This window comes from Camelus dromedarius, chromosome 16 (assembly GCF_036321535.1).
Source record: "Camelus dromedarius isolate mCamDro1 chromosome 16, mCamDro1.pat, whole genome shotgun sequence".
Lineage (NCBI taxonomy): Eukaryota > Metazoa > Chordata > Mammalia > Artiodactyla > Camelidae > Camelus > Camelus dromedarius.
In genome coordinates this window covers 39,359,902-39,466,515 of record NC_087451.1, presented here as the reverse complement: position 1 = coordinate 39,466,515, position 106,614 = coordinate 39,359,902, and the positions used below count along the sequence as shown (strand labels likewise).

General features: G+C 35.5%; 1 protein-coding gene across 1 annotated transcript; it reads right to left on the bottom strand.

Annotated features, from left to right (window-relative positions):
• Positions 1-7,887: 7,887 nt before the first annotated feature.
• On the bottom strand, positions 7,888-105,669 carry SMURF2 (SMAD specific E3 ubiquitin protein ligase 2). Its single transcript, XM_064495657.1, has 19 exons — positions 105,588-105,669; positions 55,275-55,313; positions 50,154-50,262; positions 43,803-43,936; positions 41,290-41,355; positions 38,337-38,421; positions 35,576-35,659; positions 33,316-33,518; positions 30,507-30,591; positions 26,637-26,795; positions 21,577-21,772; positions 20,420-20,523; positions 17,956-18,070; positions 16,213-16,391; positions 15,290-15,427; positions 12,342-12,462; positions 10,135-10,336; positions 8,791-8,866; positions 7,888-8,464 (listed from the first exon to the last, which is right to left on the bottom strand). Exons 1-19 carry the CDS (start codon positions 105,637-105,639, stop codon positions 8,365-8,367), a joined length of 2,247 nt encoding a protein of 748 aa, XP_064351727.1. The 5' UTR covers positions 105,640-105,669; the 3' UTR covers positions 7,888-8,364.
• Between the last annotated feature and the right edge of the window lie 945 nt (positions 105,670-106,614).

Here is a 106,614-nt window from a genome sequence, read left to right as displayed (position 1 = left end):
GGAACTTTACTGATCAAAGCCAGAGAACGGCAGAAGGCACCAGGAAAGGTTTGGAAGTGTAGTGCTCTACACTAGGGCATGTACAGAGCGGCATGTATGAACAATGACAGAGGTCAGGAGGCATGATGGGGTGGGATCTGATTATCCTGGAGAAAAGAGCAGGCAACTGAGTGGTCCAGTGCTGTGGTCCCAACTGCTGCCCTCTTGGAATGGCAGGTGACAGTGTAGGGCCTCTGGGCACACAGGGGCTTCCCTGGGTTAAAGACTTGGTGGATCAGTGAAATTCAGAGAATCATGAGGAGAGACACACGGACAGCTGCAATACATACATATGCAGAGAGAGTGAGTGTGTGTGTGTGTGTGTGTACAACTCAATGGAAAGGACAGGAAAAATGCACAAGATGAGGCTAGATATGCATGAGCTAGAACATAAGTTCTAAAATGTTACAAAAATGATAACATCTATATAGAAAGATACACACAATATATCCTTGAGTTAAACTAGCAAGTCTTATCTGTACAGTGTGATGCTATTTTATTTTAAAAGCTGTGGTATGACTGGGTATCATATATAATGCAACATAATCAATACAATATAGAAAAGGTCTTGAAAAAGTCCCCCAATTAATAGCAGGTGTGACTCTGAGTGGTAAATTACATAAACATTCACTCTGCTTAATATACTCCACTATTTGAATTTGTTATAAAGGCATCATTATGCTTATTTAATTTCTTAAAAATGTTTTAAAAGGACTCTGAAGTTGCTAATTCTGCCAGCTCTTTACCAAACTAAGTAACTAGGAATAACCAAAAAGAATGGGTGAAGGAATTTACTAGGAAAGGGATGGGATTGCTAAGCAGAGATCAAAGAATAGGAGAGGAGACAAAAATAAAAGATGCAGCATATTTTCAGAAAATAGAAAGCAAATGAAGTGGTAACTCAGCAAATGGGGGATGTTGTGACAACTGCCTGTAGAGAGGGAATCATATGTGAAGCCAGTCTGCCCAGAAGAACACAGGAAAAACTCATCATAATCACACATTTGAAAAGTTCAGAACTATAACTGTATCGGGGGCTGGGGTGGAAGGGTGACAGAATAAGGTGGTTGGTGTGAGCTCAATTTTTAAATAGTCTTTTCTGGGGAGGTTGGGGGGCTATGTCCAGAATTCCTGTAGAGCGCTGTCACTATATAATTTAGAAATGTGGGAATAAATATTAGAAGCGCTGACGGAAGATTTGGGAGTAGTGGCCTCTGGAAAGCAAGACCTAGGGATGAGAAAAAGGTTATGAACAGCCAACCCCCCCCCCAGTTTTAATGAGATATAACCAATGACATGCACCTTAAACTTACACAATTTTATATATCAGTGACTTGATAAATGCATATATTGCAAAATGATTACCATAAGTTTAGTTAACATCCATTACCTTACAGTCAGATTTTTTTCCTTGTAATGAGAACTTTTAAGATACTAAAGTTTGGGGTTTTTTAAAGCCTCTAAGTGATTTTTTTTTAACTATTATGTTTAGCTGTGTATATGCATTACTGTAACATATACTGTATATGTATATATTACCTATATTAATGTATGCATTACATGGAGCACTGGAGAATTAGCTGCTGCTTCTGCAACACACAGGAAGGAAAAGGAAGAACCAGGGTTGAGGTAATGCAGGAAAATAGAGCCTTCAGTGAAGGAACAAAGGATGTAGGGGAAATTTATTTGCAATGGAAAGAGGTATCGCATTGAAAAATAGCTAAGGGCAGAGGAGAAAGAGAAGGCAGGGCAGAGATGGTATCATTAAGAGAAATGGTATAAACAAAAGAAGGAATCCAAAATTGGGGCTTAAGCTGCAGCTTATAGAGGGATCTGTTAGATCCCAAATCTAGACATGCTGAAAACATGTTTTATCTGGCATTTCAAGTTATTTGAACCATTACCCAGAGAATTTGATAGATGTGACCAGTTTCTTCTTGTCTTAAAAACCATTAAACTTGAACTGCCTTTAAAACTTTGCCCCTGAAGAACAAAGCTGGAGGCATGAGGCTCCTTGGTTTCAAACTATATTACAAAGCTCTGTAGTATGGTCTTGGCATAAAGACGCACAGATCAATGGAACAGAACAGAGAGCCCAAAATAAACCCATGATGTGTGATCAATTAACTTACAAGTGAGCCAAGAATATACAATAGGGAAAGGACAGTCTCTTCAATAAGTAATTTTGGGAAAATTGAACAGTCACAGGTAGAAGAATGATGCTGGACCACTGTCTTACACCGTACACAAATAACTCAGAATGGATTTAAGACTTGAAGACCTGGAACCATAAAACTAGAAGAAAAACAAAAGTAGTTAAGCTCAGTGACATCAGTCTTGGTGATGATTTTTCTGGGGGGATCTGATATCAAAGCAAAAATCTGTAAGTAGTACTACATCAAACCAAAAGGTTTATGTACAGCAAAGGAAACATCAACAAAATGAAAAGGCAGCCACTCAATGGGAGAAAATATTTATGAAACAGTTGATAAGAGGTTAATATCCAAAATACATAAAGCACTCCTACAACTCAATAACAAACAATCCAATTATAAAATGGGCAGAGGAACTGAAGAGACTTTTTTCCCAGATACACGAAATGTCAACAGGTACGTGAAAAGGTGCTCAACATCAGTAATCAGGGAAATGCAAATCAGAACCATGAGATACCATCTCGTAACTGTTTGACTGGCTGTTACCAAAGAGACAAGAAATGAGCATTGACGAATATGCGGAGAAAAGGGAACTCTGTGCACTGGTGATGGGAATATAAATTGGTACAGCCACTATGGAGGCTCCTCAAAAATTTAAAAATAGAACTACCATATGACTCAGCAGTTTCACTTCTTGGTGTTTATCTGAAGAAAATGAAAACACTAACTGGAAAAGGCACCTGCACCCCATGTTCACTGAAGCATTACTTACAACAGCCAAGATACAAAAACCACCTGTGTCCATGGATGGATGGATGGAAGAAAATGTGATGTATATATACACAAAGGAATATTATTCAGCTATTTAAAAAAAAAAAAGGGAAATCTTGTCATTTGCAACAACATACATGATGGAACTTGAGGGCATTATGCTAAACAAAATGTGTCAGAGAAAGATAAATACCATATGGTCTCATATATGTACAATGTAAAGAAAAAACCCCCACAATACTGAGCTCGTAGATACAGAGAACAGACTGGTGGTTTTGCAAGAGGTGGAGAGTGGGCAAAATGGGTGAAGGGGGGCCAAAAGGTACAAAGGTTTAGTTATAAAATAGTTAATAATGTATTGCATATTTGAAAGTTGCTAAAAGGGATCTTAAAAGCCACAAGGAAAAATTTTTTAATTGTGTATGGTGATGGATGTTAACTAGACTAACTGGGCTGATCATTTTACAGTATATACAAATACCCAGTCATTATGTGGTACACCTAAGACTGATACAATGTGGTATGTTGGTTTTACCTTAATTAAAAAAAAACTGTCCTTCTGGTCTCAATGGTTCTCCACGTTCTTGCCAGGCCAGCATCATCTTTGGAGAAGTGAGTGGTCTCAAAGGTTGAGTTTGATGTGCTCTCCATCTTTACTCCCAATTCCTGGGCTGAAAAACAGAAGACTTCATGAACACTTAAGTCACAGGAGAAATATCTTGGAAGGGTCCGTTGCTCACCCCATGGGCTGCTACAGCTGCTTCTCCACTTCCTTTCCTTATAAAACACTGTAAGGGAGACAGCAGTGAAGTTTACAGCTCTGTTTTGATAACCTAGATAAATCCCAGCCTAAATATCCACAGAAGATTATGCTAGGATCTGAGGTGTCATGGGGATAGGGGAATGGGGGAACAAAGCCACCTGTTCTAAAGACCAAGTCTGGAATTTGAAGCCTTGCTGAGGCGAGGTATTTAATCCTGTGCTCTTGTCATGACTGACCTCCTTGGTGTACACAGACTGAGTTTTGAGTACCTAAGTTTGAACTTCAGCTTCTACCGAGACATACACTAGAAGCAGTAATTTGGAAGTTTCAGTTTTTTAACAACCATCCAAAGCAACAGCTCTAGCAGCTGGTACAGACCCTGACACACAGCAGGAGCACAGCAGACATCTGCTGAATGAACAAAGAGCGAGTCACATTTAGGGCAAATCCCTTTTAATAAGATGTAACTTTAAATCTGATTTGTCTTGTTTGCTAAGAATATTAACAGGGATTTAACCCTCTTTCTGTATAATTACCTCTGCCCTATTACTAGGCTCTTGTTCTGTTGTGTATATCCTGCTGTAAGCACTTGGGATATAAAGTGCAAACAAATGCAGGTGGGTGCTGAGGTTAACCTTCATTATAATGATAGCACAAACCTCTCAGGTCACCAGAGAGCAGAGAAGCATCACGTATTAGTCAAATCAAACTTATCGGTAAATTACAGATTATAATACTGAGATCCTTAATGTACTAAAATTAATAAATGTTAGATAACTACCAATAAACTGGCAATATGAGACAAGGAAAAAAATACATTTCAAAAGGATATAAAAATGGACACCACTCTGAGCTTTCATACACCACCACGTCCAGTGCATTTCCCAGAGATTCCTTTCAGTATAGCCTGTGCTGCGGAGAGACTGACACAGACTCTCCTGGCTGAAAACATAATCATATCCATTCCTTTTTCCACTCATGTATTTAGCTGGACTTTAATCCACTACACTTACAAAGTTGTGAATCACGACCCTTAAAGTCATGGCTTCCTGGAAGAATGCAATTGATTTCTGCTTTTCATTTTGAGGGTTTTACTGCTCAACACCAACGTAGCAAATGAGGCCCCTGCCATAGCTCTGCCCTCCTGCGCCTGGACGGACAACTGTTACAGGCCACACTCCCAGCCTACCGATGTACCACTGCTGCAGGCAACAAGCACCTTCCCGGCTCCACCTGGAGACAGAAAGGGTCCTGAGCTCTCAGGCTCTGCGATGTGGCAAAGGCATCAGCTAAGGAAGGCCTGTGAATCTTAAACTTCTCATTTTTTGGCTCATATGCTGTCACTCTTCACAGAGCCAATCAAATATATTCAAAACAAATCATTATAAACTCAATATTCTTTAAAAACTTTGATGCTGTGACAGTGCAAACAGCATTCATTTTATTGCTCAACTTCGGCATGGGCACATACATAGTTAATTTTTAAAAACCATTTATACAGATGTTATTGATAAAGCTCATGTAACAACTGAGTGAAAATACAAAGAATATCAAAGCTAAAACACTCTGTAATAAATACAAATACAATGAAAATGATAAAACTTTGTTTTAAAGTCAGTTTGAGAGAAGGAAGAATATTACATTACGTGAACTAATTACATCTAGAAACAACAACTCAGCACTTGGTACAACCATCATCCTAAACGTAAGTACATTAAATACCACAAATGGCACCACTGACTGCGCTGCAGCTGAAAACAGAAGCAGAAGGAGCTGCATAAAGATGTCTGGAACATTCTAACTCCCATCAATGCACTTAGCTCAATGCACCAGAAGTGCAAGCGGACTTAGTGTTGTAAAATAAAGCAAGTTACACTGCATTTAAAAGAAAGGAAACTTGTGCTCTGGACTGTAAATACAAGGAAGAAAATAAAAGACTTGGTAAAAATAAAACCCATTCAGGGCAACAAACTATGTGCAAAACAAAATGTACACTATACACAGCACTATTTAAAAACTCTACACCAAGAAATAAGACCCTCTGAAACAAGGCCCTCACCTCTGTACTGCATATGAGCTCTACAAAGTAACCCCTGTTCGTAATTAAGCATTCATGATGGAAAGGCAATGGATGGAAATGTGACATCACATACCTGAAATAACACAACTAGAGGAAGGATTAGAAAAAACCCAGCTAAGAGGGACATGTGGAAATAAATATTCACATTAAACATGAGGTGCAAGTCCAAAGTTCAATGACACATTGGGGGGGGGTTTGTTTGCTTAGCACCTATTTGGAAGTAATCAGGTAACATAATTTCAAAAATGAAATCTAAATCAATCATCATGTTTTTATAAATTATATTGGTGATATCATACACTGTAAGGGAGGGTAATTTCTTTCTTTTAAAGCTCTATTAAGTTATTACTATAAAGTTAAAAAGGCACTCAAAAAGCGATGGTATTTGCCTGCTTTATATTGTACATTATGATGAGAGTAGCATTTCATTATTACTGCATCACTCAGTTATGATTGCTGTAAAGTGTTCATCATGTACTTTTTACTGAATGATTATAAGAACAGGCACAATTACACTGAGCTAGTGCTTTAATACAAAAGAGACAGACCTGCAACCAATAAGTTATTGTGAAACATGAAAACCACTCTTAAACAGTAGAGAAACCTTTTCTGTATATTTCAAGATGTTCTTCGGTACTCCTGCGAATGCAGTAGGAAACCCAAGTGGGAAGGAAAGATCAGCATGAGCACATCAGCACTACAGTTATGACCATAACCAGCTTGCATGTATTGGTCAAATTTGGCTGAATGAAGTAAATTTAAACATGTAGAAACTACACAAGTAGTTCTCAACTTCTTTTTAAGCGGCGAAATTCCCATCTCTTTTATTCCACCCCTCCCCCCCCCATGAAATTACATGGACTTCCAATATATATAAAAGAGAAAAACTGGAGCTGCTCTGGGTAAAGGGGGGGAGGCTCAAATACCAACGAGGCCTTTCCTCTCCCTCTCTGTCCCTCCTCTCAACCATTACTTCTGAGGCACCTCTGAGGAACCCCTTGGCTCCAAGAACAGACTGAAAACCAGTCCATCAAATGAGAGAACACAAAGGGCTTATTCACTAGATAATTAAGCTGCAAAATTTAAACAAAGCTATCTCATCAAAATTCGCTATTCTTGATTTCCCATTAATGTTAAAAAGAAAAAAGAATAGTGCAGATTTCTGATGGTCGAATTTAAAAATGCACCCACGATTTCAGATTTTTCCAGTCTCTCACTCCAGAATTTTGGTTGCCTTCTGGATCATGCAACATGCCGCACACCCTGAAAACTAAATCTGGATATTTCAAAATCAAATGCTGATCTTCAACACCAAGGGAACTGAAATTCCCTTACCTCCAAAATTATTCAGGCTTAAAATAATGTATACGATAGAGTTATTAGACTCACTGGTTTTTTTAGTAATCACATCCCCTGCCACCACCCCCACTTCATTTTGTTAGGTAAAGCAGGGTTTTCTAAGCTTGCTAAATAATCTTTAGAGCAAAATTTTTCCTTTTTCATAATTTTAGCTGATTAAATATGAACAGCTAAACAGAGATTCAGGATGGTTTACTTGATAGAAACTTACACCATAATTAAAATGTAATATAAATTAGGTGCACTTGTCATAGAAGACTTTGGTTTACAGAAATAGTATATATATTAAAGATAAGCTGACCTAGCAAAAGAATGAAAAGCCCATCCCATATCCACATGATCTGAGTAGCTATAAAAATGCAGTATTTCCATTCAAGATGAAAAGTAAATCCAAAATACCTGATCATATTAAGTCAAGATAAAAAATTAAGATCTTTTTTTAAGTCTCTTAAAAACAGGGAGCCCCTGAATGCATCTTATTGTAGCAAATAAGCTACTAAGTTTAGACTTGCAGCATTAGGAATTTGACAACCAAAATTATATAGCTGTATTCCAGGGAATTCATGCTTGAAAAATATAAAAAAGACTCACTTAGGCTAGGTTGAAACATACAATGCTTTTAAAATATAATGCTTTGCTCTAGAAAAAATGTAAGTAAACCTGTAAGTGGCTTAATTTTTTAAAGATAATGATTCTTTTACAGCCAATTGTTTACAAAGGTAGAATAATTCAAAATAATTTTATTTAATTTATTTTACAAAGAGCAAGTACAGGAGCTGTTCAAAATCATGTATTCAATTAAAATGAAATGTGACTTGTACCGACTGCTGAAGTTGTCTTGATGTTTGATAGACTTGAAATCTGTGAAGCGATCTGATAGATTACCTTTTATAAAAATAGTAGTAGTCTTTAAGTGTAGAATACTGCCTAACTCTGGAAATGTAGGAAAAGTCAGCATTCTTTAGGTTCAAGATATTAATTTTAAATAGCAGCTGAATGTGGCCTCATGGCAAAGCATAAAGACCTCTTTTTTTCCTTGAAAAGGAATTTCAAAATTGTCCTTTCCCCTCACAGTGTCCTAAAATTTTTTTTAAAGGGGGAGGGAGCATTTTCCTGTATTTCAGCATTCCTTGAAACTCTGCTGAAAGAGGCTGTCGGTCAGGGGTATAAATAAAGTCCTGGGTAAATCCTTGAAGTTGTCATTCCACAGCAAATCCACACGTTTCTTCGATGGCTGTTAGCAGCTTTTCATATAACTTTTCATAGCTTTCATAGGGCGGAATGTCTATTCGATTGAAGCTGTAAATAAGCAAATCAGATTTTACACAGTTCATTCAAAACTGGTACACAGGCCTAGCTAATCAGTTTACACTAATACAGCCACACTACTCTGTTTCACACAGAAAAATAAAAGAAAAAGATTATATTTCTCTAAAGTAGAGATCACTACTTTTGGGTTTTCCTATCAATTTCTGGATAATAATAATAATTCACTCAAAAGAGCTGCTTATCATTCCTTTTAAGGGTCCATTTAGTAATAAGAACAATAAACAAAATGTCAAGTCTATTTGAAACTAACACCTACATACATGGAATGACGGGAAAAAGCTACAGAAACAGCTTACCAGGTGTGGGCTTTTGGCAGGTTATTAGTGCAGGCATCAATCTGGTGTATGGTGAAGAGTCGTGGGCCTGCAGCACCTGCAGAGGAAGTAAATCTGTGGGTCAGATCGGTGCAGGTGCGTGTATTAGTCTCCGAAGTCTCAGAATAAAACTGGTACATAAACCACAGGGTCTAGGGACAGGGGAGTACTGGTGACTCCACAAAAGCCACCAAAGGGCAGCAGGAAGAGTCCGGGTTTTGAAAGATGTAACTGACCTTCACTAAAGCTGGATTCGTTAACCTGCTAGCATTTCAATTTGAGAAAAAGCTCAGGGCTGGAATCCTTTGCGCCAACTTCTCTTACAGGAAATCAGTGTCCCAAAAGTAAGCAAAGAGAAGTAAAGGGGCAAATTGAAGATTAAGTACATATATGCACAAAAAGATGACAACCTAGTGCAAATTTAGGTTTCACAACTCAGATTTTGTTGAGAGCAAAAGATTAACAGGCTACTGAATAAATTTCAATTAACATATGACACCCCATACAAATATATGTAGAAACACAGCTTCACTTTATGCTTCTGGGCAGTCCAATGTTGATGCGTTCTCCCAAGAGGGAAAGCAAGCACAACTCAAAGTCCATATGCTTTCTCCATGGACTTTCAACATATGTACTGTGGGCAACACTGTCGAATTATGTACCAGTCTTGCTTTGTATACCTTCAGTCATTACCAGCAGCAGCAGCTTTGAAAATGAAGAGCTTCAAAGGTAAAGGAAGCAACTGCCACCCAGTGAAGAACCACAATCACTAGCAGTATCACCAACTCATCCCAAAATTAAAGAGCTAGTCCATGGAAGACAATTCTTAAAAATGGAATATGGCTGTAAAATGGTCTGATGTCATGCATTAATTACAGTGCTCTGACCAAGACAGATGGCTTCCACAACTCATGCGGCCTCTTTATATTAAAAGAATAAAAAAGTATAGGGGAGAGGCATCCCAAGTGGGTAAAAGTTTGCCAGGTTGAGACGTGAACACTGAAGCAGACAGAATTCCCCTATAGGAATGGGCAACAGAATTTAAAAGCAAGGTGACCAGAAAAAACGCAGAGCATCACCACGTACGGTCTCTGACATGCAGCACTCACTACCATCACAGAGAACCCAGCAGAAAAGGCTCTTGGGAGGGGAACAAAGGAAAGGAAGGAGAAGAAGGTATCAAGACATGAGAGAGATAAGAAATAGAGCGAAAAGAGAATCTGTTTATAAGCACATATCTGTAAACCATCTATATAAACCCAACATTGAGCCCCTACCCCCAATTATCTGATGATGTCTCGTCAGCTGTCCCTCTGGCTTCCCTACCTTGTAAAGCTTTGAAGCCCTGCAGAGGCACTCGGGATGAGCCTGTCACGAACTGAAGGAGCCGTGCTCGGCGTTCCTCGTCAAAAAACTCCACAGCTTTCCAGAACCACTTGACAACATTGCTGTCTGGTGTACAGTGTTTTAACCGGGTGTTTACCTTCCAGTCATTAACATCTATCTTTCCAAGTCCACAAATAATGAGCTGTTAAAATATTGCACAAATAATAAGCCAATGGAAACCCAAGTTAGGCCAAAAATCCCTCGAAATAGAACTTTAGGTTTCTTTGTAGTGTTGGCTTTCATAGGGTGTTCTTAATCGAGGGTACACATCAGAATCATCTGGAAAGTTTTTCAAAATATATACTTGAGGTCCAGTGCTCAGAGATTTTAATTCTGTGAATCTGGGTGTACTTTTTAAAGCTCCGTGAGTACCTACTCACTGCAGGTCCCCTACCCAGGATCTGATGAAAAGTTCCATAATTTCATAATAGAATTCTAAAAAAAAAAAATGTAATGGACAGAAGCTAGACTCAAAGAGTAAAAACAGTTTATATGTGTCTTTCTTAAGATCTGCATCTTTTATTCTGGTTTTAACACTTACTAGCTTTGGGATTCTGGGCAATTCAGTTCACCTCCCTTGGCCAGCAGTTTCCTCTGCTGTAATATGACAGTAATATGTGTTTCATTACATCCTGTGACAGCAACCAACAGTGCACAGGAACTCAGGAAACTGTGTTGAGTAAGTGATACAATCTGCTTAAAGTTGTATCAAAGTACGAAATCCATGAATGCACTGACATAGAGCTCTGCTTGGTATCCTGATGCAGGGTCAGTCAGTATAGATGAAAATCACTTTGATACTATTAATACAGCGCCTTGGGTCCAAGACTGACTCTTCTTACTAACCAGTGAATTATGATAGTGTGTAGCATTAACAAAGTAACTTGCAAATCTTGTATCTTATAATTATGTTAACTTAGTATAACACTAAAATAAATCATATACATATATTTTAATAAAAAGTTTAATTTCATTAGCAATAGAAACCATATATTAAACCCTAACCCTATTGAATAAAATCTCCAATGAAGCTTCTAAAGGGTTCTGAAAAAAATTACTGAATCACAGCCACACTAACAGGTGTGTGGTTATCCAAGTAGGATTACAGAAGTACTTATAACACACAAAAATACCTCCTAAATTCTTTTCTTTAGAGGACTGGGTAATTTTAAGGCCAAATTCCTTATTCATTGTATGAACAGATGAAAATGCATCATATTTCAATACTACCGCCATTCCTGCTATGTGTTCCTCCTCCTCCTGACTACCTCCTTCTGGCCATTTCACCACTGAATAGTTCAGTCACAAAAGGAATGGCGGTGGTACTGAGGCAAACCAATCTTTTTAGATTTGTTGGCTAACAAGACTGTTAACAGATTTAGTTAGAAAGGACACTGAAGTTAATGAATAAAATCATGTTTCAAATTCTTTGTTAAGAGTTCAAATATTTATGCTATCCCTAGCCACTAATTAAATCTGGGACCCCAGGTGGAATAAAACCTCACTGTTTTCTCAAAACAGTTCAGTAGAAATTCAGATCTATTTGTTAAAGGTCTTAATTATAAAACCAGACCTAACGTGCTTTAAGGATGAGATTTAAAACAAAAAACAGGTAACTCTTTATTACAGCTGTTATTAGTTAATGAATGTTTCCAAGGAGACATGGATAGAGTTTATCCTAAGTGTTTTAATTATTTTCCTCTATATTTTTGTCTACCAAATGCTTTCTTGCAAAGCTTAACGTAATCCAACTGAGCCTAGGCTTTTATTCCAAATAAATAATATGCTGGAAACCAATTAATGAAGTTTTATTTAACTAAATCAGTAACTACTTAATTAGGGAATAGACAACACTAGAAGAATATACACATAACACATGAAATCTGTTGAACACAGGGAAGGATAATTTGGAAAAATAAATTAAGAATATTCACAATATAAGAGAGAATGCTTACTTGTGGACATGCCAAAGCATGAAAGGCTTTTCCAAAGCACGAAAGACTTTTCCTGTGAATAAGAATTCTCACAGCACGCACCATAAAACTTAAAAAGCACTAGAAATACAACTCGCCTCTAAAACTAAGTAACAGAAAATGCCCAATCCTTCTTTGTTACACTAGATGACGTCATGACATTAATACACTGACCTCTAACTCCTTCTCATCAAATGTCTTCAGCAGATGCTGTGGAATTACTTCATTAAATCCTTTCTGCAGAGCCAGGAACTGTGCCTCAATGCCTCGTAAAAATCTCCAGTTCACATAGAGCCTGCAAACATTAGGCAGGGGGTTCACAGGATTGAATATATTCAGATTTGGTAATTATTATGAATCCTAGCACTTGAGCAACACTGCACTTTACAAGCATCTAGTATTAAGAATTTAGTCTCAAATCTCAGATTACTGAGGGTAGATGAATCCTGAGCTGTGAGGCAGTTCACTGTAAATTAAAAAGTGGTATAACCTTCTACTAACACAAGCAGGATCAATACAGGAACTCTTCACGTCAGGAAAGCTCCTAGTAAATTGGAAGTCAGCTAGAGTGTAGGTGAGTCTGAAGTTAAAATCTGAACGAAACTTCTTTCTCAACTTCTAGCACACATGGCAATAACCAGAAAAAAGAGCCCATTCAGCCACATGGCTGTTTTTCTGAACTTGAAAATATAATCTGAATGTGTTGGGTGTTTTCTTTATTTTTGTGGGTGGTATATGGGGAAAGAGGAGGCAAAGAGAATTCTCCTATCCAAAATGAGAAGAAAGAGTGAAAGCCAACAGCAAGCACTTTTTGATTAAATATTCATTTTCCCCTTAAGGCTTATTTTAATAAGAAGTACACTAAACCGTATCTCATGTGTAGTTCTAATTATGCTTTTGATTTGGACTTCTAATTTATAAGAGAATTGCTTTTTTAAAAAATCTATCTTCCCAGGAAAACCTCTCCATCTCACAAATCTCAGTTATTCATATTACCAATCTGTCAGCATTTCCTTTTCCAAACTTGGAAAAACAGTTCTCTACTTTAAGAAATAAGTTATTTAATATTATATCCTTTGGGGGACCTCCTTTTGATTTGTTTAAGGGGATAGCAAAACTGCTTATCTGTAAAAAGGTTTTCTTTGTAATTTTTCAAATTTCAAAACTGTATCTGGTAAGGGCTGATTGCTGTGTGCTTATACACGTGACTGACTCCTGGAAAGTGAGCTCTAAGAACTGAGCAATCTACACTCGATCTGGGAGGTGGCACACTCCCGAAATTCAGGAAGTTTCCCATTTATTCATTTTTTTTTAAATTAGAAATGTAATGCATATTACTGGAGAAAAATATATGAGGAAAAATCAAATATTAAATGTGGAGACAGAGTAAAACCTGAAAATCCATTCTTTTATCCTCTTCTCCCTTTCTACTTCCAGGCCCACCACCTCTGCTCCCTCTCCTAGGCAAACACTTTGGTATGCAGCCTTCCTGAACATTTTCTGTGTAATTATAAAACAACACAGACTTTGTTCCTTTTATGACTTGCTTTTTAAATGACAGCTTATGCAGAGTCTTTCTTTTATTTTTTTAATTAAAAAAAAATTTTTTATTGAAGCACAGTTGATTTACAATGTAGTGTTAGCTTCCAGTATACAGCACAGTGATTCAATTATGCATATATACATACATATTCTTTTTCATATTTAACTATCCACACAGTATTCTGCTTAATGCATGCCATTCTCCTCTAAAAAACATTTTAGCAGTTTTTAATTTTTTTACAAGTAATATTTAATTGAAAATCCTTACTCATGTTTCTTTAACAACATATGTGTTTCCATAGAATAGATTCCTAAAACTGGAGCTGCTAGTTAAAAAGCATATGCGTTTTCATTTTGGTAGCTGTTACCAAATTGCTTTCCAAAAAAGTTATACCAATGTTCACTCCCAACAACGGTTTAAGACTGACAGGCCTCATCTGTGAACTTGAAAATTTTAGCCAGTACAACTTGGGGACATTAATACACAAAAAAGTATAGCATGCATGTTTCTGTGAATATACTGTGAAGTTCGAACTCCTGCATTTGATTACCATAGTTTATTATTCAGAACTTTAGATGCCATGAGCCAAATCATCTAACCCACTACTTCTGAATTCCTCAATCAACAGATGATTTTATAAAACTTAAAGGGCATTTTCTTAACTTTATAAGATATGTATGAAGTATCTTTCTTATACAAACTCACAATGTGCTTATTTATAAATAGGATGAGTGCCAGTAATATAGTAAAAGAGCACAGAAGTGCTTCTGTACAGCCAGCTGCGGCTGCTGCGCCACCCGCCACCCCGCGCACCACGCCTCCTGTTGCCTGCGTCTTTGTACAGCCTCTGCTCCGCCCTGAACCTGGGCTGGCACGTGACTCGGTTTAACCAAAAGAATATACCAGAGGTGATGCTGGCCAGTTTCAGGCTTAGGCCTTAAAAAGATCCGACAGCTTCTGCTTGTGTGCCCTGGGAAAGCAGCCACCCCATAAAAAGTCTAGCTACCTTGCTAGGGGGAGAGGCCATGAGGAGAGTGAGAGGCCTCTGATACCACGTGGGGTAACCAAGGAATCCAGCCAACAGTGAGAACGAAGCCCCAGATGGTGACCCAGTGGCGTTCCACCTAGCTCCCAGCCGTTTGAGCTATCCTGGCTGAGGCATCAGAAATGTGACTTGAGGCCATTTTAACATTTCAGTCCCAGCTGACACCATGCAGAGGAGCGCGTGCTCTCCCTGTTGTCCTCCAGCCAAATTACTGACCCATGCATGGGACTGTGAGAACTAATAGAATGGTGGTTGCCTTTAACTCACTAAATTCTGCAGAAGCCTATTTTGTAGCGGTAAGTAACATAACCTAAATACATAAATGTTTTTTCACACTGCCATTCTAGAACAGTAAAACAATTTCCAGGCTTAAGAACAGAAGTGTTGGGGGAGGATACAGCTCAGCGGTAGAGTGCATGTGAGCCACATGAGGTCCTGGGTTCAATCCCCAGGACCTCCATTAAAAATAAATAAACCCAATTACCTCCTCCCTACCAAAAACAACAAACGAACAAAAAAAACAGAAGTGTTTACCTGACATACTCTTTTTTATTTTCTTCAGTAACAGGGATACTCTTGCCATTTGGCTTAAGTTCATGCTGAATAATTTCACCATATGCATTATGTTCAACACAGAAGGTATGGTCCAAAACACCTGTAATATCATTCTCACTAGAAAGCAAAGAAAGGGAAAGATACTTCACTGGAAATTTTAAAATACAGATCTTACAGATGTATTAATTGGTGAGACAAATAAAACTACGATAGTTTTATGACATGACAAATACAGGGTCAGATTCCTTTCACTAGCTGTTGTGCTACCGTACCTCCGAGTTCTTGGGCAGGAGAGGCAAAGAGCTTTAACCTTCATAAACACAGGAAACATTTTACTTCCTGAGTAATGAGAAAGCCCTGGAAAGCTGGGCTTTAAACAGAGAAGCCTCTGTTATGTTTGGCTTTCAGGTAAGAGGCCCTACTTGAATCTGCGTAACCCAAGTGACCAAATGCCTGAGTAGCCCGACTGAGAAAGCTGCTCGTGTACTTGGTAAACGTAAGCATAGCCAATGTATCTTCATAAGCAAATGAACTGAAAAACAGAACCGATTCTCACAAATAACCTTTTTAAAGTATGGTTTCAACAATCACCACTTCAGCAGGAATTTGTTACTCTAACACATGCAAGATGGGAAGACAATTTGCATCATGTTGAGGAAATCATTATATATGTATAGCAAGTGCTTAAGAGTATACTGGATTTTCCTTTTTAAAGTAGTAACACTTGCTAACTTTTAGGAATTTGGAATATGCACAAAAGCAGCAGAAAGGAGAAAAGTTTTATGTGGTCTGTGTATCATTTTTTAAATTTCAAAAAAAAAGTACATCCATTTTGAAACATGCATCTTTTTTAAAAGGTCAGATTCTAACTATAATGAACAAATACAAAACTCAATACATACAGTATCCACACTAAACTGTTATGAAGATCTGGATCAACTAACTCCATGTCATCCAAAGTAATGGACTTTCCAAGCAACTGTTTATAAAAAGGCAACGTGAAACCACCATCAATATAATGTCCATGAAACACAGCCATTCCCATTATTCGTCCAACAAAGTGGAAGTAAGATAAATGTTCCTGAAATTGAAAAGAGTTTATATAAATACTCGAGGTAGACATTCTCCAGGGAATTTTTAATAAAAATTAAATATTCAAGCAACAGTAGTTTTCCTTATAACAAGTATCAAACTTACAGTCTCATTTACAACCATTTAAATGTCGTAGGCTATCATCAAAGCTCATCAGGGACAGTTTCTTGAGAGTTTGACGTTCAAGAGACTATGCGTTGCTCTAAAATATTACACCAGAGTCGATCAAGTGCTTCTCTCAAAGGGCAGGGTCACTTTGTAAAGTTTATCTTTAGAAATTAAGTCCAAACTACACTCCCTCTGCAACTTCACTTAACACCAGCAGACCCTGCTCTCTTCCTCTCCTCACACCTCCCGCTGAGCCCTTGACAATCCTGGCTCTGTCATGGGAAAAAAGTTTTCAATCCTACCTCCCTCTTCCCTTGACCTAACCAGAACTGAACTTCAAAACATCTCTGTTATTTAAGAGCAGAGATTTCACATCTAACTTGGACTAGAGTCTTGATTCTGCCAGTTACTAGCTATGTATTCTAGTACAAACTACTCAATTCCTGTTGAGTATATCTGGAAAATGAGGGTAATAATAGTATCTAAAAAGGGTCTCTGTGGGGAGTAAACTGAGCTGAAGAAGCCGATGACACTGGATCTGGCGTATGGTAAATGCTCAGCAAACGTGAGCTATCATTATTACAGCAGCAGTGATGGGCTTCCCAAGCAGAACCTTCACCCCCAAATTTTTCCTTTATAAAGGATACCCTGCAATGAGTTTAATACGGGCTACCATGTTTGGATAGATTTGGTCTTTCATGGTATATTGTTTTATTAGCTGGATATTGCACTTTTAACTTCTTTTACTTCATTTAATAAGTAACCTTTAAGCTTCCCTTTTATCATTAAAAAATAGCTTTTCTTTCTTTTTAAGAAGAAAGAAAAAAAAAAACATAACCTAATATCCAGAGATAAACATCATCAGCATTATAAGGTAGAGCCTTTCAAAACACGTTTACCAAAATTTCATCATACTATCTTGTAACTTTCTTTTCACTTAATATATCACAAGTACCATCTTTACATGTCTGTTATTCCACAACATCATTTCAGTGGCTGTACAGTATGCCTTTGTAAGGAAAGGTAACAGAAATAATATAAAAATAACAAACTAATAACAGCTACTAACTTTTCTTAGGGCTTAATAATATGAATTAATAATATTAATAACTTCTTAATAAATTTTCAAACACTTAATAATACGATATGAACGAATGTCATTCTGCTTTGTGCCATAATTTCATCAACCCCCTCTTATGGGCAACAATGCTGTTTCCAGTTGGGGCTACTATAAACAATGATGTAGTAAACTTCCCTGTGCCCAAACTGTTGCACATATCCATAATCATTTACTTGAGAAAATTTTCTAAAAGGGGACTTGGCCAAGCCCAAGGATGTGACTTGGACAAGGGCAGTAATCCTATGTCATAAGCTACATTGACATTTAAAAATGAAAGCATTATAGGTCATAAATTAATTCATATCATTATAACCACTAATCATACCGGATTAACTGCAGAATCAGGATTGATCTGCAATGTATAGATATCATCTCTTGAATACTGGAAGAGGCCGTAATATGGATTCAACATTTCATGTGACAAGAGATATAACCACTCCCTAGAAAATAAGACATGATAAAATAATTAATGAATATATTTTTATTAAGGTATGTTATTAATCATGTTAGCAAATAATTTTTTTAATAAAAGAAAGCACTACTAGTTATATCAGATTACATTAGAAAAGTCTACCACACTCAAAAAGCAAATGAGAATTTTTTTTAAAGGGGGCGGGTATTTGGTTTATTTATTTTTGGAGGAGGTACTGGGGATTGAACCCAGGACTTCATGCAAGCTAAGCATGCACTCTACCACTTGAGCTATACCCTACCCACCAAAAACTCTTATTTTGTTATGGAAGTCACTTCTCACTCAATTTAGGGCAATTCTATGCTATTTTAACATCAGAGAGTATAAGGATATTATCCAGAAGTACCAACTACTCATTAGGTGCTGTTACTTTGAATTGCTAAATAAATTTGTAATCCATGATAAATACAAAATGAAGGGAAGAATATGGTTTTATTTCAAAATTTCCATGTGATCTATACCATCCTGGTCCACTCCTATCATGGCAGATTTATACTAATTTATACAGACATATAACATTAATTCTCACTTTTGGACAAAGGTGTATTTTACTGTTGGCATTGTTTTAGTAAGAAAATTTTGTTACCCATTTCCACTATCTTTTTTGTGTAAACCCTAAAATATACTGTGATAAAAACGTAAGCGGTCAGAAACAGCAAGGCATTTGACAGAGGGGAGCACAAGGGCAAGCCTGCACTTTCTGGGTACGTTCCACACCACTTCCTGGTTTCAAGAATACATCAGTGTTTTTAAATTAAACCTCACAGAAAATAGTACTATCACCTTGAACTTGTGAAATCATTTATATGTTTCAAAGTATGAAAGGCAACTTCTTATTCATCTTGGTGAAACTGAAATAAAACCACTAGTCTAGGACTTAAGGAGATACAGTTCTAGTCTCAATTCCTGTCATTCCTCAGGTAGGAAAGGGATTTATGTTTTGATATTATGGATTAAACAGGTGGAATAATGTATTTTTAGGAAATGCAGTGAAATACTCTTAACAAATAGTTAAAGGAAATCATTTCAAAGTTCTATCATTTGATGGAGTCTAAATCAAATCAGTACCATTTAATACTTGAAAACCCTAGAGACTAAAAATAAGTGAGGTCTCCACACGAGCAATCTTCCCAACACACATAACACCTGATGTGTCTTGTATGCTTATAATGCATATATGTGTTCTTTAAAAGAAAATCTGAATTTTTGTTTTATTTTACCAAGGGTTTAGAACATGCTGGAACTACTTTTGGGTTCTACTACTGGGTAAAGATCAGAATAAGCACTACCACATCCCATTTAGTGTGCCCAAACCCAAACCCTGAGAGCAGTGAGGTTAAAAAAACAAACAACAGAAACTAACTACTTATTTGGCCTATACATATAATTACAGCATTCAGAATCCACCAGCAGACAATTAACAAATTTTTCCAAGAAGCATTCAAAATCTAGTTACGAGTAAATCATAATAAGCATTCTATAGAAACTATCGAGGCTAAAGTATGATGTACAAGTGATTGATTCTAAAACTCCAAACTAAAGAAACTATCCATTTGCAGGTAAAAAGGTCACAGAATGAAGGTCAGTCTACAGGTAAAAGCAAGTAATGCTAAATAATAATATGGGTCTTGATGAAAACCAAATTTACTTTAGGCTAGATTTAGATTAGGGGAAGTAGAATTATCATGATGGTCTTTAGAATGTTTCGATACAGAAGCTATGATGTTTCTGCTACATTCACATAAAGTGAATAGGCATGCCTGGGGAATAAAATACTTGATTTATGAATGTAGCAGAAACATTAAAGCTTCCGAATCGAAATATTCTAAGGACTGTATGATACATACATATACACAATCATACTTACAGATATACACACACATTAATTCAGCAAGGTTAAAAGCATGGCAATGGAAGCAAAGGAAAACAGTATTCAGTTTAGAATACATGTCATTAAAATCTCAAGATTGTTCCTGACAGTGTAAAGCAAAGGGAATTAACATGTACTGAAGGAGAGAGATGGAGAAAATTTCGTGCCTGCAGGCCCTACCGACAGTCTGTGCTGGACTGCAGCCGGTATTCAGAGAAAGTCTCACTGGGCTGCGTGATCCGTGGGGGAGTTCTCAAATACTCTTCCAGCAGCAGTACTGTCCTAACCTCACTACGAATATATCTATTAGGATATCCTCTGTATTGCAAACGTTAGGGACTATTATGCTAGAAAAGAAGTATCAATGAGAAGGTTTCATCACAGGCAGCATCTTAAATTTGTAAATATAAGGATCCATATGTCATTTACTGGTGAGCGAGTCTTTACCTGGCAACCCCTCCATAGTCAAGGCCTTCTTCTCCACGAAATTTTATCATTAATCGCTTCCAGAGATCTTTTGGTCTCATTTTCATGACCTGCCGATATGATTCCTGAAAAACATGTTTAATATACTGTTATTCCTAGGTATTTTAAAACTCTCTCTCCCATTCCACCTATGAAACATACACTATTTAAATAAGGTGGAATTTGTTCAACAATCCAATCAATGGATAAACTCCGAGTGTTTGAAACCTCATGGAACTTCTAAAAACAAAATAGGTATAGTTTAATCCTACTGAAACCAATTCATTTGATAAACATTATATAAAAAGCCTACTAGGAGCAAACCTCCATATTTAAATCCTATGAACCACAGCAATGATTCTACTCACATTAAAAACAAAGTTTGATAGAAATATTAAATTTTTTTATAGTTAATTGACCTAATTCTAGGTCACAGACACCATCAGAAAGTAAGGGTAAGAAAAGGAGTTTCAAAGAACTTAAGTAATCATTAATGTGATTTTCACTAATGAAAACTTTGTATTATTTTAAAAATACAAATGACTGACTACAAACAAGGTCAGAAGTGTTCTGAGAGAAAAAAAGTTTATCCTTTGGGAGAAGGACTGCCAAGTCCCCAAGCATCTCTTGCCCAGGAACCCTCTAAAGAGTAGGAAACCCATGCCTTGGACCTGTGCCACTTATTATATAAGAACTTTAACGCTGATATTAGAGCTATAAAATCCAAAGATAGAAGGATATACTAGAAAGGAAGATTTTGAATTAAGAAAGTAGTTGAACAGTAATTTAAACAAAATAAAATTTTGATTTATGAGTCCTTTACTTTTTGGAAGAATTAGAAAATATGGGATGGATACTATTTGTGGTCTTTTAAAATTCCTTTACAAATAAGTATTTGCAATGCCGGGACCAAGCTGCACCAGATGGAACATCTCACACTTCAGCCCACTTAAATGTTTGTCTTATGTATGAAATCTCTCTAACGTTATATAGCCTTTATTCCCCACAATTAAAAAAGAAATTAATGAAAATTCTCCCATGCTAAAGAGATATGAGTCCCCCCAAAATATTATTGGAAAAGAAAGTAAATCACTGAAATTTAATTTTTCTCTATTTTAAAATAAGACTTGCAAGTTTACCTCAAAAATCTCTTCCCTAGAAACCTCAATGCGGCAATGACCAGCCTGAGGCTGTTGTTGGGAAAGTTCTTGCCGCAAAATCTTTAGTTTCTGAACCAGGTCTCGCTTGTACCGTGGGACTGTCAGACACTCCGTGTCATCAGGGCATAGCGATACCACCTGCTGCTGCTGCTGGTCTTTCAATTGGTTCTGCCGACTGAAAGTAAACAAGTATTATTAAAGTACTTTAAATCAAAGAGATTGCAATTACATACTTAAAATAGCATTATACTATAAATCAAGTCTAGCTATATCATTTCTAGGCCTTATTATATTCTTAGCTTGACATTTTTGACAATAAGCTAGCTCCTGAGTTTATTTCTCAGAATCTATACAAATTTATGGAACTGGATAATGGAGTTTTACTCATAAAGCTTTATACAGCTGCTGAGAATAAATTTCTCAAATACAGTTTCCATTTTCTGCATGGTTTACCATCACTCATTTTAAAATTCAGGCAGATGTCAAATCCTGTGTCTGTTATCTCGAGTCCGTCTCTCCAGAAGAGACAAAGCAGTTTGAACAGGCAGCTTGGCAGGGACCCCTTCTCCTATGCACACTACAGTCTAGACCACAGGAATGTGAGAGACCATGTGTCAGTTACTGGCACAGAGAAATGAGCACTTTACAAACAAGTCTAAATGCTTTATAAGTGACTACTTTTCTTTTTATTGTGACAAAGTACACGTAACATAAAATTTACCATTTTAACCATTTTAAAGTATTACAGTCAGTGGCATTAAGTACATTCAGTCTTTTGTGCTACAGTTGTGTCAGGCTTGTCAGGCTTGTCACAGGCTTCTAACTGCACGTACGTGTTTTACCTCAAAGACATGTAAATAATCTCCCAAGCATAGTAGAAAAATAATAATTTTAAAAAGCCACATTGCCTAGAGAGATTTTTATTCTCCTAGCAAAAATATTGTAGGCTGCATCTAAGAATTAAGAATCTTATGATATAATCAACTAGTTAATTCCAATAAACTGTCAAGGAATAAAAAGTCAGATAATCCACTGAGTGATTCAGCTGGAATTTAATTTTACACACAACAGACAAAAGAGTACAATCTCCTAACCTAAAGGTAAAGGGCAATGGTAGTTATCAGAAAATAAGCAAAAATAACTTTCAGTTCTCTAACAAATCACCAAAATCTATTTTACATAGAGTAAGTCTTATGTACCAGGCCAAATTTTATACCTAAAACATACAACTATCCAGAGAAAATGCAGCTTTGATGAAAATTACAAATCACCATTTACTACTCTTGCAGACATTATAATAAAGGTGTTTTTATACACACACACATATATAAATCAAAATAGAATATTGCATTAAAAGACACCCCTTAAACAACTGTATTAATCCTATAAAAAAAATTGTGTATACCTTACATCAGATAGAAAAATTTAACTCAAAATGGATCACAGATATCACTCTAAAACCTACAGCCATAAAACTTCTGAAACACAGTAGAAAATTTTTATGACTTGTGTTAGGCAAGGATTTCTCACATATGATCCCCTAAGCACAATCCATAAAAGAACAAATGGATAAAATGAACTTCATCAAAATTTCAAAGAAACCTTCTGCTCTTCAAAAGACACTTAAAAAAATGAAAAGACAAGTGAAGCTCTAGGAGAAAATCTTTCTAAAGTGTATATCTGATAAAGAATTCGTATTTCAAAGAATTCTCAAAATTAAACAATTTTTTTAAAACTCAATTTTTTTTTAAAAAGGCAAAAAAATTTCATCCAAGAAGATATACAGATGAAAATAAGCACATGAAAAGATGATAAATGTCATTAGTCATTAGAGAAACACAAATTACGACTATAATGAGATACCACTATACACCTATCAGAATGTCTAACATTACTAAGATTAACCATACCATGTGTCTGCAAGAATGTGGAGTAATTGCAACCTCATATACTGCTAGTGGGAATGTCAAACAGTACAATCTGGCAATTATTTTTTAAAGTTAAACATAAATACTCATAACAGTTTTGTCATAGCCAAAACTGAAACAATCCAAATGTGTATCAACAAGTAAACAGATAAATAAATTGAAGTATATCCATACAATAGAATACCACTCAGGAATGAAAAGAACTATATACGCGCAACAACAGGGGTGACTCTCAAATAATTATGCTGGGTAAAAGAAACCAAACAAACCAAAAAAAGTACATACTGTATGAATTCACTTATCTAAAATTCTAAAAATTACAGATGTTTACTGACAGAAAGCAGATCAGTGGTTGGCTGAAGATTCGGTGTGAACTAAACTGTTCAAAAAGATATGTTGAAGTCCTAACCCTTGGTTACCTGTGAATGTGATCTTATTTGGAAATATGGTCTTTGCAGATGTAATCAAGTTAAATGAGGTCAAACAATGTGGATTAAGGTGGCCCTAAAACAAATAAATTGGTATTCTTCTAAGAGGTAAATTTGGATCCAGACATACAGGAGAGAGGTGTAGCATATTAAGAAATATACTTAGGCCTTTGTCCCTGGTTTCTGACACAGAACCCCTAACATGCTTGACGTTTCCTGAGTGACAAGTGATAGTGTCTTCTGTTCTAATGTTTGCTGTTTGTCCCCAGTATAAGACACAGAGCTCCTAAATGCCTCAGAATTTCCTAGGTATAGAAGCACTTTTTGTTTAATGAGGTGACTTGCTGGGCCCCTATATAGTTTCAGGATGAGGACTGGTCACCAGGACCAAGGCTTGATTAGAAACCTAGAACTTTCAGCCCCATCCCCTCGACCTCTGGGGACTGGGGTGGGGGCGGTGGTTGTTGGAGACTGAGTTAATAATCTAATTGATCATGCCTATGTGATAACACCTCCCTAAAAACCCCTAAATGATGGTGTTCAGAAAGCCTCTGGGTTGGTGAACAAACACACTGAAGGACCTGGAGAGGGCATGGAAGCTCTGTGCATCACCCTCCCCCAGCCCCATACCTTGTCCTCTTCCATTTGGCTGTTTCTAAGTTGCATCTTTAATAATGAATTGGTAATAGTGAAGAAATAATCTCCCTGAGTTCTGTGAGCCATTGTAGCAAATTATTGAAACTGAGGAGGGAGTCATGAGAAATCTTCAGTTTATAGCCAGTTGGTAAGAAGTACAAGAAGCCTAGGACTTGGGATTGACATCAGAAGTGAGGACAGTCTTGTGAGACTGAGCCCTTAACCTGCAGGGTCTAATGCTAACTGCAGGTGGGGTCAGACTGAATTCAGTGCTAGTCCCCTAGTTGGTGTCTGCAGACTTGGAGAACTGGTATGTTTGAAGGAAAAAACCCACGAATTTGGTGTCAGAAGCTTTGTAGGTAAAAAAGATCACGGAAGGTCACGTGAAGACAAAAGCAAAGACTCAGATAATGTGTCCACAAGCCAAGGCATAGCAAGGCTTCTGGCAACCACCAGAAGCTAGGAGAGCGGCATGGACAGATTCCCCTTCAGAGCCTCCAGAAGGAACCAAGTCTGCTGACAACTTGAGTCTGAAGTTTAGCCTCCAGAACTGTAAGAGAATAGATTTCTATTGCTTTAAACCACCCAGAGTGTGGTCTAAGGTAGCCTTAGAAAACGAGAGAAGGGACAGGTGGAGGTGCTACCAAGAGGCTACATGGAGGCATGAGGAAACTCTGGGGGGTGTCAAACATGTTCCTCACTATCTCCACTGTGGTGACGGTTTCACAGGTATATGTCAAAATTTAAATTGTACACTTTATATATGTACAATTTGTGTGTCAATTACATTTCAATAAAGCTGATTAAAAAAAACCCAGGGTTCATCAAAAAGTCTACAAATAATAAATGCTAGAGAGTGTGTGGAGAAAAGGGAATCCTCCTACACCATTGGTGGGAATGTAAGGTGGTGCAGCCACAATGGAAAACAGTAGAGCGGTTCCCTAAAAATTAAAAACAGAGCTACCAAATGATCCAGCAATCCCACTCCTGGCCATACATCAGGAAAATAGAAAATTCTAGTTTGAAAAGATACATGCACTCCAATGTTCATAGCAGCACTATTTACAATAGTCAAGACATGGAAACAACCCAAGGGCCCATCAACAGATGATTGGTTTAAGAAGATGCAGTGCGCGCACACGCGGACACACACACAGAATGGAACATTACTCAGCCATAAAAAATAAAATATTCCCATTTGCAGCAACATGGATGCACCTAGAGAATATCATACTAAGTGCAATAAGTCAGACAGAGAAGGACAAATATATCATTTATATGCGGAATCTAAAAAATAATGCAAATGAATCTCTATACACAACAGAAACAGATTCAAGCATAGAAAACAGTTACCAAAGGAGAAGAGGGGGAGGGAAGAGATTAAGTTAGGAGTATGAAATTAACAGATACAAACTACTATACATAAAAGATAAACAACAAGGACCTACTGTATAACACAAGGAACTACATTCAATATCTTGTAATAACCTATAATGGAAAATAATCTGAAAAAAAATATATAACAATCACTTTGAAACTGACTTAATACTGTAAATCAACTATACTTCAATTAAAACAAACAAAACAAAATGCAGAGTACATCAAACCCATTCACAAAGGCATGTGAGAAAAACTAAGTCCTGCAAATGAGAAAGGTGGCTTAAAGCTGGAGGACAAAATTGGAGGACAAAACTGACACAGCGGAAAATCCCCTGGGATGGATACAGCTCTCTTGGAGCTATCTTTAATGCACTGAGGGGAAAAAAAATCCATCCACCCCACAGAACAGCCTGTCTCTACAGGTATGCTAGGGTGCACCTTTGATACATACCCTTTTCATAACATCTCAAGACAGGTTTCTACTTAAGCACAGTGGGATTAAAATACTCATATATCACAGTAAAACTTGTCCTACTCTTGTATAAAATAATGTTCAATAAAAGTAATTTATAATTGAAGAGAGCAGTCTATCACATATATTACAAAAAAAGCATCTATTCATCTTTTTCAGAGTTGCATTTTAACATGCACTGTTTCAAAAACTTACTTTAAAACTAAATGCAAGTTAGCAGAGAGCCGAGGATCTGTAAACTGTGTTGTTCTGTTGTTATGGTCAACGAAATAAACTCTGCCTGTTGCTGTATTCCGGATCTCCCATCCAGGAGGCAACGGACCAAGCTCTTCACAATTGATGTTGCTAAGATCCCTGCAAAAACAAATATAAAATAAAAAATACCTCACTGCTGGGCCTGGTGAGCCAAGCAACTGTAAATGACACAGAACAATTCCATGAAGTCTGAGAAAATGTATTGTTTCAGAAACTTGAGATGTTCAGCTGGAATCTTTAATTCCCAATGGTTTAACAAACTTGCATATTCAAAACCCAATTCATAAATGGCTCAGAAACTTATCACATAGCCTACATTTTTAGTAAGTTCATTCCTGGGCTTTAATGTAATTCAGGTTTTAAATTAATACAAAAGCAATCACAACATTTGCCAACATAAACTGTACTCTAATACTTGTCTGACAAAATACTGTTTTACAAATGTCAGTGATATAAAAAATTAAATGTTTTCTAAAATTTCCCTTCAATTATTTCTTTCTTTATTATACCATAAAATTTGGGTAAATGTTCACTCCGTGATTAACTTTAAACTCTTCACCAAAGCAAAACTGGAAATGTTATTTAAATTATGATCCTAAAATAACCACAGTTTATATTTCAAAGGATAACTAATCCATTTTGAATTTTGAAAGCTGTAAAGCTAGTGAATGAAGAACCTATTTAAGACACCTTAGGAAGAATGCTCTTAGGCTTGTTACTACAATGAAAAGAAGCAAAAAGACTTTTAATAGAGCAAAGACCATTGTTATTATATCACACACACACTCTTAAAATACTATCATATATGACAAAGATTTACAGGACCTTAAAGAATGAAATAAAAGCAGCAAGTCTAATGTAAATTTAAACTGTAACCAATAATTATAATGACAAATCTCATCAAAATCATGTTTCAGAAGTTAAACTAGAAAAAGATTTTTCCTGAAACAGCCTCTTCTTGGTCATAGTGAGAACACAACGATGGCACATGTAAGTACTCAGATTTGTTGAAACGATGATTTTTGACTTCTGCTCATAAATGTGCCAGAGACTCTTCTGCTACAGAACTAAGTTTGGAGAGAACACACCATTTGAGACATTGCTATTCTCAAAAGAGGGAAGGGGAAAAGTTTCAAGAATCCTCCTCAAAAAAAATTTTTAAGTGAATTGAGTTGGAGTTGGTACAGCAAAGTTGGAAAAGGAAATCTGGAACTTCCCCACTAAGCTTGAGAACTCAAAGGGAAGATGAAGTGATTCCAGGAAAACTGCCTAAATTTCCACTTTAGGTCCACAGAACTCCAACCAATTAAAATCAAACTCAAAATCAGAGGTCACCCAACACTTCAGAAAGGAAGTCACGATTACTGAGAGTCAGTAGAAACAATAACCACAGAATTAGATCTCCAAGTACTATCAGAGATCAAAAAGAACAGCTATGATATGCAACAATTTAAAAAATAATAAAAGGGAGCCATTACATAGTAACTACCAATGCAATATTATTAAGAGTGCACAGATGGATTTTTTAAATAGAACTTCTAGAAAAGCAATTATTATAATCAAAGAATGAATAATTCTTTTGATATAGTGAAGAATTTGATTTGATATCATTTTATTTAGAATTTTATAAATTTATAGTCATACATTGGAGGGCTCTAAAGAATCGATAAGAAGCAGAACACTGGAAAAAACACTCTATGTCAAATTGGGAAATGATTAAAAGAAAATGGAATGTTATACAGCCATAAAAAGTAATATAGGTCTATATTTCAAGACTACACAGTATGCAATATAATGAATAACAAGGCATTTATCATTATTTTAATGAGAAATGAAAAAACGTTCTGAAATGGAACGTCGCAGATAAATCTAAATTTACTGGATTCCTTGAAATAAAGTTAAAGTGTCTGAGTTATACTGTTTTATAAATGTCTTTGAATAGTGATATTTTAATAGAATCTAAATATTTAGAGCCTGCTTTGATAAAAAGATCCTTGACGTAAAAGATGTATTTACTAAAGGATCCTCTAAAACAAAAGATACATATTTTTAAGATAACACTTTGTGGGGCATAGAGATTAAAGAAAAATCTATAATACAGAGCATTAGTTCATAGTCATTATTCAATATTCAACGTGAAATATTCTTAAATCTTTACAGAAACCCTTATTCATTAACGAAAACCTGACATGTTTCCTTAGGAATAATTGGGCATATTGCCAAGAGTGGTGACAAAATCTCAATTTCAACTTCCAAAGCCAGTTTACATACTATTCTTTCAACAGGTAACTCAAGATCAACTTTCACACTATTGTAAAATCATTTAGTTTTTAAAAAATCATTTTTCTTCTATACACTTCCTTCTAATGATTTTAAATTATTTTATAGAAAAGTTTATTATTGACCTTCAATTTCATAAACAGTTTCCAAAACACTGCTTTTCATAATTTACATGATAAAACTCTTATTTCTTTTTTTCTGGGGGAGGGGGGGATAAATTAGGTTTATTTATTTTATTCTATTATAGAGGAGGCACTGGGGACTGAACCCAGGACCTTGTGCATGCTGAGCATGCACTCTACCACTTGAGCTATACTCTCCCCACAAAACTCTTGTTTTTAAAACTTAGACCCTTGGATTTTTTTTTTTTTAGTGTGTTTATTAATAAAACAAAGACTTTCTCCTCATTACTTTTTTTTTTAAAGTAACAGCTTATATCATCAAGACACAAAAATGGCAATTAATGATAACACATTTATTTCCTTGGCTGCCATCTTCAAAAGATTCTAATTAAGCTCTATCACAAAGTAAAACATTTTCACTAAAATAGCTTTATTTATAAACAGAGTATCAAAGTAATCCAAGATCAGCTAGTCACATCTGTTTTTCATTCAAACATATGATTCTTGACAAGCAGAGCTCTGAGTATAAGCTTTAGGCAGAAGATCTCTTGACCCTCCATGGAACATTTTTTTTGGGGGGAGAAGAATGTTGCACTTCAATATAAAATATCCTTATCTTACAAAGGCACATGTGCAGTTTACAAAGTTGATTTAGAATTTTACTTAGAAATTTGGGGGGGGGGGTAGCTTCAACTGGACTACTTGGACTCTCCATGTGTTCATTAGAAAATAACTCAAAATAGCTAAATAGTGGTTGAAAAACTTATTATTTGATACTAAAATATATCAGAAATTATGTTAAATTACTAAATTGATTTTGTGTCATTCCATCTTCTTGAAGGTAAAAGATAGCTGATATTCTCGTTAATAAATGCACTCAACAATGCCTGCAGTTCAAATATATAAATTTTGGACACAAATAGACGAAGAAATTTTATCTATTTTAATTAGGTTATTTCTTTTCTACATTAAAATGAAATTTTATTAAAGAGCACATAAAGAGACATTGAATATACTCAAATAAAGTTAAACAAAACTTAAAAAAAAAAGCCTAACCAGACATAAAAATATCAATTTACTACCCTTTAAAAAAAGATATGTATGTAAGGTTTGCTGTTTTTCTGAGGTTAATTTTCACTCCTAAAAGATTCATGTTTTTACCTCAAATTTTTTGAGGGTGAGAAGAGAGAGCAACTAGGGACTGGCTAGAGGGTACGGCACTGGGGTAGGATTGCAGAGAAGTAGGTTAGGACTGTCTGCTAAATGTCAAACTGAAAAAAATGATCAGAAAGAGCCAAACTTTTATATCAACTTTTTAAAAAAGAAGTTAAAGGTTAAATTATCAAATAAATGCTAGGTAAAATGGTTAATATTCAATGGTCTGAGGGTATTTGGAATATGTTCTTACCTGGGCACTCTTGGATCATGCCATGTGCTCACACCAGTCTGAGTATGTAAGAAGTACACCTGACCTTGTTGTGTTGTCCTCTGTTCTGTAAAATTAAGAAACACTCATAATAAAGCATATTCAGAATGTCCAAGTCAAAAACAGCTACAAACCCTAGGATATTATATTAATAGGTAAATTCTACACTGGAATTTGATACACTGTAAAATGACTATAACTCAATAAAAAAATGTTTAAAAAAATACATAAATTCGCCAAATTACCAACCTATTTTATTACCAAAAAAACCTGCTTTACAAATCATTTGTTCTAAACTCAGAATACATTTTCTCCTGGAAACAATCTTTAAATAGTGATGAGGGTCACAAGCCAGCTATCTAAAAGCCAACTACATTTATAATGTGGATCAAATATTAAACATGCTGCAATGGATAACAGAAAACAAGAATGTCTTAGTACCAATAATTAAACAAAACAAACATGAAGAAATTATCTTTTATTTGTCTTAAATGTGGAGCCTGAGGGGAACAAAAAGGCTCAGAGAAAGAGGCTAGCCAACTTTGGGGAGATTCTCCAGGGATTTGCAGAAACTTTCAAAGAGTTTGCAGGCTGGTAATGCTTTTTAAATTATGTCTAATTTTATATCAAAACTTAAGGGTTTTTTTTTCTTGAGAGAGGTATATTCTCAAGACTATACCCAGACTCAAACAGAGGCAAAAAAAAAAAAAAAAAAAGATGGAATACAGGACACACACTACAGTCAAAAATAGGCAAAGACGGAAAAATAACCAAGTTAGAAGGAGAGCAAATGTGTCTACTGGGAAGAAAAAAAGTCAAAGGTAAAATTAAGCCAAAGCCCTTGGATGAAAGTGAGGAAGCCCGGGCAAAGGGAAGGAATCTGTGAAAGGGCTTCTTCAATGGTGGTTTTTCATCTTTATTTATGTTTTCAAGCAACAGAACCACTTTTTTTTTTAACAAAATCTAACAAAAAATTCCAACATACGAAATGATAAAATTATTGCTAATATTTATTTACATAAATTTGTTTATAAAACTATAATAAAGTCAAGTCAATTTAAACTTTGAAATTATAAATATAAAAATGTTTAAAACTGATTCCAGATGACAGCTGCAATGATTTCAGCCTTGGTAACTAATCATTTTATTCTTATGCTTTGGTTGTACAAAAAACATTTTTTAATCCAAATCATACAAATACTGTAGAAGTGGAACCACCCCTACTCGAGACCACTTGCCTTATCATCTTAATTAAAAAGAAATGGCAGGAGATACTCTATTCTAAGGTCTAAACATTATTAATAACAGCTAAATTTTTACTAATTTTAGCTTCATAAGACATTTCAATCATTTCTTGCAACGAATCTACATGGCTGGTACTATTATTTTCCACATTTTTCAGAAGATAAAACTGAGGCTCAGAAAGGGTAAATAATGTGCCCCACCAGTGTCACACAGATAACATGTGCCAAAGCCAGAATATGAACCCAGGTCTCTCTGTCTCCCAAGCCCATGCTCTAATTACTGAGCTGTATGTTAACTTGTATAGCGTAGTACAATTAATGGAAAAACTAGGTTTTTTAAATTAAAAGGTTAAAATATTTAAAAAAAAAAATAAAGTCAGAATCAGGCATTTGTGGTACAGTTTAAAAAACCCTCTAGAGTAAAAATAAACTACAAGTTAGATCAGGCAATTCCCAACATTGGTCACTAGGTGTCATCATCAGCCCAGGATAGTTTATCTATAGGCTGGGAGAGGGTAAGGAAGTTAGTAACTTGGTTAAGCTTCCAGGAAAAAAGGAGAGAACACCTGAGTTTATCGTATCTACAAGAAGAGTTCACAAGATGTGATTAACTGAGAAAGTTCTGTATTCAACTATAAGAAGATTCATGTCATCTTGCACAAGAAATTCCATAATTTAGGAAATTATATAAGATCATAATAATTTCATACACAGAAATAACTAAATCATTTACAACTATTACAATTACTCAGATAACCCATAATTATAGACAATACAAATATATAAATACCATCAGAAATATGCTTTCAAAATCATCTCTAAATATGTATGCCTAGAAAATTACAGTAGAGGTCGGACTACAGATTGCCATTATCAAGAACAATACCATTTCACCTTTGTACAGTGCCTGTTTACAAAGTAGTCTCAAATTGTTTCCTATGCTCAATACCTTTGAGATAAGGAGAGGTATCATTCATCTCATTTCATTATAACTGAGCAAAAAAGGTTGAGGTTAAGCGACTAAGTCAAGGTCTATCTGTTGTTAGGTAGTCTTCTACCACTTCAAAGACTTCAAAATTGGGAGGTTTTACAGACTCACAGACATTTTAAACAATCTTATGGTTACTGGGGAGGAACTGAGGTGGGAAGGGATAAATTTAGGAGTTTGAGACTTGCAAATATTAACTACTATATATAAAAATGGATTAAAAAAACAAATTCTGTATAGCACAGGGAACTATATTCAGTATCCTGTAATAACCTTTAATGGAAAAGAATATGAAAACAAATGTATTTATGTGCATGTATGGCTGGGACATTATGCTATACACCAGAAACTGACACACTGTAACTGACTATATACTTCAATTAAAAAAATAAAAATTTAAATTAAAAAAACAAAGTTGGGGGGTTTTACATTTACTTTTATTTTCATGCTGAATCTCTAAACCCAGATTAATAACTTATTTAAAAGTTTATTTTCTGGCTTTCTTAGCAAGCTGAAACCCATAAACCACATTTTATTTTCCCTCTGCTAGTTGTCGTACCATAGCCTTCCGGTAGGTCTGGAGGAGTATGTAAATGTGTCCTGCTCATGTAATTCCTATGTCGTTGTGACCTGACTCTCCTCTCTGCCAGTCTGGGATCTGAAGACTGTCCACATGTTGCACCATTTGTTCCACTAATTGGAGTGTTCTCATCAACAAAGCAGCTAAGAGGTCTGCCAGGACTAGAATATTCAGATGCCGGTCTATTGAAAAGTAACAAGGAAGAAAGTTAACTCAGATATCAAAAGTAGAGTTCTCTAGACAATATATGTACTGCAATAATAATCACTTGTAAGAAAACGGAATGATTAATACAAATATAATGACTTCAAGAACTCTGAATAAAGGCAAGCCTAAAGCCTCGAAGCCCCAAAGAAACCCAGGTGATAAGCAGGTTGTCGATTATGTATTCAAATCATTTTGTATTGACTTTAATTATTTTATATGAAATCCACATATATTTGTAGATATGCATACTAGCTGACAAAGCCCCACCGGACTTAGCTACAGCCTACCTCAGACCTGTGTTCTCACCCTTCTCCCACTCTGCCTCTGTCACACCGACAATCTTCCTGCTCCTTGAGCTTTCCACAGGCACTCTACCTTTAGTGCTGGAGAGTAACTCTTCCTTCCACCTAGAATGATTTTTTCCCTCCTATTTTCCCTAGGCCAGACTTCTTGTTGTCATTCAAATCATAGTTTAAGCTTAAATGTCAACTCTAAGAGGTCCTTCCTGACCTTCAAATCTAAAGTAGTCACACAGGGATTTGATTGTACATCACATTACTTTCTCAGCATAGCAATTATTTCTGATGTTTTTCTTATTTGTACCTGTATTTTTGTCTATCTAGAATATCTGTTGAAAGAAGAGAATCTGCCTAGTTTATTCTCCACCATATATACCCCCTGCATCTAGACTACTGCTTGGCACATATTTAAGAGCAGTCAATAAATAATGTAGGAATAAAGAAGATAGTTTGTCTCTTCAAAGGGCTTCCAATCTCTTGTAGGTCATCCAAACTAAGAGGATAATCAAGAGTTAATTTTTAAATTAAGATTTACAACACAATCAACTTTACACATGTGGAAATTAAAGTCAATTTTATCAGTTAAATGAATTAGAAGGAAATGGACTTCACAAAATTAAACACTTACACAAGTATACATTTATTTATGCTCAGATATGCCAAAAATAGGTTCTTTGACTTCAATATAATCCTTGGCAGTTTAATTACAGAAATCGAATCTCAAACAAACACTCCTGAAAATGGCAACATAAGCTAAGCTTTTACCTGAGAATCAAAATATAACCAACTCTGTGATTCAATGAGTTAACCAATTAATCCCTAATAAATGAAAGTAGGTATAGCTAATGAGAAGCATTTGATGTTCTATGTCTAGTGCCGGTACTACTCAGGAAAAAAAGTGGAGGGAGCAAAACAAACACAGAGCAGAAGTCGCAAATAAACTTTTCTCACTAAAAAAGAAAAAAGAAAAAAAAAAAAGGAAATTCAGCCACTTATCCTATTCATTTTCAGTTACTTAAAAAGCACTTCAAGTTTCCAAAACTAATGTTGCATCCACATGTCTTTTACATTAAGTTCCAAAAAGGCCTTTCTGCCTTGTTCACTGTTATATATAGTCCAAATGCTGAGCACAGTGCCCAGCATATAACAATTTGGTGAACTGAATGACAGCCGTTATCACTACCCCGAACCCTTTCCATCACCTTCCCCTTACTTGGCTAAATCCTAACATTCTTCAGAGATTCCCCATCAGAGTTTTCCTTTGCAAGTTCATCCCTTAACCCAACTCTAAGTTAAATGTTGCTCCTTATGGTCTCAGTCACCTGGTTCTTCTCTTGGTCACAGACCTTACTGGACACAATATAATCATCCCTCTACATGACTAAGTGGATTCTATATACATATTTTGTTACAGCCATTCAAAAATGGACTCAAAAAAATTTTTGAGTCCCAGAAATAAGCTGACTTCTCAATTTATTCATTTAATTCATTTAATAAACATTTATTGAGTACCATTCACAGGCCCTGGAGCTACAATAACAGGACGACCTGCTAAACGATCTTTATTAAAAATCACTTCTTAAAAATAATAATGGCATTCGTTATAAGATCTACTGATCTAGAGCAGTATAAACCAAGAAAGGAAATCCAGTAAAGCTGACAGATAAACAGAAAGGGATGGCTTCAACAGGGTGAACAGCACAGACTATGGGAAGATACTTGTATGTTCTTACCGTGTTGGGCGTTCCCATTGTGTAGTTCTTGTTATATGGTTTAGGTACTGGATTCTTCCAGAGGCAGTTCGCCTTTCTTCCCAGCTTAAATAAAATATTGAGATATAAGGCAGTAATAAGAAGCTGGATATGGAATTTTTTTTTTACTGCAATAACCAAGCCAGAAGACATCTGCTGTTATGAATCAGGTCGGACAAATTGAAAAAGCAATACACAGAATATAGGAATTGTTTCAACTTATTTTAGAACTGTACAATACATCTTCTGGAATTCTGAAGTTTCTAAAATATTTACACTGAGGTGTGACTAATATTTTCCATCAGTCAAACTGAGAATTTTTCAATGATGTCAAAAATGCTCAAATTATACTAATTTCTCCAGAAATTAGTAGGGAGATAAAGGCCATACTAAAAATAAAAATCACATGTGATTTTTAGAAAAGTATATAAAGCTTCTGAAAACATTTATCATACCCACACTAATCTTTTAATCTTCATATTTTTATTTTCTCTTACATATTTTCTATAAAAAGTTATAGATTTTTTATTGAAGTATAGTTGACATACAATATTATATTAGTTTCAAGTATATAACATAGTGAATCAACATTTGTATACATTACAAAATGATCACAATGATAAGTCTAGTAACCATCTGTCGTCATACAAAGTTATTACAATACTGACTAAACTGCCTATGCTGTGCATTACATCCCCGTGACTTATTTATCTTAAGAATGAAAGTTCGCACCTCTTAATCTCCTTCACCTATTTCATCCATTTCCCAATCCCCGCTCCCTCTAGGAAACCAATAGAGTTTTTTATATCTATGAGTCTTTTTTGTTTGTTCATTTGCTTTGTTTTTTCACATGTAAGTGATATCATACAGTATTTGGCTTTCTCTGTCTGACTTACTTCACTTAGCAATAATGACCTCTATATCAATCCAAGCTGTTGCAAACGGCAAGATTTCATTCTTTTTTTATGGCTGATATACACATTACATCTTCTTTACCCATTCACATCTATCAGTGGACACTTAATGCTGCTTCCATATCTTATCTACTGTAATAATGCCACAATGAATACAGGGGTGCATTTATCTCTTTGAATTAGTGTTTTTGTTTTCTTAGGCTAGATATTCAGAAATGGAATAGCTGGACCATATTGTAGTTGTATTTTTAACTTTTTGACAAATCCATACCATTTTCCACAGTGGTTGTACCAACTTATATTCCTACATAGAGTGTACAAGGGTTCCTTTTTTCTCTACAACCTCGCCAATGTTATTTATCAAACTAATTTTTTAAAAAGCAAATATGCCATTTCTTCCTCAATATCTTATTAATTCATATAACCAAAAAAACAGGCAAATGACTATGGTAACGTTACTATTTCCACCAAATCAGTGGCAAAGGCTTGGAGGCCCGAAAAAAATAGAAAATAAAAAAGATGCTAAGAGGTTTTATTCCCATTGTGATCACAATTACAGTACAGTTATGCAGAGCAAATTTAGAATAGTAAGCTTTACACTGTTATAATCTCTCAATATTGATTATTTCATCCTAAACTTCCCCTTCAAAAGTAACTTGCATCCATAAAAATTAAGATATATACAGCTAAAGTGATCTATAAACAGACTTAACTTATAGCAATTTTCAACAGTTTACGCAAAATAAGCCAATAGCACAGACTGGATGTGAAATTTCATGTCAAAAATAATTTCAGTCAAAACTCAACTGACTATGCACTTTAAATGGATATAACTTATTGTATGCAAACTATACCTCACTGAAGTTAATTCTGAATACCTAGAAAGTTAAGAGTAAAATCAGTAAGGTTTCAGAACTAGTATCAAACGAAGACAGAGAGCAGTGATAAAAAGCATAAACTCTGGAATCAAGATCAAGGCTTAAATCTGCGTTTCAGCTTTGTCATTTCCATGTGATCTTTGGCAAAACACTTAACTTCTTTGAGTCTCCAGTTTTTTAAAATCTGTGAACTGCATTAGGGTAATAATAGTAGTAGCAGCAGTAGTAATAGTAGATAATTATTTATTAAGCACTTACTATATGCAAGACATTGTGCTATGTGCTTTACCTGAATGCTTTCATTTAATCCTCACAACTACTTGTGGTATACGTACTATTAGAATCATCCTTTTTTATAAATAAATATAAACCAAAGTTTACAGAAGTCAAATAAACTGACTAAATTCATAAAGCTAAGTAAGCAGAAGAGTAGGATCGGAACCAGATGGTCTAATTCCATAATCACATGTTATAAGAATTAAATGATATAATGTATATCATGTAATGATAAATGATATAAAGTGCTTAAAACACTGACACATGCATTACAATAAATGTTACTATGTTATAACTGCTATTACACAGATTCTCTATCCCATCCCTCTAAACAGAGCAGTATGTCAGATTCAGCACCTACAGACCCTGTTTTGAATAACTTAAACAAAAAAGTTTTTCTTTTAAATACGTAATATTTACAGGAGAGCTGTATTTGTCAAAAAATTTGATTTGTCTTAGTCAAAATTCTTAAAAAACAAATGTAACATATCTAATTCATGGCTTATTTAAAAATTTGTGGTGACAAAATCCCTCACTAATTTTCTAAGTACAAGGAAAATCTAGATTCTGGAACTGATCAGCAAATTTCTAAAGTTAAGTACACAGTAAACACCAACATATTTCTCATCATTTTAAGGATGTTATCTACATATTTCTCTAGTAATTTTGGCTTACCCATCTGGTAAATCATTATCAAACAAACGACTGCAGTCCACAACTTGTCCTCCTGTGCCTATTCGGTCTCTGGACTGAAGACTTACTATTAAACAACAAAAACATTACTAAGAGTCACAGAACTAGAAAGAATTACTGCAATTTAAAAATATTTACCTTTAAAAGACACCTGGCTTAGCTTATTTTAATACTCTACAATGAACTCTTTAGTTTCTACTAAATTCTGTAATTTCTTTTTCCATGAGATTTTTCCTATTTAGGTTTTCTACACTTTATCACATTCATGGAAGAGAGTCTAATTCCCTTTTCCCCATCGTAATGGGGCAACACAAGGCCACTACTGCACTTAAGAGGAGGTGTAACACATGAAAGGTATACTTGTATACAGAGGAATCTGAAAAGTTCACATTGATGTAGGTTTAATTTTTGACCCATTTTTTAAAAAAACCCACACACACTAGACTCTGGCAATAGGGCATTACTTGGATTCCATAAGTTAAAACACAGTACATCATTGTCCAGTACAGTATAAAACTATCACTATAAACTTGGAAGCAAGAGACAGGAACTCTAAACCAGGTTCTACCAACTAGTTTAGCACTGTGACCTTGAACAAAATACTAACATTCTTGAAGTTTATGTGACCCCAATCTGAATAATGAGAAAACTGTTATTAATCAGTTTTTGTATAGAAAACCAAAATACAATCACAGCAGAAACACTGTATTTTCTTACTAACTTAAAGGATTTCATGAGCTTTAATGTACATCTCCAGACTGCTACATCACAAAACACTTGAGCAATTTTCAGATGAGATTGTGTTTCTAAATGGCCTAATTCTAGCAATACATAAAATGAGCCAAAGAAACACTATGTTTATCAGAGCATTGTTCATAATATTAAAACATCAGAAATAACCTAAATATCCAACAATAAGGGAACAGTTAAAATAATTATTTGCCCACTGTGGACCAACAGTAAAAATGCTATAAAAATGTATCTATGGACAGGAAAAAAAAACGGTTAGGATTAGAACCTGTTATTTAAAAATCTGTATGGTATAATCTCACTTTAAAAACAGAGAAAAGGTATACATGAAGGTAATGACAATGACGGCATATTATGGGTGTTCCTTAAGTTTTCTGTCTATATTTTGATTTTATTTTATAGTAACAAAAAGCAAAAGAAAAACCTCAAAGGAGATGGAAAGAACTGAGTACCAACTTTAATTACAAAGGAAAAGATCTGCCACCTTTGAATCAATCATCTCAAATTGGGAGATTTTCCCTAAAGTAATCTAAAAAAGCTAGGTGTATAAACATGTTTTCAAGTCTCAATGCTATAACAGCAAAACATGACTTTAAGTCCAATGATTAAGTTATGATATACTGATATAATTCATCCTTTTAAAAATTAATTGTAAATATTAATAGTGGTTACAGTAAGTGAATAAAAGCAAAATTTAAAAATTTATGTTTACTGTAATTAAAAATCAGAAAAAATATATATGCATGTATACAAAATTAGAAGGGGATATATAAATTTTTAAAGTTAGTGTTCTAGTGTACTTTTCTCCACTTTCCAAAAAGATATTATATACATATATTTATAATTACTTGTAAAAGTATAATTCAGTAAGAGTGAGAATTTTGTTCTTAAATGACAGAACTGCAGGATCATAAAGCATAATGTCTGAGTCCAGCCTACCTTCATTATGAACACCAAATTCACACAAGAGCTTTAAATTTAAAAAAAATACAAATACACACACACATATTTTAAAGTAAAACAATTTTTTGATGTAGCCTACTCCAATAGGTATATTTCTAACCACTGACAAAGGAAAGTCTGCTATCTTTATAAGTGCAAATTCACACCTTAGTAAAACTATTTCGTTACTACCAGATGTTAGTTGGCAAACATTACATAACATACCAAATCAAATAAAGTAGGAACAATTACATTTAAAAGTTTTGTATACCAGGATTTGTTTTTGAGTTTTTAACCCCATTTCAATCTAAGAAAGATAGGAGTTATGAAGAATACTGCAGTGTAGACACACAGTGCAGATGCTTCCCTGTGATAACCACAATAAGGCTTTTGTTAAGATGCTACTCTGGCAATTCCCTAACTATGAACCCAATTCACTGCCTTGCAAAATTAAGTCGTTCAAGTACCTTCTGCAACTAAAACCTTTCTGACAGGCTGATAATGCAATCATCTGATTCTAAATTCTGTTCTGTAACGAAATGGTAAGATTCCAGTTGCATTTTTCTTCTTTAAGAAGTCTCAAAAGGAGCCACCCTCAGTGTCCTACCACACTACGTATTTTGATCAAATCTAAATCCATCGATTCTTAAGATAAGTCTCAGGAAATTTTATTTATAAAGACCTTCTTCTAGCTCAATTCAAAATAGCCCACTAGCCCACTAAGTGCCTTCTGAGTAAGGTAATAATTTTTCCTATTCTCTAATCAGTGCTGTACTACCATTCCTCATTCTATTTTTTTCAATTAAAAAGATTTTCTTAAAACTGTAAAGCATTAAACAAAGAGTTCAACATAATAGTTCCTTTTCTCTCAAAAACCAGTTTGAGAATTACTTTCAGAAAACTTTAATATCATATTTAAAGTTTGTCTCAGGGCTCTACTATATCTGTACACTTTAAAAGAATTCCCTCCTAAAGGATCAAGAGTTCTTAACATTAGGAGCCTCTATGTTTTACATTATTTACAGGTTTCTTGTTTTGTTTTGTTTTTGTTTTTTGCTTTCTTAAAAAATTAAGCTGGCCTGGATTCTGGACCCACTATTTGAATAATTTTACATGACTCATTTAATTCATGCCAATACAATGAAGCTACAATTATTGTACTTTGATTTGGAAGGTACTTAGAATTTAGGTTAGCTTAAATGAAGCCAAAATTCACACAACTTTCAATTAATTCCACACTTACCTACTATTTGTCCTCTAACTGTATCATTGTCATTTGGCCCAAGTTTGCATAGATCCAACCTCTGATCTATTTCAAATCAACAACAACAAAAAAAGGCAATTAAAAAATCAGCTGGTATAGATTCTAACATCTGTAGAGTGATAAATTTCTACAATCCATTGGAAATCAGACCAATCATTTAAAGAATTAACTGAGTTTTAAAGATGAAACAAATGTTTAAAATTCTCTAACTACATACATAATTAGTACAATTATCTCAACAAAAGTTTTGACAAATTCAAATTTCAAAAACCCCAAGACACTGGTGCAACATGCAGTTACTTTCTCTCCAAAGAATTCGAAACACTTCAGTTTAAGCCTTGGCTTGCCACTTAATAGATGTTGTTCTTAAGCAATTTATCCCCAAGTCTTGGTTTTCTCATGTATAATGATGGTACTTAACTTCATATTACAGGTTAAATCAGATAGTTACGTAAAACTATTCGCACAGTACGTGGCATGTAAGTGTTAGTTAGTAGCACATAAATGCTAGTTGTTATAGTTATTTTTAATCTAACCATTTCAAATGACCCACACACACAAAGTAAGTACTAGTAAGAAGCCAAGTATAAACTGTAACATAAGGGTTTGAATCAGTTTTGGTACTAACTCATTGAGAGGCAACTCATTTATTCTCTCATGCCTCATCTATAAAACAGATGTAACACTGGCCTGGCCAGTTAGTAAAGAACAATGTCACCCACTGCATGTTGGTTTTACTTTCATTACAGCACTTGTAACTGAATTCTTTTACAGCTGTATGCCATCTGTCTACTTAAACAAATTATGAATTGATAAAAGGAGGAGACCATGTCTTAGTCTCTATATTCTCTACTCCATCCTAGTAGAACATCAGATGCTTGATAAATTAAGTATTACTGGACATCAGAAAGGTCATATAAACCAATGCAATGAAACATTCACAAACAGCAGAAAGAAAAATCTGTGCCCCACCTGGCCACTCAGCCAGAAACAGACATTTTTACTTTTGCAAAATAAATGAACGCTACTAAGACAGCTATACAGTGGGCTTATGCAGAGCAATCCCTCTTCTGTTCAGTCCTTCTAATGTGTCCTGTCTTGTTCCCTTTGCCAGCAGGCCTTTGTCCTTGCTTCTCAGAGGACAGGATCTATGCCTTTTTCACCTTTATATCACCAAGGTTTTGAATGGTACCTGGCACTATAAAGGTTCAATAAATGTTAGCTAAACTGAACCAGAAATAAAGTCATACCTGTGACCTGTAAGTTTTCAGTCTGCCTGCTGTTTTGGGTAATAAAATGTTTAATTTTTATATTTAGACCTTTTCCAATCTCTTCTATCTCCTGTTGGTCACCCTGGCAATCCGGAAATAGAGGAACTTCTCAAAGCTCAATTTTTTCCTTTTTAATTTTTAACAGTAATATTTTCATAACTAGGCTGTGGTATCATAGTACATTAAAAGGGATCATCTCTTAATATACCTAACATTCCAAGCTAAATTTAATGTATTTTTATTTATTAATTTCCTTAGCAAGATTCTCTGTGAATTTGTGCTTAGAACAGGCATCTGGGCTAAAATCTCATGACAATGGCTATTTTTTATATTATGTAAAAAAGAATTCTGTAGAAACAGCAAAACAAAATCTCTGTTAAAAAAGATATTTCCATCTATGTCCTAGTGGAAATACCCCCAAAAAGATGCCTTGTCACCTGGTTACATGAATTACACGTATGTTAAGTCAACTTGTTAATCCAATATAGAAATCGCTTCTAATGTTTTGATCTTGGTATAATCTTCTAACTGCCCAGGTTGGTGAAAAACTAAGCTTACAGTTAAGTAGTTAATATAGCTGTCTTACACTCAAAATAATGCCTTACCTTTTTATAACTTTTAAATTTTGGGGGGTTTTTTTGGGGAGGTAATTAAGTTTTGTTTTGTTTTGTTTTGTTTTGTTTTAATTTTAACAGAGGTACTGGGGATTAAACCCAGGACCTTGTGCATACTAAGCACAAGTTCTACCAGAGTTACACTCTCCCCACATAACTTTCCATTTTTCACAGCAGTTTATATCATTCTTATTCATTAATAATTTCATCCCCCTTTAACTGCTACCTTAAACACTCCAATCACCTGAGTAAAACTCACTTTATTCCACAAATCCACCAAAATCAGACAAGAGTGCTAAGAAATAAAAAAGGCACTTGTATTTTGACACCTTCTTTTACTTTTCTAGTTATCAATCATTTCTCAGCAGGTATAAATTCACTGGAAACTAAATATCAGCTCTGATTCAGTTTTAGTTTCATGTATTTAAAATGTTTCCTTCTTTTTTAAAAGTCAACAAAACATAGTTAGACCAGGAATTTTTACCAATGTTTCAAACATACACAGGAAGTATGTTTTTGGTCCCTTGACTGCCCTACCAAAAAATACATATACATATATATTTAAATATGTATATTTAACATTTTTAAAGCACTAGTATCTACTCACAACCAGTGTCTTTGAGGCGGTTGATGGCATTGGAAAGAAGACGAACACAACCAAGAAATCCAGCACCTTGTTTTTTATGGATCTTCTTGTGATTCCATACACTGATTGTAACTGAATCAGACTTTCCAATATACCTAAAAACAACAACAACAACAAAATGAATGCATGAGTAACTTGACAATTACAGGTAGTTAATGTAAAATCTTTCCTTTGTTTTGTAGTCTAAAGTCACAAATATTTTAGAGTATGGCTAGACACAAAATATGTTTTGAGTTCAATCTATCCACAGGACTGAATTTATATTTGTAAAAATCTCAAAAGTAAAATCTAAAAAGAATTTTTAATATATTCTTTAGCATATCTGCCACTCTCAGACTAAGTAACAACTTTTGTTAGTAAAAAAAATCTACTTTAGTAGCTAATGTCAAATGACACTATAGAAGTGTATGATTATTTCTTTACCAAAACAAAAATCTTAAACTTTTATCATAGTCATATTTTAAATACATTCCAATGACATGACCTACTACCTCAGTAAATACTCAGTTCATTTTCAAGGGGCATTGTCAAGGCTGACAGACCAAAAATCTGACATACCTGTTATGTTTTAAAATGCTGTAGAACAAAAGCTGATTGTAACGCTTTTCCCCTGCTTCTTTCCTGTATGCAGGCCTTGAGCGAGCAGGATTCTTCCAGATTTCACTTCACTGCCTGCAGACAAGCAGAGCAGGGAAAAGCGTTACTATACTTGTCTGTGCATATACCTGCAAGTATGTAGAAGCTCTACCAGAGCCAATTGTTAACATGGTGTCATCCCATGTGAAAATGTAATAAAATAACATAATTATCATCAGCAGAATCCTAACTGTATTTCAGTCACTCTAAGAGATCAAATTTTTGGTCCAGCAACCTTGACCTTAAAGTGTCATTCATTAAAGCAGTAGTATCAGAAAAATTCACCTGGTATATAAAAAAGCCTAAACCACTTAAGTGAGGACTAAAACTCTTAAATAAGTAACATGGAACACACACTTGAGGCCCTGGACCCAGCTGTATTAAAGTTTGCCTACCCCCACCCCCAGACTTTTAGCTATGAGAGCTGATACTTTTTTTTAAGCAGGCCAACTTGCATTTCATTTTGTTGCTTACAAATGAAAAAAATCTGGACTAAAATATCATTTAGTATGCATGCATCAAATTTTCAAACAGGACTAAACAGATCTAATTTGGCAAGTATCTACTATATGATATGCCAAAAATTCTAGCATCAGAATCAAGTATAAAACAGCTAAATTACCCCAAACCAAACATTTTTAAAAATCACATAAACCAGTTTCCCAACTTGTAAGCCTGATATACAGGTATGCTAAAATATTGATTCCCTTGGGCCTTAGAGCAGCCCACCCACCACTGGCTTAAGCATCCTGCTGGGAGGCTCGAAAAGCCCAGAGAGACCTTGGGAACATACACTGAAAACAGGGGAGTTTCTATCAGCCTGTGTTCTTGAATGACTGTGTCACAATGTCTTGCCTCCCTCCCAAATGGACTTTATATACAAAATACACTTTTACTGCACTAAGCCACTAAAAAAGTATGGTTGTCTATTATACCAGTTAGCCTACCCTAATCAACCCAAGGGACAAATCATAAAGGGTCTTGTCAGTCATGGTATGAACTCTGGCTTTTACTCCAAGTAAGACAGGAAGCCAATGGGGGATGTGGAACAGAAGTGTAACAAGATTTGAAATACGTTTTAACAGGATCATTCTAGCTGCTGTGTCGAGAAAGACTGCAGCAGCAAGGCTAGAAAAGCAAGGATTCTTAAGGTGAGGGTCAGGAAAACCACAAATCCAGCAAAGCACAGGATACAGTATGAATTCATTTTTTTCAAGGATAAAAGATTTTTTCTTAAGTTTTAAGGCCGTATTAAAAATATTAGAATGTCTACATCTCTCCAATCACAATACTACTTTTCTAACATAAAGTCATCATTTTCTATTTGCTGGCTTCCTCCATAGTGTTGAGACTAGTTTCCTTGTCATTCCTGCCTCACTCTAAGCCATTCTTTACATTATAGAGAAAGTGTCCGTTCTTGAATATAAATCTGGTAACAGCATTTCCCCCACCTAAAACCCTTTCATTTTCATTGATTCCCATTGCTTTTAAGAGAGTAAGGACCTTCATGAGCTGGCTCCTGCTTGCCTCTAATTTGCGTGTCTTTTACCACAGTCCGTCCCCTTAACCTTACGTCAACTCACCAATGCTGCCTCTCTAAACTGTTTTCAGAATCATGTTCTCTTTCACCTCTGGGTCTTCACACAGGCTGCTTTTGCTTAGAGTCTTCCCACCCTTTCCTTTCTCAAGTTAACTCCTACTTAAGGTCTAAGCCTAAATGCCACTTTTTCTAGGAAGCTCTCTCCAACTCCTAAATTTATGTAAAGAAGTTCTATATATTTCCACAGCACCCTATACTTCCCCAATAGTCTTATTATGCTGTTTATAATTTCCTATTTACTTGTCTTTATACACCATGTGGTGTAAGCTTGGAGGACTATGTCTTGTTCACTATTGTAGTTGGGTCTCTGGCTGAATTTAGATCTGACTGAAGCTAAAAGAAATGGCTTAAAACAAGGTGATTAAGAACTCAACAGGTTAGTCAGCTACACAGATAACAGCTTACTGCAGCTGTGTTTTCAAAATCTCTAAAAGTCAAATCAAGTGTTATAATATTTGTGATCTAAAATAATGTATTTACTAAAAGCATCTAATATTTGAGAATTACATGCCAGGTACTAGTCTAAGCACTTTACATGTATTATCTCACTTAATCTTGATATCAGTCTTCTAAAGTAGGCATTATTACTGACGCTGTTATTAATGGAAACTGATGCACAAGGGGCTAGATAACAAGCTGATGATGGCACAGTAAGTGACAGAGGTGGGAAGCCATAAAGTCTCACTTCTCTCTACTGTCTGCTTTTTTAGTTTCTACTTATTTGCTTATTAGGTGAACTTGGAGCTACTGAGCCATAGCACTGAGAGGTATATACAACAGCATGATTCTTGGCTGTCTCCAGGTATCGTTATATTGCTGTAGAGACATAACATTTGTTTACATGTGGTTTGGAAGGTCAAATTCAAATAAACGACCAGAGATCAGGCTGAGCTGGGTCCCCCAGGGGTGTTTTAGAGCTAATAATGGTCTAGAAGTAGTGAGATGTCAGGCATGGAGATTTTGATGGGAAATCTAAGATGAGTTTTTATAGGTAAAGCCAAGTGGAACATTCAGAAGAAAAGCTGGGGTTGATGAAGAGTGAAGTAGAATGACTATGAAGCTTAAAAGGCTAAAAACGTGGAAAGTCAGGATATCAGGACAATCAACATGTTTATTTCACGACACATGTTGGCAAAATGGTAGAAGTTTAGAGAGTATGTGATAACTGAATTAGCAACCTGGAGAAAACTGAAACCTAAGTCTGTAAGGAGCAACAGACAAGGAACAAGACTACCACTGCCACCAAACCCCTGAAATATTCTCAAAGTGTAAGCCCAGTATTCTCTGATAGTGATGAGGAGGATGAAGCAGAAGGACTGGTGAAAGTGTTTAAAAGGAATGAAAAGTGTAACTCACTATGCTGCAATTTAAAAAATAAAATAAAAAGAATGGTAAGACTTGAATCCCATCCTCAACCCGGCTCATCCTCAACCCTGGCAGAAGACCACAGGTTTAGTCTCCAAAAAGTTCTCTACTCAGGGACACTAGGCACAGCTGAGTGAGGAGGTGAATTCCATAATAAAAATAGGATATTAAGAAGTTAATATAGTGAGTGGAGAGACATCCTACCACCCTTACATTGTTGAGATCCTAGAACTCTAGCATCCAAGAACATAACCCCAAGGAGAGAATTCTGTGCAATGAAAATGTCAGTTATTCCTGATTACCCTAGCAAGCTGACCAGCTCTACCTATGGGTATAGAGTTTCCAATCAACATTTAAGTGCCTCCCCTTAAATCAAAAAGACAGGAACCCAAACCAAACCAACAGGGAAAAAAGAAAAAAAGAAAAAAGGAAACTCAAGAAAAGAGAGGCAATACAATAGAAAAAATCTACAATTATAATACTCACTTCTCTCATCAAGGATGATATTGCATCCAAGAAATAAGAGGAAGTTATGAAAAAGGGGTAATCAGAAAGCAAAATGATATTAAAAAATAAAAATTTGAGAGCTGAAAGTACAATAAATAGGAGTGCTAGAAGATAAAGTTGAGGAAACAGCCCAAATATTTATTTCATCATAGTTTTAAAGTTTTTACTAAAATAAAAATTGCTTATTAAAACTTTTTTTAAAAAAAAAAAACTAAGATAAAATATGGTAGAAAAAAGATAGGACAACTAAATGATGATCAATTCAGGAGGGATAACACCCAAATAACAGGAGTTCCAGGAAAAGAAAAAGAAGAAATAAAATGGAGTGGAGCAAATCATCTACAAATGATTAGATAAACTCTTTAGTAATGGGAAACTTTTCTATTCAAGTATCCAGATTAAAAAGTCCCACTTAGTATCTAGCACTACATATCAGATATACTAAGTCCATGAGCAAAACATTTAACATCAGGCATCAAGAGAATACCCTGAAATCTTCCAGTAGAAAACAATAATCATGAAGGACCAAAATCAGGATGCCATGAGTAATACTCTAAACTTGCACTGTCCAAAGTGGTTGCCACCAGGCAAACAGGGCTACTGAGTACTTGAAATGTACCTAGTTCAAAATGAGGTGCCCTGTAAGTGCAAAACAAACCCCTGATTCCAAAGAATTAGTTTAAAGTAAACAAAAAAATAAATAACTTGATTATTTTATATTGATATCATGTTGAAATGAAAATATTTTAGATATACTGGATTAAACAAAATATATTATTAGGCAAATTTCATCTGTTTCTTTTTACTTTCTTTTTTTTTTAGTGTGGCTAATAGAAAATTTAAAATTACAGATGAGCTCCTCACTTGCAGCTCACATTGTATTCCTATTCAGCAGTGCTGATTTAGATCTAGAAACAGTGGAACAATGTATTTAAAATCTGAAGTTTCACCTAGAAGTCTATACTCAAATTATCAATCAAATTACAAGACAAACCCTATTTCCAGACAAGATCTAAGAAATTTTCCCCATCTTTGTACTCTTTCTCAAGATAACAGAAGACAGGCTTTACCAAAACAGGGAAGCAAACAAAAAAAAAGGAAGTCATTGGACCTAGAAGGAAGGAAATTCCCAACATAATGATAAAGGCAAGTTCCAGGACAACTGTGCAGGAGGTCAATCACCAGTCCAGATGGAGCAAAAGGACAGAGGCTCTAGGAGGAGTATCTCCAAGAAGAAAACAAAGCCAATAGAATATCTCATGTAGTGAACACATGCAGAGGAGATGTTCATCCTGTAGGAGAGTTTGTGAATTAATTAATGAAACAGATGGAAAACTAAACAAATGGCAAAGTAAGATAGTTAATAACTTCATAAAAACAAAAGTTATCAAGAAAGAAAGTGTAATCTCTGCACACCATGTGACTCAATTATGAATACTCTGTTGAGCATAATAACAAAGAACTATGAAATAACTATACAGAAGACCGGGAAAAGGGAAGGGCCACGTGGGTGTTATCGGAGTGGAATGAGAGATACATCAGTTGTAAAAGCTAAATCACCTTCTATGGTAAGAAACTTTAAAATAATACCTAAAACTAAATAATTACATATTTATATTAAGATGCTATAAAGTAAGTATGATATCTAGAAACAAGAAAATACTAGAACAAAGAACCAAAGTTACTGAAAGCAGTTACTGTGAAAATGGGAGTCAGGAATACGAATGGGACAGAGAACTGCATTTTCCCATTAAAAGCCTTACAGTAACATTTGCCTTTTCACAAAGTAAAAAGGTACATATATCACTATGATCAAAATAAATTTAGAAGAAACCATCCATATAAGAAGTAAAATGAATGCCTATAAGTGTACTCCAACTATGATTCCTGAATTTAACCTATTTAACCTACAACTGACCTAAAGTGAATTAATACCTGTATTTGACTAGAAAAAAGGTAGGGGGGAGCGAGATTGCTCTAAACTGTGTATATATTTTGTTCTTCATAGGATTATTAAGGAGACCTCATCTTCCAAAGCTAGCTATCAATAAGCCAAAGCACCTTCACACTAGATTTTGTATCCCTCTGTGAGGACCAAATTACACCACAGATCAAACTCAGATCATTTTCAGGGATTCTTTTCAAAGACTGTATCAAATAATATTGATTCTACGTTTCATTTCAAATTAACTTTTTAAACGTACAGGTCATAATGCTGATTCCACTTTGGATCAAGTGTATTCTTCACAGTATCTGTAGAATGGCATTGCCCAGATCCATCAACCACCACCTTAGCAAATGGATCAGGAAGTCCTGTGAAAAAAGAGGGAAGGTTTTTTTAAATTAAATTATATTTTGACATGGAAGATGGAAGATTAATTATATAAAGATTACTATTTGCTACAAAACAAAGGTTATTCCATTCTTTATAAAAAGCTTAACATTAAGCTATAAATCAAAAGTGGTCCATTTTAAAACTAAGATTAAAGTTAATTCTACATTAAATACCAAAAACTACATTTTCTCTTGCTCATGTCTCAATACATTCTCACCTTAAACTACCAAAGTCCAGAGGTTACCTCATAATGCAGACGTTTTCATAGATCTTTGCCAGCCCTTTGACCCCAGAAAGCTGAGTCCTTAAAACATTCCTGGCTCTCCTAGCGTTCTCCCAAGGTCTCCATTAGTAGCTCATTGAAAGAAAGAGCTTATTAAAGGTTTTCACACAGCAACACAGGCTACACAGAAATTAAATTAGCCAAAAAGTTTTACTGAATAACTACCATGAGTGACTAGAAATTGAAACAAAAAGATTTAATATCCTATCTTAAAAGGGCTTACTATCTAACTGGGGAAATTAAAATGCCATATATTAAAAATAAAATAAAACAAAACAAAAACCAAAAAAATCTGAGAATAAACAGGTTTTTCACTGTACTGATTATAAAGAAAACCCTTACAATACTGTGTCAGGCACTATTCTAAATGCTTTACATATATTAAATCTCTTAATCCTCACCATGGGGTAAATACTACTACTATCTCTGTTTTACTGATGAGGACAGTGAAGCACACAGTGGTTAATTAACTAGCCTGTGTCACAGGGTAGCAAGTGGGAGAGCCCGGGTCTAAAGTTTAGATTGTAAACACATGCACACAGATTCTGGTGCCTGATTTAATGCTCTTAACCACTACGCTGTGTGTTACACCTCTCATTTACTATGTGGTTCAACAGGGAGTACAAGAGCTCAGAAAAGCAGGAGAAAGGTTTGCGTTTGAACAGTAAAGAAAGGCTTTTTTTTTTTTTTTTTGAGGGGATGGGACTTACTTGGGCTTTAAAGGACAAATAGAGTGCCAAGGAGGATATGATAATATTTGAAGGGCTTTGAGGAGTCTAATAAAAGCGTTTGTACTAAAGTGTAAAAGTTCATACTACTGGAGAGGTAAGACTGATCTAAGAGAGGCTTAAAAGGCTTGGAATGACTGAGGTAGAGAACAGGGAGCCATTTTAGATTCTCAAGCGTGGCTGTAAATAAATACACTGTCATATTTTTCTATTAGTGGTATTCAGAGTAAACTGGAAGAAGGAAAGATTAAAGGCACAGAGAAGCTGTAGTTAAGTGTCATACAGTACGACGAAGAACAGGATGAGTAGAATTTTAAAAGTCAGGAGAAGGCAGAACTAAATAAAATGTTGAAGAGACCAAAATGACAATTTAGATGTTATACATACTGGGATAGTGCAGACTTCCTACGGACAGCTGAAAATACTAAAATGAAATATTGGTAAGTGTTGATAACTGGAGAAACTTTGCACCTTGATATCTATGCTAATTTTTTTAAAGTCAAGATACTAATTTGCCAGGACTCAAGGTCAGACAGAATTCATCTAGCTAGTTCCCCAACTCCATGAGTCTGAGATTTGTCAACTTCAAATGGATAAGAGAAGACCAATAGTTAAGTGTCAAGTGTTAAGAAGAAACTTGGTAAGTTAGGGTTAAGTGCTAAGAAAACACTTGGTAGGTTAAAGAGTATCACCCTATTTAATTACACTGTTCTTGAAGTTTAGTGTTATTCATATTACTATTTCAATAGTACCTAACCATCTATAAAAGTGTTTAATAGAAGAATATTTTTCCCCTCTACCTTCAATAAAATTAAGTATTTTTTCCTGGAATTCATTTTATTCTGTTCTTTTGATTCTACTATTTAAGCAAATAAATATAAATATATGCTTGTAACGCAAAAACAAACACATTTGTAATGCAAAAAGAAACACAAAAAAATCACATTTCTAACTTTCCTTTTAGATGTTATTTAACTAGTTAAAGAATTAGGACTAAGAAAAACAACTTTTTCCACACAAAAACACTAATAAGAGTAGCCTCCAGATCCCTTATTTAAGTATTAAAGTCTGAGTCCCACCCTCCCATGTTTCTTTTCTGTAAATAATACAAAACACAAGTCCTATACCCTAACAAAAAAATACCTAGGTTTCAACCTACCTGATCACAGTATCCTACAAGAATTTAACTTGAAAGCCAAGTTACTCTTGTGTTGTCAGAAGCTATCAAGTTTTCAGAAGTTAGTGAGACCTCTAGTGGTGAATATAAAGTGGCTGAAGTATTTTCTGTATTTTAAAAAATTTCTCAATTCTCCCCAACACTGCTGAGTCATAGAGAATAGCTAAAACTCAGGAACTTCCTCACTACACTAATGCACGTACTGAGCTGCAAATAGGAAAACAAAAATTTCAACTTAAAAGTGAATTACTTATTAGAGAAAATAAAGCTTTATTTTTATTAGGAGAAAATAACATTCAACCAACCATGTTGGATCTCAGAGACTTCAATTTGGTCCCCATACAACATCTCAACAAAGTATCTTACACACAAAGCTTTTATTTAAATGTTGCATAAAATATAGAAAAAATTTGATACTAATAAAAACATTATTTTAAAAACACAGGTAATGGATAGATATGTGATAAAGTTAACAGTAGAATCTAGATCATGGGTATTCACTATAAAATTTTTGTATGTTCCCATATGTTTGAAATTTTTCCTGCTAAAATTTCAGGGGAAGGAGGAGCTAATTTATTTTTAAAAGCCAGTAAGCTTAAAAATAGTTCCAAAAAATGAGTTAGTAAAACTTTTCTCAGCAAGGGTAGATACCCTGGAATAGACAGTATTATCTACAATTCTACACATTATTCTACAGAAGACAACTCATGGCAGGGCATTTTTTTCTTATAGCTAAATATACATATTATCAGCCTACAGTCGTGCTTCATATTAAAAATCTACTTTTCTCATTCAACACAACTTATATTGAATTACAAGCAAAAACAACTATATTTCAGTATTGATGATAATTGCATTCTGATCAATAAACACACTCTCAAATTTAATTAAGAGATTTAGGAACTATTATTTAACTCTTTCTCTAAAATTAATGTGGGCAACCCTCAACTTACAGATTTTTAAAAAGTGTAAATCTACCACAGCAAGGGGACCTTCACCAGTGTGACCTGGGAGATAATCATCCATCCCTGGCTCAGTCCCTTCGGAAGGCCTGAGGATTAGCTTTCCCGTTTTCCTTTCAGGGCCATCAAGTGTTTTTTCCATTCTGCGTTTTAAAGATAATCACATAGTTTCCTCTAGTTTTCTTATCCCTGAAGCAAGTTCACAGTTCAAGAATTTCAATCTATTTTTACTGCTTACATCAATAAAAATGGGGAAGGTTTCTTTGTTTCCTTCTTTTTTTTTTTTTTACATACAACTTAATGACAGATAAAGATAATATAATTGATAATAAATCAGCTCTCAGGGATTTACAAAGAATTAAAGTAAAGGAAGATTCCACCAGATTCCCTAGGAAAACAGACAAGGGTATCTGGATATTTTATTGGAGAAGCTGTGCCATGGGACTCTAGACGATGGGAAAGAATTTGGGAAGGAAGGCTAGGAGACAAAACTGAAGATTTTGTCTTTAAAACCAGAGCACACGTCTTGGGGGTATTCCTCACTTTTCTCCTTGTCACCTGCCCATCCAATCCTACTGGCCACTCTGCAGCCCCACTAGGATAAATCGTACCCCAAATTAACCTTAAGAAGGGTAAAAGGAATATACACTGGCTATTAGATTATTAGCAACAGGGATGAGAGGGGTAGTTCAGCAGCAGCCTGTGAAAATTGCATTAACTGGTGGTAGCAAGGAGAGATGTCACTGGCCTCTCCTACAGTGACATGCTGTGGGATGGAGGGCACATGGTACATAAACTGGAGACTGCTTTTAATGTCCTTCTTACTATGTCCCAAATTACTCTATTTAATTGCTTCCCCATATAAGCACAGATACTCATATTTTTTTAATTACATAGTTTATTATTTTATAAACTTTAATTTAGGTTCTACTCTAGAAAGACTGGAAGAAATAAAATTTCCAGTGGAATGAATTATGATTTTAAAACATCAAGAGCTTATAGCGTTTGATTAAATCCTTGAAAATTAACGTATGTCCTATTAAATTAGCACTGACAGCTAGTTTTTGTTGGCTGGTAGGACCTGAATTTGAAAATCTAATGGATTTTCTCTATTTCTAACTTCAAATATTTTCCATATCAAATTCTGTTGGCTTAGACTTTTTTACTAAAAAATATGTATCATTTTTACTCAATAATTTAAAGCTAATACAGAGTATAATATTATAGAGTAGAGATTTTAAACACACATGAAGGGTACTTCCCAATCCTCCCTCCCAAAACTTAAGCCTAAATAAAGTCACAAAAAATTTCACAACAAACTGGCAAAGAAACTGCAAATATGCAAACTAAATGTCTGTTTTGGAGTCTAAGACAAGAACTTCTACAATCAAATGTGGCAGAGATTTCTTTCCTACACTCTAGAAATTCCAAGCAGGCTGAACAACTTCTCTACCTTCCAATGAATCCTAAACACATGGGTAAAATTTCCTATAAAATGTTAAGGGAAAAGTGTTAACAATTAACTTCAAACCTTTTCTAGAAATCTAGTAATATGCACACCTTTGATATATATTACACACATCTGCATATACATAGTTGCACACATGCATTTCACACACAGATGTGGGAGGAAGGGATAAAGGGAAAGGGGTTAAGGCTAAAAGAGGACAAAATCCTCTTTTAAAAATGTGATGCCAAAAGACTTTGATCAAAGCATTCATAAAACAACACTGAGTATACTTCTGAGCAGAGAAATCCCTAAACCAGACAATTCTGAAAATGCCATCCAAAAATAAAAAATCTACACACAATATACAAGATTTAAAGTTCATTTACTTACGGAAAAAATCCTTTTTCACCAAGTTTTTTGCACAGAGTACTGTAAAGGAAACAAAAAATACATGGGAAGAATTAAAATAAAATGGTGAGACTGCACTGTCAAAGTTTCATTTTAAAACACTGAAAACACCAGTGAATAATAAATACTAACTACAGCAAGGCATGACATACGATCACAACTTTTGATTAAAGACTAGCAAAAGACAGCTGAACTAGTGGCTGCAACAATGATCACCAATAATAGCCAAGGATAAAAATGTTTATAAATCTAGTATTCTAACAAAGAACCAATTCCTATCTTTCATCAAGATCTATCTATTCTCAGGGTAGTTTGGAGGCAAGGAAAAATAGTTCTAAGGAGGAAATATGTAAATTGAGATTGATATATACTTTTTAAGGAGAAAATTCTATACAGAAGAGGATCATAAGTAAGACAAAGTTTTATTGATGACATTTTAATTTAGTTTTATTTTATATTTATTTTATAGATGACATTTTTAAAGAATAACCTTCTGTTAGTTACTATCCATCTAAACTCCACAGCAATTTTTACAGGAGAGATAAATAACCTCCTAAATCATCGGCTCAATGACAAGAGATATGCTATATCTTCCAAAAATTAAAAGTTAATATGTAGAGCAAGATATCCCAAATCCACATTCTCTGGGTTACTGTACATTAAATTATTACTACCTGGTGATGAATGCACAATCCTGTCAATATATTAAAACTACTGAATTGCACACTTTAGAGATGAATCTTATAGAATGTGAATTATATGTCAATTAACATTGCAATCCAATTCTTAAAATTACTGCTTATATAGAATCATAAACTTAACTTCTTTGATTCAACTTGTTACAAGTGAAGGGAAAATACCATTGCCATATATTTACACTTTAATTTATAAAATATCTATGAAAATAATGTTTCATTAATTTCTACCTACTTCTACTCACAGTTTAAATTAGTTACACTTATTGGAAGTTTAGTTTACAAAAATTAATTTACCATAACAAACCTTGGGAATAAGTCTGAATATAACTAATCACTTTAAAAGTTCAAATAAAAATCATTTTGAAGACAGATGCCATCGGTAAATGAATAAAATTATTAAGTAAGCACAAGATACTGATTTATTAGTCAGAGTCTCTCAAACCCTGTCTTAGTTAGAAACAGTTCTGTTCTGGAAAACATAAAAACTCAATCATTAAAACTAAGACCATAGCTAAGAGTAACAAATCACAAGCCTGATTTTGAAGAACTCCTCCCTAAACTTTTGTTATCATCATATAAACTGAATAGAATACTGAGGGTCAATATATATACAACATATACATAAATCCAAATTATAATCTCCAGTATTGTTGAAGTATTCATAATTTTAAACCACCATCCTATGATTCAAAAAGTGAAATAATTTCACATCTTACTTCAGAGAAACAGAAAATATGAGAAGTTCTCTAACTTCTTATCACTAAACCTACAAACATACTATTTTGATACTCATTTTTTCTTCCTTCCACTCACAATGTCCACTCTCCCTTCTAACACTATCCTTCTGCCCATGCTCTGAAATCTTATATCCAACCCACCACTTTCTCAGGAACTTCTCTCTTCATTTCCTCTACTAATGGCCTCATCAGTATTTACACACACTCAAGCCTTGCCTTAGCATCCCCAGTCCAGCCACCACCTTACCTCTTTTCCTTCTTAACAAAAATACTTTAAAATACTGTCTACAGTAATGCCTCAATCCACTGTAATTTGGTTTCCTCTCACCACTGCCCCTATATACTGCATCTCCAAAGCCCTGGGGGCCTAATTACTAAATCCATCCAATGGACACTTCTCATTCCTTATCCACTTGACCCCTGAGAGGCATTTGCCACTACTGACTACTACCTTTCCTGGAACTCCTCTTTTTAGGTTTCTATTTAACCTGATTTTACAACAGGCATAATAAGACTCATTCTAAATCTTCTTCTCCTATGCTCCAGCCATGAAAGCTCAGGTCCTTCAAGGTTTCGCCTTACGTCCTCTTGTTTTACTCTATAACCTGAGGGGCACAGATGCCAATCCTGTAAACCTTGGAATTAATATGTAAACTGTTAAACTGTATGTGTTTGTTTCCGGGGAGAGTTCACAGTTGAACAGATTGACAAAACTCCTCCCCTCTTGAAAAATAAATTTGAAGAGCCACTTTTCTATACATTTTCCCTGGTCTTTATCATTTTGATGACACCCAAACTTATAAACCCAACCCTCGCTCTCTCCTGAACTCCAGGTTCACACAAGCACACTAAATATGCCCTCAAATTAAAATCACCACCTCCCCCTCCCCCAAAACTGCTTCTCCAGTTTACTTTATTTCAATAAATATCCCTGCTTTCCACTACATTGCTCCAGTCAGAAACCTCCGTAGCAACTTTCACTATACCTCCCCCACCCCACTTCCTAGCAATTATCAATTCTAATCAACTCTGCCTCTGAAATATTCTTCATCTGTCCAATTCTATTACCAGTGTCACCACCCTAGTTCAAGCCACCATCAACTGCTATCTAGGTCATTACAACATTCTTGCAATCAGTCCTCTGTCTTAAGCCTCAACTTCCTCCAATCAGTTCTCCACACTGGATCTAAAGTGACCTTTCTAAAAATATGATGTAGGTCCTTCCATCCACTTCCTCTCCTAATAACATTACAAAACATCCTTAAAACATTCCTCAAAACTATCCTTCCAACTGTGCTCTGGATCACATACCTAACACCTAACACTTTCTATGGGACCCTGTCTCTCTTGTCTCCTCTGCTGATGTCTATCCTCGGAACACTGTCAAGGTCTTCAAGCCCAAAATCTATTTGGTTTATAAGCCCTTCAAGCCCTAGCTTCTGCTTACCTCTCTGACCTCATCTTCCAGCACCACTTCTTCCCCTCCAAGCATCCAAGTCCAAGATCCAGCCACAGGGAACCTTCACTTTCTCACATGTACTCCATCTCTCACCCACAGCCTTTAGGTGCCATTCCCTCTGCCTAAAACATTTCTCCCAGGCTTCTTCACCTACTCATCTTTTAGGTCTCAAACAAGAAGGAAACTTTTTAGAGCATGTTTCTCTCATCTTCTGCACACTAGTATTTTCACAGAAGCCCATACTTATCACAGGCAGCCAACACACTTTATTATAATTTCTTAGAATGGTGCTTATAACTGTGAAGGTCCTAAACGCCATCCAGCATAAATCATGTCTGTTTCATTTCTTTCTACCTCTAGCACTAAGCACACACTGTGCCACGCATTTGAAGGACACTCAGTAAATACCGGCTGAATTAATAAAATAAACTCCAAAATAATCTAAAATAATTTTATTGAAAGAGGGGCTTTTTATACTATGTGACAGATTACCAATTGACAAATAATCACAATTTTGACTTATAAAATCTTATTTTTATCACTTCCCTTTATTTAAAATATACTTATCAGGTCATGTTTGACAAATTTTCTTTTAAACACAAATGAGATGTTGCTAATATACAACTAAGTTTTAAAGGGCAATTGAAAAATCTAAATAACAAAGAACTTTAAAATCAGGTTCAAAGTTTATGAAGAGAAATTGAATTTCATTTTACTTGGGGGGGTGATTAGGTTTATTTATTTATTTTTTAATGGAGGAATTGGGGACTGAACCACTCTACCCACTGAGCTATACCCTCCCCCCACCCCTGAGAAATTGAATTTCGGTAACCCAGAGACTAGGGAAGGTAACACAGAAGAAACAAGATTAAGTTAAAACAAAGAAATATCAAAATTGGTCAGACTGCTAATCTTAACACTAGATCTCAATGACTCCAGTCTTTTAATAATTTTATACCCTAGAAGTAAAAACATAAATCTTCAAAGGAAACTGTCAAAATCATTTGAGATTTGGTAATCTATTTGCATAAATAAAATGTTAACCCCTGGAGCCTTTACTGTACTTTTTCTTGGGGATGCACTTGGGGTACTAGAGCCACAGTCCATTGATCTTTCTGTCCTCAGTACCAATAATACAGCTCAGTAAATGCTCAATGTATTAATTAATTTCACTAAGACAAACTCCTATTTGTCACTATGACAAGTTCTCAGCCAAGGAGGTATACATCAGAAGCTCCTGGGGGAGGGTATAGCTCAAGTGGTAGAGCACATGGTTAGCATGCATGAGGTCCTGGGTTCAATTCCCAGTACCTCCTCTAAGAATAAATAAATAAATAAATCTAATTACCTTCCCTCACTAAAAAAAAAAAAAAAAAAAAAAAAAAAGAAGCTCCTGAGGAATGTATGTGTAAAATGACAATGTAATTTTATATTTGTAATGTAATTTTACATTTACATTTGTAAATTATCATTTTTTGTAATAGAAAATAGAAAGTTGAGCCAAGATTGGGAATCATGGAGCTAGGGAAGGGTAGCAGTGTGGAAGAACCTCCATTTTTGTTTTGTAGGTGATTATTACAGGGAAGTGGTAAAAATAATGTTGAGAAACACTGGACTAAATTATAGGAAGGGACTGGCAGGAGAGAAACCTTGTAAGCTGTGTGGGGCCAAAGGCTAAGGAGTATAGACTTTCCCCTAGACAGCTATCAATACTTCAGTATCTTTAATGTTAGCAAGTTTTCTATTGAAATAATTTATACAGAAAGGTGCAGAAATCTTAAGACTATAATTAAATGAATTTTCACTCATTTTTTGTACTGTAACAAAATATTACACCGAACTGCAGATATTTAGCAGTCACATGCCAATTCTGAGTAATGCTAACTACAAATGTGGCATTACACCAGCACAACACCATTACTTCAGTATTCATACCATTAGGTGCCACTTGCAGCAACATGGATGGACCTAGAGATTGTTATTCTAAGTGAAGTAAGCCAGAATGAGAAAGAAAAATATCATATGATAGCACTCATATGTGGAATCTAAAAAAAAAAAAAGGAAACTATGAACTCATCTACAAAACAGAAACAGACTTGCAGACATAGTAAACAATCTTATGGTTACCGGGGAAAGGGGGTGGGAAGGGATAAGTTTGCCAGTTTGAGATTTACAAATGTTAGCTACTATATATAAAAATAGATTTTTAAAAAGTTTCTTCCAGTATAGCACAGGGAACTATATTCAATATCTGGTAATAACATTCAAAAAAAGAAGAATATGAAAATGAATACATGTATTCTAGTCTTTGTGACTTAAATTTAGGGGCATTAAAACATTCAGAACACTAACAGGCAAAAAGTAGAAAAAAAAAATGTCCCAGTATATGCATGACTGGAACACTGCACTGTACACCAGAAATTGAAAACACTGTAATCGACTGTACTTCAATTAAAAAAAAAAATCTGCAGATACTATTAGGGACCATGTTTCACACAGCCTGTAGCTCTGCACTAGATGAATTTTACTAGACTACTTTGATCATGTTACTACCCTTCTCAAATTCTTTCAAAGCATTTCTCATTCTTAAGTCTACACTCTCAAAACCTAGCCTGTTGTAGCTATTCTACTCTTCAGCAGATAGATGGGTTTGAAACAGCGGACACAAAATAAGCTAAGCTCAGCCTTGTTGGTATACTGGTTACTCCTCTCTATTTCACACACATGCAGATGTGACCATCCTGAGATGTTTAATGAGAAGGGACCAAATTCTACATTCACACTTTCATTTCCTTAACACTCTGTGCCAAGTGCAATGATAGATCTGCAGATACCAAGATAAATAAGACAGAGTCCTTTGACTTCAGAGTTTGCAGGTCAGGTATAATTCAAATATCACACCATAAATGTCCTTTTTTGTTGTTTCCTCAATAAATATTTTTAAATTTCACAAAAATCTCTAAGTATATTTTATTTGAGGCAGTGACTGGAAGAAACCATTTTTAGAAGTGCAGATGCAATAAATATTACCATTTTATTTAAATCAATAATATCTTTTTCCGGTTGGAAAGGAGTTATCTATATACAACATACCATGTAATATCAGAGTATAAATCCCAGCTACAGAAATATAATGCGACTGCTGTTCTTACTGAGTTGTACTCATAATGAATGGTTGCCTATGCTAAATCTGAATAAAACTCCCAACTGCTCAGTATCTTCTTGCCAAAAATTCCCCTTCCTCCTCCAGAGTGGAGTTGCATTCCAATTACACTGCTGATTGGAATGAGCCTGCATGAGAGGAAGAAAAAAAAAAAAAAAAAACACTCTGACATCCATCCCATCTTCCTTTGCCCCACAAAAACAGATTTTATAATATAGTACTATTCCTGCAACTTGTACAGACTATTTTTGAACAGAATAGATTTCTCAGGATTTTCTTTGAACTTATATTATTATTGTAAAATAAAACTTAAGTTCAGAATAGCATTTCTATACAAATTCCAACAACATGGCCTAGTGCTTTAAAAATGTCTACTAACATGCACCTTTCCTGATCGCTGGCACATAACAGCAATTTAGGTCCTTCTGCTCCAAGAAACAATTTCTACCTCAATTCTTAAACATGAAATTTAAATTCTAATGAAAATTTGTACACAATTTAATTTTCATATGTACGTGTTTTTGTTACTGTTGCTTGAAACTGGAGCATTACAAAAAGATTCATATACAAGAGCATTATTAACAAAAAAAGTTATTACAAAATGTTGTATTTAGCAGAAACATCAGATACAACCCTATCTGCATAATAATGAAACAGTTAAGGATGACAAACAGCATGCTGAAATATATATCCATTAAAATTATGTAAATATTTATTGACAAGAAAATATTTTCCTAATATGCTGTTAAAAGTAGAAGTCCATATATAAATTGTGCATTAAATAAAATATAATTTTATTAAGGAATATAAAAGGACTGGATAACATTTATTGAATATTTACTACGTGCAAGTGTATACCAACCACTGCGTGAAGTAAGTAGTAGTATTACCTACATTTTAGAGATGAAGAAATTGAGGTTTAGCCATGAAAGACTTGCCAAAGATTACACTGCAAGTGCTAGAGTAGAGATTCCAATTCAAATAGTCTAATCACAGAATCCAGACTCTTAACCATCATATATAGAATGAAACATAGTCTGTCAGGTTAGCTTCTCTTCTTTTATATTTTCTTTTTTAAAGGAACTTATTTAACACTGGCTAAAGTAATTACTGGCGATACAGGTTCACAAAAATGGTTAACAGAAACCTAGATTGCAGAAAGGCCTTCTCCAAAAGATCAGCAATCTTTCATTAAACTAAAGTTTACCTCTACAATCATATTAGACTGATCTTAACTAAGTATCTTGTTACAGTGCCATTTAATCAAGGAATCTTAGGCAATTCATTTCATGTAAGTTACAAAACAAACTGGGCCTCTAAGTATACCTTAATGTATTTAGTACCTGTCAGGTAGTTAATTTAATTAGCACAGTAGATGATGTATTAACAGATACAGGTTCTACCAAAATGAAGTAAATATTCTCACTAAAAAAACCAAGTAATATCAGCATTTAAACATTTCACCAAAGGCAAAATTGGTTCTCAATGAAAATGACCTTTCTAGTTCACTCATATCAAACAACTTTTAAGTAAATACTTTTTAAAAATTTTTTCAAACATATAATGATTTTGCTCAAAAAAATTTCCCAAAAAAGTGTATGTTTTAACTGAGTAAAACTGAAACAAGACTAGGGTGTACAAATAAGTTTTTTAAAAATTTAAGTGCAAGTTTTTTCAATACAAAACAACGATCTACTTTGACATAATAAATGCAGATATTATTTCTTCTAGCCACAATTGTAAATTTTTGTCTTACAGTGATCAGACATAATTTTAAAACAAACCTTCCCTTACAAACATAATAATCCAGTTCTGGTGTAAATTCACATGTTTAAAAAAAAAGGTTCTGCTAAAGCCAAGCAACACATTTAGGGTGAAATAAATAAAGCGTGTGATCTAGGGACCTGGCATGTAGCACTATAGAAACTGTTACTGTAATTAAAAAAAAAACTATTTGGAAAGCATTTCTGCTATCTTAAATCAACACTTCCTTGAATTCTTTTTTCCAATTTGGGGATGAAAATACATAAAAGTACTATCCTCCATTCATAAAGACAGTAAATTCACTATGACTTAAGGGCCTCTTATGCTGTCTGCTGAACTGAAAACTATCAGACTCGTGCCATTGGAGACAGCCACCACCTCGTCTCAACTGGACACCCTCATTCAAACAGACCCACTTCAGGATTGTTGGCTGCTCTAGAGATCGATTTAATATGTCAAACTTAGCCATACAATAATTTATTTTTTTCATCAAAACACCAAGAGAAGAAAACCTTATTATAAAATTCAACTATATAATTGTAATGAAGCCTGAATACTATTATAAATGTAAAGCTAAAATTGCATCACTTTCTGGCCATTCCTAAGTTTCTCTCCTTTACCTTTTTTTTTTTTAGAGAGACACTCATAGAGACAGCATAGTATAGTGTTAAGCTATATTGCATAGTATAGTGCTAAGCTGTAAGCACTACATGAAGTTAAACATTTATTCTTAAAAAAGTTAAACACTTAGAGTCAGAATGCCTGGGTTTGAACCTGGTGCTGCCACTTATTAATGTGTGACCCTAAACATGACTTAATGTCTCTTCACCTCAGATACCTCATCTGTAACAATGAGGATAACTAGAAGATGCCTCATAGCGTTGTTTTAAAGATTAAAGAAACACTTAAAACATCTGGAACAGTACCTGGTATACAGCAAGTGCTCAATACATATTAGCTATTATGCTTTCTACTCCAAAATTTCTAATAAAATTAATACATCAAGTTGTAAGCATCTTAAACAGCAAGAAAGGCATCTTCTCACAACCTGGTGAGAAGCCTGTCTTAGTTCAGGTTGCTCTAATCAATACCATAGACTGGGTGGCTTAAACATTTATTTCTCACAGTTCTGGAGGCTGGCAAGCCCAAGATCAAGGTGCCAACTGATTCAATGTCTGAAGAGGGCCCTCTTCCTATTTTACAGACAGCAACCTTCTTGCTGCATCCTCACAGGGCCAAAAGGAGTGTCATCTCTCTTGAAGGGCACCAATCCCAATCATGAGGGCTCCAACTTCATGACGTAATTACCTCCCAAAGGCTTCACCTTCATATACCATTACATTAGCTATTAGGGCTTCAGCTATGAAATTTGGGGGGACACACACACACAAACACTCAGTCAATAACAAAGTTTATGTACCCGGTAAGCTTAACAGTAAATATTAATGAGTCTCGATCTGTTTATGTCTAGCCTTACTCCTCTTCCAAATTCCAAGCCTACATTTCAATTGGTCTACCACACATACCCACTTGGATGCCTCACCAGCACTTCAAATTATACTTACTCAAAATTGAATGAATCAGCTTCCCTCCTGAACCAGCTCTTCTTCCTTTGGACCTCCCTAGTTTTGTGAACTGCACCACATGCTTCCAATCATTCAGAAAGCAAATGTTTTTCTTATCTCTCCCTCTCTCTGACCACCCCACATCTAAAGTAGTTGCCAGATTATATTAGGTATCACAACTCTCTGCCCATTTCCATTTCCAATATTCACATTTAAATAATACATAGAGTATTTTATAATGTGCCAAAAAAACAACTTGTTCAAAGAGTTTCTTGCTTGATCCTTACAAGGTTGGGAGTTATGCTCTAAAATCCACAGAAAGGGAAGCTACAACTCAAGAGTTGTGGCTTTCTGCAACCTGCCACCTAGCAAATGAGCTTAGGTATTTTCATCCAGGTTCCATCCTCTTTTTCTATGAAAACCTCACTCAGAGGCTGTCAATGACCCCTTCTTTCTCTCTCATTAACCCCTAGACTGAAAATATATTCTTCGTCCCAGGACTTTTTAAGTCCAGGACTTTTCTGCCTTTGCCTTTATTCAAAACATTTTTTGTATATCAAAATTGCCTTCAATCAAAATATTCTCCCCACTCCAAGTGCTATTATTCTAACCACTGACCCTCAAAATTATATCCATTCATCAAATTTCAACTCCATGTGAAAACTTTTCTGATTTCTACTTTCTCACAATTTGATTTTGATCTCTCCCTCTGGTGAACTTCGAACACTGACTCTACTTGTTTTGTATGTCCCTTTTTACTTTGCTTATATTAGTTATTCACATGCTGTCTTACCCTTCCCTTTATGTAAATTTCTTGAAGACAAAGTTGTGATTTATTTTTATCTCTCCTACAGTTTATTATATATTATATGTACTCAAATAATTCCTCCATCAATGAAAATCCTTGGAAAACCACTGATGAGTTATAAGGATGAGCAAACTAAAAGGTAAATAATAAAACAAAGCTCATTCCTTGCTTCTCTTAACCTAGTTTTTGTTTAAAAAATCTTTTTGCTCAAATCAGGGTGGCTTTCTCAACTATTTGTAAGCACTGTTTTATCAGAGGACCCAACTACCTCCTGGAGCCCTTGCTTAATAACAGATCTCATTGAGCTTTCTCCCTCATACACAATAAAAAGTATATTATCATATAATGTTCTCCAAATTTATTAACCCATTTCTACAACAGTGCAAACAAGGATAAGCTCCCAGGTATTCTACATTCTTCCAGGCTCTAAAAACTGTAGTCCCTCAAATATCTGATGATCACTTACTCTAATAAAACAAAGTGCCAAAGATATTTAGTTTCCCAAATAGACTCCATTTGTAAACACAGGCCACTAGCATAAACAGGAAAAAAGACTGCAACTACAAAAAGCACTGTAATTATATAAGAAAATACTTCTTCATTAACTTCATGTTTTTGAAATATTTCTAGGGTTGACTTAATAAACTTTTTATTTTAGGATAATTTTAGATTTACAAAAAATTTGTAAAGATAGACCAGTGTTTCCATACACCCCACACCCATTTATCCTATTATTAACGCTTTACATGAGTATATTTCTCACAATTTAATGAACCAGTATTGATACATTATTATTAACTAAAGTTCACATTTTATTCAGATGTCCTTAGTTTTCACATGTCTTTTATCTGTTCCAAGATCCTATTGAGGGTACCATATTTCATTTAGTCATGTCTCCTTAGGCTCCTCTTGGATGTGATAGTTTCTCAGACTTTGTTACTGTTATTCAAAACCTTGACGGTTTTGAGGAATACTGGTCAGGTATTTCTTTGTAGAATGCTCCTCAACTGAATTTGTCTGATTTCTCATGATTATTCTGGGTATGGGTTGTTGAGAGGAAGACCCCAAAGGTAAGGGTATCATTCTTATGACATCATATCAAAAGTATATATTATCAACATGACTTACCACTGTTGATATTAATCTTGATATGACTGAAGTAATGTTTGTAAGGTTTCTCCACTGTAAAGGTATTCTTTTAGCCTCTTTTCCATATCTTACTCTTTGGAAGGGAATCACTACATGCAGCCCATACTTAAGGACCACGGAATTATTCTCCCCCTCCTTAACGGTGGACTGTCTGCATAAATTATTTGGAATTCTGCATGGGAAATGTGTCTATCCTCCTCCATTTATTCGGTCAATTAATTACATCAGTATGGACTGGGTTATAATCCAATACTGCTTTATTTTCTTGTTCAAATTGTTCCAGCTTTGACCATTGAGAACTCTTTCGATTGGTTCCCATGATCCTTTGACATACCCACATCACTGAGATGAGAGGGGGGACACATCTATACTTTGACACTAGAAAATTTTGTATATAAGCAGCAACACAGACGCAACTGAGTTTAGTGATGTCATGTGGCATTTTATATTTACATATTTTTAATTCATTTTAATCTATTGCAATCCCCTTCATGATGCCTTTGAGAAAGGCCATTTATGTTTTTATCTTTCAACATGGCCCCAAATCCATGAATAAAACTTGACGTATCCCTGGTCCAGCCGCAGAATGTGTCATTTCTCCAAGGAACCCTGGGATTACCAAATTTAAACATCCATAAAGACCCACATTTTTCAAATATAAACAGTTAAGCCAATTAACCCTTCACTTTCTAAGGTTTTCCCCTGCTCTAACATTAAACTCACTGGAGTCAAGAACTTAATTTTGATCTCTATTGCATCCTCAGAGCCTAGACAACTGTGCAGAGAATACACATTCATTAACTACTATAAATATGAAGTCTTAGAAATTCTGAAGCTCCAAAAGTGAGTTCAGGATTCAGTCACAACATAACTTGCCATTCTAATGGAATCTGCCTAGATTTGTCATGTTTAGACTCCTGCTCTAACATCACTATGTTTAATTTGCTGCATTGTTTTACAGTAAGTAAAAGGCCTCGTTTTTCCACTGCTCCTCCCTCTTATTCCACTGCAGGCCAAAAGATTGTTGATTGTTAAGTATTCCCCAGTAAAATTTCCAATGTAAAAGACTAATGCATCACATTTCCTAGATTCTTTCTGTAATGGCATATTGCCATTTACATCATTCTGTACGAGTTCTATTCAAATGATCATTTTCCCTTGCTATGTAGAGTTTAAATGAACAGGCATAATGCCAAATCCTTATCAACATTGGCAGCAGAAGAAAAATTACTGACAATTAAAGTGCCAAAAATCTACTAACACCTGTTTACACAAAATGCCCCCCTCAACATCCTGTTAGTATGTATATAAAATAAAGCATCTGAAATGTACCAATGTATTTTTATAAATTTGTAATATGTAAAAAGGAAAAGGCATAAGCTAAATATATACTATCTTATGTGTATATGGTTTGATTATAATTTGAAGGCATGTTTCCACAGCCTATCCAAATGTGCAAAAATAAGCCAAGATTACAATGATAGTTCTACTAAACAACTTTATAATTACAATATTCACTAAATAATTTGTGGGGGCTTGTGTCTTAGAAAAAGTTGTAAAGAAAAAAACTACTCACTAAAATGCAAGTCAGGTAGCCCTAACTTTAACCATAACAGGATATCAAAATACTATCAACTATTTACCTCAATAAGATGTAATCTATAGCTACAGCATGAGCAACAGAAGCATCAGCAGCTGCATTTGTAACACATGATCTTAACCATAGCTGACTAGATGATGAGCAGCCAACAGACCCCCAGCAATCCAGTCAGATCCTCTCTCCTGGGAAACTAGCACAGAGAGTCAGGGCCACTACAAAGAAGGAAGCATAGCTCTTAGAAACAGGAGAGTTCTACATGGCCCTAGGGGGCCAAAAGGAATAGCTAAATTCCTGAAGCTTTCTGCTTCCTGGATCCTGTCTCACCTAAAGCCAGGTTGCACTTTCTCCTTGGACGTGAAAACTGTATTCTCCCAATAATGTCTCCTTTTGTTTAAGTTAGTCTGCATGGGTTGTTTTCCTACTACTTGCAACTGAAAATATCTTCATTAGAACACAAGTAATCCACAATGCTAACCAAAGCACCCTCAAATACCAGAAGGTGCTCAATCAAAAGTATAAATATGTTAAACCCAAAAGTCATTAACATTTTATAAATCAAAATGTTTTCAAATATTTGTTCAATTCTTAAATATCAACATAATATTTATGTTAAATAAAACTGCTATGCAGACAAGAATATATGAACATGATTAAAGAATTTTGTATTCAATAGCTACCTTCATTCTATAATCTTACCAGCAAATTAACATCAGTGTCGATCATGTAGATTAGCATAATAGCTCATGGGCCAACGTAGATGGAACTAGATTTGTTAGATTATATTTACTCTACCACCTTAAAATCATGGTTCTCAAATTTCAGTACGCATCACATCCCCTAGAATGCTAGTTAAAATACATGAGGGGAGTCAGAGGGACACCTTCAGAGTTTCTAATTCAGTAGGTCTGGAGTGGGGTCCCAGGACTAAGTTCCCAGGTGATACTGATGCTGCTGGTCTCTACACCATTCTGAGAACCACCGTAGTAGGGTAACATTCTTAACTTTCAGGGGGATGACATGGTGGTGGTAAAGGGACACTCTGAAAATCTGATGAAAACATGTACTTACACTTACACTTACACACACACACACACACACACACACACACACACACACACACGAGTTTATGGAAACTCAGACACTCATCCAGCACTCTCCTAAATGATTCTAGGTTGAGAACCTCATTAAAATAATAACCAAGGTTCCTTACATATCCATGTTTTTCAAGTATACCCTGGAACTTTTACCTAAGGTTTATTTCACACATTCATCTTGATTTTTTAAAGAGCACAGGCTTTTTCATGCAAGTTACTAATTAACATAAAGAAGAATCTGTTTTTAAAACTTTCTGAAAACAATTTCACCTTACAAAAAAAAGACAAAATCATAAATTTGTCTACAAAAAGACAAAATCTATATCTAGACCTAATTAAACAGAAAAGAAAAACACTTGGGAATAACTGAACTATCACATGAAAGATACACATGTATTCCCTGAAAAAAAAAATCCTCTGGATTAGACCTAATGTATAAATTCTTTTCTGTGAAGAGTCATTCCAAAAGGCAATTTCTCCACTGAAACTTACACATACAACCCACCACATCTGAACAAAGCTTAAGAAACTAATTCACTGAAAGCTCTCTAGGCCCTGGAAAAATCCATATGCATAGTAAGCACTTTTACATAAGGTGTAGTATTCAGATCACTTCCCCTGCAAGAGTAGAATATTTAGGATTTTTGTTTCAAAAGATTATTAGGTCTTTGTATCCTCAAGAGCATCTATTACAGTGACTAAAATGTGACAGGCACTGTAATAAAATCTATAAAAAAAACGAAAAACCATACTGTCTCATTACTTAGAGTTCATAAACCTTTATTTCCACATTTGGAAAATCCTAAATAATGTTTTATTTTTAGTAAGGTATGTCTTTTATGGAAATTAAGACATTATTTTAGGTATGTAACTTTGATATAGTTGAAAAATGGGTATGTTACAGACTGAATGCTTGTGTCCCTCCAAATTTTATATGCTGAAACCTAATTCCCTATGTGATGTTATTTGAAAGTGGGAAGGTGATTTGGCTTTCTCTGGGTATTCACCTTGGAACTGACCCAGGCCACATTAAGAGGCCGCTGGTGGGAATTTAAGCTGCAAGTCCCAGCTAAGATCCAGCTAACAGCCAGCTAAACTGCCAGAAATATTAGAGAATAAACCTTCAGATAATGTAGGCCCCAGCCTTTGAGACACTCCAGCTGATGCTGAGTGGAACAGAGAAGCTGACCCTGCCAAGTTCTAAACAAATTTTAGATTCTCAAGCAAACTAAATGTTGCTGTTTCAAGCTACTAAGTTTTGGGATGGTTAACATCAACAGATAATTAGAGCACCATTAGATGAATTAGGAACAGATTAAGACCTATTAAAGCTGGCCCATTTTTCTCTACTAGGCCACCTTTCAAAGTATACAGGTACAGAACTATATGCAAACCTCTCTCCTAACACCCACACCATCAATATCCAGACAACTACTAAACTCTGATAAACCTTGACATGGCCACCTCACCTGCTGATGCCAATGCAGCAGCTGGGTGACATAATCTTAACTTGGACATATCACACAGAGGCAGCTGGACATCATAATTTCATACCACACGTATGCTATTGACTATCTCCAGCCAGTCCAGTACTTACCAACCAATAAACCCAGATGTCACCAGCCAAACAATGACACCCAAAGATTTGGCTCTTTTACTATGAAATAAAGATAATTCATGATCTTCTGGCTTTAAAGGACCTACCCCATTTCTCCCGCCCTGAACCCATCCCTGAGGACCTGCTTTAGATTTGGGGCTGGATCAGGTTACATGCTTCTTGGTGATAAAATTTTTTTAACTTAGTGCAACATCTTTGGTCTCTAATAAAATCGTTATGCTTTCTTTAACAGTTTGGAGGTCCCACAGAGATCACATGATTGAGCTACCCAGTGAAGCTGACAGACCACCAACACTTAAAAACCTGCTGAGTCCTGGATTTAGCAGGTTTTTGGCACCTTCTGATTCAGCTGATTTAAGCTAAGAGTTTGTTCTGTTCTGTCTCACAAGTTTCTGTTTATTCTGGCTTAGAGCCATCTAGTTTCTTGTGGGTAGAAAAAATCTGGTCTCTTTCTTGAGTGATACAAAGAGAGGGGAATCTATTCTATATATGTTCTGTTGTTGATCCACTGAAGTCTTGATGAGAGGTTTCTCAGAAAACTCATGATTTGGGCCAGATTCAAGGACTGCAGTATGGTCTCTCTCAACTGCCTAGGTATTCTGTATACATTTGTCCACCAAATGGTAAAGGAATCTCCTTTCTGGTATTTGTTGTGGAGACTGTCAATTCAAAGAATCAAGTATATGTATATGCATTATAATTCAAGTTCATATACATGTCTAATAATTTGGCATAATTACACAAAGTACAGTTTATAATTGTAGCAGCCACTTTGGGGAACTTTTGGTTTCAGCAACTTCTGATACGTCTGCAATGCCTTAAAACCAAAGGAGGTAACCCTTCCCCAAGGCAATAGTCTGCCTTCTTAAACTGGTAAACCAAGACTTCCTTGAAGGATTCCCTGGCAAAAGCTAAAGAAAAAGCAGTTTCTTCTGTTCCTGACTTCCTGTCTCCAAAGCTCAGTCTTTATCCCATCTTCTAGAATCCTAGACTGTTCTGACTCTTCAAATGAAAACCTCATATGTCTCCCACAACTTCTTTACCATCGTGAGTTTTCTTAGCATCTTCCTCCCTTAGATATCATGGTCCTATCTCCTCCCTTACTGCTGAGTGCCACACAGTAAGGAAGAGACAATCACACAATTTCCATTAGAGTTATTCCCCTACTCTTCAATAGAAGGCCACACTGTTGCTTTCAAACTCTGGTCAGACAGAATCCCCAAGCCCACTGAGAACCAAAGGTTTTCTGAGGAATTCAGAACACTTTCAGACACCTATACCCACCAGACTTTCCAGAACTTCACAAGCTTATAAAGACTAATACTACTGGTTTCCCAACAGAAGGTCAAGATGGTTTGAAAAACAGGTTGGGATCCTAATGCAGATCAGATTATCACAAATCAGAAGAAAGTTTAAAGAAAGCTGAAGACATAGGAAAGCGTTAGCTTCTGGCCATCCTAGAAGTCTTTCTTACCAAAGTAGATTGACCCAAAATCCAAAATTGCAAGCAGAATCATTCATAAGCAGAAAATTTTAAAAATTTGTAGGAAATATTTTGATATAGACCTAGAGGCAGACAACTACAAGATCTTGGCAGCCCTTTAACGGATTAAAACCAGAAATAACCAGATTAGTGAGAAGAATGTCAGTGGATTAGCAAATAGATTATTTAGATGAATTACAAAAGAATATTGTTAAAGAACTCTGAAAGAATGAAAAGGGGGGAAAAACCCACAAGTCCCTTCAAGTTAAAGTCTAACATCCCCTCCCATGACAGATGAGGAAAAGAACTGTCCCAGGGGTTTGCTGAATCCATAGAGAGTTCAGGTGCTGGAAAAATTACTATCCCTTGAAAACTGAGGAAGGAGTTCAATAAGCCAAGTTAGAGATGCACAGTAATGACATGTCTCTGAACATCTCCATAATGCCCTATTATACATTCTGCTGTTACTAGACAAAATGAAGTCTATTTTCTGTTCAAGAACAGGCCTACAAATTCCTGGGTACAGGACCTTCTGTTTCTACTTTAAATTCCTTTCTACTCTTCCTCACAGCATGAAGAGAATAACAGTGGTGAGTATCACCAATAACCCTATTATGTTCCCAGTCTCCTAACTTTTACCAATTTCAATTAGTCCATTAGAAAAGGAAGATACCTTCCCATAGTGTGACCTCTGCTCTGGATAATCTACTACATTGAGGATTGTTATGTAGGTAGCATTGTCAAATTCAATGCTCTACAGAAAGCATGTATTTAGAGATCCCAAATGAAAAGTGTACACAAAACCAAGTTACAGCAGCCCTAGACACTCTTGTTTTCTTACACATACTGGTCTCTTCTAAACTACTGTTAAATCAGATACGTGTACTCTGAGCTAAAGATTTTACTGACATAGGCAGAATACATGGTGCTGACTCTATTAAGAGTTCAAACTGATCTTTTTAAAGCCATGCTTCAGTCCCATTTAAACCTGAAGTGGTTATCAGGAATATATCTCATACTGAGTTTTTATTAGAAAACTTACTGTCTTTCATAATACTCCCCTACTACTTCTTCAGAACTCTAATGGAAAAGATTATAGATTTGTTCCAGATCTCAGGGTAATCAATAGAATTAGACTCCTTAGATTTGCAGTGGCGATTAAATATCTCCCCTTATGCTCCATTCCTTCCATAAGTAAGTTAACAGCACTGTCCACACCAGAAGTCCATTGCTTATTGAGACATACCCTCTCTGCATTTGGTGGCACCTTCTTCATTCACTTGATAGGTCCTACATACTACACAATTCTTGTTACTTCTAAGCAACATTCAACATTTCCGTCAACCATCGTACCTCTTATAAAATTGTCTTTTATTCACTTTGTGTATCACTCTTCAACTTTGTTCAAAACCTAATCATGTAACATAACTGCCTCTTCAGATTAAGGGGAATTACATAACTGTTTAACAATAACTCAAAAGTTAATTATGCCTAACTCTGATCAGTTATGTCCCCTTTTGTCAACTCTGATATAATACTGTTTGTGGAAAGGCTTACCTGAGAAATGGCAAAGACATTCCCTGTGCAGGATACACTGTTACCATTGAACCCGTAGGCACTGAAGCAGGTTCACTGCTTAATGAAACATGGGGAATCCCTACCTTCCTATCAAATAATCAAGGAATTCATTTCACTGGCAGAGTTAAACAGAAATTCTGTAATATCTTTCTCTTAACACAGAAACTCCACTGTTCATATTACACTCAAGGTTTCAGAAAACTTTCATTTTTTTTTCCTAGCCTCAAGTTTTGCCACTAGCACTAACGGCCAAGCAATTGTTCCCTCAGAGCTCACACAGACTTTTCTCTTCATGAAATAATTACAGTATGTCCAATGCGACTGGAATTCAACTCCACCAAAAACTTATTCTGTACTCTAACATGGAAATCTCACTAAATACTGTCAGTGACAAACCTGATTTACCCAGTCTTTCATCCAGCAAGTATAAGCCACCCTACCTCTCTGAAAAGAACTTTACCTAAAGGGACCATTTCAGGTCCTCCTGTCAACAGCTACAACAGTCAAGCTTCAAGGTGTTGATGTATGGGTGTGTCAGAGTGAAAACAAGCTACTAATCCAGACCAGTAGACTTCCATGCCCCTGTGTGACCTTAAACCGCGTCTAATTAAAAGGACTCCAGAAGCAGATGACTCCAACAAACTCACAACTTGCCCCAGCACCACAGATAAAGCTAATGATTACATATATAGACAGCTTCTGCACTAGATAATGGAACAAAACACAGAATAATTTGTTCTTTTAAAAAAAATGTTATAGTAGTCTTCTGGTGATTTAATTCAAACACCAAGTAATTGTCTTCTCTTAGTATAGTGGGACTGACTATGTCTACTTCCTGGTACAGTTAAGACTGTGCACTGGCAGCTAGTTACACACTATAATCTCAAGAAGGCACATACACATATACTCAAGACACATACCCAGACTACTTCTGGCCAGTTCACTGCTCATCTGACCAACAAATACCTGTATTACCTGTCTATCAACAACACTCAGAGACTTTGCTTTCCTAATACAGAACAGAGATATCTCACGGCCTTTGGCCTTAAAAGACCAACTCCATCTCTCCTTCTCCTAACGATGCCCCTCCCCCAGGGCCTACCTAGACCCTGTGCTGTATCAGGTTCCCTGTTTGGCAGTAACAATCCTTCATTCAATGCACAATGGTCTCTAATAGTCTTTACTGTTCTCTTTAGTAACTGTTTCTAGGGTTCTCCCCACTATTGAATTCTAATTCATGTTTACCTTCTCGCCTCAATTTTAACAGCATTACCAATCCACATAATCATCAAGGCAGTTTAGAAATTAATCTTTAGCCATCAACCATACACCTTCTACAGTAAACTTTCTAAAACAGAACTCAGACTTACTTGCTTAAAATTCTTCAACAGCTTGTCAAAACACCTTAGCACACACAGTACTTCAAAATTTGGTCCCTGAACACCATCTTCTCCAGCCTAATCTCACTATACAGTCACATGTACCCTTCAAACACCAAACTCCTTCAATACACAATGCCTCCTTCTGAACCCCAGCTTACACACCTGGCTAAATCCTACTAACCCTTAAAAACTGAACTCAACCATCATTTCCCAGGAGAAAGTGATCCTTAATACCTACTCAGATTTTTACCAACCTGGCCAAGTTTGGTTTTCCTTTCTTAGTCTTCTTATAGTATTGCGTTTATCTCTACCATAGCCTTTAGCAAAATATACTGAAATACCACACTTCAGTTCCTTACAAATAAAGATAACGCCTTCTTAACACCTATTCTCCTACCAGTGCCTGACACATATCAACTACTCAAAAAATTATTTCTTTACTGAATGAACGATGCTCTTGGTATGTTGGACTGTCACTACTTTAATGGTCTTAGAGGTCTGGGTTTTTTTCCATCCTTATTGAAATAAAATTGACATATAACATTGTGTAAGTTTAAAATGTACAATACAATGATTTGATACACATACATAACACAAAATGATTACCACAGTTATGTTAGTTAACTGAGGCCCATTTCTCAAAGGGGGAAAAATCTTTGCTATGTAGAGCTATCATCTAGTTACCATCTTTTACATAGACTGTCCTTTTAGTCCCACAACAATTGTGTGAGGCAGATACAGTTTTCCTGATGAGGAAACTGAGATTCAAGGCCTCAAAACTACAAAACTGGAAAAGGAAGATTTAAAATTCAATTTTTTTTCTCACTACAAAATCCTTCCACTACACTTTGCTGTTTACTTATGGGTAAAATCTAAAGAGAAAATAGCTCCCCTCATCTACTGTGGCAACTGCATCCTTCCCCAAAACATGATTATAAATTGTAAAGAGCAAGTTAGAGCAATTATCACTGCACTGGAATTAAAGGGGTAACCAGAACAGAGTAAGCCATAGTTTCTAAAGAGATGAAATTTCCAGAGATGACCTGGGAAAGAATCTTGGAGATTGGGACTGATGTTCTAAGTCAGAATCTTGATGAAGACATCTTATTAACACTGCAGTAGAAACCAAGGGTAGAGAGAATGACAGGTAAGTTAGTTTTGAGAAAAGAAGCTGAGATAAATAGCATGTTAATAGAATTTCAAGAATAACATAGCAAAAAGAGGCAGAAATCAAATAAAAAAACAGAACTAAGAGAATAGAGGCCAGGAGAAACAACCATAACAGTAGACAGTTAAAGTAACTATCCAGAACCAAGGAAAGCCTATTCAGAAACCTCCTACAAGAAGAGCCTAGAAGAACAATCACATGGGAGGCTGCCTTGAGAGAAGTTTTGATCTAAACTCTTTAGGAAATGAATTTGGTGACCTGCCTGCAAGAGAAATACATATCCAGAAATCTAGTCTGCTAGTAGAGAAAGTAAAGGCTTGGGCCTAGGAGGAGATAAAGAGAAAACTTATAAAGACATTAACCCTAAGTGTAGTTAGGTTTAGAAGGAGCTGAGAAATTACAAAAGGTACCTGGAAGGACTTACTTCATATTTTAAAGAAGTGTCAAGCTGAGAGACATGAAATTACTTGTATTTCGACTATAGATACACAGTTTGAACCCAGAAATGCACTTATAAATGAAGATTAGCTGTAAATTTGACCTCAGTGAACAAGGTGGTTTTACAAAAAGGACAATGAATGACAGGAAAGACTAGACACTGGAGGTGACTAGAGGGAATAATCACCTCCTGTTGCCCCTAGGTGGTGAAATATAAAGTTAATATAGATTAAGTAATTAGCAAAGATCCTAAGCAAGAGGTTTTTTTGTTTTATTTTGGGTTTTTATGAGTCTTCATGCCTGCATCAAGCAGAAAACAACTTCATTTGAACTTATCAGTCAACTGGGAATTTCTAAAAATATACAATCCCAAATTAAATGCCACAAAAGAAAGGAAGCATGTTACTCTGCAAGTGTGCAGAGAACTAACCTGCCAAAAGACATGAAATTAGTTCTTGCCACCACACCCAAACTGGTGCAACAGGTTGGAGTAAGCAATAGGCAGGAGAACTGTCTATTAACACTGTCAGAGCTAAAAACTTCTACTGAAAGGCTCTAGGACAACCATTAACAGAGAGAAAAGTGATGGTCCATCCAGAGTTGAAATAAATTTAGCCCAAATAGGTTTTTTAAATTTTCCTTAGAAAACTATAAGAATTACCCAAAGTTTGTCTCTCATCAGCTGAACTGCCAAAGATAAGAACAATTTGCTTTTACAATCTCATTGAAAGCCTGGGAAGATGGGCTTTCCTCGTACAATTGAGGGAGATCCTGAAACATCGCCTGACGCCTTTTCACTAGCACTTAACTAGCTCTAGGTTGTCTTCAAAAAGCAACTACTAGTCAAATGAAGTGGCGAAGGGTAAGAGAAAAATCACCATTCATTTTATCAATTACCATTATCTGCACCACAAAACAGTTTTGGAAGAGTACTGAGCAAAACCTGGATTAGCACATAAATGAAAGGTGAGAAACGAGGATAGAAATGAGAGTAGAGGACTCTTCTAAAAGTCAGACTTGAAAAGAAGAAATGCGGAGGTAAAGGAAATGAGCTGAAGAACTTTTAATATGAGAGGCACATGTGGGTATTTAAATTCTGAAAGAAGTGGAAAAGGGTACCTGGATAGGACAAAGTTCCAAATCCCCAAAGGAAAATTAACTGGCCTTGACTGATGAATACACCAGCCCACGCTCCTACTCTTTCATAACACAGAATGTACTTAACCAATTACCTTCAAAAACAAACAAAAAACCACCAGAGAAACATGGCAAGATCCTAAATTCTACTTTTGAACTCATTTCTCATTTTCACACCCTGTTCATTGGGTGTTAAAAGTATTTACACAATAATAGCTAATATTTATTGAGTGTTTACTACTTCTCAGACACTGTGCTAAGCAATTCATACGGATTAGCTCATTAAATTCTCTGGATTAATAACAATATTCCCATTTTTACAGAAGGAGAAGTTTAGAGAAGATCACCATGTCATCACCCAGTGAAGCAGTACTTACTATCATATGCCTCTCATCATCTATTAACCACCTATAACTCTATAGTGTTCTTCTAAGCCTCTCTGTTTAAAAAAGGAAAGAAAATTCACAATTTTCTCCATTAGCTCAGATGCCTGAAGGCAGAATGGCCAAGGTATCCTGTGTAATTACACCACATGGTTAATAACTCACCATGCCCCAACACTCTCCTAACATCAACCTTCCCAGGGAACATTTGCCAAATAAATGAATCTCTAATTGACTTACAGTCAGCTGTTGAAAGAGAGATGGGCAGGAAAAAAACCAAACTCCTCTTAATTCAAAACACTCACTCAGCCTATTCGACCTAAAACCTGTTTCTAGAGGAAGTTACAAACACGTCTGTATCCCCCCCTTTTTTTCTTCCTTAGCTGTGTGAGACAAAAAGGAACTGTTGGGGGAGGGGACTGTTCAAAGGCCTCCAGATCTCTTTGTCAAGAGATTTGAACAATTTAGGAACATAGTATAACACAGAGCACAGGGATAAGAGCAAAACACATCTATGTTCAAATTCTAGCACCCCCATACTTACTGGCTTTGAGCCCTTGGACAAATTAATTAACCTCTCTGAGATCAGTGTTCTCTGATGATGCTATGACGGTAATATTTGTACACACCGACTTCACAGAATTACTTAGAGAATTAAATGAGATGACTTTGGTAAAGAATTGTTTTATTCTTGGCGTGTATTAGGAGGCTCCCCACCAAAAACATCAGAAAGCTCCATAAAGCAGAAATAGTACAAACACTGGTCACAATTAAATAAAATCCTTTGTTCTTGATTAGACTATTTCTCTCAAAATCATCAAAATACTGCTCTATGTTAATTTATGAATTTAATGAAATTCCAGTAAAATACTAGCAATCATTTTCTGGAGCTAGAAAAACTGATACCTAAGTATACATGAAAATATAATAAAAGAATAGCGAGAAAAGGAAAAGCTACAAGGGGAAGGAGAGACCTAGCCCCACCAGACACTGAAACTACGAAACCTCTATAATTAAAACCACTAACACATAAACAGACATGGATGTTGGTGCATTAATAGACAGAAATGATAGAAAAGAAGAGAAAATACAAAAATAGGTCCCCTTACTTCGTTATTTTCCCATAATATATTTGATACGCATCCCTTTATAGAACAGATGCCAATGAAACATTTGTTTATGTAATTTTTATCACTGCAGCTATCAACTGGTCTCCAGAAGAGGAGAGACTGCCTCATTCATCTTTCCATTCATCCTTATAGCCACAATACAAAATTCAGAGCTTTATTTTGACAAAGCAGGCAGTAGAATTAATGAATATCCACAGGCAATGAAGGTAATTTATTTCAGAGTCAATTGAGAAATAACTGCAAATTCACCAATTATGGGTGAATACTATCATATAAAATCTTCTTTGTCAAGGAAGTGTAACTCCAAAATAACTCTCAAAGTGAAATCTAAAGTAAATCTCAGAGATTATCTGCAGCTTGGTCTGTTTTAACACTAAAAATGACCATTCTGCTAGACACAAAAAGATTCATTGGTGCTTTATTCCCAAAATGAGGCAAACAACTTTGATGGTTTATGACAAGTAAAACATTAAACTGTCAAATACAGTAGCAGAAATATGTTTACCATATTTACATCAAAAAATCAGATCAGGAGGGAACTCTAATTTGAAAAGATACATGCACCCCAATGTTCATAGCAGCACTATACACAATAGCCAAGACATGGAAGCAACCTAAATATCCACTGACAGATGACTAGATAAAGAAGTTGTGGTATATCTATACAATGGAATACTACTCAGCCATAAAAAATAAAATGCCATTTGCAGCAACATGGATGGACCTAGAGATCACCATTCTAAGTGAAGCCAGAAAGAGAAAGAAAAATAACATATGATTATCACTCACATGTGGAATCTAAAAACAAAAAAAGACACTATGAACTCATCTACAGAAACAGACTTGCAAACATAGTAAACAATCTTACAGTTACCAGGGAAAGGGGAAGAGATAAATTTGAGAGTTTGAGATTTACGAATGTTAGACAACATATATAAAAATAGATTTTAAAAAAAGTTTCTTCTGTATAGCATAGGAAACTATTCAATTTCTTGTAATAACCCTTAACAAAAAAAAATATGAAAATGAATATACGTATGTACATGCATGACTGGGACATTGTGTTGTATACCAGAAACTGACACACTACAATTGACTGTACTTCAATTAAAATAAATAAATAAATAAAAATAGACCTCCAGAAAAAAATTAGATCAGCACAACTTTTGTTGGCTCCTTTAGGTCTACCCTCAAACGTGGTGATTATTATCCCAGGGTACTATCCTTAGCCCTACGTTTTTATGTCATTTGTGATTTTATGTCTTCCTTCCTAATTCTTACATTTATTTTCTTGTCTTATAAGTACTTCTTGTGATTTCCAGTACAATGATGAACAAAAAGCAGTAGTACCAGACTTTCTACTCTTATTCCTTATCTTAAAGCAAATACTTCTATCATTCAGTCATTCAATGTGATTTTTCCTTTAAGATTTTCGTAGATAATCCACTATCAAGTTAAGGAAGTTTCTTCTTAGCTTAATTAGCTAAGTAATTTTTAACATAAATAGGTATTAAAATTTATTCCTGCATCAATTATGATGAACATACGCTTTTTCTATTTTATTCTGTTAATATGGTGATCACTTAACATGTCTTTTATAGTTAAATCACCCTTGCAATCTTGGGAAAACCTACTTGGTTAAGATGAATTTTTTTGTTATTTTTCAGTTTTAATAATTTCATATTTTGAGATGGGTTAAACATTACCTGCATTTGTTTATTAATCATTTTTTAAGGAGAGAAATTCCCCCAGAGTACCTGCATAGATAATAAGCTCAAAATTGAAGAGACACAAGCTCTATCTGCATATGTTTAGAATCTCTTGTTCAAGCATCATAATTATATGCATATTAAAACAGAAAAGAGAGCCTACAGTCCAAAATGATATAAGATTTCACTTTCTTTTTCCTGCTTTTTCACAGAAAATAAACAGGTTTTCTAAGTTTTCTTTTCTCAGAAAAATGCACGAACTCTAAATGAAATCAACTTTCTGGGGAAAAAAAGAACTTAGAAAAAGCTTTACAGATAGAAATTACTGCCCTTAAAAGTTGAGTCATTTCAGTATCATCTGACATAATCCAACCATTTAAATTACTGTCCTTATAATTTAAAATTAGGAATAAAAAGAGGCCTGTATGCAACTTTATACTTTAGAAGGATGATTTTTAAAGGTCCATGTTATAGTAACAGCAAGAAAATGAAATGAAACTATGATCAGTTAAGATTTATCAAAGTCTTCTTAAAAAGTTAAAACCTAGGATAGTAACTAATTAATGTCAACTCTACAGTGCCACATTTGATCTTTATGCAATATTAAATTTGAAACTCATCATAACAAGTAACCATTAAAAAACTTCTGTATGGCAAAAGTTACCATAAAACAAAGTTAAAAGAGAAATGACAGAAACAAAATACACACAGAATGTAACAGAGGATTAATATCCAGAACATATAAAGAGCTTCCACAAAGCACTTAGGAAAAATTCAGAATTAAAAAAATGGTTAAAAATATATAAGCATGAGGGAGCGGGTATAGCTCAGTGGTAGAGTGTCTGCCTAGCATGCACAAGGTCCTGGGTTCAATCCCCAGTACTTCCATTTAAAAAATAAATAAAAACAAATAAAACTAATTACCTCTCCCCCCCACAAAAAAATCCCCCATAATAGAATTTTTTTTAAATATATAAGCGTGGAATTCACAGAAGTAGAAATGGCAAATAAAAATATGAAAATACGATTACCACACAAAGAATCAAAGAGGTTAAACTTAAAACAAACATCATGGTAACATTTTTTACCCACCAAATTGGCAAAAAGTTTAAAGATCTGTTAAAACTCAGTATTTTCAGGGTTATTAAAAAAAAACACTTTTTTTTTTTACTGAGCATGCCTATGAATAAATTAATACATTCTTTCTGAAGGCAATTTTGCAATATCTGACAACAATTAAAATACAATCATCCTAACTCAGCAATTCTAGGAATATATCCTGTTGATACACTAAAATATGAACCAAAAGATGCACACATAAGAATGTTCACTAACTATTTGTAACAGCTAAAAAGAAACAACCTAACTATTCGGCAATAGAAGGCAAGCGACCTATTTTAATTACTGCCTAGGATTTTTGCCTTACATTTTGTATTATCCATATCGTGGTTAAAAAAGACTAACTTAAAAACTAAGTGAAAAAAGCAAGTAATTGAACACTTGGTACAGTGTGATTCCATTTCTAAGTTTTATTAAGAAAAAAATTACAGTGTAAGTGTATAAGCCAAATGCATAGAACCAATCTAGACAAAGACACAAGAATACATAATATTATTAAACTCAAATGCCATTAGTATATAATTCTCTAACATATATACACATATCCTCAAAAAAAGATATTAACTATACTAGGTGGCAACTATAAAGGACACTTTATGACAAACTGTCAACACACACAGAAAGAGTTGTCATAAAACCAATTAACCCATCATTCAAATTTTAAACATAGAAAAAAGGCACTCTTATCACAGAATAATTTCTGTAAAACTATTTCAAGTAGATAAGCTTTTGATTATTTGAACAGAGGAAAATTTAAATTATAGAAAAGGGTATCACATTGTATTCATACCCCAAAATGAGAAGGGCTCCTGGAATCTGTTTTCTTAAAATGTTACCTAATCTAAAGTTACAGAAATTCCACATTTGTGGGGTTTTTTCATACAAATGTATGTATTTTCAGGGTTCCAAGAAACATGTTTTAATTTTTTTCCAGTTATTGAAAAAGCTCTAGGTCCAGTGTCAAATATTTCATGCCAGACAGGAGCATCTCAGCACTATTTTTTAAAGTGAAAAACGTATGTATGCATTATGGGAGGATTCCGGAAGTGAATATTAGATATATTTCCTGCCCTTAAGAATTTTATAGTCTAGTTGGGAAGTCATGACTAAGAATCATAAAACAACTACTATCAAATTAATGCTAACAACAGGGAACTATATTCAGTATCTTATAGTAACCTATAATGAAAAAGAATATGAAAAGAAATATATATATGTATATGTACGACTGAAACATTATGCGGTACACCAGAAATTGATGCAACATTGTAAACTGACTACATTGCAATTTAAAAAAAATAATAAAAAAAGAAAAAATTAGTGCTAAACAATTATGGCTAAACTGAACTACCAAAAAACATTTATAATCAGAACAAAATATAGTTCAAAATAGGAGAGCTCAATTAACAGAACAAACATTTATCAAGCACACAAGTGTATGCAAGTACTATGCGTGGAAAATAAACACCGTAAGTAAGTTACATCATCTAGCAAGGCAGCAATTAGGACAAACAAGCACAACAGAAAACGTTAAGTGCTTTAAGTACAAACAAGGAGTTCTGAGACTTCAGAGGAAAGGACTCAAACTAGCTTCTAAATAATGTGAAGAAGCTGTACATGGGCGGTGTAACTTTAGCTAAACTCTAAGGATGGGTATGATTTTTTAACTAGTAGAGACTAGAGAAAGGATGATGCAGGAGGAAGAAAGAAACAAAGACAAAATTTTAAAATGGAAGGGTGAAGATACATGAGATGGTGAAAAGGAAAATTCCAAGTTCTCTAGAAACAAGGGGAAAAGATAAGGCTTAAAAGGCAAACTGGGTTAATTATTAGAAAGGCTTGAAAGACAGTCCAAGAAGTCTGGATCTTATTCTGTCAACAATATGAAGATAACAGAGGTTTCTGAGCAGGAGAAAAATCTGATCAAAGTGAAGCTCTAGGTAAGATTCCTCTGATTATGATGTCCAGAATGGGCTGCAGGACAAAAGACTCAAAGCAGAGAAAACATTTGTCAACTGTGGCAACAATCTCAGTCTGATGTAAAAAGGACCAGATTATGGTAGTGGAATGAGTAAAAATGGGAAAGGAAGAATGGGTCAAAAGAGATTTCAAAGGAGAAAAAGTAGGGCTTGACAATTAGGGTTGAGGGGAATGAAGAATCAATTATAAGTCCAAAATTCCTCCCTTGTTCGGAAATGTTTAACTCCTGACTACCTACTGGATAAAATCCATACTCCTTAGCCTGTCATTTAAGTCACTGCATAATCTGACATCAGGTGTTCCTTTCTTTCCCTCTCTACATTACTCTATACACATAACTTTTGCTTTTGCTCATGTTTCTTTCTCTACCTGGAGATTAGAACAGTTTAGACGACTGGATTACCTGGACAGAAGAGGTTTCCAAAGAGAAGGGGACAAAACCACAAGTATCCTCTACTTTACCAGTTGGCAATTTACAAAGTAGGTGAAACTGGCAACTAATTACATCTGGGGCAGCTACATTAAGAAACTGACAGGGAGCAGTTGGAAATTAATCATTTCACTGTGGTCTTCTGTACAATTTGCCATGCATATATATTTAGCTTATTCAATGTTTTTAACTTTTTAAAATCGTGTATAAAAGATGTAAAAACTAGGTAATAATCTGTTGCTTCAAATCACCTCAAAATCAATCACAGTATCAGAACAGGTCCTAAGTCCTGGTCTTCCTAGTTCAAGCCAAATAACCACCTCAAGGCAACTCCGATCTTACTCCCCCCTTATTTTGTGCAGCAAAGTTTAAAATTTTTAAATAGAGAAAAAAAAAAAGGCAAAGACAGTCCTTGACTGCAGATCAATATAAATTTATTTTTAAACTTAGAAAAGCAAAGTAATATCCCTATTAAAACACTTTTCTTGGCCACAAACTATTAACAAAAGAAAATGTTTCAATATAATTCCAAAATGTAAGGTAATCTCTGAGTAATGACTTATTTCTCTAAATAATCAGTAATTTTCTAATTAGTAATTTTCAGAATTTCTAAAATGTATCTATTATTTCATAATCAGTTTCTCAAAAATGATGTTACAAAACTGGCAATAATTTCAACCTTTAAAATACATCCTAATGGACTTAAACTGAGGATTTATTATTTAACAAATATACTTTGAATTCTCCTATATTATATGCTTGGTACAAATTACACAAAGCAAGTCCCTACCCTCAAGCAGGTTTCAGCTATAGCATTAAGCTTAGTAGTTGCTCAAGAGACAAGTCACAGAAAGGTATACTAGTCCTTAAACTTTATCTCCAACATTAACTAAAAGCTTAGGAATGTGTATTCTATTCAATTTCCTACATTACTTAAGGCTTCAATGCTAAAATGCATTCAAACTGACATTCAAACTACAGGAGTACAAGACCCCAAAACAGCCATTAAGATGTTACCAATTAGGGCAGAAAAGGAGACTTACATTTTAGAAAAAATTCCAACACAGCAGATAAAACAACCTAAAATGTCCCTACACATTCTTCAATAATTCCCCTATACACACACACACACACACACACACACACACACACACACACAACTGTAAAATTTGTGTGTGTGAGAGAGAGAGGCACACTATAACCCGTTAAGAATGTTTCTAGGATTGTTTTCAGTTTTTTCCTTCACAAACAGGAAAGCACAAAATTTTTATTCTCCATAATGATAAGGACTGTTTGAAATGTCTCATTATTTTAGAATAATCACATTTTTAAACTTTAAAGATGTTTTAACACAGTTTATCACTCAAAAGAAATTCATATCAGTTTTTACATTCATCTTAATCATCACAATGTTCAAGAAATTTAAAAGTTGATCATGTAACAAAACGACATTAATTCAGGACTTTGAAAACAGTATGATTTAATAGGTGTTATGCACACCAAAATGGGAGTTGGGAGACCACTGCTGAGTAAGTCATTTAACTTCTCTGAACTTCTTTTTCTGTGTTATGAAGTTGGACCCTATGCCAGGGGGGAAAAAAGGCCACATATACAACCCAGGGGGTTCATGGTACCCACCTGGTGCCAATCCACAGACTTCTTAAAGGTCTACATATCCCATGTTAAGGTAATTATATATTTAGTTCTTAGCCAGTTCTAAAACTTGAGTGTTTCTATTAACAAGTATTTTAGCTATAAAGCCATAAGGTAATTGACAAAGCAGAGAAAAGTTCTGATAGTAAGTCATCAACAGTGCTAATGGAAGACTTTCAAACTCAAAACTTTTTAAACATGCCATTTCTCTCACCTAAAAAACTGTCACAAACACTAAAAACTTGATAATGTTCATGGCTGGCAATGCTTTTTCCCAAGTTTGGCTTCTGTTTGTTTTATAAACAAGAGTCCCAACACAGGCCCTCTCCCAGAAAAAATACACAAGACATTGCATAGACTTTCGGAGTCTTCTTCCCTGAACTTTAGGTTTACTGACTTCCCTTTGCCTCTCTCTGCCTTTCCCTTTGTGTACAAGGATACAATCACTCACATATTCCTCTTTCCTAGTATGTTCCCTCATTTTGATGAGCATATCCTTCAGCAGCTTCCTAAGGGATAAGTAGAAATAATTTGTTGCCACCTGGCATGTCCCAAAATGCCTCTATTCTGCCTTCATACTTGACTGAGCAAATGGTTTGGTTCTAGGCTAGATGTCATCTCCCTTGAGAATTCCGAAGGTAATACTCAACTGTCTTCTCAGTTCTGACACTACTGTTGAGAAGTCAGTGCCATTTCTAATTCTTCGTGCACAAGTGAAACTTTAAGGAGTGGTGAGGTCCTCTCTCCTCCACCTAGCGACTGGTAACTTTCACCGTAGGCTGTCTAGCAAGTTGACTTAGCTGTTTCATAAGGAAACTCTAAATACCAGTATTTATAAATGTTCTCTCTGGAACTGTCCAATATCTTCAAGAAAAGACTTCTTCATAAAGGAGAAAAGATTTAATGGGCTGCTACTGCTTGCGAAGCTGAGCAGTACAAAGGGCTCGGAGTTTCACTATTTAAGATGTTGCCAGTCCCTTCATTTTCAGGTGAGAATTTCTCCCAGACCTTCCAGGTATCCACAGGCCTGGAGCCAATCTGGTTAACTTCTCTACAAAACAAGTCTTTAACTTTCTGTGAGGGTTGAGGAAGATCAGTCACCTGGCTGTCAGGGATGAGGTACATACACACAGAACCTTTTACAGACCTTAAACCAGTTCTCGTTTTCAGCCTCACGTCTTACCTGCACCCTCAGAGATATCTGGTGCCTCAAATTCCTGAGTCATTTCTAGAGATCTGGGATATGAACTAGCTGGAATATAGCAGGGATTTGGTACCCCCTCGGCAGATACTGTATATTCTACTCTCTCGGCTAAATTACCTGCTCCAACCACCTTCCATCTTCCTAAAATTTTCTGACATCACTCATTTGCTGTCTCCTGTTCTTTTTACTCTTGTACGTGTATGCTGTTTTTATGCCCCTATCACTGAATGGAGTTTGGGGCAGAACAGAAATAAACATTTGTTCAATCCCCCATACTTAAAAAGACAACACAATTCTTGAATCATTTTTATTTGAAGCTAATATACACCTCAGAGTGCATCCAGGCTTTGTGGAGCCTGGCGTTTATATAGCTTGGAGGCTCCACTTTAAAATAAGAATGCAAAATTAGGTATGAAAGAAATATTTAATTTATAATGAGAAACCATAAATTTTAACAAGCTGAAAAATATCACAAACATTATAAACACTAGAAAATAATACTTTTATTAACTGACACATTCCTATAAAACCTTTTCCCTAGTCTTTTGGCTGCATATTCAATGATTACCTCCTCCTACATGACAGGGCTTTTTTTGTAATTGGCTTTATTGAGATAGAAGTCACACAATTTTATTTAAAACTGTGTAATTCAATAATTTTTAGTATATTCCCAATGCTGTACAACCATCACCACGATCTAATTCCAGAACATTTCCATCATCCAAAAAGAAACCCCATACCTGGGAAGTCACTCCCAATTCTCCCCTGTCCCCTGGCAACCACCAATCTACTTTATGTCTTTATAAATTTTCCAACTGGAATCACACAGTATGTGATTCTTTGTATCTAGCTTCTTTCACTCAGAATGTTTTTGAGGTTCATCCATTTTGTAGTATGTATGAGTACTTCAATCTCTTTTATAACATAATATTCCATTGTATAGATATACCATATTTTGTTTATTCATCAGTTAATTAACATTTGGGTTGTTTCCACCCAACTATTCTGGCTATTAGGAATAATGTTACTATGAACATTCGTGTACAGTTTTTGGTGTGAACACGTTTTCGATTCTCTTAGTTACATAGCTAGAAATGAAACTGCTGAGTCATATGGTAATTCCATGTTTAACTTTTTAAGGAACTGCCAAATTTTTGCCACAGTGGCTGAACCATTTTACATTCCCACCAACAACGTATGAGAATCCTTGCCAACATTTGTCATTTTCCCATTTTTTATTATAGCCCGCCTAGAGGGTGTGAAGTGGTACATCACTGCAGTTTGCATTTTCCTAATGACTCATGATATTCAGCATCTTTCCATGTGCTTACAGGCCAATGGTCTATCTTCTTTGGAGAAATGTCTATCTACTCAAATCCTCTGCCCATTTTTTAATTGGGCTGTTCATCCTTTTGTCATTAACTTGTAAGAGTTCTTTATATATTCTAGCTATAGACCCTTATCAGATATTATGATTTGTATTTACAAATATCTTCCATTTTATGAGTTGTCTTTTTACTTTCTTGACAATGTCCTTTGGGGTACAAGTTTTTAACTGTGATGAAGTCCAATCTGATCTTTTCTTTGGTTGCTTGTGCTTTTGGTGTCATATTTAAGAAACCACTGCCAACCCAAGGTCCTGCGTTTCTATCTAAAAGTTTTTACAGTTTTAGCTGTTACTACATTTAGGTCTTTAATTCATTTTGAGTTAATTTTTGCATAAGGTGAGGTGGCAGTCCAACTTCATTCTTTACAACGTGGATATCCAGTTGTTCTAAGACCATTTGTTGAAAAGACTAACCTTTCCCCACTTAATGGCCTTGGAATCCTTGTCAAAAGAAAAAAATCAACTAACTAGAGATTTGTAAGTTTATTTCTGGACTCTCGATTCTATTCCACTGACCTATATGTCAACCGCTATGCCAGCATCATACTTTCCTATGAGTTTTACAATGTCATTTTTCATAGAGATAACAGGAAAATAATTCAGTCCTTTCTCTAGCATAGTAGAATTCATTTTTGTTGTTGTAAAACTTAAACTAAGTTTCCTTTAGCACAGGGCCATTATTGGTAATGTTACGTAAACTTTCAGGATTGTGGTCAAACTTGGGAAAACTATTAACAAGTCTCTTTCATATGAAGCTTTAGGATTCAGAAGACTTTTTCACAGACTGGCCTTTTGGCATCAAACCTTGTTTTTCCTCCACTAACCACATACTTCAGGTGCCAGATGCCATGGGACATATTCATATCATATCCCATCTCTAGCCCTGCATGTTTATGTCAAAATGCCAATGAGTTAACACAAAGTTAAAACTATTCCCATACTTGGACGGTTAGCAATACCTTAACTGTACATGAAGAGACTGTGAACCACATAAACATATCCTAGTAAAACTAAACTAAATGTATCCCCAAGTCAGTTTTCCCATAGCCAGATGCCCAAAATGCCTACAGCCACTCCAACGCCACCAACATGGCAAGAGTGATAGAAGGGAAATCGGTGTAAAAAGAGAGCAATCTTAACTGATTGTGCTCAAGATAGCATACATTTGCAAATTCTTCTCAACTTTGTGACAATGTACAGGAAGTGTTTTTTGACCTGGGCACTGGTTATATAGGTGTGTTAAGTTTTACGAAAAGTCTAAGGTTGCACACTTAAAATTTTTGCACTTTTTCTGTGTATATAACATATACCAATACAACAACTTTTTAAAGGGATCACGTGAACTCATTGCTCAGGTTCCTCCCAGGCCCTCAGATAGGATCTTGAAAGTTAAGCTTCATTAGTTTCATGAATTTCATTAGCTTCATGAGTTTCACAACAAACTCACCTCTATATATATACATATACAGCAAACTGGATTTCACAAGATGTGATTTCTAGTACCACCTTGGAGACATGGGTCTTGTTAACTAGCCAAGGACTTAGAGAAGACACACATGACCTCCTTGGGCAAGTGACTCACCTAAAATGGGGAAGAGGTTAGACTATAAACTCAAAGACATCATTCTAGTAGTCATTCTTTCGAGAAATAGTTACAGAGTAACTCCTAAGTGTTTAGTATTACACTAGGTGAATGAAACACACAGTCTCTGCCCTGCAGGAGCTCCCAATCTAGTAGAGATAAAAGCTAAAGAAATCTAAATAAAGTATGGATTTTAGTTAATAATAATGTATCATTACTGATTCATTAACCATGACAAATATACCATACTAATGTAAGATTAGTTAATAACAGGGGAAACTGGATAGGAAATATATAAAAACTCTGAAAAACCTTTGCAATTTTTCTATAAATCTAAAATTAATCTAAAATTTAAAGTTTTTAAAAAGACAATAAATAGAAAAAGAATGAATATGAAAATAAATTTTAATAAGTCCTCTGAAGTTAACAAGATACTGTGATGGAGAATAATGAAGACAGAAGCTAGTTTAGACAGAGTATTTAGTAACTCTTTGAAATGATACTTAAACTGACACAGAAAAAAAATAACTAGAGAAAGAAGATCCCTGGGGGAAAAGACACAGGGGAGGGCCTCAGGCAGGAAAAGAAAGAGACTGGCCTCCTAGCAGCAGTAGCTGCCACTGCTGTCACCTCTAACAATTTTTTAAATGGCTGCAAATTCTTTGACATTTTTTTCATCAAGAGATGGGGGACTATGCTCTTTCCCCTTGAATCTAGTAGAGCTTGTAAGTAACTTGCTTATAACCAATAAAATGCAACAAGGACTTACTAGGCTAAGTCAGAAAAGGAGATGCAGCTTTTGCCTTGCTTCCTGACAATTCCTGCCAGTGCCCTGAGCCAGTCATACTAGCAGTACAACTGCCCTGGAGCTGCCATAAACTAGCCCATGCAACAAGACCACATGGAGAGGCTCTCAGATGACCTGGAGAGAGAGAAATGTCCAGCCAGCCTCCAGCCACCGTCTGAATAAAAAACACAACAGACCCCAAGCCAAAACCACTCACCAGAGTCCTTCCGAAACTCCTGACCCCAGACACCATGAGAGATAATAAAACTGTCTGTGTTCTAGGTCTCTAAGCTTTGGTGTAATTGTTTATACAGCAATTGTAACAAGCCTTTATAGCAAATATGTGATAATTAGGTCAACTAATTTGGGATAGGGGAAGAATCTGGCTACCAATAAGGCTTTATTTTCCATTTAGAGACCAGCTTCCATTTATTTAGGTGATTTGAAAAAGCTGTGTAATAACCCAGAGAAAGTCTAGTAACAAGTAAGGCACATTCTTTCTGGTATCACATACTTTTATGGTCTTACAGCCCTGCATCATGATTCCCCTATAGCAAAAGAAAGTACATAAATATACTTATCATGCCACTGAGCAACCAAATCAGAGTCTTGTATTATAATCCTTCTAAATATAGAAGTTACCTATTATGGCCTAAATTAATCCCTGGCCTCTCTTCAACCAATATGAGTGAGGCAATTATTGCAGAAGCATCAAAACTGCCAAACAAAGCAAAAATTATTAGAGTCCACACATTACCACTAAGTAGAACAAATTTTTTAAATTATATACTTCATTCATCTCTTTTTTTAAACTTTCATTCATTTAATTAACAATACCTAATGAGCACTGTGGGTATGTAAATATGAGTAAGAACTAGTTCACAGTGCTACAGGGAAAGAAATCAACACAACCAATGAATTTTAAGTCAATAAGATAAATGATACAATGAAGTATGTTAATATACCATTCTCCATCCTTTAACCAGTGCTTAGTGATCTAGGAGGCTGATCTTTATGGACTACATGAACTGGGATCCTTTGCTCTTTGACTTCAAGTTGGGTTCAGAAGATGAGAAGCAACAGCAAGGGTCTCTCTGGGCTACCACAAATACTCTCTCCCTTTGCCCTTTCTGGACCAAAGGTGGTCCAAGTTCCTATCACTGCTAGTCCTTAGGTGCTGCACTATTCCTTGTTGCATTCCCTTAACCCGGCCCACTCACTGTAAGGACTCCCTTCAGCGCATTCTCCTTCACCTTTTGTGAGAAGGTTACCTGTTTCCTATCAGGACCCTGTTAGAGAGCGGCACCTAACTCAGCTTGAGGAAGCTGGGGAAGACTTCGCAAAGGAGATAACACTTCAGCAAGGTCTTAACAACTGTGTAGAGTAAGCAGGATAACTAGGTAAGGAAAAAAGTACTGTAATAGAGTCTAAGGAAACAGCAACATCAAAAACTTGGAGACTTAAGAGAATGTGAAAAGAGTAAGAAAAGGTGAGGAGTTCAGAGTGGTGGAATATAGGAGTATGATGGAAACATAGGCATAATGCGAAACAATGCTAGAACCAAATTATAAAGAGTTTTTAGATGAAGGTATTTAATAGATCTGGTTTCTTTAATAAATAAATTCAAAGAAAATTCAAAGAAAAAAGGCAGGCAAGGGGAAAAGGCCTATACTTAAAGACAGACTTCAGACATACGAACCAAATACAATGTGTAGACCTTTCGTATATCCTGATTAGAACAAACTACTCAAAAAAGGGGGGAGGTGAGGAGGAGGAAAAGAACTGGAAATGCACCTCTTCATGAGACAGATGAGGTTTTCCTATTTTCAATTAGGATGTGTTTATCAGTGAATATTTATTCTAAATATCCTATTCTTATTTTTCATTTTTATAAATCTAAGTGCTAAGAAAATTTACATAAATAAGTAGATGGGAATGAAAGGAATTTTATTATAGCAATGCCATCAAATTCTCTTAATTCTTTGAGTTATATGATCCCCAAATCACAATAATCTAGTTTTTTTAACTTTATGAAGAATAATGGGATTTATCTCACTTCTCTATTTTTTATGAAAATTATCTTTAATGATTAACTAACAACTTGATCAGGTTTCTCAGTTTCGTTGAAATTTAAGGAAAGGAAACCAACTGACTTATGAAATGTCACTGGAGTCACTATCTTCTCAACAACCTGACCAATGCTCTGATTTATCTCTTCGGTGCCCTGGAAGGCCTCCTACAATAGGGCAATATACTATTTGGGATGACTAAGAGATGTATCTTTCTTTTGTAAGGTCAAAGGAAGAAAATATGAAAAACTGATCAATTTTAGAATCTGAAAAGTGAGCTCCCTTAAAAATATCCATGGGCTTTTTTTTCATTCTTTTATTTCACCTTCATTGTGTGTATCACTAACTCTGACTTGACCGTTCAGTTATTTCATACATCAAGTCTTGTCTGAGTTTACACTGCTGCAAGTTCCTTGAAAGAAAGTTCAGGGTCAAAACCTCTTCTTGAAATCCCAGAACCTATTCCTCAGGGTAAGGTGCATGTAAGACTCTCAATAAATGTTCACTGAATGAATATGTAAATATTTCAACACCATTCCACGTCCTCTTTCTAGTTAGAGAAAAAAGACTTGAGATAACCAAGCTGGAAATCAGAAGAAACCTGAAGTATCATCACCAACCCTATTTTCTTGAAAATATTTTTAGGGTTTTTTTTGGGGGGGTAGTTAATTAGATCTATTTATTTAATTATTTTTTAAGTGGTGGTATTGGGGATTGAACCCAGGACCTTGTGCATGCAGAATATGGACTCTAACACTTGAGCTATACCCTCCCCACACCAACCCTATTTTAAAGTAATAAAAAGACTGGCTTACTGCCTAAGCTTTCCTACCTATCTAAATTAAAAATTTCAAAACAACTAGGAAATAGACAACTAAAATGCACAAGGATTCATATTTTATCACAAAAATCTTTTGCTACAATTAGCCTCACTTCTATAGAACTGGAATACTTGTATCAATTGTTCTCTCAAAAATCTACTACTATTCTTTTAAGATTCAAGAAAAAAAATTTCTAAAAGATTATTTCACTTTCACTGGTTTAGAATACTTATAAAGTCAAGCTCTGAATAGTAATTAAATTAAATCATAAATGAGAACAATTATACTAAATTATCTTCCTAACTTTGACAGGCTAGTTATACAAGTGAATTTTCTTAGGTAACACTACAAAAAAAAATCTTTTTGTTGTCACTGTAAGACTGATCTTTACTTTGTTAAGAAGAAAACTATGCAGAGTATGGTAAAAGAGTTCTACCCATTAAGAGAAACATTAACTTGAATGAATACTTCAGTTCTATATCTATAACTTAACAGTCAAAATTACTAAGGAACAAATACCAGTTAATTCAGTAATAATGTCACAAAGAAAGATTCTATTTGTTTCAAATGAGGTCCTTAAGACCATGTAAGCTTTTTTCAATTCCATCAATCATCCTTTAATTCACAAATATTTACTAAAGGTGTACTATGTACCAAGTACTGTGATAGATATCGTGGTTTGAATGTTATGAATACCATTTTACTTTAAAAAGATTTTAAAAATCTTTTAAAGATTTTTTTCATTCTTCTCCCTTTATAAAAATTCAGTTAAAAAAAAAAAGCTCTTTCAACCTTATTTATAGTATTAAACTCATGAGATTCTGAATAATCTGACCCATCAATAAGTTTTCTGTAACCTATAATGAAAAAGAATAGGAAAACAGGGAGGAGGAGGGTATAGCTCAGTGGTAGAGTGCATGCCTAGCACACACAAGGTCGAGGGTTCAATCTCCAATACCCCATTAAAAAAAGAAAGATAAATAAATAAATAAAACCCTAATTATCACCCCCAAAAAACCTACAAATATTTTTTAAAAATCAAGAATATGAAAATGAACATATGTACATATATGTATGACTAAACTATTATGCTGTACACCAGAAACTGATTCAACATTGTAAACTGACTACTTCAATAAAAAAAGTCTTCTACTTTACTAGAGGAAGAAAGTTATATTTAAAGCCTGATGACATAAATTCATACCAAAAAAAAAAAAAAAGCTGAATGAACTATGTCTGCACTTCTAATATAACAAATACAAAGAATTTTTGTATTTGCTCCTATACATGTAATATATACTTTTTACAAGAAAGTTTATCCTAAAGTATGGATTTTCATTAGGCACTAGTGTTACCTTTGATAGTTTCTAATTCTCCAACTTTATTTCAAGAACTCTTACTTACACTTTGGGTTTCAGCTATACAGGTCTTTAGTAGTCACTGTTGACATCTACCGGTGCAGAAATATCCCCACCTACTGGCAAAAGGTGAAATTACAAGCTATTTTTGAAAGTGCCAGCAAGCTAGAGGGAAATGTATTTAATATTATTAAAGACTTGGATCCAAACAGTTCTCCCATCTTCAAAATCCTGAGCGAGTCAAACTATTTTCCAAAGCTCTTCTACTTCTTACCAAAAGTAGGGAGTGGGGAGGAAGGTGGGAAGAATACAATTGTCTAAATTTTTGCTATTTTATTGAAAGATTACAATAGCTAATTTAACTATATGAATTTTTTCCAAAAAGGATGTATTTTATCTATTTTTTAATTTGCATTCTTTTTTTACTGAAGTGTAGTCAGTATATAATGTTGTGTCAATTTCTGGGGTACAGCATAATGTTTTAGTCATACATATACATACATATAATCATTTTCATATTCTTTTCCTTTTTGGTTACTACAAGATACTGAATATAGTTCCCTATGCTCTACAGTATAAACTTGCTGTTTATCTATTTTATATATAGTAGTTAGTATCTGCAAATTTCAAACTCCCAATTTATCCCTTCCCATCCCTTTTCCCCTCTGGTAATAATTATAAGTTTATTCTCTATGTCTGTGAGTCTGTAACTATATGGATTCTTTATAATACACTGATATCCCAAGCTATACAAAACTTTTATGCCTATTTTATAACACATGATTTTATTTAAACCAATACCTATATTAATCATTATTAATGTTGCACTTGCTCCTATAAAACAGCATATAGTTGGTTATGACTACTTTATTTAAAACACAATTTTTGATCCAAAATGTCAAAATACATTAACATAATAATTTGAACAGTATTTTTCACATATATTATTTCTTGTCCAGCAGGATCCTAAAATAAGTAACACTATCATTTTAAACATGCATGTATAACTAAAAGCACAGGTACCAAGAAGATAAGTGATTTACTTAAAGGCACAAAGTTTATCAGTGACATAAGTATAATATGAACCCAAATTTTCTGGCTTCAACTTCTATACTCTTTCCACAACATCCCAACTGCCTCCCACAAAATTATCAAGTATATCTTAAACAGTAAATAAGGTGTCTATTTTGTTACAGACAATTACAGATGTCTGCTTTGTGACAGTTCCCAGGAATGCACAGTGGTCAAATAAAAAATTCTACTTAGAATTTTAATAAAGTCAAGTTTCTTCCTTGCTTTTGTCTTATAGGGGAAAAATGCTCATAATGTAAAATATAAGTAAAAAAAAATAGTCCAACCCACATTTAACAAAACAATTATATCCTTTCTTTTCTACTGCCATATTTTAGATATGTTTATTCTTTTTACCTCAACTTTTTCCAAAAATGATATGAGGGGGCTGATAGCTGGTAAATAGCAAATCTTGTTAGGTCATGCTTACTGTAACCCACTTTCATTAGCAGAGATAAAAATAATAATAATAAACTTTTTAAAGTTTCATAGTAGAAATTTTGAAAAGAAAAATACTGAGCCCAGTCGAGGTTTATTCTGATTTCTTCTATCTCCATTCATAGTATTATACATATATTTTTAAAAATCAATTATCTGACTCATGTCAAGAAATTGATAAATATTTGTTGACTAAATAAATGAAATAATGGCTCTAAAGCATTATAGGATCCTAAAGCATTACAGGGTCCTAAATAAGACTCAACTAAGCTTATTAAACTGTTATCAAAATGTTTATGAAAAGCTTTTTAATCAATGTTTGAAATCAGAAGATTTAAGTTAAAGATACAAATATACTTCAAAAAAATTAATATAATACTATTATATTAATAGTATACTGACTATACTTCAAAAAAATTAATATAATACAAAAAACAAAGTGTGAATTGTAAACAATAAACTCATGAAAGACAGAATACAGATAAAAGGAACAGAACAGAGTCCAGAAATAGAACATGTATAATGTCAACTGATTTTCAGCCAAGGCACCAAGGTAATTCAACGGATGAAACAAAAGTATTTTAACAAATAGTGCTGGGAAAATTGGATATCCATATGGAGAAAAAAAAAAAAGAAACTTACCCTTCTCTAACTTTAGAAAGGTCACAGATCTAAATGTAAGCACTAATATTATAAATAATGCAGAAGAAAACAGAAGATCTTCAGAACTGTGGATTAGGAATGGATTTCTTATATAGGACATTAAAAGCATGAACCATAAAGAAAAAAACTGATGAACAGGGCTTAATCAAAATTTAAAACTTCTGCTCTTTGAGAGACTACTGGAGGGTGGGGAGCCCAGATCAGGAGAAAATATTTGCAAAACACATAGTGGATGAAGGACTTATATCCAGAATACAAAAAGAGTTCTCAAAACTCAATAAGAAAACAATCCAATTTTAAAACTATGAGCAAAAGATTTGACCAGATATTCACCAAAGATACACAGATGACAAAAAAAGTCCATTTAAAGATGCTAAACATGGTAGGTCAACAAGGGAATTAAAATTAAACCTACACTGAATTTATCTCTACACACCAATTATAATGGCTAAAATTAAAGACTGACAACAGCAAGTGATGAAGTGTTGGCTAGGATTAAGAGCAACTGGAACTCTCATAAATTGCTGGCAGAAATGTAAAATGGTACAACTGAAAAACAGTTTAGCAGCTTTTTTTTTTTTTAAGTTAAACACATATTTACCATATGATCCAACAATCCTAATCATTTACCCAAAAGAAATAAAAACATGTTCACAAAGAGAGATGTACCCAAATGTTCATAACAGCTTTATTCACAATGGCCAAAAACTAGAAACCAATGTCTGTGGATATTTGTGAATAGATAAACAAAACGGGGTGTGTGTGTACAATACAATATTCCTCAGGAATAAAAGGAACAAACAACTGATACACAATATGGATGGCTCTCCAAAGCACTACAGTAAGTGAAAGAAGCCTGACCCAAAAGACTATATACCGTATGATCCCATTTACACAAAATTCTAGAAGAGGCAAAACTATAGTGACAGAAAGTAAATCATTGGTTGCCAAGGACTGGGAATGGGAGAGGGAGACTGGTTGTCAAGGGACATGAGGAAACTTTTGGGGAAGAAAGAAATGCCATTTGTGCAATCATCTATGTAGGAATTCCTATATAAAATGAGTCATCAAGATTTATTTTAAAACTTAAGTTTTATGTCTGCCATCAATTTTTAGTAAGAAACCAAAGCAAATTGCCAAACTTAAGACACATGTTGATACTTCTTAATTCATATCAAATGCAATTTTTTAAAAAGTAGTCAATGCCTTCAGAAGTTATTCTAAAACAAACTAACATAAAACTTTTCACTTTGTTCAACTAATTATACATTAGTGGAAAAATTCAGAAGAAAAAAAATTTTATGTTAACATTCAACTGTAAAAAATGCCAAATATTGATACCTGGAAAACTAGCATTAGTAAAATATTACCAGGCTTAGTGTTCAGCAAGTCGTTCTTATCCAGCAAAAATACGTATGACTACAACCCTAAATACAAGCAATAACTAAGGTTAGAAAATACAACGGAAATGTCACAAAGATAAATTGGCTGGAATTACATTAAAACATAGTTAGAAACTTATTAAACTATCCTGAGCAATGTAGACAAAAGCTTAAATAAGTGTAAAAACAGTGTGTTCCTTTGTAGGAAAACTAAATACACTTAAATGCCTCCTTTTCCCAAAGTAATGCAATTCTAATTATAATCCCAATGAAACTTCTTTTTAAACTTAAGTTTAATATTCATTTGGAAGAGCAAAAAAATAAAAGTAGCAAAAAAATTTTCCAGCACAATTAGAATATTAAACTAAATTATAAAGCTACAATAATTAAGAGTATGGCACTGAACAAGAGACAATCTGACTCTATTATAATAATTAACATAACTAAAAAGATATCACATCACTATGAATTGGAAAAATTGGTTATTAAATGATGAGATGACTGAATGGCAATTGGGGGGGGGGAAGTAGCTTCCTAAACCATTTTTAAAAACACCAAAATAAAACGTACTTAAATATTTACTAAGTCTCTTGAAGAAAACGGCCTTCCTAAGGACAGAAATACAGAAAAAAAACAAAAGAAAAGTTGGACAGATTTCACTCCTAAAATAACAAATTTCTACATGTCCAAAAATGATCAAAATTAAAAGTCAAATAACAGACTAAGGAAAACGTTTGCAACAAATACGACAACAGATTAATATCTTTTTAATTCTCAGGCAGATCAATAAGAAAAACACAAAAGCCCTAACAAATAACTAGGACGGGACCAAACAAGTCAACAAAGAGAATCGTAATTAGTAAACAGACAGGAAAATATTCAGCCTCACAGGAAAATGTTAAATACTCTGTGCCATAAAATTAGCAAAAAAATTTAAAAACAAGAGCCAATTCTTGTAACAGAATAGTAAAAAGGGACACAGTTATTCAGTGCTGCTCTAAGTAGGCACAATTCTTTTAGAAAACAGCCTGAGGAAAAATTAATCAAGAACCTTAAAAAGACCCACATCCTTTAATGCAGAAGCATTCTCTCTATGGAAATACTCTAAGAAAATAATCTTTAAAAAAAAAAATCAAAGTTATCTACACCAAGATGTTTACAGCCATTATCTATAAAAACAAAATTTGGAAATAAAGTAAAAGTTAAAACCAAAAAAAACGAACAATGTTTATCGTGAGCATTCTCTTAACTGGTTAGCCTAAAATCAGTCTTCACAGTACCCATTCCAGTCCATCCTCCCTATTGCCCCAAAATTAATGTTTCTAAACATTAAATATATCAAAGCTTAAGATCCTTCAATGGTTCCCACTACCTTAAAAAAAAAATCATACTTCTTGGCAAAATATAGCAAAGTCCAGGGTTGGTCCCTGTCTATAACCTCATCTCTTGTCACTCACTTAGTGCATTAACCATAAAAAATACACATAAAACTATACAGAATTACTTCTATGTCTCTAGCATTGATCCAATAAAAGCCAAAAAGCCCTTAATCCATGCTCAGGATTCTGCCTCCATGGAGCTTACAGCCTGGACAACAGGCCCTTTGGTGAGTAAGGCCTGAAACTAGAGGAAGAGCCTCTTCGTCACAGAGGAAAGGTCAAATCAGGTCAAGGAAAGATCTACGGATAAGGGTACCTTGAGCTGAGAGTTAAAAAATGAGCAATGATCTCAAGGGGAAAGGGTAATTTCAAATAAATAAAATTATTTTATTTTCCACACAAAGTCTACAACAGGCTTTGTACACAGACAACTTGGGTTCTGACATGTACTTAACCTCTCCAAGTTTCACCTACCTCTTGGAGCTATTGTGGGAATTAAAATAACAGATGTAAACTTAATACACTGTCTGGCACTTACTTAATAAGCATTCAATACATCATGTCCCTCATACAGAAACACATAACAATGCTGATTACAACAGTGTATTTCAAGGGTTCAACACTCTTAGAAAAGGGAAAGTAACAGTAAACAAGAACAAGGGCATTTAGTAACCTATAATGAAAAAGAATATGAAAATGAATATATGTATGTATATGTATGACTGAACTATTATGCCGTACACCAGAAATTGACATTGTAAACTGACTATACTTCAATTAAAAAAAAAAAAAAAAAAAACAAGGGCAAAGAAAGAAGCAGTAAGAACAGGTTTAAACAACACGTCACCACAGCCAGTCAGTTTTCTCTATATACCAAGATGATATCCTTGTAATACACATAACAGCACAATTTATATTCATAATGATACTGAATCATAAATAACACCTTAGTTCTGTTAAGCATGGTCTATTTAAGGAGTGGGACATACATCATCTTTACAAGACTTCAAAAATGGCTAAAATAAAACTCTTACGTGGCTAAAATGTGGACCTTCATTTACCTTGAAAATTGAGCTAATGCTAAATTACACGCTAAATAAATGACATGTTTGTATGTTGTGATAGTTATAGTTCAACCAACAGGAAAAAAGTAGAATTCATGATTAAACACACACACATACACACTACTCACCAATGAAAACTAAATTACATGAAGCACCAAGGCAGGTTCAACCCCCTGCATGAAGGGTTCGACAAGAAGAGATAAACTTAAGAGAAAGGGAAGGAACTAAGCCACACTGGCTTCCTCCTCAGAAACCAAGAAAATGAAATGAATTGGGGACATTCAAATCACTAACACCCCTAGAAAAAGTCATTATGGTGTACAGCCACATTCCTACTTAGAAACCTGTGAGAGATAATCAAGTTGTAATTTTTAAAACTGTGAATCAATAAAATATGCAGTAAAACAACACTAAGATACCAGCATATCTAAAGAGAGACTTTTAAAGTTAATTTCCTTTTAGCTATAGACAAGGTTAACCTCATTACTGCCAAGGGTTTTATAAACTAAGAACACGAAGAGTAGCATACATAGACATTTAAATTACAAAAAGATCTGCAATAAATGTTCTGGAGAAGTAATCTGTTATTTCTCCATATCTAAGAATTTTAAACATTAGAAATTATACTGAATACTGTTTTTTTCAGCCTTTGGTTTTCAAAAACAGTATTAAAAACTACCCCCAATTTTTTATAACCAAAGAATATCTTCTACCCAAACCATTGTAAGAAAATCCTATTCTTAAGTATAATGCATAAAAATTTTACATTTTATAATCAATTTGCTCTAGAAATACTAGTTGAAATTGACAGCTTTACCATACAGTTTATTTTAATGATCAAGTGTTACTGTGTCATCAAAAACAGAAGTAGCTTGATGGACCAAATCAGATTTTAACCACCAATGGCTTGAGGAATCTCAAATTGGGGATTAAATTAGCCCCGCCTTCTTAGCATCAACAAATACCAAACTGTTCGCTCACTGACTGTGGTCTTAGCAATAATATGTGGAAAAGTCTAATATCTGTTGTGGGCAGAAATCTCATGGTTCAAATATTTTTCGTTCAGTTTGCATCTATGTGTATGAGACAAAGAGACAGAGAGAGGGAGGGTGGGAGGAAGGCAGAGGGAGAGACCAACCATGTGGGAACTGTTTACACCTTTCAGTAAAGGGGCAACTCTACATTAAGGATATAACTGAGTAACTACAATTTATAAAGCACCTTAGAATCAACGGCACTCTATAAATTTAAAATACTAGTATGGTATTAACTTAAAGCAAAGAACAATCATTTTTAAGCTTTTTTTTGGTGGGGGGGTAAGAACATCATTTTAAATCATCTAACAACCCAAGTGTATTATAAACCAAAGAAAAGTTCACTATGGGATCTGCCTTTTCTTATTTTTTTAAAGTAATTTTCCTCTATTATGGAACCCGGATCTAAATGAACTGTTAAACACTTAGTCTAAAGGTATGCCAAACATTTCTTAAGGTCTTAACAAAGAATCAACTTTTTTTTTTTTAAACAAAACGAGGCCTAGGTTAAATATTTTATTTGGCTTCTCAAGATGGACTGAAAAGTTGGGCACCAGCTCCAGACCAGTTCCTGGACGCACATCAAACACAGCCCTGTCATTTATCCAGTCAGTCAAAACAATCTTTTCCATCTAACTCTTTAATGTTTATGTCCGAAAAAGCTGCTAATTGAATCCAGCTCTTGAAACCTATTTGTTAAAATCTATATCATCTAATTTGTAAATGAACAAAAATGAAAAAAATACATGCTAACTTTCCTGGAAAAATAAAAAAGAACCCATCATATGTAACCAAAAGGGAGAGGGCAAGGTTTTTAATATCTGAATAGTTTTCTTCTAAAATATGACAGAGACAAATTCCCAATGGTTTCAAGAAATTGAGAGTATCTCAAACTGTTTTTACAATTAAGGGGATACAGTGTATTTAAAATTCCTCAGAAAAAACCTAAAAATACAAAATCACTCTATAAATTTAGTCCAGTATTCCCTCTCCCCTAAAAAATAAGTATAATCTTTTCTCCTAACTTTACTCATGAATTTTTTAAATGTATCACATGCAGTAAGCAAACCACAGATAAACACTTTAAGACCTACTGAGTCACACTAAAAACCTCAAAATCATTTTATCCGCAGAAAATCAAAATCCCTGTCTTCTCCCTCATTTTCTCAGTGTATACATAACCTAGAGAGAATTAAATGGTCACCAGCCTATTTCTGATGCTTTTTACACACCTGGAATCACAGGTTCTTTCCATGCTCGCTGACAAAGGACTGACTCCAGACAGGAACAGCAGTAGATAAACTCTAAAGCAATAAAGATCCTTTATAAAGGTTTCCATTGATTCATAAGAAAACAAGGAAATGGAATGGGGGAAATAGGGGTGACAGGCATTCCCCAATCCAGATTTTCCATTAAGAACCACTAGGTTAATGATTCTTTGCCATTTTCCCTAGGGAAAGTAAAACTGTCATGAAAATAATATATTTTTTAAACTGCAAGTCAACATACAGTCAGGCTGAATTCTCAAATACTTAGTTCACTGCAAGTTTTTATCTTGAAAGTTCAGCCAGTAGACTGAGATGTGAAACACAACTATTCAATTACAAAATTAGTCCATATAAATCTCAAAGTCTAGCGCAGGCAAACATAATTACAGTCTATTCTTACACAAGCACCCACACGCACATACACACACACAGATTCTGTAAAGAAAACCCCTCTTTCTCACTACATATCCGAATATCAACGTGGATAACTTGTTAACAGTGAATGCTGAAACTAGGATAAGTATACTGGTTTCAGTTACACATTTCAAACCAAAAATAATTTTTCCTTAAAATGAGGTAACACGACCATGTAAGAACATCGAAAATGGCACTGTAAGAAAAACGTACCTGTAATGTTAAAGATTTAATTCACTTGGAATCATAAACATTTTGCAAGAAAAGCCTGGTATCTAGCAACATTCTTTCCCATTTAGAAAAGGGAAGGGGAGGAGAGTGGAGAGACAGAGAATACTTCGCTTAAAAGTTTGTATGAGCACATACTTAGAAATGTACCAAAAAAAAAAAAGTGTGTGTTTAAAGCAGGTCTAGAGTTAGAAGTGAGACAAGTTCTGCGGCCTACAGGAACAACCCAAAACATGCTACCCTACAATCAAACACTTCCAAAACACAGAGTATACAATGAGCCGGAGTCGTCGGATCAGGCAGACACACCGGAAAAGTCAACCTCAGTCTCCTTCCCTCTCAAAGTCGTGCGTTTCAGGTGTGTGGCACTGGGTGCTGCGGATGGCAGCAGAGAGGGGAAGCTTTGCAGGCGGGCAGAAGTGGGCGAACAAGTTAACAACCAGGGAACACACACACACCCTCCCGTTAAGCGCTCCATCTTTAAGGAGTGTTTACTGCGCGCAGTCAGCAACCGGATTCAATAATCCCCGCCACCGGAGCTCTTTATCCCCTCAACGACCCCACCTGGGCAATAGCCCAGGGGCTGTTCCCCGAGGCGCCGGGAGAGAGCCGCACTTCTCCGCCAAAGCTTTTCGACCTCAAATCCGCCTGGAATTCTCACCCGGGCACCCCCTCCCCAACAAAAGACCCCCGACTCACCCTTGGCTTTTGTAAGAATTTCCAAACAAGGGAGAGTGGTTTTGCAATTACTCTCCCTGAAGTAGGCCTTCCCACGTCCCCGACCCCCAACTCACCATTGATCGCGACCCTGGCCCTTCCCAAGGCCACAGGCACCCCCCGCCGGCTCGCCCACCCCGCCGCCGCCCCGGCCCGGCTCCCGCCGCCCGCCCAACCCCCTCACCTGTCAGGCGCAGCTTGACGGGCCCGTTCCTCCGGCCCCCGGGGTTAGACATGTCCCCGGCGGCGGGGGCGGCGGCGGCCGCGGCGCGGGGCCCGGAGCCGGCGGGCGGCGGGCGGGGCGGGGGCGACGGCGAGGCGCGGCACAGTCACCACAGCGGCCGAGGCTGGGGCCCGAGCAGCCGGCGCCGCGGCCGCCACGGCCGGAGGGTCCCGGATGTGCCGAGCGTCGTCGCCATGAGCCGCGGAGGGAGCGGGACGCCGAGCTCCCCCCTCCTCCCACTTCTCCTTCCTCGGCCCGGGCCGCACAACAAAGCGGCAGCGGCGGCCGGCCGCGCCGCCTCCGCCCGCGCCCCCGCCGCCTCCACGCAGCCGCCTCCGCCTTTCCCTCCTCTCGGCTCGGCGAGGCCCAGGAGCCGACGGGGCTGGTCGGCCAAAGCGGGCGGTGCTCGGCGGCGCCGGAGCAGTACTCGGGGTTCGGGCGCTTCCTCCTCCACCCGCCCTCTTGTCTGAGGGAACCGGGTCCTGGGGCCGCCACCGCCACTCGTCGGCTCCAGGGGGCGGGGAGGAGACGGGAGGCGGAGCCGAAGGGCGGGGCGGGCCCGGCGGGGCGGGGTGGGGCCGGGGGCGGGACCTGGGTCGGCGCGCGCAGGGTGCCCGGGGGCGCGGGGGCGCGGGGGCGGCCGGCGGCCGGCCGGAGCTCGGCCTGGGCGCTGTGGTCCCGGCGCGTGAGCTCTACTGCCAAGGGTCCCACGCAGAACTTGAAGAGGGAGCAGGCGGAGGAGCAGAGTGGCTGAGCGGAGCTCTGTGGTGCCAGAAGGGCCTTAGTGTTCCGCCCACTTAAAGGAGCGCTTTCGTCCTTGCCATGCAGACTGCTTTTATTAGACGCCCACTGCGTGCAGGGCGCTCTGAGAGGCTGGGGCCAGCGAAATTAGAACCGATTCCGCTGCCCTCCGGATTGAGCGTTGCTGGGGTAAAGGAGGAGACACTATTCCCATACCAAGGGTTCTGGCAAATCCCCAGCGCTGTTT

What these genes read in the sequence shown, in the direction of transcription:
- SMURF2 (XM_064495657.1), bottom strand. Translation starts at nt 105,639, where the DNA reads ATGTCTAACCCCGGGGGCCGGAGGAACGGGCCCGTCAAGCTGCGCCTG. An exon ending in AACTTGCATTTAGTTTTAAA is followed by an intron (nt 21,773 to 26,636) that starts GTAAGTTTTTGA and finishes GTTTACTTTCAG; the next exon opens with TCGGCAGAACCAATTGAAAG. An exon ending in CTGCCAAAAGCCCACACCTG is followed by an intron (nt 8,465 to 8,790) that starts GTAAGCTGTTTC and finishes GCTTATTTACAG; the next exon opens with CTTCAATCGAATAGACATTC.